Here is a 124,099-nt window from a genome sequence, read left to right on the forward strand (position 1 = left end):
TGAAGGCTGAGTTGGGGACTAATGGGCCCCAGTTTATCCCTACCGGAACTCTGTGCTGTTCCCACTCAGCAAGCTGAATCCAGAGTCTGCTGGGTGAGCCTGCCACACTCACCCAGAACTTTCCTACCCCATAAAACAACACACTAAAGTTAACAAGACAAACATGTGGCCACAAAGACAAAATCAAGTCTCAGTGAATGGGGCGACATCTCACCACCATTCATTTACCAGGGGACTCAACCCCCCTACTCACCTCCGGAGGATTTTTCTCTTAGAGTCCTGCAGACGTTGACCCAGGGGCCTTCCAAGGCAGAGGCGAATTCCCAGTCATCTTGGGGCAAGGGAAGGAAGTCCCTAGCGGCCGTTCCCTCAGACTGACAGGTTCTCCCCCATGCTCAGACCCCCGAGCCAAGGCCCGAGGCTAAGATCTAACTGAGGCCACCTGCAGATGGTCAGTGGCAATTTCATAATTGACAAACAAGCAAGTTCCCAAAACCTGACAATCTCGGCTCAGGCTGTGACTTCCAGTGATCTATAGTCAGACTTAAGGGGGTTGTTAGTTGCTGCCCCATCCCTTTAAGGACAACAAAACAGACAACAGAAACAATTAACACTAAACAGAAACACAAAAACAGACAGGCGCCAAACAGAAAAAGCAACTTCAGATGGGAGTGGCCGACCATGGCTAAACTCCCCGGGAAGGAGAGAGAGCTGAGGTTGGGAAATTGGAGAGGGAAGGAGTGGGGGAGAGAGCTGAGGGGCAGATGGAAGGGTTAAGGGGGTAGGGATTTGGGGGGCCGGGGTAGATAAGAAGGGTTTCATCCACGGGGGAGGTTCTAAAATAAGAGCTTCCCAAGTAACAATATAGGGGACCTGGTCTGGGTGTCCGTGCGGTCCCGGGTCCATGACTTTGGCCTTAACCTGTAAGGCAATGGTTAGATTAAAGGTTCCTTCCCGTGGCCAGCCACAGTTGAAAGTGGGCCATTCTGATGAACAAAAAGTTATCCATTTTCTTTTCTTAACTTCTACTGAAAGATTGTGAGCTGACGTTTGTACCTCTCTCCAATGTTGTAGGGTTAGGGAGAGAGGGGTCGTGACAGTTTGTCCCATTTTAAAACTGTTAACGAACACAAAAACAACAATACAGACCACAATACAGACTACACTTAGCTTCGCTGCGCGCTGTTGTTAACAAACCAAAAGCAAAACCTGATGGAGGCTTGTTTGGGTTTAACCTAAGGAGTAACACAAGCTTATTAGCAGTAACACACTCTCCCAGATTCCCCACAGCGAAGGCAAAGGCAGCAAACCAACAGAAAAACAAACCACAGGGGCAGCAGCAATGCAAGCAACCAAAACTCTACAGCAAACAACATTACAAATTATAACTGGTCACGCTACTTTGTCGCTGCGCGGTTTCGACAATCAGCCGAAGGCAAAAACCAGGCGGAGACTGTTTTGAGAGTCCGGATCTCTCGTCTCCTAGGCAAATCATGCGTCTAAAAGAGGACTGAGTTCCAGATGGGCCACTTTTTCAGGCCACCCTGATGAGCCACTTTTTCAGGCTCCCTGACGGGCCAATATTTCAGGCCACCCTGACGGGCCAATATTTCAGGCCACCCTGATGAGCCACTTTTTCAGGCTCCCAGAAGCCCCCAGGACGTCTCCTGGGGACCGCGGTCGGGAGTACGAGCTCGTCAGCTCCTCCACGGGTCCGCCTGATACAGACGAGAACGGCCGAACTCACCAGATTCGCAAGCGCACAGTAATTGGCCACACGTGACTTCAGACAGCACACAGACAGCACACAGACGACACACAGATGCTGGCCAGCTTACCTCCCGAAAATGGGTCGGTGGTCCCTGGGTGGGGGTCTCTATCCCGGACGAGCCCCCAGATGAAAGACGCCCGAAGGCGTGGGGTGTCCTTCAATCTGAAGAGACCCTTCCCCAAGGAACAACGAGACCACTTGTGCGGATGCAAACAGCAAGAGGTTTATTCGGGCATGCCTCGGCTCCCAGGTGCACTCAACCTCGAGATCCACAAGGTTCGGGTTGAGTATCTGGGAACCGGTTACACGGGTACCCGGGGCGACAGAGTCTATCAGGAGACTTGCGCGCCAAGTGCCTGAAAGCACCCTATTTTTATGGGCAGCAGAAGCGAGGTTACAGAAGCGAGATGCCTGGTTACAGGGTATTGATTGGTTAATTTCAAATTATGCTCAGGGTGAGGATTGGTCAGGTTACGCTGGCCAGATGGGGTAGGTGGGGTTGGGGGAAAGCTGACGTGTCGGTACTTGCCCTGACAAGTCTGTGCTGGTCGCTATGCTCCGAAACTGTTCGTTCCCTAATTTTGACAAGTGATTTATTACCTCCTGCCCTACCCTGCTATTAGAGCTGAATTTTACAGGAAGGGACGGGTGGGTCGGCTATTTTCCAGGAATGTCTGGTTTTAGGGCATGTAATGACTTGCCTGTGTCCTGCTTCGCTCTCTTAGGTATGCAGGGGAAGGGGCAGCAGTTTTCCTTAAAGGGCTCAATGGGGGGCTCAATGGGTGAACATATACTGGAGTCTGGGGTCTTTCAGTGGGAGCCACTGACACCTGGCTTTCTTTTCTTATTTTTTAATTTTGAAAATGTGAATGCTTTAACAGTGTCATTCCAATGTTTTGAATTTGTAAATAAACTACCCCATGTTTTTTATAGCTACTTTCTCTGAGAAGGATTTTCTCACCTCATCTTTCACTTTGGAAATAGTTTTCAAACTAAATGGGAGAAATGACTGTCACAGGAATTGGGAGAAAATGTCAGTACAACTTGCCAATTCTGTCTCATAGTATCAATTTGCAGCCCATTTACTGTCTCAGGACAAGAGGACTGAAAGCTGGAGTGGTCTTCATTCTATTGTATCATTCCTTTTGCCTGTAAAATGATCTAATAGTTGTTATTTGTGTCCCCAGCCTTAAGTATCTATAATATGATAGAGGCATCTTCATGTTTCTATTTTTCTCTAATCTTTGTCAAGATTTAGACAAAGATTTGTACAGAGCAGCTCTTCAGTGAATCCCTTGAAAAAAGCTACTTTAAGAGTCCTCAGAAAGAGCACAGCCTAGAGGCTGTCTTCCCTATGCTCCGTGAGGTCATGGGTCAGTCTCTGTTGTTGGCCATTATTGAAGATAGTCACAGAGCTGTCCTTGGTCATACAGTCAGGTTACAGAGCTTAGCCAGGACTTAGCTGACATCAGAAAACTGTAGCCCAGATTCCAGAGATCTTTCCTTTACACTGCCTTACTTAAACTACCTATGCTGGCTTAATAAATTGCTCTGCCCATTGGCCACAGACATGACAGCTGTCCATTTGCTGTTTTGTGTTGTTGTTATTTTTTTTGTTTTTTGGTCAGTAGTAGGGCTTGAACTCTGGGCTTGGGCACTGTCCCTGCACTTTTCAGCTCAAGGCGAGTGCTCTACCACTTAAGCAACAGCGCCACTTCCAGTTTTCTAGTAGTTTATTGGAGATAAGAGTCTCACAGACTTTCCTGCCCAGGCTGGCTTTGAACCGTGATCCTCAGATCTCAGCCTGCTGAGTAGCTAAGATTACAGGTATGAGCCACCCCGCCCATCTCCATTTGCTGTTTTGAATATCTTATGCTGTCATTCTGGTTTGCCTTTTAGATCTTTTGTGTCAGCATGGATGATGTCAGAGGATAATAACTTGGATATTCCAAACAAATAGAGAAACTGCTGTAGCTCAGGTGTTAGAGCACCAGTTTTGTGTGAGAAAGCTGAGCAAGAGTTTTAGGCCTGAAGTTCAAGACTCAGTATGGGGAAAAAAGAATATAAATGCATTATTGGAAACAAAAGCTTCCCCCCCTTTTTAGGTCAGCAGAAAACTAGGTGTAAGGCAGGGAATCTTTTAGATACTAAACCATACACCTTTTTTAAAATTTTTATTATTTTTTTTGGGGGGGGTACGTTCATGGGGCCTGAACTCTGGGCCTGGGCGCTGTCCTCAGCTCTTCAGCTCAAGGCTAGCACTCTACCACTTGAGCCACAGCGCCACTTCTGGCTTTTTTTCTGCTTATGTGGTGCTGAGGAATCGAACCCAGGGTCTCAAGCATTCAAGGCAAACACTCTACCACTGAGCCACCTTCCCAGACCACACCTTTATTTTTTAAAGAAATCTTTCCTCAGTTAATAAGTTACCTTCTCAGAAGATCTTCATAGCTGTTAGGTCAGTCTGTTAGGTCAGTCTCAGCAGATGTGATACAAGCTAGATAACAGATGTAATCTAAGTTACATTGCAAAAAAGGCACATAATTGACTTTTTTTTTGGTTGGTGGTGGGCTTGGTCCTGGCTCTCAGCTCTTCTCAAGGCTAGCGTTCTGCCATTTGAGCCACGGTGCCACTTCCTGTTTCTGAGTGGTTTATTGGAGACATGAGTCTCCTGCCCAGACTAGATTTGAACTGTGATCCTCAGATCTCAGCCTCCTGAGTAGCTAGGATTATAGGTGTGAGCCATGGGCGTCAGGCCTATAACACTTTTTTTTTAATTTATGGTGCAAGGGTTTGGACTCAGCCTTGTGTTTGCTCAACTTATTTGCTTGGCTAGTACTCTACCCCTTGAGCCATGTCTCCAGTCAGTTTTTTGTTGCTTATTTTGTTGCTTGGACTTTACTGCATGCACTGAACCACAATCCTGTAATTCTCATCTTACTGAATAGCTAGGATTATAGGCATGCTGTGATTTTTTTCTTTCTTTTTATATCCCAGACGTTGGCAGTAATCCTTAAAAGCAAAATAATCAAACAGCCAGCCGAGAGACTGTGGCTTATGCCTATAATCCTAGTATTCAGGAGGTTGAGATCTGAGTATTGCAGTTTGAAGCCAGCTGGGGGTATAACAGTCCCTGTGAGACTCTTATCTCTAATGAACCACTCAAAATCTGGAAGTGGTGCTATAGTTTAAAGTGGTAGACTTCTACCCTTGAGCAAAAGAGCTCAGGGACCGCACCCAGGCCTGAGTTCAAAGCCCATGACAGACAAAAAAAGTCAAGCAAATTAGCTAAATAGGAAGAAATTATTTATTATTTTATTTTGGTATATGTTCCAAATTTATATATGATCGATATGCGGTATATATGTATAATATTAAATGTAATATGTGTAATTATATTCATTTATATATGTGCTTATTGTACTGTATGCAGTCTCTGGTGTTGAATAATGTTAAATTCAAATAAAGGCATTACCCCATCAGTTACATGGTTATGAGTTTTCTCCCTTATGATTCATATGAAATTGAGTTTGAGCAACAGTTATAGAACTGTTCCTACAACTTGGCTTAAAACATGGCCTAGAACTCTGAGTCAATATTCACCTCCATGTTAAGTTAGTAGTTTATTGGGTTTTGATCTCTTCTTCATTTTTTTTTTTTTTTGGTCGGTCGTGGGTCTTGAACTCTGGGCCTGGGCGCTGTCCCTCAGCTCTTCAGCTCAAGGCGAGCGCTCTACCACTTGAGCTACAGCGCCACTTCCGGTTTTCTGGTGATTTATTGGAGATAGGAGTCTCACGGTCTTTCCTGCCCGGGCTAGCTTTGAACCGCGATCCTCAGATCTCAGCCTCCTGAGTAGCTAGGATTACAGGCGTGAGCCACCAGAGCCCGGCTCTCTTCTTCATTTTTTGATAGTTGTTCTTGGAATAGAGCCCTTCTTCTCACTTAATATTATTTTGAACCTTACAGATCTGTATCAGTAGCATAGATAAAGACCAGAGATAATGGATATAATCTTATTGTGTTCTGAAATGTGTTTTATGAAGTTATGTCATGTGGATTTGATTTTTTCTTTTTCTTTTTCTTTTTTTTTTTTTTTTTTTTTTTTTGCTGGTCCCGGGGCTTGATCTCAAGTTCTGTACCTGTCCCTGAGCTTCTTTTGCTCAAGGTGAACACTCTAACAGTTAAGCCATAATGCCATTTCCATTTTCTCTAAGAGTCTCATGGAGTTTCCTGCCTGGGCTGGCTTTGAACCACGATTCTCAGATCTGGCTGGCAGGTGAGAACCACTGGCACTTGGCTGGATATTTTGTGTCATTTTTATTCTTTGGTAGTGGTAAGGTTTAAACTCAGGGCTCCGGCTTGCTAGACAAGTGCTCTACCACTTCTCCCATGCTTTTAGCCCTTATTCCTTTATTAATAGACCATTTGATTTCTCCATTCCCATATCCTTTCCAGATATGGTATTGTGCTTTTTTTTTTTTTAGTTGTGGGGGCTAAACTCTGGGCCTGGGAGATAATCCCTCTGCTCTTCAGCTCAAGGCTAGCTTGCTACCAGTTCAGCCACAGCTCCACTTCTGGCTTTTTCTGCTTATGTGGTTCTGAGGAATTGAAGCCAGGGCCTCATGCATGCAAGGCAAGCACTCTAACACTGAGCCACCTTCCTAACCCAGTATTGTGCTTTTTACCTGGGCTGGCTTTTGTCCATGATCCTACCGACTTCTCCCACGTAGCCTGTAAGGGGCTTGTGCCACTGTGCCCAACTTGCTCTTTAATATAAGTGTCTCATTTACTGTTTTCTGCTTGCAGAAAACAAGTGTATCACGCCACAATATTCCTATCATCAGCTCTATATATTTGTTAATTGAGAATGAATTATAAAATGTTGCCTGATTAATTAAGTCCTGGCAGAAAATGATTTTAGTGATAATTTGTAAACAATTCCTATACTCTGTCTCTCCAACTCCACTTTTTTAGGGGGTAGGGGAAATCATACTATAGTGCTAGAATTTGAAGATATAATCCTTTGGTACACCTGCAAGAATATTGTTCTATTCAAAATAGAACTTGGCCAGTCAGGAAAACATTATTACTTAAGTAAAAGACAGGCCTTTGTGAAAGCTTCAAAAAAAAGATTAATTAGACTTTGCCAGAGAACCACGCAGGCATCCAGGTACAGAGAACAAAGAATGGTTTACTGCCAGGAAGAAAGAGATTAAGAAATGTATCCAGAGCTGGGCACCAGGTGGCTCACACCTATAAACCTAGCTACTCAGGAGGCTGAGATCTGAGGATCATGGTTCAAAGCCAGTTCAGGCAGAAAAAGTCCGTGAGACTCTTCCTTCAATAAACCACTCAGAAAACTGGAAGTGGCACTGTGGCTCAAGTGCTAGAGTGCTAGCCTTGAGCTGAAGAGCTGAAGGACAGCACCCAGTCCCCCACCCCCACTCCCAACAACAACAACCAAAAGAAAGAAAGAAAGAAAGAAAGAAAGAAAGAAAGAAAGAAAGAAAGAAAGAAAGAAAGAAAGAAAGAAAGAAAGAAAGAAAGAAAGAAAGAAAGAAAGAAAGAAAGAAAGAAAGAAAGAAATATATCCAGGCTGGGCACTGATAGCTCACATCTGTTCATCTTAGCTATTCAGGAGGCAGAGATCTAAGGATCATACTTCAAAGCCAGCTTGGTCAGGAAAGTCCATGTTAGATTATTAGACTTTCCTGGAAAAACAATGCAGACATCCATGTACAGAGAATAAAGAAAGGTTTATTGCCAGGAAAGGGGCCAGCAAGAACCCTTCTCACAGGGGAGAAGTGAGAAGCAGCCCCAGCTATTGTCTGAGGTGACCTATATAACTTAGGAGGTTTAGGAGGGGCTAGGAGGGGCTAGGAGGCAGAGACCCTGGTGTGGAAGTGTGGGCCGGGAGCTTCATCATGGCAGACTAGGATTTATGGCTGCTGTCCAAATAGTAGATAAGGGGTCCTGCACTGCCCAGACTTGGGGTCACTCTAAGGGGCTTGTGTTGCTTTATATGGTGGTAGCTCCCCCAGAGAAGTACCATCCCAAGGTTAAAAGGGTTGGAAGATGATTATTTACTGCCTTTTCTACAAGGGCCTGGTGTTGCCTAGGAAAGGAGCATGCTAAGCTGTGGAGATGGGAAGGAGTGGACTAAGCTATGAGAAAGGAGCTCATTTCACTAACACATTGGGTTAGGAAAAGTTAAATACTCCATTAAAAATTAATTGAAGCTGGAAAGAGTGGCACACACCTGTAATCCCTTCTACTCAAAAGGCTGATACCTGAGGATGGAGGCCAGCCTGGGCAGGAAAATCCTTGAGACTTTTCTTTTTTGGTCAGTTGTGCAGCTTGAACGTTGTGCCTGGGAATTGCCTTGAGCTCTTCAGCACAATGTGAGTGCTCTACCACTTGAGCCACAGCACCACATCTGGTGTGGGTTAATTGAAAATAAGACTCTCATGGACTTTCTTGCCTGGACTGACTTTGAACCATGATCCTCAGATCTCAGATTCCTGAGTAGCTAGGATTAGAGGCATGAGTCACCAGCTCCTGGCTTTGAGACTTATCTCCAATGAAGCACCCTCAAATAAGCCAGAAATGTGGCAGTGTCTCAGGTGATAGAACATAAGCTCTGAGCAAAAAGTCTCAGAGACTTGAGGCCTTGAGTACAAATCCGACGACCCCTCCCCCCACACACATAAGAAAATATTTGAATATTGTCCATTATAAGCCTAAACATTTAAGTATCCAAATATTCACTTGACATTCTGGTTTCTCTGCAGATCATAGCAATCTTTTTGCCTTTTATCTAGAATTCAGTGAATGAAGGACCTCCCCTTACATCCAGTAGAGAGACTATTTCTATTTGTGGGTATGTTCTGGCCAGGAGTTAAGGCAGATGTCATGCCATTCTGTAGGGAATTTGATGACTGAATTAGTTTCTAATTGATGCTGTTCTCAATTACCACAGACTTAATAGGCTCAAAACAATGCAAACATATTATCTCATAGTCTATGTTGGTCAGAAATCCTACATGAGTTTCCTGGGCAAAAATCTAGTGTGGGGGACTGGGAAAGTGGCTCAGTGGTAGAGCGCTTGCCTTGCATGCCTGAGGCCCTGGGTTCGATTCCTCAGCACCACATAAGCAAAAAGAAAAAAGCCAGAAGTGGCGCTGTGGCTCAAGTGGTAGAGTGCTAGCCTTGAGCTGAAGAGCTGAGGGACAGCGCCTAGGCCCAGAGTTCAGGCTCCACAACTAGACCAAAAAAAAAATCTAGTCTGGGCCACAGCACCACTCTGTAGCTAATATGTTATTCATTAATCCCAGTAATAATGTTAAAATTGCATAGTTTGAGCCTGGGGGCAGAATCTAAGCACAGTCAATTTGCTCTCTGAATCTAATTCCCTGTGGGTGAGTGGGGGGTGGGGATGGGAAGGGAGGTTCCCACAAAGTTCTTGTTTCCTTACTGGCTTGAAGCTTGGGACCACCCTTAGTTCTAGAGGCCTCTCCTGTCCTTGCACATAAGTTCCTGATATAGGAACTTATGTGAGGAACTACCTTGTCAAAACATGGCAAACAATTCTCAGGGCTGCACTTCTCTCCTTCCTCTTCTGCCACATTTGACTCACTGCTGTTGTCCTCTGCTTTGCAGGTTTCATGTGAATGCATCAGGCCAAACTGACCATCTTTTTTGGTCTGGTGATGTCCTGGTGTAAATCAGCATTTGTTTTCCAGAGAATGATTTCAAAGTCAACAAATGCAGAACATACTTCATCCACCCTCACATTTTTATCCATCAATTTTCTATCCTCAAGAAAAGGTTTATCACCATAAACCATCTAAAAAAGCCCTATAGGAAGATTCAAATGATAGACAACAGATAGCTTATATTGGTGAGAATCTCTAAACCTGTTAAGACTGAGGCAAAGCCTTTAAGCACCGTTCAGACATTCCTATACAACATCAAACTCATACTAGTGAGAAAGCCTGCAAAACTGTAAAATGGGCAAAGCCTTTTCTAACTAAGGAAGCCTTAGAGAACAGAAGCCATTGATTCTACAGCTGCCCTCTAAATACATAACCTTAAAGCTTCTTTATCTTAATAGAAACATTCCTCCACCCCTACAGAGTTCCTGTGGGATAGAATCCCTACACATGTAAAGAGCAAAGCCCTGAATAGTTACTGAGCCTCCCTTTAATAGAATTCATAGTGGCCGGGCGCTGGTGGCTCATGCCTGTAATCCTAGCTACTCAGGAGGCTGAGATCTGAGGATCGCGGTTCAAAGCCAGCAGGAGAGACCGTGAGACTCCTATCTCCAATAAACCACCAGAAAACCGGAAGTGGCGCTGTAGCTCAAGTGGTAGAGCGCTCGCCTTGAGCTGAAGAGCTGAGGGACAGCGCCCAAGCCCAGAGTTCAAGCCCCACAACTGACAAAAAAAAAAAAAAATAGAATTCATAGTGGATAAAAACCTTAGCAAAGTAAATAATGTGCTAAATCCTTTATTCAAATTACACATTTTATACAACCACAGAGAATTCATACTGTACAATAAACTCATGCAAGGTATTAATATGGAAAATCTTTGCTCAAAAGACAAGCCTCTTGTGGGAAGGGATGAATGGAAAAACTGGGAGAGTGAAAGGGTAGTGATAACATTGTCCAAAAAGAAATAGATTCATGCCAGGTACAGGTAGCTAACAGCTGTCATACTAGACGCTGAGATCTGATGATCACGGTTCAAAGCTACCCTGGCACAGAAGTCTGTGAGTCTGTGAGACTTTCATCTCCAATTAACCACTAGAAAACCAGAAGTGGCGCTGTGGCTCACGTGGTAGAGCACTAGCCTTGAGCTGAAGAGCTGAGGGACAAGATCCAGGCCCAGAGCTCGGGCCCCACAACTGTCAAAAAATAAATCAAGTAATATATACATATTATATATATGAATTATTAGTAGAGAGAATATCCTATAAAAATGTAGCACATTATTCAACTGTTACCTAAAATGTACCAGACAAAGGGATGTGAAGGGTAAACAAAGGAGGAGGCTGCAATGCTTGGTAAGAAATGTATGCATTATCCTGCCCATGTAATTGTAACCCCTCTGTACAGTATGTTCACAAATAAAATAAAATTAAATTAAAAAAATAAAATTAAATAAAATGTACCAGACAATGTTTGTTATCATGTTATAACTAAGGCTATCTTTCCATGTACTAGAGTGTATACTGATAAATTATTTCTGAAATATATATAGATGTATATCTATATACATCTATATATATATACATTAATTCTAGAGGTAGAGTTAAAATTGTCATTCATCTTGAAAACTTGGAGAAAGTACACATAAAATGGTTCAAGGACCTCAGGAGGAAAGAAGGGATCACTTCCCAGTGCTGAGGCCTTGGGCAGTGTGCCTGGCTGCCAGCATCACCTTCCCACAACCACAGATCAGCCAGACTGCCTCTAAGCCTAAGGTACCAGAGCCAAGAGGGCATGGCCAGGATTCTAATTTAAATACATGGAGACAGCAGAGAAAGAGCCCTGCTCTTCTACTTGGAGTGGGAAATTACATTGAGAATGTTTACTTGGCTCCCTCCCAACAATTCCAATGGTTTACAGGATCAAGGAAGGAAAATGTACTAGCACAGTTAGAGGACAGGCCTTCAAATCTGACTCAGAGTAAAACACCAATTCCCAAAGGCCAGAGAGCAGGGCCCTTGTAGGCTTCTGCTCCAGTGAACTACCTCACTATTGTTAACCTAATGATAGCCTGAGGCTTTCCCAGAACCTGAGGGAGGCATTTTAATTAAAGTCATTACTTCAACAGGCTGAGAAAAAGCCTGACTTCCTGTGTAACTCTAACAAATTTTTCAGTTTCCTGCCAATGCTGGCTGTCCTTGTAACCAATTAAGTTGCTTTTACAGCCTGCTTCTGTTTTGAACCTGAAATTCTGCCCCCTCATCTTGCAGACCTAGATCTATGCACCCATTCTGCCTTTGTGAAACTTCTCTATTCTTTATTTTGGGGGGGTCTGTGAAAGACCTCAGACACCCTGGGGTGCTTCCTTCAACAGGAGGGCACCCCAAGAACCAAGACTCCAAACCAGCAGCTGCAATAAGCAAGAGGAGTTTATTTGGCGTTTGCACAAACGGGCTCTCTGTCCAGGGCAGACAGGAAGCCCCAAGCAGCGTTTACAGGCACTTTTAAAGACAAAAGCCCCAGGATTAGCATAAGACCCCAGGTTCCCCGGGATTGGCTCAGTTTACTACACGGGGAAGTTTATAACACTCTTTGTAATAACAGTTGGCTCAGGGCAAGTCTAGGGGGAGCGGTCACCCTGGAGGGGAGTTTACATAGTTACAGGCTTGTGATCGATTAACATTTGGCCTAATTTGTTGGGCTCACCAGATGGTCCTTATCTTGAGCCCCCTAAACCGAGAATTTTTTACACAGGAATGCGGAGGAACATACTCTTTGTTCCTTATCTTGGGTCCCATTTGGCCACCTGTTAGTTTTTTTTTTTTTTTTTTTTTTACGACTACAGAGCTTGTCCCAGGGCCAACATCTAGACTCCAAAGCTTTTTATTTATCTCCAGGGCGGTGAAAGGGTCAGTGCTAGCTCAAGCAAGTTTACAGAAGCAAAACCAGCAGTTAGCAATTGTAAAATGTAACTCTAATTTTTAATCTTTCAGTCTGGTTGGGGGCCTGAACTCTGGGCCTGGGAACGCTGTCCCTCAACTCTTCCGCTCAAGGCTAGCACTCTACCACTTGAGCCACAGCACCTCCTTCAGCCTTTTTTTTTTTTTTTTTTTTTTTGCTTATGTGATGCTGAGGAATTGAACCCAGGGCCTCATGAATGCAAGGCAAACACTCTACCACTGAGCCACCTTCCCAGCCCAACTACTCTATTCTTGAAATAAACTGTTACACTGAAGAGTTCTTCCTGCTAACACAGCTGTAGGATGGACCCTGAAAACTTCATTTGAACCCAGGGTTGGTTATTGATGTCTCTTTTACACTTCTGGATGCTTAAGAAGTCTAATAGCATTTAAAGTACAAGTAACTTCTTATCACATAAGGCATAGGAAGCAAATTTCTGAAAGTTTGACCTTTCATAACCCTGAAGGACAAAAGGTTATCATCCTAGAGGCTGAGAGGCTGGGCAGACAGATTTGCTACATTTAACCCCTTTGCTGCATTTAATTCTGGCTCAAATCCTAGTCTATTTCCTAGCTTGATGCGCTTAATCCTAGCTACTCAGAAGCTGGACCTCTGCTTCTGGACCTCTGCCTTTAGTTCAGGGACCATGCACTGGCCATGGTCAGCCCTGCCAGTGTATTGGCATAGGTGACTTTGCCAAGATTTGTCATAGGCCTGTCCAGCCCTTATGTCAGAGGTCTACATAAGCACACATTTTCCACTATTTATTATTTTACTTTGCTCTCTGTTTTGTTTTGCTTTGTGCCACTGCAGGAGCTTGAACTCAGAGCACTGTGCTTTCCCTTTCTCCTGAAAGCCAGTACTTTACCATTGAACCACAGCTTCACTTCAGGCCTTTTGGTAGTTCATGGAAGGTAAGTGTCTCATGAACTTTCCTGTCCAGGCTGATTCCTAATGGTGACCCTGAGCTCTCCTACCCCACCCCTGAAGAGCTAAAATGACAGGTAAAAGCCCCTGGGGCCAGGCACTGGGGGCTCACACCTGTAATCCTAGCTACTCCAATTGCTAAATCACATGTCTATTTTTTTTTGATCCGCTCACACTCACACACCATATACCACTCACACCACATATTCTCACACTCACATTCAATCACACCACACACACACTCACACTAACACCACACTCCCACCATACACACCACACACACTCACACTCAATCACCACCAACTACACTCACACCATACATGTTCACACTCATAATCACACTACACACACCACACACGCTCAATCACACCACCCCCACATCACACACACCACTAACAACACATGCTCATACTCATACCACACACCATACACGCTCACTCAATCACACCACCCACACCACACCTACACCACACTCATACATTACACACACTCACACCACAGACACACTCAGTCATACCACACACACACCACTCACGCTCACACTCACCATACACCAAACACACCACACCCACAACACTCACTCACACACACACCACACATGCTCACACTCAATCACACCACCCACACAGCACATGTGACCCGTCCAGCAGGCCAGGTAATTTTGTGGGGGATCTGAGGGGCCACCTCCTAAAAGAACCAAGGGGGGCGAGAGAGGATCGAGACCAAGCGCATAAAGAAAGACAGAGCCATTCTGAGTCGCGTCAAGGTCTACTTTATTAAAGTGAGGCAGGGTTTAAATACCCGAAAGGACAGGGGAAGGGAAAGAAGAAAAGAAAAAAAAAAACTTTGCAGAAGCAAGGGTGAGGAGTCCCGGGGTCAGGGATGGGTCGTGCTTATCCTTTGGCCGTTGTGCTCTTCTTAAAGGTATCTCCTGTGATTTCTTTTATGGTTAGCCAGGCGCCGTTTGCTTAGGGCCAGAGATAAGATAAGTTTTATGGATAGCCAGATGTAGTTTGTTATGGGAAGTTATCTAAATGTGCACCTGGGAATTTCTGAGAACGGCTACTTGTCAATTAGGTGTTTGAAAGAGGCCAGAGCATTCTCAGGCAGGTTTTGGGTCTCCAACACACATGCACCACTCACACCACATATGATCACACTCATACCACACCACACACACCACACACACACCACACACGCTCACTCACACACCATACACCACACTCACACCACACACTCTCACACTCACAATCACACCACACTCAATCACACCACAGACACGCTCACACTAATACCACACTCACACCATACACACCACACATAATCACACCACACACCACTCACACTCACACTCACACACACCACACACTCACACAACCCCCGGTCCGTCACCTGGAATTGTAAGATGTTAATGGAACAAAAGCACAGAACGCAAAGGCTGACATGCTCAGTCACCTATAGACCTGATACCAGTTGGATCTATAGGTGACTTTGAAGCTCTCGAGTGCAACCGTCATAGACAGATGATCTCATAGAATAAAATGTTGTTTCAAGGTACAATTTTATCTATTTAGACAGATGCTTTCACATCCATGTCAAGACACTCATGATGGGAAATGTGTCCATTAAACATCTAATAACTTTTCCCACACATGTAACAGTGCTGGGTACATAAAACATGGACTTTCTTTATTCACAGAGTGAATATAATAGTTTGTGGCAATTACAGATAAAAAGTACAAAATAATTATATAATACATTTTAACAATGAAAAGATAACATAGCATGTAAAAAGTTCTCAAAGGTGAGAAAAAGCAGATTTGTCAAAATGGGAGAAAAAAAAAGGGTAAATTTAAAGATTAAAGAAGGTTCAGCTGGGTACCAGTAATCCTAGCTACTCAGAAGGCTGAGATCTGAGGCTTGCAGTTCAAAGCCATCTTGGACAAGAAAGGCTGTGAGATTCTTATCTCCAATAAACCACTCAGAAAACCAGAAGTGGCCCTGTGGTTCAAGTGGTAGAGCACTAGCCTTGATATGAAGAACTAAGGGTCAGAGTTCAAACCCTACAACCAAAAAAAAAAAAAAAAAGAATGTCCAATTTGTTGCTACGTCCATTTTTAGGTTTATTCATGTTCTTCCTTATTTTTAATATCTCAAGTCTTAATAAGTAGACTTTTATTGATGAGTGAGAAGCTAAACTTCATAAAGACCACCTCTCAGGGCTGGGAAGGTGGCCCAGTGGTAGAGTGCTTGCCTTGCATGCATGAGGCCCTGGGTTCGATTCCTCAGCACCACATAAGCAAAAAGCCAGAAGTGGCGCTGTAGCTCAAGTGGTAGAGCGCTAGCCTTGAGCTGAAGAGCTGAGGGACAGCGCCCAGGCCCAGAGTTCAGGCCCCACAACCGGACCAAAAAAAAAAAAAAAAGACCACCTCTCATAATTCTTTGGCCCTATTAGAAAAACCGGCATGATGATTATACATAGTAAGAATTCTGGGACTTCCATGTGACATGTGACAGTATTTACATAGTTTGAGTGTAAGTGGCAAAATAGAGAAAAACATGTTTAAAATAGCATCAATACCAGGACAGGAAAAAAAAAAAAAAGAGAAACACAGTAATTCCTATTGCATGAGAAAAAACACAAATTGGGCAAAAAAAAGTGTCAGGGGCTGGGAAGGTGGCTCAGTGGTAGAGCGCTTGTCTTGCAAGCCTGAGGCCCTGGGTTTGATTCCTCAGCACCACATAAGCAAAAAGAAAAAATCCGGTGCTGTGGCTCAAGTGATAGATCACTAGCCTTGAGCTGAAGAGCTGAGAGACAGTAGTCAGGCCCAGAGTTTAGGCCCCATGACCAGACCCCCCAAAAGAAAAATTAAAGAGAAAAAGAAAATTTGATACACACTATAAAAATCCTGAACTGAAGCTGGGCGCCAGTGGCTCACATCTGTAATCCTAGCTACTCAGGAGGCTGAGATCTGAGGATCACGGTTCAAAGACAGCCCGGGCAGGAAAGTCCATGAGACTCTTATCCCCAATAAAAACCACTAGAAAACTGGAAATGGTGCTGTGGCTCGAGCAGTAGAGCGCACTCACCTTGAGCTGAAGAGCTCAGGGACAGCACCCAAGCCCAGAGTTCAAGCCCCATGACCGACCCCTCCAAAAAATATCCTGAACTGAACATAGCATATATGTATATATGTGAAATAACATGACAAAATTCCTTTGTGTAATACACACTTAAAAAATGAATGATAGGAAAGTAATATAGGCTCTTCTGGGTGATCAGGTACTAGCAGGAGGGAAGAAGGCCAAGGAGAGGGCAAATTAAGTACTTTACACACATATGAAAATAGAATAAAACTTATTTTCAATTATTTGTATGCATGTATGGAAATGTCTGAGAGCTAATATAGTAGAAGCCAGGCACTGGTGGCTCACGCCTGTCATCCCAGCTACTCAAGAGGCTGAGATCTGAGGATCGAGGTTCAAAGCCAGCCTGGGCAAGGAAAGTCCCTGACACTCTATCACCAATTAACTACCAGAAAACTGGAAGTGGTGCTGTGGCTCAAGTGGTAGAGCTCTAGTGTTAAGCTGAAGAGCTCAGGGATGGTTCACAGGCCCAGAGTTCAAGTCCCACAACTGACAAAAGAAAGAAAGAGCCGGGCGCTGCTGGCTCACGCCTGTAATCCTAGCTACTCAGGAGGCTGAGATCTGAGGATCGCCTGTAATCCTAGCTACTCAGGAGGCTGAGATCTGAGGATCGCGGTTCAAAGCCAACCCGGGCAGGAAAGACCGTGAGACTCCTATCTCCAATAAACCACCAGAAAACCGGAAGTGGCGCTATAGCTCAAGTGGTAGAGCGCTGGCCTTGAGCTGAAGAGCTGAGGGACAACGCCCAGGCCCAGAGTTCAAGCCCCACGACCGACAAAAAAAAAAAAAAAAAAAAAAAAAAAAAGAAAGAAAAAAAAAGACAGTACATTTGGCTTTAAATCGAATATATTAAATTTTATTCTTAGGAGTGAATAACCAAGCATTTCTCAGTTTTCTGAGGTCTCTTTAGCAGTGTAATAATTTCAGTAGTTTATCTAGACATAAGTCAAGGTTTATCCCATAAATAAGAACACAATTTAATCCAAAATTACTAAGACTCTTAAATGCCATCTAATTTTCCTATAGCTATGATGGTATTTTTTCCTCCAAGACTGAATAAATAATACTAAACTAAGTGGGTATCCAATGACTCACCTGTGCACTTGAAAATTTCACTTTTGGATTGTTATCTATCTCCCATAAGCCTTCATTGAAACCTTTTTGTTTATTTGGTTTGCCATACTTTTCCTTATTTTCTGAGTAAGGAAATATATCCTTTGGTCCTAAAAAAGCACTAAAACAGATGAAGATAATAAGTGCAATTCAACCTCAAATAAATATATACATATTACATTACTAAAATAACACTATTATATGATGCATTTCATAAAATACAAATTAAAGGGAAGACAAGGATATAAAGCATGAATTCATTTCAATGAACACAATCTCACCGAGACATGAGACGGCTCTAAGTACTGGCAGAACAAATGTTGGAAAAGTTTTTTGGGAGGAGTACATGTGCAGATATTAGGGGTTGAACTCAGAGCTTCCCACTATTGCTGAGCTTTTTCACTCAAGCCTATAGTCACTCTGCTACAGCCATAGTTCTACTTCCAGCTTGGAACACAAGAGAGCCACACAGACTTTTCTTCCCAGGCTGGCTTAGAATTTTGATCCTTATATCTCAGGCTGAATAGCTAGGAGTATAGGTGTGAAACACCAGCCACCTGGCTTCTAAAAGATTTTTAGGTTCCGTTTCTTTGCAGAACAATAAATGTTTTCTGTTTAGGGGTAGGGATAAGGTAGACTATATTTTATTCCAAATACTACTGTTTTTTTTTTTCCATTTACAGTACTAAGGATTGAATCCAGGGTCTCACTGAAACAAGTCAAGCACTAAACCACAGAACTACATGTCAATCTGATATACTTTATTAATTCAGTAATGAGTTCCTAGATTCATAACACCATCTCATGTACATAAACTTTTTTTTAGTACTGATCCTAGGCCTTGAACTCAGAGCCTGGGTGCTGTCCCTGAACTTTTGTGCCCAAGGCTACAGCTTTAGGCCACTTGAGGCATAGCTCCACTGGTTACTGGAAATGGGATTCTCATGAGCTTTTCTGCCCAGACTGGCTAAGAACCTCAATTCTCAGATCTCAGCCTCATGAGGCCATTAGAGGCAGGAATCACTAGCACCTGGTCTCATTCAGTTTAATTGAACAGGCTTTTCAGGCCCAGAGTTCAAGCCCCATGAACAACAACAAAAAAAATTTCTCCCCCAAACTGGACAAAGCCAGGCTGGGGAGAAAAAAAAATTACCAAGTCTGAATAACCAGCAAAGAGATGGTCTGTAAGCATGGTTCAAGTGGTAGAGAACCAGCCAAGCAAACGAACCAAGCTCAATGCCTCAAAGCTCAAGCTCAAACTCTAGTACTGTGAAAAAACAGAAAGTACCTAATTTAAACATCATTATATACTTCTAATTAAATATGAACAGATTTTCATGTCAGTAATTATTTAATACATTTTGCTAAATGGATCTATCAATCTATTGTTTGAGCACTTTTTCTGTGCCAATAATGAGGGCTTGAACTCAAGGCAAGGCTTCATACACCTGCTGTCTTTTTTCTGCTCATAGCTGGTGTTCTATCACTTGAGTTACACACTCCAATCTGCTTTTCTGCTGGTTAATTGGGATTCCCAAGCACTTTTCTTTGGGCTTCAAACCAAGATACTCAGATCTCAGTTCTCCTAAGTAGCCAGGAGTCTGCAATATTTTAAGAGTCTGGGACCAGTGGCTCATGCCTGTAATCTAGCTACTCAGGAGGCTCAGTCTGATGTTGGTTTGAAGCCAGCCAGGCAGAAAATCCAAGGGACTCTCCGATTAACGAGCAAAATCCTGGAAGTGCAGGTGTGGCTCAAGAAGTAGCACACACTAGCCGGGCGCTGGTGGCTCACGCCTGTAATCCTAGCTACTCAGGGAGGCTGAGATCGAGGATCGCGGTTCAAAGCCAGCCCAAGCAGGAGAGACCGTGACTCCTATCTCCAATAAACCACCAGAAAACCGGAAGTGGCGCTGTAGCTCCAGTGGTAGAGCACTCGCCTTGAGCTGAAGAGCTGAGGGACAGCGCCCAGGCCGAGAGTTCAAGCCCCACGACCAACAACAACAACAAAAAAAGAAGTAGCACACACTCGGCCAGTGAAAAAGCCAAGCAAGAGTATAAGACCTTGAATTCAGTATTCAGCATCAGCACACAAAAATAAAATAAATATTGTCAGGCGCTGGTGGCTCACGCCTGTAATCCTAGCTACTCAGGAGGCTGAGATCTGAGGATCGCGGTTCAAAGCCAGCCCGGGCAGGAGAGACCTTGAGACTCCGATCTCCAATAAAAACCACCAGAAAACTGGAAGTGGCGCTGTAGCTCAAGTGGTAGAGCGCTTGCCTTGAGCTGAAGAGCTGAGGGACAGTGCCCAGGCCCAGAGTTCAAGCCCCATGGCCAACAACAAAAAAATAAATAAATAAAATAAAATAAAATAAATATTGTAACAGTAAATATACTGTTCAATGTTTGATCTTCACAATCAATTCCAAGTATAGGTGGGGTAAAGGATATGTTCAAGACTGATAAGTCAAAAACAAAGCTGATAAAAAAGAACTGTCCATGGGGGTACAATCCCCTAAGATTCCTGAATAGTACATAAATTAGCCTAGAGACCGCACCGCTAGTTACCAAGGAACACCTTATGGTGGCTGTGGCTATGGTTTTCTCTTAGAAATGTTCCATTTTCAAATGGCCTACAAAAAGTGTTTTATATGCAAAATGGAAATAGGACATAATGTTAATTACATTTTGATAGCAAATACAAAAAAATTTTGAAGCCAGGAACCCATGAATCACACCTGTAATCTAGCTATTCAGGAGGCTCAAGCAGAAAGGCCATGAAACACTTATCTGCAATTAACTTTCAAAAAGGTAGAAGTGAAACTGTGGCTCAAGTAGCAGAGCACCAGCCTTGCACCAAAAACAAAAACACTAAAGGAAAATGCCTAGGCCCTGAGTTCAAGCGCTGGTACCAGCTCCACAAAGGGAGGAAAGGGAAGATGGAAAGAAGGGAGGGGAGGGAGAGAGGAAAGGGAGAGAGAAAGGACAGAATGAAGGAAGGAAAATTGTGAAAGTTCAGAGGAAAAAAACCATCAGAACACAACAGGTTTAGAAATTCTAAAATATAAAAATATTATTCTATTCTTTCTCTTTTTTTTTTTTTTTTTTTTTTTGGGTCCGGTTGTGGGGCTTGAACTCTGGGCCTGGGCACTGTCCCTCAGCTCTTCAGCTCAAGGCTAGCACTCTACCACTTGCGCCACAGCGCCACTTCCAGCTTTTTTCTTATGTGGTGCTGAGGAATCGAACCCAGGGCCTTGAGCATACAAGGCAAGTGCTCTACCACTGAGCCACCTTCCCAGCCCCTTATTCTTTCTCATTAGTGGTTACATTGTAGAACTTTCCTTTTATTATTTGCTTTTTAAAAACAATGAAAAAAATTAAGCGGTAAATTCCAAATCTAACAGTAAACTTATGTGGATTGAATTTCTTTTGCAAATACATAGAAAAGCAGTTATGCAGCCAGGCGCTGGTGGCTCACGCCTGTAATCCTAGCTACTCAGGAGGCTGAGATCTGAGGATCGCGGTTCAAAGCCAGCCCGGGCAGGAGAAACCGTGAGACTCCTATCTCCAATAAACCACCAGAAAACCGGAAGTGGCGCTGTAGCTCAAGTGGTAGAGCGCTCTCCTTGAGCTTGAAGAGCTGAGAGACAGCGCCCAGGCCTCATAGTTCAAGCCCCACGACCGACAAAAAAAAAAAAAAAAGTTACGGCCAATTAGAGCTTTTGGCACATAAAGGGGTTGAGATTTAAACTGTTCCCCACATTTTATAACATTAACTTTACTATCACAGGGGACTGGCAAGTTCTTGTCCCTTACAAGGTAGTCATTAGGCATGCTTAAAAACTATCTTTCCATGACCTCCCGGCTCTGACCAGTTTTGAAGGGCCACACACAAATGACTCTAGGATCTGACATTTCTGCCATCCAAGCAGTGGCTTACTGCCCCTGGATGCTCCTCCATTGCTCTTGTCCCAGGTGTGTCTTCTTTACACTGTGATAAATTCCTCATTGGCATTTCCCTCAGCGGGTCACTGGACTTGAACTCAGGGCCTTAGCTCTCCAGCTCAAGGCCAGCACTCTGCCACTTTGAGTCCCAAAGTAACTTTGCTTGCTCTTTTAGCACTATGCTAGCTGAGTAGAGGTGACAGTATCACAGGAACCTTTTTCTGCCCTGGCTGGCTTCGAACCAGTTTCAGATCAATGAGTCTTACAAAAGGCCATTTTACTCCAATTAAAAGCAACAAGGTGGTCAACATAGAAGTAGCTTTTAAGCATGCTCTTACCTGAAACTTATTAAAAGCCAAAGTTACATCTAACAAACTTGTAAGAATCCTCTGTGCTTTGCTCTGGGCTTGCTGGAAACTGTTAAAAAAAAAAAAAAAAAAAAAAAAAACCTATAAGAGCAAACTAGAATAGCAATTATTTTGGTAATCCTAATTTTTCCTTTGTGCACATTAAGGCCAATGTTAAGAACAATTTTACATTTAAACTTTATATCCCAAAATCCATTCCTAATTTTTTAAAGTCTCTTATTAACCACCTTTAATATTTCATACTTTAGTATTCATTTGCATTTTTTAAAAAATCTCTTAAAATCTTGAGGCCAAGTTGTCATTCATTGTCTCTTGGCTGCTTGTTTTTACACATTAAAACTTTTAAACTCAAATGACAATTTTTCCTTAATGCAAGCATGACAGTCACCATCACATACCACGAAGCTAGACTTAAAACCTTTATAACTTTTAAAAACATCCTAATTGTAGAACATAATTGAAAGCAAGTCACATTATACAAATAAACTTTTTAACTCTCTTTTTAAGTCCAAGGGACAGTTTTAACAATACTACAGATCATCACATCACTAATTTTAACCATCATATTTCAGTGTCTATCTACAGGGAAAAGGGACAGAACAAAGATGGGCCACTTGGCTCCTCCTATGGAATGGGCACATACCCAATCTGACTCTTTAGGGTTAGATGAACTGCATTTGTGCCAGCTTGCCCTCTTTCACTATGTGTAGACTCCTCCCAGGGCCTGTCCCACCATGCATGACCAATTGAACTGCACTTCTGCCTGTCCACTCCTTACCTCTAAAGATAGGTCTTCTAAGTTTTCCCTTTTCTTATCTCTTGGTTCACGAATGAAATACACAGTTTTAGACAGACAGAATAGGTAACATCTTTGACAGTGTTAAACTAACCTTTACATTTAAATTTCTAATATTTATCCCCAAATTTTAGCCAAGGGAACTAAATCCCAAACTGCCAATGCATTTTTGTTAAGCCAGATAACTTGATTACAGTATAAACGGCCTTATTCATTTTAAAATATTAGTTTTAAAAATACCAGATTTTCTAATTTGCAAGTTAAAGAATCTGTAAAAAGCCATTTAAAACAATGTGAAGATTCTTTAAAAATTTGGTAATGTCCAGACCTCATAACCTTTTATATTTTAAATTTAAACTCAACAAATTGTTACAGCATGCTGACAATTCTTATCTTTAAACATGTTCACAAACACACACAAAACACTCACACAGATCTTAAAGCACGCAAAAATCAAAATCAGTTGTACATACACTATTTAAAGTTTTTAAACAAAAATTTAAGACAGTATTTCTTTTAAACTAAGTACCTTTGTTGGGCTTCATTTTCCCAGAGCTTGCTTGTTTAGCAAGACAATTCACTAATTAGTCTTTTGAATCCCTTCTGTCAGAGGAAGGTTGGGGGTGGGAGGGATCACCTGAAACTAAACTGGCCTGATTTTTACCCAGTTTTAGACAAGAGCACTTTACAAATTGTTACATTGTCAGGACTAGCTGAAAAAGTCCAAACCAGGCAAACAGCCTTCAACACCCTCCCTGACGGCAGCCTCCACAAGGAGAAAATGTAGCTTGAGGCTTGAAGGGAATCAAACTAGATCAGCAACCTTCCATGCCTCACAGGGAGGGTGGGCATAGCAGGCCTGTGACCAAGCCCAGCCAGAGGCTGGAACTTTTATTCCCCTAGAGATGTTCAAATAAAAAACACAAACACAAATAAACACAAAAACCAAAGATCCACATTTAAAACTGGTACCAATTCTAAAAAAGAACTAGACAAGACAACAACCAAAGGCTGAGTTTTGGACTAATGGACCCCCAGCTCATCCCTACCAGAACTCTGTGATGCTCCCACTCAGCAAGCTGAATCCAGAGTCTGCTGAGTGAGCCTGCCACTTTTACTCAGACCTTCCCTACCCCAGGAAACAGAACAGAAAACACACTGAAGTAAACAACACAGACAAGTGGCCACAAAGACAAAATCAGGTCTCAGTGAATGGGGTGACATCTCAACTCCACTTATCAGGGGATTCAAACCTCCTCTACTCATTCCAGAGGATTTTTCTTTTAGATTCTTCTGAGATCTCCAGGGAGCACAGGACACATTTCAAAGAGGTTATACCGCTCAGGTGTGACTCGCAGCACCCCATTAAATGAATATACCCCCTCTCTTTTACCCCTTTGAAATGAACCAGCAGGAGGTCGAGAGGAGTAAAGTTTGCTTTGTCCTTGCCCCATCTCTATAAACAAAAGTAGCCAGACAAATACACCAACGACTAGGAGGGAAAAAGAGTGCTAGCCTTGAACTGAAGAGCTGAGGGACAGCGCCCAGGCCCAGAGTTCAGGCCCCACAACCGGACCGCCCAAAAAAAAAAAAAAAAAAGGGAAAAAGAAATAGGTTAGATACCGACACCACCGGTGTCGCCGTGGATTGGAGATGACCAAACACTGGATTGCTGCGTCTCCGGGGGGTCGACTGGGCCTGTTAGGAGGGGGGTCAATTATCCCAAAAGGTTGAAAGATTGGGCGCTTAGGAGATTGGTGGGAGTCATCACCCCCCAGAGGGTGGGTGAAGTCGCCGCTTGCAGTTTCCAGAATGAAGGAATAAAATTTAGACTTAATTATAAGGAGGAAGGGCACTGAGCTGCGGGCCGGTATCCGACAGCGAGTCTGAAAAAGAAATGGGATGAAGAATGGAGTCGGAGGTGTGGTCACTCCAGGCGCTCTGATGGAGGGGCCCTCGTGCATGCGTCACAAATCACTAGATGCAAAGACATCCATCCCTATTGATGCTCTAGCGAGGTCCCCCTAGTTCCGCCCAAGTGACAGTCCTAGAGCCTGATCAATCATGGGCTGCACAAAGTGAACAAGTTTGTCAGATAGACTCAAGCAATAAAGAAGGTCAAAAAAGAGGCTGCATAAGCAGGCCAGAAAGCTCAGTAGACACCAGGGTGAGACCCAGAGTAGCAACAAAGACCAGTCCCAAAAGCATAAAGTACCTCCTAAGACAATTAAAAACCAGTCATAAATCAACATACCAACACAGAGACACACAATGGATGGTCTTAAAAACTACTCAGCGAGGCTGCCACCATCAATGAGCAGTTCTAAGCACCAACAAGACTTAATATGAACAGCGAGCATGGCAGACTGCTGGTCAACAGTCTGTTCAGAAGGGCTCTCAGAGAGGACCGGGCACTAGGTGCCAGGCCTCGGGGAGCAGTCCACCAGAGGGTTCAGGGGGATGTCTCCCACTGACTCTGCCAGCAGCCTTAAAGCATGTCCGCCAAAGCTATTCGCCAGCCCCAAGACCACACCTGCAGGCTTTCAGATGCAAACAGAAGGGCTCTCAGACAGAGAGGACCGGGCACTATGCGCTGGGCCTCGGGGAGCAGCCCACCAGAGTTCAGACAGTCTGTTCAGAAGGGCTCTCAGAAAGAGAAGGACCAGACACTAGCGCCAGGCCTCGGGGAGCAGCCCACCAAAGGGTTCAGAGGTTGAGGGGATGTCTTCCACTGACCCTGCTGGCACAAATACAAAGCTTGCAAGCAACTCTCAAATTGGTTATAACCAGTATAAATCGGCAATGCCTCAAAACTTACCAGACATTTCTAGCGACTCAATGATCAAGGTATCTGGGTGGCCTGTAAAGGGGCTTCCGGGCCAATGCACCAAATGTAAAACCCAGAGACTGGAGAGCCCGAAAAGACCACCAGGGACCAAAGATCAATGCAAGCAGCAATGAGTCATTTATTGACTAGCTCGAGCACGGACCCCTCTGTGCACTAATGTCCGAGTGCAGAGAGAGGCCCCCAAAACAGGGTTACAGCACCTATCTCTGATCCCAAGCCCGGGTAGGGGTCTGGAATGTGTTAAATTCAGCTCCAGATCCGGGAGTGTCTAGGGCTCCAGGGCGGGTAGAATAGCAGCTGCATTCTTCAAGCAGGTCTAATACAAAAATGGCAAATACAGGTCTATCTGGTTTTTATATATATATATATATATATATATATATATATAATATATATTATATATTATACACATATTATATACCAATATATATAAACATACACATATTTTATATATTATATATTATATAATATTTATGATATATACTATATATAATATATTATGTATACTATATAGTATATATTATATAGTATATATGATACTATATAGTATATAATGCTATATATTATATGCATACTATATTCCATATTATATCATGTAAAATATAATATATATTATATAGTATATATAGTATGAATATAATATATGTATAATATATAAAAATATATAATATATGTGTATATTTATATATAAATATATATTATATATAAATATATAATATATAAAAATATTATATTTATATATATATATATATATATCATGCTTCTCAGCATGTCCTTTGTTCTCAACAGTGGATGGTCCTGTGGTCATAGCCCACAACATTAGCTTTTCACCTGAGCATTTGTTAAAAGTCCAGGCTTACTAAATCATAATCTTCATGTTAACAAGTTCCCAGATGGTTCTTATGAATATTCAAGCTTGAAAAACGAGTTGCAGAGGATATTAAAACAGATTGTAAGAACTTACAATCACTTGGATGGGAGCTCCTACACAGCAATGGGAAGGCTGAGGCAGGAGGATAGTTTTGAAGGCCAGCCTGTAATAGATAATGAGACTGTGTCTCAAAAATAAACAAAAAATTCACATATAGACAGATAAGTTGATAAATTGTAATCAATATTAAAAGAATATATAAGAACATAAATAGAACTTTTTGTTACTAAATGACAATACCAACAAGTGAAAAGGGAGTGGTTATTATGATGGAGGAGGGGATCATCTGGAAAATAAAAAAAAAAGAGTAAAAGCATTGATGTGTAAATATTGAACAAAGCATGATATTTAGCATTTCCTGCCAATAAATTTTGGCAGTTTCAATTTGTAATATTCTGCAGACAGCAGGTGATAACTTTTCAACAATGAACCAGGGCAAAAACAGGTCAGAGTTTAAGCCTCCACAGAACAAAAGCCAGGATCCCTGGGGGCAGCAGTTCTGAATCTGAATGGGGGAGGGGGGAGGGGGAGAAGGAAGGGAATGGATTTGGGGGAAGCCAGGATCCCTGGGGGCAGCAGTTCTGAATCTGAATGGGGCACAGGGGGAGGGAGAGAAGGAAGGGAATGGATTTGGGGGAAGTTTGGGTGCATCACAGCCACTTCCAGAGTTTTTCTTAACTAAGAGCCGTGCTCCTTCCCCATAGGAGAAAGCAGACTTCCAAACCAGCTGGAGAGAGTGGAAAACCTTAGTGTGGTTACGCTGGAACATAGCCTACTTTTCCCCCTGTAATCTGGATGTTATTCATCCCATTATACAGATGAGAAAACAGATCCATTAAAAATTAAGCAACCTGTCCAAGGTCTTGCGTGGAATCTAGAGGCCCAGGCAACCTTCCAGTCCTTCCTCCTCCCAGCCATTCCTTTTGGTGATGCTACACAGCTTCTAGATAGGGTAAAGAGGCTACATGGCTGCAGGCACAATGAGCTTGCAATCAGTAAAGGATGCTGCAAATTTCCTAATAATTTCCCTGTATACCTCTGCATTCCCTAGCTTGTTTTCCACCACCTGATCATTCTAACTCTTTCTGAAATGACTCAGGCCAAAAATCACATCTGGAAAGGCTCTGCTTCATCTTCCAGTGGTGCATACTTACAATCTTTCTTGGTAGTTGTAAACTACTTAGAAGTAGACATCATCTTATGCTTTGCCTATACTTGGCAGATAATCAATTTTTCTAACAAATATTTAAATGGATGAGAAGAAGCAAGTGATAAACCTTGATGGAAAGATAAGGCATAGAGGGTCAGAGTGCTTGCCTATAATCCCAGCTATCATAGAGGTGAAGGTAGAAGGATCAGGAATTGGAAGCCAGCCTAGGCAAATCAATGTGACCCTGTATTAAACAATATAGAGGGTTGCCCGGACTCATGCCTGTAATCCTAGCTACTCAGGAGGCTGAGATCTGAGGATCATGGTCCAAAGCCAGCCCAGGCTGGCAAGTCCGTGAAACTCTTACCTCAAATAAACCACCAGAAAATTGGAAGTGGCACTGCAAGTGGTAGAGCTCTAGCCTTGTGCTGAAGAGCTGAGGGACAGTGCCCAGGCCCAGAGTTCAAGCCCCACGACCGACCAAAAAAAATAAAATAGAATAGAGAGGGTTAAGAATATAGCTCAGTGATAGAGCTCTGGGTTTAATTCTTAGGAACAAAGACACATGCATGAGGATATTTTATCTTTACTTTATGAACTTTTCATGTACTAAGAAGTTAACCCTTTAAAAGCACTGATTTTTTTTAGGACAAATACATTCATTTTAATGAAAATCTTTTGCATTGTATTGGCTCCAGTGGTAGAACACTGACCTAGTACATGCACTGAATTCAAACCCCAGTCCTGTTCTCCCCAAAAATTAACAATGACAATCCCTTCCTTTATATTTTAATATAATTATTCATCTTAATACACAATAGTACTAACATATCTTACACTTTGTGGTTTTATAATTATATATATATTCTTTATATATAATATATAATTATTATATATATTATAATACTTATAGACATTTCATGTGATGTTTTAAATCTGATGTAAACATAGTGAGAATTAGCAAAAATATAGGGAAATATAACGAAAATAAAGAACATTAGTGAACAAATGCAACAGTGGTATTCACTATGTTAAAAAGTGAACTATATAACCTGTGGGTGAGGACAGGATGGAAAAACAGAGAAAGGGAAGAGGTGACATTGTCCAAAAGAAATATACTCTTGGGGGCTGGGAAGGTGGTTCAATCGTAGAGTGCTTGCCTCGCATGTATGAGGCCCTGGGTTCAATTTCTCAGCACCGCATAAGCAGAAAAAATTGGAAGTGGCACTGTGGCTTAAGTGGTAGAGTGCAAGCCTTGAGCTGAAGAGCTGACAACACGGAACCCCAGAGTTCAAGCCCCACAATGGACAAAAAAAAGTACTCTTTTCCTAACTTAATGTAACTGTACTTCCTCTGTACCTTACCTTTATAATAATAATTATAGCAATAAACTTTTGTAAGAATAGTAATCAAAGATCCAATTCAGTCAGAGGCGTGATAAAGTCAGTGTAAGTTTTCCACCGTGAATATCAAAAAGCAATCAGAACCTGGGTACCTATAATGCTAGCTTCTCAGCAGACTGAGTGTTGGAAATCTCCATTGGAAGGTACCCAGAGCAGGAAATCCTGTGAGACTCTTTATCTCCAATTAACCAGTGACATGTAGGAAGTGGAGCTGTGGCTAAAGTGGTACAGCACTAGCCTTGAACAAAAATAGTAAAGGGATGCCCAGGCCCTAAATTTAGGCCCCAGGACCAGTTACTCCCCCGCCCCCCCCCCCAAAAAACAATGAGAGCTTTGACCAGTATGTTAAAAACAAAAATAAAAAATAAAAAATATGGGGACAGGGAGGGATGTTGTTGTGGAGATGGGACAGAAAGGATGGCAGGGGAAAAGACAAAGGAGGAGCCAACAATGCTTGATAAGAAATGTACTCATGCCTGGCACCGATGACTCAGTCCTTTAATCTAGCTACTCAGCAGGCTGAGATCTGAGGGTTGACGTTCAAAGCCAGCTGGAGAAGGAAAGTTCGTGAGACTCTTATCTCCAATAAACCACTAGAAAATCAGAAGTGGCGCTGTGGCTCAAGCCGTAGAGAGCTTGCCTTGAGCTGAAGAGTACAAGGACAGCGCCCAAGCCCCGAATTCAAGCCCCTGGACCGACAAAAAAAAATGTACTCATTACCTTGCTCATGTGATTGTAACCCCTCTGTACAGTATTTTCACAATAAAAACTTATTTAAAATAAATGAAAAGCAAGCTTGTGAGACAGTGACTAGATATGCTTTCTAAGCTGGTCTGCCAATGGGCTGAAGAATATTGTCTTCAGATTCATGGGATAAGAGAAGTCTTAATGAGTCTGAATGCTCAGCCAATTAGAAAAGAAGCTATGCAAGGACAGAGATTGATGGGTGACCTGTGATATCTCCAATGAGTGCTGCCTAGACTACATGCTACTGTCCCAATGGCACCTATTTTTTTTTTTTTTGGTCAGTTGTGGGGCTTGAACTCTGGACTTGGATGCTGTCTCTGCTCTCTTCAACTCAAGGTGAGCACTCTACCACTTGAGCCACAGCACCACTTCCAGTTTTCTAGTGGTTTATTGTAGATAAGAGTCTCATGGAGTTTCCTGCCCAGGATGGCTTTGAACCGTGATGCTCAGATCTCAGCCTCCTCTCACACCTCACAGGTGTGAGCCACTGGTGCCCAGCTAATGTTCTTTCTTGTATGTTCTCACTCACTTTTTTTCCATCTTTATATATATTTCTTTGTATTGTGTGTGTGGGGGGGTTGTTTTTTGTTTTTTGTTTTTTTTGGTCCTATCGTGGGCCTGAACTCTGAGCCTGGGCGCTGTCCCTCAGCTCTTCAGCTCAAGGCTAGTGCTCTACAACTTGAGCCACAGCGCCACTTCTGGCTTTTTTTTTTTGCTTATGGGTGCTGAGGAATCAAACCCAGGGCCTCAAGCATGCAAGGCAAGCACTTTACACTGAGCCACCTTCCCAGCTGTATTGTGTGTTTGAATTGAGGACCTTGTACTTGCTTGGTTGGCTTGGCTGAGCTCTATTACTTGAACCATATGTCCAGCACATGTTTTTAGCTGGTTATTTTAGACATGAAGTCTCATGGACTTTTCTAATGAAGCTGGCTTTGAATTTCAATCCTCTTGATCTCAGTCTCCTACCTAGCTAGGATTACAGCTGTAATCCATAGAGGTCCAGCTTCAAAACACTTGTAGTTAATTAAAAAGAAAAATATATCTGTTAAATACTACACAGCAAGGTGGTTAGTGTATTGCCACGCCGACCCCAGTAGAGTCTGCTTAAGCATGGGAAACCATCTATCAGACCATGATAGGGGCCTCGAGACCTATCTCTGAGTTTTGGGACTTCACCGAAGTCTACCTCAGAGAATGGGGCTTTACAGAAACCTATCTCCAAGTTTTGGGATTTCACCGAAGTCTACCTCGGAGAATAGGGCTTCTAAGAGGCCTACTCCTGGGAAAAGGCTGGAAAAACCCCTGGGAAAAGATGTGTTTCTGTCTTTCTTCTCCTCATAAGAGTGCCTATCAATCTTTTACTGTTTCTGCTGTTCATTGTACTTACTCATTGTCAACGTTCCCTTATTCAAAGCTCTTTCTTAAGAGTGTTGATGACTCCAATATCTGATGAGTGTCTTAAAAATATGACTAACTCACCAGAGTTAAGTGCTACCCTGAAACCCCTCTTATGGAGGCTAGTAGACAAGTTATAAGTAAATATAAAAGTATTGGAGGTTTCACAAAGTCACTCCAGCAGAAGGAATTGTAAGAAATTTACAAAAAGTTGTAGGCGCGGCTAGAACAGAAAGAATGTATGGCAATTGCTGAGATAACTACTTAGGAGAAAGAACTTCCTGGCACTCTCATTTACTAAGAGACTTGCTAGATCTAGGCCTCCGTAACCTTATAATTAAGGCCTCTATAGAAATAAGGTAATGGTGAGATGGTGACAAACGTCGAAACCCATTATATTTCTTAGAGATAAGCCGGAAACAAGTGCCTTTCAGGTGACCACCTAAGAATGAAGCCCTGCAGCAAGATTGTGTAAACTTTTGCCCTTTCAGGCGACCAGCTGGTGACCATCCAAGAACGAAGCCTTGCAGCAAGATTGTATAACCTTTTGCCCCTTTTCTTATGAAGAATTCTGTTATAAAAGTTTGTTATCCTCTGCATTAAATCGCACTCAGCACTCAGCACTCAGCACTCAGCATCCACTCCTAATGTGTGTGAGTTGTCTGTTTGCCATCTCCCCATCCTATTCCAGGTTCCTCCCCTAGGTATCCTCTGTCGTCCCGACAGAACCCGGTCCGCGGCAGTGTATATTTTGTTTTCTCTAATCATATGGTAGAACTTTTAACTTTCATGAGATAAACTAAAATTAAGGTTAACTAAAAAATACTATATGGGGCTGGGAAAGTGGCCCAGTGGTAGAGTGCTTGCCTTGCATGCATAAGCCCTGGGTTTGATTCCTTAGCACCACATAAACAGAAAAAGCTTGAAGGGGGACTGTGGCTCAAGTGGTAGAGCACTAGCCTTGAGCTGAAGAGCTGGGGGACAGCGCCCAGGCCCAGAATTCAAGCCCCATAACCGGCAAAAAAAACCCAAAAACTATATGATATAATATGCTTTGAAAATGTATCATTAGATATTGAATTCAATTTGAAATAAACACTTAGACATTTATCCTTGATTTTAACCAGTATATGTAGAAATATTTAATAGTTTTCAGAAATTTTCTATTTGCATTTCAAGAATCAAACTAGGCTTTAATTCCCATGTCCTGCATAGAGAGCAGGAAATGTTTCTTTTTCTGTTTTTTCCCCGTGTTAATCTAAAATCCTTACTAAAACTCAAAAAAATTTTTTTGAATCAAGCTTCATTGGACAAAGGTTGCTCAACATTTTAACCCAATCCATTCAGAAAAAAACCTAAAGACTCCATCTCCCGTTAACCAGCAAAATGCTGGATTAGAGGCATTCCTCAAATGGTAGAGCACCAGCTTTGAGCAAGGGGTGGGGGAAATTGTTGTAGGGTTTGAATTCTGGGCCTGCCTCCTGTTCCTAAGTTCTTCAGCTCAAGGCTAGCACTTTATGATTTGAGCCACTTCCAGTTTTTTCTGTTTATGTGGTGCTGAGGAATCAAACCCAGGGCCTCATGCATGCAAAGCAAGCTCTACCACTGAACCACCTTGCCAGCCCCTCTGCACATTACCTTTATAATAACAACAAACTGAGCTGGTGGCCCGTGGCTCATGCATATAATCCTAGCTACTCAGAAGGCTGAGATCTGAGGATTATGGTTCAAAGCCAGCCCAGACAGGAAAGTCCGTGAGACTCTTACCTCCAATAAAGCACTAGAAAACCATTAGTGGTGCTGTGGCTCAAGTGGTAGAGTGCTCTTCTTGAGCCCAAGAGTGCAGGGACAGGGCCCAAACCCAGAGTTCAAGCCCCATGACTGACAGATAATAATAATAATAATAATAATAATAATAATAATAATAATAATAATAACAAACTTTTATAAAAATCAAATTTCACTAACTAGTAGTACTTCATCCGTGTGAAGATGATGTATTAGTGAATGACAAGTTCTAGAGATGAGTAATGAGAATGGCTAAGAAGATGTATTTGTTTAGAAGGAAGGAGAAATACTTTACTATTCTGAGTTTTTTGTTTTTGTTAGTTTGGTGGGGTTTTTTGGTCAGTCATGGAGTTTGATCTCTGGGCTTGAGCTCTGTCCCTGCACATTTCAGCTCAAGGTGAGCACTCTACCGCTTGAGCCACAACACCACTTCCAGTTTTCTAGTGGAGAGAAGAGTCTCATGGAGGGCTGGGAAGATGGCTCAGTGGTAGAGCGCTTGCCTTGCATGCATGAGGCTCTGGGTTCATTCCTCAGCACCACATAAGCAAAAAGTAAAAAGCCGGAAGTGGCGCTGTGGCTCAAGTGGTAGAGAGCTAGCCTTGAGCTAAAGAGCTGAGGGCAGTGCCCAGGCCCAGGGTTCAGGCCCACGACCGGACCCAAAAATAAAAAGAAAGTTAAAAAAAAAAGAGTCTCATGGACTTTCCTGCCAAGGCTAGCTTTTAACAGTGATCCTCAGATCTCAGCCTGCTGAATAGCTAGGATTACAGGTGTAAGCAACCAGCCCCTGGTTTATTCTGTGTTTCTTATCAATACTATATTTACTCTGTTCATGTAGGAATCTTATTTTTGTTGTTGTTGTTGGTTGTGTGGCCTGAACTCTGGGCCTGGGCGCTGTCCCCCAGCTCTTCAGCTGTAGACCAGGGCTCTACCACTTGAGCCTCAGTCCCACTTCCAGCTTTTTCTGCTTATGTGGTGCTGAAGAATCGAACCCAGGGCCTCATGCATGCAAGGCAAGCACTCTACCATTGAGCCACCTTCACAGTGCCTCATGTGGGAGTCTTTCTCACTCTACAGCTCAAAAGATGGAAGAGATAGAATTGGGTTATTATCTGCTTTCTCTCTTAAGCCATAAGTGTTACTAAAAAAAGAAAAAACTCAGCAAATCTATGCAAGTTCTTGTAAGGTCCGCTCCTGGATGGCGAGCAGACTCCACCCTCCTCGCAGCAAAGTCTCCACCCAGTACCTGCGTTACCTAGGCAACTGGGACACCTGGAAGACGTCACATCTGCATCCGCTGAGGTCACATCTGAATTTGATGTGGCCACACCTTTCCCCACCCATACCCTAGATAAGGGCTAGCCCAGGCCCAAACTCCTTTTTCTCTCTTGGTTCATTTCTAGCTCTCTCCTCTCTCTCTGTTCTATTCTATTCTAGCTCTCTCTCTGTTCTTACCTCTCTCTTGCTCTTCTTTTCTAGCTCTCTCTGCTCTCTCTCTGTTCTAGCTCACTCTGTTCTATTCTAGTTCTCTCTCTGTTTTATTCTAGCTCTCTCTGTTCTATTCTAGCTCTCTCTCTGTTCGTTTCTAGCTCTCTCTGTTCTTTTCTTGCTCTCTCTGCTCTTTTCTAGCTCTTTCTTTTGCCAGCCACGTGTAGTGCCAACCTTGCCTGGTCCCAGCAGGGCTACTGAATAAACCTACCCCTTACCTGAATACCACGTGAGTGCTGGTGCAGTTCTTACTCGGTTACCTCTTTTTAAAAACCTAACATAAATGGTGCCGTGACTCGGATAAAGGCTTAAAGTCATGAAAGCTGGGATTTCTGTGTTTTTTTTTCCTCTTTTTTCTTCTTTTGTTCTTTCCTTTTTGCTCTGAGGAATACCCGCAGTTCTGACGGCCTTTTGCGAACCAGTCTGTCTGCGGCGGAATCAACGCATCGATACCATTGCTGCCTTCACATCCACGTCCACACCACTTCTCTACTCTGGTGAGTGAAACTACTCTACGGCTCTCTGTTACTCAGTCTCTGTCCAGACGTGGCGCCACGCCAGAGAGCTCCTACAGCCTTTAGCTGAAAGGCCGGTCACTTCTGAAGCCGAGGACGCTTGGCTTTGGGGGCTTGGCCATTTCTCTCTAAAGGGCTCTGGGGGAAGTCGGGATGCCACTTCTGCCTGGTCAGCTCTCTCCTTCACTCACCAGACTGACTCTACTCATTTAATGGGGTGCTACGAATCACGCCTGAGCCGTGAAACCCCTTTGAAATGCCTCCTGTGCTCCCTGGAAAGCCAGAGAGCCTAATTTTACACAGTTTTTGCTACTGCAATGGTCAATGGTCAGAAGTTTAATTTCAGGCTGTCTTTGCTCTCTCTCTGCCATTCATGTCCAACTTTCTACCCTTTTTTCTACAACTTTTTGGCTTGTGCCTTGAAGAGTGCGACGCAGGCTGGGTCCCAGGGACCCCCCTCTAGGTTCCCTCTCAAAGGCTAGCCAATGTAGGCTTGATCTATTTGTTCAGGGTTTCTTTGCATTCTTTCAGAAATTCGCCATCTTGAATTCGCCATCTTGGCCACGTGGTGGGTTAAGGGTTTGACCCCATCTGACCCTTAACCTTCCACTAAGTTTACTACTGCATCTATTCTAAGGTGCCTTGCTAACAAGTTGCTCTTTTCACAGGCCCTAGTAATGGAGGCCCAACCATCTGATATGCTTTGTTAGCAAAGATGTCTAAATGTTGTCGAAATTTTAGGTTTTAAGTTTTGCCTTTTTTGTTTTGTGTTGTGTATTCTACTACTGACTAAATGGTTCTAAAATACTGGGCATATCTATGCTAAAATTCTCATCACATCTAATGAGTTTTGTCATTTCAGAATATTTGTTGGTCAATTCTTGATAAGAACCAGGTAAGCTCTACTTATTCTACTTGATCTCCTTGTTGCTCTAACTGGAACTTAGCAGTCCATCTAACATGATTGCTGGATTGTATAACAATACATTTGACTGGGCACTGGTGCTCACACTGGTAATCTTGGCTACTCAGGAGGCTGAGATCTGAGGATTGTGGTTTGCAGTCAGCCCAAGCAGGAAAGTCTGTGAGACTCTTTTTTTTGTGTGTGTGAAAATACTGTAGAGAGGGGTTACAATTACATGGGCAAGATAATGAGTACATTTCTTATCAAGCATTGTAGCCTCCTTTGTTTCCCCTTCTCATCCCTTCCTATCCTCCCCCGACCCTCTCACCCAACCCTCCCCCACGACCAAAAGTTCGTTTTCAACATAACGACTTGTCCATTGTGAGACTCTTATTTTTTCTTTTCTTTTCTTTTTTTTTTTTGCCAGTTGTGGGGCCTGAACTCTGGGCTTGGGCACTGTCCCTCAGCTCTTCAGCTCAAGGCTAGTGCTCTACCACTTGAGCCACAGTGCCACTTCCAGCTTTTCCTGCTATGTGGTGCTGAGGAATCGAACCCAGGGCCTCATGCATGCAAGGCAAGCACTTTACCACTGAGCCACCTTCTCAGCCCCATTGTGAGACTCTTATTGCTAATAAATCACCACAAAAGCTGGAAGTGGATCTGTGTCTTAGATGTTAGAGTGCAAGCATTAAGCATAAAAGCTCAGGGACAGCTCAGGCCCTGAGTTCAAACTCCAAAACTAGTTGTCCCCCCCCCAAGAAAAAAAAGAGTATTTAGTCTGGTAGACTGGTTTCCAAAGTGGAATGTTAAGTAGAGCCCAGAAGTTAATATTTCTGTTCTTCCAGATTCTCACTAGCAATTACTGTTGTCCATGTTCTGGATTTTGGCCATTCTGATAAGTGTGCTGTGCTGTGCTGTATGTGTGTGTGTATACGCTCGTGCCAATCTTGGGGTTTGAACTGAGGCATAGGGCTAGCCCGGAGTTTTGGTTAATTGGAAATGAGTCTCACAGGCTTTTAGGCCTAGGCTGGCTTTGAACCATGATCCTTTAATGTTTTCTTTCTGGGTACCTAAGACTATAGGTATGAGCCATCTGCACCTGGCTCTTTTTAATCTGCGATTCTTTTATCCACAATTTTTTTGGGGGGAGCCCGGTCGTGGGGTTTGTACTCTGAGCCTGTGCGCTGCCCCTCAGCTCTTTAGCTCAAGGCTACTGCTCTACCACTTGAGCCACAGCGCCACTTCTGGCTTTTTGCTTATGTGGTGCTGAAGAATCGAACCCAGGGCCTCAGGCATGCAAGGCAAGCGCTTTACCACTGAGCCACTTTCCTAGCCCCTGCAATTCTTTTATGAAATATGATGTGGAACATTTTATCATATGCTTGTTTGCCTTATCCTCTTTGATGTGTTTTAAAGCCTTTAGCCAACTTTTAGAATTGGTTTGCTTTCTTTTTATTGTTGAAGTTTAAGAGTTCTTTTTTTTTTTTTTTTTAGTTTAAGAGTTCTTTACCTATTTTGGGTGCTTTGAGAGACTTACTGTTCTGTAATTGCACTCAATTTTAAAATTATCATGTATTATTGGAACGAGTGATAAATATATTTGTATTGTTGAAAAAGAACAGAGGTGAAGCCACTTAGCATAGAACATGGAATGTATATGTTTAATAATATTATTTGGATTTTTTTTAGTGGGGGGTCCGGTCATGGGGCCTGAACTCTGGGCTTGGGCACTGTCCCTCAGCTCTTCAGCTCAAGGCTAGCACTCTACCACTTGAGCCACAGCGCCACTTTCGGCATTTTTTCTTTTTGCTTATGTGGTGCTGAGGAATCAAACCTAGGGCCTCAGGCATGCAAGGCAAGCGCTCTACCACTGCGCCACCTTCCCAGCCCCTCACACAGGTTTCTTAAGTAGTATGCTAACTAAAGGAGATAACAGAGAACTACCTTATAACTAAAAGAATAATATAGGTATTTTGGAATGATCTGGTTTTTAACAAAAAAATTTTTGGGGTGGGGGTCGGTTGTGGCACTTGAGTTCAGGGCATGTTCATTGTCCTTGGGCTTTTGTGCTCAAGATTAGCACTCTACCACTTTGAGCCACAGCTCCACTTCTGGTTTTCTGGTGGTTAGTTTCCTACTGAGGCTGTCTTTGAACCATGATCCTGAGATCTCACCCTTGAGTAGCTAGGATTACAGGTGTGACCCACTAGCACTCAGCTTGATCTGATTTTTTAATTATTATTACAATTTTTAGTAAATCTAAAAGGTCATGTGAATGGGTTTTGCATTATTTTTCCATCTGGTCTCACTCCTCTTTGTCCCCTCATGCACACAGTTTCTACTTCTTTTACAGCCTCCTGCTGTTTTTTGTGTTTATATCTGTATCTTCCATGTCTTTCTTCCAGTTTCTTTGAGTCTATAAGTGTCTTCCCTGATAAAATTGAAAGTTCTCTATAAATTCTTTGTAGGAGTTCAGGCTTGATATAAACATTTCTCTTTAGTATTTCTATTAGGTCTCTCCATGTTGGGTATATACTCTGTATTCTGTAGATACTAAATGATTGAATAAACAGATTTCAAGCTTTCACATTATACCCACCCTTCTTCCTTCCTTCATTCCTTGTCTTTTTTTTGCAAGTCCTGGGGCTTGAACTCAGGGCCTGGGCACTGTCCCTGAGCTTCTTTTGTTCAAGGATGGCACTCTACCACTTGAGCCAGAGCACCATTTTTGGCTTTTTCCGTTTTTGTGGGACTGAGGTAGCAAACCCAGGGCTTCATGTATGCTAGGCAAGTACTCTGCCACTAAGTCACATTCCCAGCCCTGAACTAATTTTTCATTTAAAAATGTACATTTACCATTTGTTCTTGCTACACATTTTTATAATGCTATTAAAACTTACATAAGAAATTACAAAATATTATTTAGAGCTTGTAAAAAGCTCTACTGTTACTAGCTTTATGTATTTTTCCATTATTTTTGTAAATGTTGGAGCAGGTTAATTCTTTTTTCTTTCCTTAAGCCTCTTTCTTTTGAAGCAATTATCCTTTTTCTAGCCAAAGTATTAGGAAACAGACAATCTTCCTTTTAAATCTAAATGACTAAACTCAAACCAATTAAGATTTCAGAGACACAAGAATCAAGGAGGTTTTAATCTCAACTTATATTTGCATTTATGACCATTGCCTCTCCAGAGGGAGAGCTGGGGAAAGTCGACCCCTACACCTTGCTTTCAGGTTGAAGACAATCGACACGGAATAGTTTAACATAAAAGGCTTTTTTTGTGTTAAACACCTTTTTGGAAAGGAGCATACAATCATTAATCAAAATCCTGCCAATTTGCATTGTTCATTGGGGAATAGGCTTTCAAAAGCCAAGGAACAAAAGAGGATTTGGTTTTCCAATCTCCCCAAAGCAGCGGCAGATTGTGAAGCAGCTAACAAGAGAAATCAGAGTACTGTACACATTATCTAGGTGTGTGTATACGAGAGAGATCGAGATCTGTTACACACTATTTATAACAGGAGCACCAACAGATGCACTGAATCCACCTGCATGCTCCCAACCCCTTTGATCTCCCCACCCCAAACTGGGATACAAAGAGGATGGGAGGAGGGGACTAGAGCGAGAGAAATGCAGCCACCTATGCAGCAGCCCCCCAGAGAAGTCCCTGGAGGTCCTGCGCCCCCCCCCCAGCACTGGGGTGGGGTTTGGGGCGCCCCCAGGCTCGCCTGCTGGGGTAAAGGTGCAGGAGCTGGGTTCTGGCTTCGGTGATGTTTACTCAGTAGGCTGGCAAAAGGGCTGAGGAGCGGGAAGCTGCGCTCCCATTAGGATCAGGAGTCTCTGTGACCCGAGAACCCCCTGCGGAGCCAAGGCAGTGTGAGCATGAAGGCAGGCTTGGGGAGGAGGAGAGCCTAGTGCCGGATCACCCGTGCGCACCTTGTGCAGGTGCATCGGTGCCTCCTCCCTCTCCTTTCCCCTCCACAGCAACAGTGCATGCGCCTGTCTAGGCGAAGGCAAAGCTGAAGCGGGTGAGCTCTCCCAATCAGAGCCCGGCATTCTCCGAGTACGTATCCTGGAGCTGCCCGCACTGGGCAGCGGGAAGCGGGAAGCTAGAGGCTGGTGGCAGGCGGCGGGAGCAGAGGGCAGGCCCCACGGCTGGTGGGGGGGCGGGACGTGAGACTTGGGCATAGCCTGGAAGGCCCGAGAAAGTCCTAGGAGCTGTGTGTGAGGGAAGTTCCTTCTTTGCTCAGCCCCCAGAAGTGGGGGCTGCGGGGGGCGGGGTATTCCCCCTCCCTCTCCAGGCTCCTAGAGGCCCTCAGGTTCCAACAGTTTTCATTTGGGGCCTCCTACTCGGAGGCTGGGAGCTGCCTCTGGGGTCTAAGGACCTCTGGACCACAACGCCCCCAGAGGTAAAGGGTTCGACTGGGACGGGAGGTGTGGAGCGGAGCCGTGGGGGGAACGGGGGTCCCCGGGCTGGTTTGGGCCGCTGCGGGGCCCCATCGTTAGCCGGGACAAGCCTTCCCAGCCAGTCCTGGCCCACTGCAGCTAGATCTCGGAGGAGCATCCTAGGAAGAGAAGAGCAGGTAGGACTCCGCCTCCCCACAGTCAGCCCCTAGGGGCATAGCCACGCCATTCACTCATTCGTTCATTCCTCATCATTTGTCATTCATTTGTCAGCCTTTTGACCTTTTGGCTGATATTTCACGTTTTTAGGCCAAACTATTTTATTAGTCTATTACTCTTGAACATTTTGTGTTTGTGATAGACTTTACTTTTTTTTTTTTTCAGGTTGTGGGGCATGAACCCTAGGCCTGGTCACTGTCCCTCAGCTCTTCAGCTCAAGGCTAGTACTCTAGCACTTGAGCCACAGAGCCAATTCCAGCGTTTTCTGCTTATGTGGTGCTTAGGAATTGAACCCCAGGGCCTAATGCATGCAAGGCAAGCGCTCTACCAATGAGCCACCTTCCCAGCCTGGAGACTTAGTTCTTGGTACTGTGTTGTGTCTTCTCCTTAGTCTCTTTATTTGAATAATTTTTTTAAATCCCCAGTGGTCCTTTCTGAGGCTTGCTTAGTGGGAGCAGAGACAGAGCACACTGGTATTTTGTTCCTCTTTTTAGTCTTCAGGATGTATTTTTTTCTTTTTTCTTTTTGTTGGCCATGATACTTGAGCTCCAGGCCAGTGCGCTGTCCCTGAGCTCTTCAGCTCAAGGCTAGGGCTTTCTACCACTTGAGCCACAATGCCACTTCTAGCCTTTTCTGTTTATGTGTTGCTGATAAATCGAACCCAGGGCCTCATGCATGTGAGGCAAGCACTCTATGGCCAAGTCACCTTCCCAGCCCCTTCAGGATGTCTTTGTACGTTCAAAATGTCAATAATTATTTCATTATTTCTTTCCCCTTCAACAAATCACTTCAAGTTTTACCTGTTCCCTTTCTTAATCAGGAATAATGTTTTTCAGAGTTCTAGGTTAAGTAATAAAAACTGAAGGACAGGAACTTGATATGGCTGCTGGATGGGTGGGTTGGTAGTACAGAGTGATGGGAGGGGTGACTGATCAAGACTCAGTGTACAAACAAATGTACATGTAAAACTATAACCCTTTTGTAGAATCATTAGAAGATAAAAATGAAAAAAAATTAATAACAAAAACCCATTGTCTTCTTAGAATATTAGATTTCTGTGAATAGACGTTCTCGTGGTTTATTAGTATTTGCATATATTTGGATGCTGTGAATTATTTTCTCTCTGTTTAGTATATTTACCCAGAGATTCCTTAATACTGAAGTAAGGTAAATTGGCTCTATATAAGTTGAAGTATCTCCTATAGAAGAGGTTTCTAGGAAGTAGGCAGGCTAAAGCAAGTGACAAGTTCTCTTTCCTTCTTCCTTTTTTTTTTCTTTTGTCAGTTGTGGGGCTTGCACTCTGGGCTTGGGCACTGCCCCTCAAGGCGAGTACTATACCACTTGAGCTACAGCGCTACGTCTTGTTTTCTGTATGTTTATTGGAGATAAGAGTCTCATGGCCTTTCCTGACCAGGCTGGCTTTGAACTATTCAGCCTCCTGAGTAGCTAGGATTACAGGCGTGAGCCACCAGCACCTGGCTCCTTCTTCCTTTTATCTTTTTGCAAGAAGGCCTTTGAAAATTACCGTAGATTATATTATTAAAAGGTAATTTATAAAGAAGGCCTTTTGTACACATTAGTAAAAAAGATTTTTATAGAGATATCTCTATGATCAAGAGAGTTAATCATTATTGTTCTTTTCTATGTTGGTATTGGGCTTGAACTCAGGGCCTGTTGCTCTTACTTAGCTTTCTTGTTCATATATGGACCTCTACCACTTGAGCCTTGGCCCTACCTTTTTTGCTGTTTTTTTAATTGAAAGACCCCAGACTCACTGGGATGCTTTCTTCAACGGGAGGGCACCCCAAGAACCAAGACTCCAAACCAGCAGATGCAACAAGCAAGAGGATTTTATTAGGCGTTTGCGCAAACGGTCTCCCTGTCGAAGGCAGACTGGAAGCCCCGAGCAGAGGTTACAGGCACTTTTAAAGACAAAAACCACAGGATTAGCATAAGACCCCAGGCTCCCCAGGATTGGCTCAGCTCTGCACAGGAAGTTTTGTAACACTTGTTGAAAACTAGTTGGTTCCCTAAGGGGGGGGGGGGAGGCTTCTCTGGAGGGGAGTCCACATAGTTACAGGCTCCCTAGTTTGCTGGGCTCGCCAGATGGTCTTTATTTTGAGCCCCCTTGCTGAGAGTTTCTAAACAGGGCGTTAGAAGAACATATCTATGTTTGCAGACCCTGTCCCTGGGCCGGCCTGCATCTGGACTTTGTAACTTTTTAACTTATTTCTGGGAGGGGAAGAGTCAGTGTTAGCGCAAGCAGGTTTACAGAAGCAGAATTAGCAGTTAGCATATTAAAATGGACATGGCCCATATAGTAAAATGGACATAGCCCCAATTTCAATCTTTCATTTATTATTATTTTTTTGAGATGCAGTCTCAAAGACTTCTGACCAGGATGGTTTTAAATTTTAATTGTCCTCTTATCAGTGAGCCACCAGTGTCAGCTGAATTTTCTTGCTTTTGTTTTTTATTTTTGTTTATCAGTGAGAGTTTACCTGTCGAGAGAGATAACTGTAGTTTTCTTTCCCAGGACTTGCTGAATTAAAAAAAAAAGGGGGCATTTTAAATTGTATATTTTATTGGATTGTTAGCTTTTCAAAAAAATTTTTAGGGCTAGGAAGGTGGCTCAGTGGTAGAGCACTTGCTTTGCATCCCTGAGGCCCTGGGTTCGATTTCTCAGCACCACATAAGCAAAATGAAAAAAGATGGAAGTGGCGCTGTGGCTCAAGTGGTAGAGCACGAGCCTTGAGCTGAAGAGCTGAGGGACAGTGCCCAGGCCCAGAGTTCAGGCCCCACGACCGGAAGAGCTGGCCCTCAGCTCTTTAGCTCAAGGCTAGTGCTCTACTACTTGATCCACAGCGCCACTTCCAGCTTTTTTCATTTTGCTTATGTGGTTCTGAGGAACAGAACCCAGGGTCTCATGCATGCAAGGCAAGTGCTCTACCACTGAGCCACCTTCCCAGCCCCTTTTTGTTTTATTTCTTTTTCATGTTTTTTTTTTTAATTTCTATTGAGGAACGCTGAATAAAAGAAACCACAAATCACCATTGGACCTTTTATTTGGGAGTGGTTTGGACTTTTCAGTTGCAATATAGTTTTACAACTATCTGGTTGGGCAGAGGGAGTAGGTGACTAATGCCTGTAATCTTAGCAATTCCTGAGGTTGAGATCTGACTCTCTTGGTTCAAATCCAGCCAGGAGACTTGTTACTCATCTACAATTAACCACTAAAACGGCTGGAAGTGCAGCTGTGCGTCAAGTGGTAGAGTGCTAACCTTGAGCCCGAAAACTCAGGCCTTGAGTTTTAGCTTCAGGACCAGAACCAACAAAACAAAACAAAAAACTTCATTAGGAGTAGCTGCTTGTTTTTTTTTTTTTTTTTAAAGAAATAGAATTATCTGTCCTGCAGTTGGGTACTACATATTCCATTTCCAAGTTCAAACATAATTTGTTATTATTTTTCCACAATTATTATTTTTTGGATAACTTTTCTTATAAAATATTAAAAGTAAATACCTGTTCTTTCAAGAAGGATCATGTTTGTGGGGTTTTTTTTTTAATGTTTTCGTCATTTTTGCTTCCAATGCTTTTTTTGGTCCATTGTGGGGCTTAACCTTGGGTACTGGGTGCTGTCCCTGAACTCTTTTGGTCAAGGCTAGTGCTCTCCCTCTTTGAGCCACAGTGCTACTTCCAGTTTTTCTGGTAGTTATTTGGAGATAAAAGATTCTCATGGGACTGGGAAGTTGGCTCAATGGTAGAGTGCTTGCCTCACATGCATGAGGCCCTGGGTTTGATTCCTCAACACAACATAAGCAGAAAAAGCCAGAAGTGGCGCCATGGCTCAAGTAGTAGGGTGCTCGCTTTGAGCTGAAGAGCTGAGGGACAGCGCCCAGGCCCAGAATTCAGGCCCCACGACCAAAAAAAAAGTCACATGGACTTTGTTGCCCAGGATGGCTTTGAATTTTTATCTTCAGATCTCAGCCTCCTGATTAGCTAGGATTACAGGTGTGAGCCACCAGTGCCTGCTGCTTTATAAAAATAAACCCTTCTTTGAAAAAATCCCTTGTGGGGCTGGGAAGGTGGCTCAGTGGTAGAGCGCTTGCCTTGCATACATGAGGCCCTGGGTTCGATTCCTCAGCCCCACATAAGCAAAAAGTAAAAAGCTGGAAGTGGTGCTGTGGCTCAGGTGGTAGAGCGCTAGCCTTGAGCTGAAAAAGCTGAGGGACAGTGTCCAGGCCCAGAGTTCAGTCCCCACGACCGGACCAAAAAAAAAAAATAATAAAAAAAAATAAAAAATCCCTTGTTTGTTATACAATAATTTAAAAAAAATTAGCAACCAGCCTATAGATCCAAAGGAAAATAATCAGTTCTTTCAGGATTCAAATATAAACTTGCTGTTGTATTGTTTATTATATTAACAGACTTTAGTCCACCTAACCTGTAACACAGACATCTTGAACAATTTCAATCGCCAATAAAGAACTATATCATTAAGAAACAGTGGGGTATTTTTAAGGAGTTGCAAGACTTACCATGAGTGTAAACTCTTCAAATAGTGCCACTGGTGATACTCAAAGGTAAGCCTCCAGTCTCTTTTTTTTAGTTGAAAAATGCTATTCGTTGCAAGGAACAAGTAATTGTGACTGTCAGAGCTAATTGGAAGAATTTTGATGGAAGCATAAAGGAAGTAAAAATATCTTGAAATGGAGCAAACAGGATGATGGCTTATAAACATAGCTCTGGGTCCAGAGATTCTATAGGGATTATTATGCTTCTTTGTGAACTTTATTAACTCTGTGTATGTGAAGTTTGTCCTGAGACTAGAGCTTTGGTTGTTCTTTTCCATTACTCTAAATCTTTTACTTGTGTCTCTGCTTATTTCCACTTGGGTTTGGCCATTATTTCATTTTGCCATAATGTCTGTGATTCTAATTTCTCTTGTTCATCTCAGTAGCCCTAATTGCTTCTGCTTAAGCATTCTTTTAGTTTTAGCTCTACTGTTAATTGCTCTTGTACTTTATCTCTCAGTTTACATTTTGAGAAGATGCATTTAATTGCATCATTTGAAGGTAGAATGAGATTTTTTTTTCTGTTGGCCATGGGGCTTGAACTCTGGGCCTGGGTGCTGTCCCTCACCTCTTCAGCTCAAGGCTAATGCTCTACCACTTGAGCCACAGCACCACTTCTAGTTTTCTGGAGGTTTATTGGAGGTAAGAGTCTCATGGACTTTCCTGCTTGGCTGGCTTTGAACCGAGATCCTCAGATCTCAGCCTCCTGAATAGCAAGGATTACAGGTGTGAGCCATCAGCGCCCAGCTTGCTTCATCTTTTTTGTATCATAGATTCCTTTATACCTTTGAGTAAGGTGATTAATTTTAGTTCATTCACCTATGGTAGGTGGAGTACAGTATTCTAAGGTATTACAAAACTGGGCCCTTGAGGAGAATTTAACTTTCTATTAAATATAGTTTTAAAAAAGGTAAGTACAGAAATTGAACCTATATATGTAGAACTTTTTTTTGTCAGTCGTGGGACTTTGAACTCTGGGCCTGGGCGCTGTCCCTCAGCTCTTCAGCTCAAGACTAGTGCTCCACCACTTGAACCACAGCACCACTTCTGTTTTTTTGGTGGTTAATTGGAGATAAGAGTGTCATGGACTTTCTTGTCTGCACTGGATTTGAACCGTGGATTCTCAGATCTCAGCCTCCTGAGTAGCTAGGATTACAGGCGTGAGCCACTGGCACCTGGCTATGTAGAACTTTTATAGTCACATAACAGAAAAATTCTGCTAAATCTAAAATAATTGGGGATTATATTCTGTATATTTAATTCTGTTTTCAAAATAATTTATTTAAAAGATATTCTAGGGCCTGGGAAGGTGGCTAAGCAGTATATTGCTTGCCTTGCATTCATGAGGCCCTGGGTTCGATTCCTCAGCACCACATAAGCAGAAAAAAGCCAGAAGTGGCGCTGGGGCTCAAATGGTAAAGTGCTAGCTTTGAACTGAAGAGCTCAGGGACAGGGCCCAGGCCCAGAGTTCAGGCCCATGACCGAAAACAAACAAACAAACAAACAAACAAACAAATAAATAAATAAATAAAATCTTTTAAAAAAGATATTCTACAAGCCAGGTGCAAGTGGCTAATGTCTATTATCTTAGCTACTCAAGAGGCTGAGATCTGATAAATGTGGTTCAGAGTCAGCTTGGGAAGTCAAATCCATGAGACGTTTATTTATTTATATTCTTTATTTGTTTTAAATTTATTCTGTAAACACTGTATAGAGGAATTACAATTACATGGGCAAGATAATGAGTACATTTCTTTTTATTTTTTTGTTGGTCATGGGGCTTGAACTCTGGGCCTGGGCGCTGTCCCTCAGCTCTTCACCTCAAGGCGAGCGCTCTACCACTTGAGCTACAGTGCCACTTCCGGTTTTTTGGTGGTTTATTGGAGATAAGAGTCTCACAGTCTCTCCTGCAAGGGCTGGCTTTGAACCTCGATCCTCAGATCTCAGCCTCCTGACTAGCTAGGATTACAGGCGTGAGCCACCAGCGCCCGGCAATGAGTACATTTCTTATCAAGCATTGTAGCCTCCTCCTTTGTTTCCCCTTCCCATACCTTCCCAACCTCCCCCTACCCCGCCCAGTTAACCAGCAAAAAGCTGGAAGCAGAGGTATGGCTCAAGTAATATATTACCAGTGTGAGGAGGAGATTGCTGAGGGATGCTGAAAGGCCCTGAGTTTAAACCACAGTAATGGCAGATACAAACTGCAGAAGCATCATGAGGGTTGGGAGGGGATAGTCTTTTCTCATACTTAATTTGGCAAGGATAGATCTAGATGGTATACATGTTTGAATGTAATCCTACTTCTTAGAGTTTACTGCCAATAATATTTTGGGAAATATTTGTCCAGACTTTTTCCTACAAAAGTATTAATATATTAATGGTACAATAGTTCACATTAGTTTCATTCTTTTTTAGTTAGGAAAGGGAAAATGACTAGAAATCTTTCATATTATTAGTGGCTACAGTATTCTTCATAATTCTAGAATTTGAAAAAAAATTATTTAAACTACCAGTAACATATACATTTGTCTTTTAACAGATTCTAATTCATATCATGGAATATGTAGTATTTGTCTTCTTTCACTGGACATATTCTTGAGCTTTATCATGTTGTAGCCTGTATCAAAATGTTACTTCTTTTTTTTCTTTTTTTTTTTTGTCGGTCATGGGGCTTGAACTCTGGGCCTGGGCGCTGTCCCTCAGCTCTTCAGCTCAAGGCGAGCGCTCTACCACTTGAGCTACAGCGCCACTTCCGGTTTTCTGGTGGTTTATTGGAGATAGGAGTCTCACAGTCTTTCCTGCCCGGGCTGGCTTTGAACCGCGATCCTCAGATCTCAGCCTCCTGAGTAGCTAGGATTACAGGCGTGAGCCACCAGCGCCCGGCTAAAATGTTACTTCTTTTTATTGCTGAACATTCTATGGTATGGATATACTACATTTTGGTTATCTATTCAGTAGTTAGTAGGTGTTTGAGTTGTTTCCACTTTTTTTTTTTTTTTTTGTCAATTATGGGGCTTGAACTCTGGGCCTGAGCACTGTCCGTCAACTCTTAAGCTTGCTCTACCACTTGAGCTACAGCACCACTTTCGGTTTTCTGGTGGCTTATTGGAGATAAGAGTTTCATGGACTTTCCTACTGGGGCTGGCTTTGAACAGCGATCCTTAAATCTCAGCCTCCTGAGTAGCTAGGATTACAGGTGTGAGCCACCAGGCCTCTGCTTTGTTTCCACTTTTGACTTCTATGAACATTTGATACAATTCTTATGTCAGCAGGGGGCCTGTGGCTCACACCTGTGATCCTAGCAATTTGGGAGGCTGAGATCTGATGATCATGATTGGAAGCCAGCCTGGACAGGAAAAGCCATGAGATAACTCCAATAAGGCACCAGAAAACTGCAAGTGGAGCTGTGGCTCAAAGTGGTAGAGTTCTAGCCTTGAGCACAAAAAGCTCAGGGACAATGCCTAGGTCCTGAGTTCAAGGCCCATGACCATACCCCTCCCCCCAATCTTTATGTTGACATGTTCTTTCTCTTGTTGAGTTGATTCTTTTTTTTTTTTTTTTTTTGAGTCCAGTAGTGGGGCCTAAACTCTGGACTTGGGCGCTGTCCCTCAGCTCTTCATCTCAAGGCTAGCACTCTATCACTTGAGCCACAGTGCCACTCCTTTTTAGTCAATAAGCCTGGCATGGTGGTGCATATCTGTGATCCCATCTATGGTATAGCTTAAGTGGGAGGATGCCTGGCTTGAATGAGACTTGGAGTTTAAACAGTTCTCATTAGAGGAACTGTTATCTGTGCTGAGGTTTGAATTCAAGTCCTTATGCATGCTTAGCTGGCATTCTGCTGCTTGAGCCATGCCTCCAGACTGGCTTTTTTCTGGCTATTTTGGAGATGTTGTCTCTAGGACTTTCCTCCCCACGCTGGCTTCAAACCTTGATGATCTGGATCTTAACCTCCTGAATAGCTAGGATTTAGTGTGTGTCACTGGCACCTGGCTGGAGGGTCTCTCCCAACTCCATTGTCTGATATTTTTCAGCATTGAACACACATTGAATTATTTTCTTCAGAATGTCTACTTTTATTTCCTTTAATTATTTCTTTTCTTCCAGAAAGGCATTATAGGTTAAAATGACATATCATGGAGCCAAACTGTGAAGTATGAATTCAATTTGTCTAATATTAGTCCTGTTAAGTAGGGCAAATGACCTTATTTTCCTGATTTGTAAATCAGGGTCATAATGGTATCTCTCTAACAGGTATCTATCTAGCAGTGTTAAAAAGATTGAATTTATGAGGCTGGGACTGTGGCTTAATGGTTGAGTGTTTGCCTACCATGCATGAAGCCCTAGGTTTGATCCCTCAGCAGGTACCATATAAACGAAAAAGCCAGAAGTCGTACTGTGGTTCATGTGATAGAGTATTATCCTTGAGCAAAAGAAGCTCAGCGACAGTGCACATGCCCTGAGTTCAAGTCCTAGAACTGGCAAAGAAAGAAGATTAAATTTATATGTTTAAAATGCTTAGATGAGATTTTTCTCCCTCCCTCCCTCCCTCCCTCCCTTCCTTCTTCCTTCTTCCCTTCCTTCCCTCCCTCCCTCCCTCTCTCCTTCCCTCCCTCCCTTCCTGACTCCCTCCCTTCCTCCCTACCCTTCTTTCTCTCGTGCTTTCTTTTCTTTTCTTTTTCCATTGGTCATTGGTCATGTCTTGAACTCAGGACCTGGGAACTGTTCCTGAGCTTTTTTGTTCAAGGCCAGTACTCTACCACTTTGAGGCAGAGTTTCACTTCTAGTTTTTAGGTGGTTAATTGGAGATAAGCATCTCAGAGACCTTCCTTGTGGGGCTTGCTTTGAACTATTATTATCAGACCTCAGGCTCCTACGTAGTTAGGACTACAGAAGTGAACCACCGGTGCCTGGCTCAGATGAGTGTTTGTAAAGCAATATTGCTTTTTGTTAGCAATTTAGGTTATGGTTATTATTATTATTATTATAATTATTTGGTAGTGGGGTTTGAACTCAGGGCCTAGGTGCTGTCGTTGAGCTCTTTGCCTCAAAGCTAGTCCTCTACCACTTTAACATGGTGCCACTTTTGGCTTTTGAGTGGTTAATTGGAGATAAAAGTCTCCTGGTGACTTTTATGCCTGGGCTAACTTTGAACATGATCCTAAGATCTCAGCCTCCTAAGTAGCTAGGATTATAGGTGTGAGCCATCAGTGCCTGGTCTATAATCACATTTGATAATTCTTTCTATAGATTTTTTTTGTTTGGTCATGGGGCTTGAACTCTGGGCTTGAGAGCTGTCCCTGTGCTCTTCAGCACAAGGCAAAAGCTCTACCACTTGAGCCACAGCACCACTTCCTGTTTTCTAGTGGTTTATTGGAGATAAGAGTCTCACGGATTTACCTGCTCGGGCTGGCTTTGAACTGTGATCCTCAGATCTCAGCCTCCTGAGTAGCTAGGATTATATAAGGTGTGAGCCACCATTGCTGGGCTTCTATATCGACTTTTAACCTCAGTGGTCTTCTTCTTTTTTGTTGTTGTTGTTGTTGGTTGTGGTGCTTGAACTCTGGGCCTGGGCACTGTCCTTCAACTCTTCAGCTCAAAGCAAGCACTCTACCGCTTGAGCCACAAAAAAAAAAAAAAAAGTAGCATCTCATTTTGTGTGAGTAAACAGAGGATTTTTTTTCTTTGGCGATCATGTGGCTTGAACTCTGGGCATGGGCGCTGTCCCTCAGCTTGTCCTGTGCAAGGCTAGCAATCTACTACTTGAGCCACAGTGCCACTTCTTGTAAACTGCTGATTTGAACTGTCAGAGCAGTGCTTCCTAGCCTCAGTTTTGTGTTGGTCTCTTGTGTAAGGTGTGTAAGGACCAAGGCCTTACCCAGTATTCCCACTTCCAGCTTTTCCTGTTGTCTGTCTGTAGAGGACTTTGTGTATTTATGAGTTTTTCCTGCCAAAAGTTTTTGCTTTTGTATCTTAGTCATTCTCTGGCCTCTGAAATCTCAGTCATATGAGTGTAGCTCATGAGGACAGCCATAATGTGTGAATTTGAAGACACTGTTCTTAATGGCTTGCTCAGCGAGTAGCATCTTTTGCAGTACAGCTCCAACCAGAAGTAATGGAACGCAGAGGGAGTCTAAGATCCAGACTGTTACAGAGAGGTTATTTCTCTAGATACAGACAAATGCATCTCTTGTCTGGGACTGAGACAATGTTCATTTTACAAGCTTTTCATATGATTTTGATTCCGATGACCCATGAGCCACTGTTTTGGAAAACAGTATCATTCCCCAAAGATCGCATGTAACAAGAGGGTATCAAAGGACCTCAAAGGAATTAGGGGCTCTAGTATTTATTTAGTACCAGTTTTCTTTTTTTTTTTCTTTTTGTCAGTGGTGGGGCTTGAACTCTGGGCCTCATTGACCCAAACTCTTCAGCTCAAGGGTAGGGCTCTGCCACTTGAGCCACAGTGCCACTTCCCATTTTCTGGTGTTTTTTGGGAGATAAGAGTCTCATGGACTTTCCTGCTCAGGCTGACTTTGAATGGTGATCCTCAGATTTTAGCTTCCTGAGTAGCTAGGATTAAAGGTGTGAGCCACTGGCACCAGGATACTTAGTGCCTGTTAGAACTCTGGCACTGAGGGCTGGGAAGGTGGCTCAGTGGTAGAGCGCTTGCCTTGCATGCCAGAGGCCCTGGGTTCGATTCCTCAGCACCACATACGCAAAAAGAAAAAAGCCGGAAGGGGTGCTGTGGCTCAAGTGGTAGAGTGCTAGCCTTGAGCTGAAGAGCTGAGGGACAGCGCCCAGGCCCAGAGTTCAGGCCCCACGACCGGACCCCCCCCCCCCAAAAAAAAGAACTCTGGCACTGAATTTGGCATGCAATAATCTTGTTACTTTAACTTGTGCAGATTCCATCCAGTGTCCTTTGGCTGAATTGACTTTTTAGGAAAACATTTTTTAAATTTTTTATCTTTATTGAAAAGATGATGATCTGGGGTATACACTTACATAAGTAAGGTAATGGATACATTTGTTTTTAAATAGTGTTAACCCATCCCTATTTCTCCATGTTACCCATCCCTAGTCCCCTTCCCCACAGTTGTAAGGTTCATTTCCAACTTAGTGCCAAGTGAGTATTAATGTTGCATTACTTCATCCTTTGTCCTGCTTTTTCTGTGATTCCCTTTCTTTTCCAAAGAATGAATAAATTTATATAAAAGACACAAGGTACAGAAAACTATAAGAGGAAAAAAATAATAACTACATACAAGATATGAAAAGAGCCTCTTCTTTCTGATTCCTGGAGTTCATGTTGTTATGTTTCATTATATGTGGTCCTATGCACTTAGCAATTTGGGGTATTGAGAGCTTGTTACAGAATATCATAGACATATTGTAGTTCTTACAAATGAGGCAAACCATGGGTCATTTTTAAAATTATTGTGAAAATGCTGTACAGAGGGGTTACAATTACATGGGCAGGGTAACGAGTACATTTCTTATCAAGAATTGTTGCCTCCTCCTTTTTCCCCTTCCCATCCCTACTTACCCCCACACCCCTACTCCCCCACCCCCACACCAGCCAAAGTTGTAAAGTGCATTTTTCAACATAACGACTTGTACATATCATTGTAGCAGTGGGTCCTCCTGTATCCAGAGTTAAATGATTTGTTTTTTCCTTTCCTCTTCACAAATTATACCAACATCAAATAGAGTGAAAGCAGGGGTTATACTGTGGGGGAGGGACGTACAAAGCAATAAAGAACTCATCTTATGTAACAATCCCAAGAAAGGAAAAAAAAAAACATTTGAATCCTTATCTTGGAGTCATTTTGCATAACATCAACTTTTCTGATCTTTTCTGCTCGTCTACCTCACCCCAGTTAAAATGGCTATAATCAGGAACTTTAATAACAACAGATGCTGGAGGGATGTGGACAGAAGGGAACCTTACTGCATTGTTGGTCTGGTGTAAACTTGTTCAACCACTTTGGAAAGCAGTATGGAGGTTCCTCAAAAGATTCCACATAGAGCTTCCCTATGACCCAGCAATCCCACTTTTGGGCATTTACCTAAATGATCACAAACAAGGACATTCTAAAGCTGCCATGGGTCATTTTTAAAATATATATTTATTGTAAGATACATGGGTCAATATTTAATAGAACCAGATCTCATAGACTATGAAATAATTCTCCTATAATCTATTAGTCTCAAATACCCAAGCACCTCTTTTTATTTATATAATACACATACTGAAATGAACTCCAAAGATATGGAAATAACTATCTTTTTTCTTAGTTTTTTTATTTATATGATGACTCTGTGTTCTTTACCTTATAGATAGTGTATTCACATGAACATCTGTGGAAAGGGAGGGGAGGGCATAGAATCTGAGGGAAAAGGGTGAAAAAGTGTGGCAGTGGAGTGTACTAAACATGGATGAAAGCCAACTATGCAACTCGTGGGTGCAGATAGAAGAGAGGGAATGGGAGAGGATGAGGGAAACAGATGATACTCTATGTAAGGAAATGTATTTATTACCTGGTGAATGTAAATGTAATCCCACTGTATATCACCTCTAAATTAACAAAGTAAATAAAAAATGTAACCAATTGCAAATATTAAAAGGTGGCAAAAGCAAGGTTCATTTCTGTCATCCTTGCTACTCAGGATGCTGAGATCTGAGGATCACTTTTCAAAGCCAGCCTGGGCAGGAACGTCTGTGAGACTCTTCTGCAATTAGCCACCCAAAGAAGCTGAAAGTGGAGCTGTGGACTGAGTGGTAGAGCACTAGTCTTGAACACAAAAGCTCAGGAACAGCACCCATGCCCTGAATTCATGGCTCAGAACTCACACACACACACACACACACACACACACACACACACACACACACACACACACACACACACACACACACACACACACAACATGGCAAGAAGTGTATCATTAGATTTTTTGGTGGGGCCACCACCCTGCTTTGACCATTTCATGGTCTCTTCAGGCTTCTGCTCTTCACCTCTTTGGACACTAGGTGGCAGTGCTCCCCCATAATAACCCAATGGCACCAAAGTTTAGGGGCTTTTCTGAAGTCTCTCCAGGTGGTTTGCTCATCCTTACATCACCCAGATATAGCAAGAATCCTGTCAAGATGGCTTAGTAAGAATCTCACCATCAAAACATGATTCACTTTAATATCTTCTTAAAGAAGATTTTTGAAGTTCTGTGCTAAGAGGAGCAAAGACCAAATATATTTCCATCTACCACCCGTCAATTCATCCATCCATCATCCATCTATCTACCCATCCATCCCTCATCCATCTCTCCACCATCTGTCCATCCACCCATCCATCCATCATTAATCCAATCCCATTTACTCATCAGTCATCCATAATCCATTCACCCATCCAATATCTACACATCATCCATCCACCCACCCAATCTATCCATCTATCATCCATGCTCATCCATCCACAATCCACCCATCCATCCATTCACCCACTCAATTCATCTATCATCCATCTTTCTACCCTCCATCCCTTATCCTCCTCTTTACCATCCGTTCATGCATCAATTCATCCTCCATCTGTCCACAATCCATCCATCCATCCATCCATCCATCCATCCATCCATCCATCCATCCATCCAAACTTGGAGCATTTCTTTTTCTCAGAAAAGTGCTATATGAATTTATTTTTTAGGTATAATATGTTAAAGATTCGTGTCATTTAGGAGAGAGCGTGTTGAACACTTCACATCCTCCGGGGAGATAATTGGTATCTCTCTAGGGACTGGTGGGGTGAAGGCTGGGGATGGTGGCAGGAAGCACTGGCACACCAGCAACAGTTTTAATTAAGTTTTTTTTTTTTTTTTGGTCAGTTGTGGGGCTTGAACTCTGGGCATGGGGATTGTCCTTCAGCTATTCAGCTCAAGGTGAGCACTCTACCACTTGAGCTACAGCACCACTTCTGGCTTCCTGTTGTTTCATTGGAGTTAAGAGCTCACGGACTTTCCTGCCCGGACTGGCTTTGAAACGTGATCCTCAGATCTCAGCTTCCTGATTGGCTAGAATGAAAAGCTTGAACCACCAGTGCCCAGCTGCTATAGATACTTTTTCAGAAAGTCCTTGCAATTTTGCCCAGTGTCAGCCTCCGACTGAGATCCTTCTACCTATGTCTTCTCTGTAAATGGGATGACAGGTGTGCCCTGATGTGCTCAGCCCCTCTCCCCTTTTGCAGATGGGTTTCAGGAAGGAATCTAGACTCACTGCAGTCATGTCCTTGGCATGACCTTAACTAAGCTCTGCTTATCTTGCACCTCTGAATTTGGATTCACCATCCAGCCTTCTCTTCCCAGAGAGGTTGTTCTGTGAGGCTAGGTGAACCCTTAGGGGTTTGTTTATCCATGAGGAGTGCTGAGCTCCAGGTCACAGCACTGATCTCTAGGTGTATAGGTCCTGTCCTTGCTGGAGTTGGAGTAACACCATCTTGTAGCAAGTCATTACTTAGCTGTTGGACCAGGTGAACTGCAGCACACAAGACCTCCTTCCCTTGGCTGGATCCTGGGTGACAGCAAGCAGGGTGCAAGCAGGCCATCCCATATTCCACCTGCAGCTACTCTGCGGGCTTGACACTAGGTGGTGCTCTGACCTAGATTCTGTTAAAGACAGAGTTACAGGAGAATTTAGGGGTAGTAGTATATGTGTGTCTGTCTTCCAGGGTCCTCGTGATGACTCTCTGGGTGGTACAGGCTAGGGGCTCATAGCTGTCTCCTGCTCTGTAAGTAACCCCTACTAAGACGTCCAGTCTGCCCCTTTGGACCCAGCTCACAGGCCCCCAGCTCTGTGCAGAGCTTCCCAGGAAGTTCACACCACGGTCTGCCCTTCCACTGGCAATGCATACAGGGCCTTGGGCTTACCTGGATGGCCTTCCAAGTGGCTCTGTCCCGGGGCATCCTGAGGATCTGCTGAAGGTCAAACCCCCTGCCCAAGCTCAGGGCTACTCTCTGACTCACCAGGCTCCCTGGGAGAGAGACTGGCTGCCTCAGACCAGGCAGGCCCCAGGTTGTGGCCATGGCAGGGGGAAGGACCCAGCCACAGGGTAGAGGCCTGTGCTGCCTTCTTCACTGATGCCCCGAACACCTGGCTTCACCATTGCCTCTGGCCCAGCCCCATTTCCTCTGGGTGTTGTCCTGTCCCCTTTCTTCACCTTTGTGGTGGCACAAAACCATTCTTCCCGTCACCAGCATCACCAGTGAGGGGCATGTGACCTAAGCCCAGCCAATCACAGCACTCCAGCCCCTCTCAAGAGTGATTGGGGACTGGGAAGGTGGCTCAGTGGTAGAGTACTTGCCTAGCCTGCATGAGCCCTGGGTTCCATTCCTCAGCACCACATAAACAAACAATAAAAAGAGTGGTCCAGGAGGTGGGTGTGTGCCCAAGAGGAGCCAATAAGAATGCCTCTGCAGACCCAAGGTGGGCCAATGGGAATACCTCTTGTTCACCCATGGAGGGCCAATGGGCATTTCTCCTGCAGACCCAAGGAGGACCAATGGGAATGCTTCCTGCAGACCCAAGGAGGGCCAGTGGAAATGCCTCTGCAGACTCCAAAGCTCCTGCAAAGACAGTCTGGGATTCCAAACTGCTTGGTCCATGCTTGCCACGAGTCAGACCAGTGGCAGTTGGTGTCATGGCTGAGGTTTGAAGGTGGGAACTGAATCCCAAGTGAGGAGAGTGGGTCTGTGGTGTGTATTAATGGAACAGAGTTGGTCAGGTATGGCAGGAGGGCTCCTGAGGTTGAGGTTCACCTAGGTCCTGCTCTCTGATCTGGCATCTTCTGCCATGGCCTGGTGCAGCAAGTTTGCCCTTGACCTTGAATGCTGGAGAAAGAAACTTCCATGTCTTCTAAACCAGCCCACCTCATGTATCATCATGGTAGCTCGAACCACAGGAAACAGTCCCCAGCATCCGTAAGGGAAGTGTAGATAATGTGAACATAGAGCTGTAAAAAACCCTGGGGGAATCTCTGTCCAAGGGAGACTGGAGGAGAGGGAAGAAGACTGCTTTGTTCTCTGCCAAGCTCAGGCTGGACTTTCGGGGCCAGCACTCCTCTCCAAGGGTGGTCTGTGGAGCCATGGAACCTTCCAGCAGGGCTGGTGACAGTGGCCTTTAGATCCCCCCTCAGCTGAGGTCCTCTGGTGCCTGGGGGATGGGCCCCAGCTGCTTGACATCCTGGGAAATCTCAGCCTGCACTCAAATCCTAATTTATATCGCTGGGAAGGTAATTTATGCACTCATGTAAATTCCTTTTTACTGCTGAGTTTTGAGTAACAGGTGTGTAATTATTTCCAGCTTGCCTTTCAAGACAATTCTAAACCGCGGGCTGTTAAGACCTTAATATTCTTCAGGGTTGCCAGGGATGGTATTTTTCCTGGATCAAATTCATCCCCCCTGTTGGGGCTGACATTATTGGGTTACAAATTTTGCTTCAGGAGGCTGGAAGGCTTAGCCGTGCGTGTGCGTGTGCGTGTGCGTGTGCGTGTGCGTGTGCGTGTGTGGGTGGGTGTGTGTGTGGGTGTGGGTGTGTGTGTGTGTGTGGGTAGGTGGGTGGGTGGGTGGGTGTGTGGGTGGAACAGCCAAGGCTGGCCCTGGCCCTGTGTGTATTGCTATTTTTTATTTTTGCAGCCTGGTCTCTTCTTTATTGAGTCATGGATATTCCTTGCAGACCTACTATGAGCACAGTTCTACGAGGATTGTGTAACAAGTGCAGCAGCTAATGAACCTTAGGGAAGATTAGTTGTGGGCACAGAGGGATGGGGACGAGTCCTGAGGCTTGAACTCAGCGCCTGGGCACTGTCCCTGCAGCTCCTAGCCTGGCTGACCCTGGCTGATGTCTTGGCCTTGGGCTTCAGGGTTCTCAGCTGATAGTTGAAATGATATGGGCCCAGACAGTTGGCGTCCGGCCCTGCCCCGCTTCCCAGGAGCAGTGGGGCATGGGGCGTAGATGCTTGCCAAGGCAGCCCAGCTGGCTTCCAGACACCAGCTCTGCGGTGGGCTGGGCGTGGGCCACAAGACCCAGGTGCCCCTTGGGGAGTCTGGGCAAGGCCTGAGTCCCAGTCCCGAAAAGGCCCAGGGCTGACAGCTTGGCCAGCAGCCCCACACCATGGGCAGGCAGTGGAACCTGTAAGAGGCACGGCCTAGAGGCGGAAGTGATGGTATTGGAAAAGTGGCCTAGAGACCCCATGCATTTGAGTCGTGGCCTAGAGGGAGGAAGTAAGAGCATTGGGGTCTAGAGAAGAAAGTAAGGCCATAGGGGTGTGGCCTAGAGAAGGAAGGCTAATGGGGGCGTGGTCCACAGGGAGGAAGTGAGGTCATTGAAACTTGGCCGGGCAGGGGCTGTTAGGGGCCTGGCCCTGCTTTTCCTCTGTCTGTCTCCAGTGGGGGTGAAGCCATTTTGCCCCACCTGGTGATCTCCACCAGGTGTTCTACCCCTCCACAACCCAAAGCAACAGGGCCAAGTGGGCCAGAACAAAAAGAAACCTTTCATCCTGTAGGCCAATTGCCTCAGGTCTTATGTTACAGATGGGAGAATGAGGAGCACATGGGATAGCATTGGATCAGGGTGTGTTTTGGGATACACACATACAACATGCAAGCACACGCAAACACATGTATGCACACACAAGCATGCACACATGCACATGAGCATATATACATCCATATACACATGTGCACAGACACAAACACACATACAGTTCATGCACACACATGTACACACACGGAGGCTTGTTTCCTCCCGCCCCTCCCCCCATTTCCATGTTTCCCTTCAGCTCCTTGTCGGTTGCATTATCAGGAACTGCTTGATAAAGGAACTCTGGATGATGACAAAAATTGATTTCCAATTCCCTGCAGAATGAGTTCATCATCACAGTGGCACGAGCAATTTAGCTTAGACTCCAGGCCTGCCTGGGATTATAGCTCACACTGACAAGTCAAGCCCCTGGAGGGTTTTCCTGTGAAGCCCCAGGAGGATTTTGACAGGGAGGGGAAAGAGACATTCTCAGAGGGGTTTGTGTGGGGGTGTGGCCAGAAGGGCATTGCTGCTTCAGGGCCCCTCTGAGGCCACTGGTGGGAAGTAGTCTCCCAGGCTGCCTTCCATGGAGCTGTGGGAAGTTGAGTCCTGCTCAGCTTGATCACTCAAATGTGCAGCTGAGAGAGAAAGGATCAGTTTCTTCGGTATAGGAAGCCCTCAGATGGTGTCCGTGGAGGGTTAAAGGAGGTTTTCAGGAGTTTGGGAAGTGGCCTGCATGGCCTGGGCCACTGACTATGACAGGCCAGCTGATTGGTTGAGACCCCATCTCAAAGATAATTGGAGTGAAGAGAGCTTGGGTGTGGCATGAGGCCCTAAGTACAACCTCAGTATGGCCCGCAAAACATTTCAGACAAGCCCATTTAAATGTGTGTGTGTGTGTGTGTATATGTATGTGTGTGTGTGTGTGATTCTGCTCGCCCTGGTGCCCTGTAATCCTAGCTATGCAGGAGGCTGAGATCTGAGGATCGAAGTTCGAAGCCATCCTGGGCAAGTAAATCCATGAAGTTCTTATCTCCAAATAACCACCTAAAAGCCAGAAGTGAAGCTGTGGCTCAGGTGGTAGAACACTAACCTTGAGCAAAAAAAGTGAAGGGATAGCACCCAGGCTCTGAGTTCAAGCCCAAGGACCAGCCAAAAAGAAAAAAGAAAAATGACTAATTCTCATTGTGCATCAAGTGACAGTTGCTTCAAAGCCACTTTTGTTGGGCCCACAAATGAACTAAAAGTGGGGGCAGAGTCTCATATCTCTAACTCATGTTGTATGTGTCTCTGCTCTGAACCATTTTTCCAGCCATTGCTTTGCAATCACTTTAGGGTTCAGGAAGGACCAGACAAATTGATAATTTGACAAGGGATGAAGCCACCACTGAGGGCCAGCAGAGCTCCTCAGGACAGATCACCCCACAGGACACAGGATATGCTCATCCTGACCAGCTGAGACAGCCATCATGCCTCTCCAGAATCCACCAGAAACAAGGACCAGAATGATCACCACCTAGGCCACACAGGGACTGGTGGCCATTTTAACTTGGCATACCTTTGTCCTCAAGTCTCCTTATTTTTTATTTTTTGCCAGTCTTGGGGCTTGAACTCAGGGCCTGGGCACTGTCCTGGAGCTTCTTTTGCTAGTGTACTATAACTTGAGCCACAGCACTGCTTTTGTTTTTTTCTGTGTATGTGGTACTGAGGAATCAAGCCCAGGGCTTCATGCATGCTAGGCAAGCACCCTACCACTAAGCCACATTCCCAGCCAAAGTCTCCTTATTTAACTGAAGGCAAATGTCTGTACCCCAAAAATAGCTGATGATGTGCCCAAGCTGTTTTCCACCCCATCGCCACCATGGAAGAATTGTCCTTTACATGCCCCTCACCGTGTCCCTTTATTTGGAGTGGAGCTCTTGTGGTTTGGATCTGGGGTGTAAAACACTGGTTTCCAGAGGACAGCTAGCCCAAACCAATCAATGGGTGGGTGGATGGATTGGTGGTGATAGGCTCCCATCTTAGTAGCCAAGGTAGTGTGGTTGTGCCACCTTATTTGCAATGATTAGGTAGATGCATGATTGGAGATTACCACATAAATAGATACTATGATTGTAGCACCCAACATTCAACAGTTGGTACTCCATGTAACAAACTCCCTGCCCATGATGCAGGGGGTGAACATCTGCTTGGATCCCTCCCATCCTGCCACATGTGCCGATCTCTGGGGGCAGTGAGCAGTGAGCAGTGTCAGTGTCTGTCTATGTCTCAGGAGAGCCAAATTCCTAACTCCACCACCCTAGTGGCTGGAATTGCAAAATTACAGGATATATGCATATATATCTACATATATATGTATGTGCCATATACATATTTATGTATATATATACACATATATATGTGCGTATTTGAGCTTCAGTTTGTGGGAACAGCCAAGACCAGTTATTGGATGATGGAAGAGTTGTGTTGGGGGCAGGGCACCTATGGCACCTTCTTTGTCCTGTGGCCAGATATTCCCAGGGGCTGAGACCCCTACTGGGCTGTCACTTGGAGCCACTGCTGGTCTCCTTCCCATGGGGGATTCTGCAGGATGTTGTGCCCCTGTGTATGTACGTAGGGATGGCAGTCATGCTGTGGTCTCCTGCCACTCATTTATGCTCCTCTGAGCCTCCTTTCCCAGTGTGGAGAGCCTGAGAGAACTCGTTGAAGTCAAAGGCACTTGGACTAATGGCATAATTGCTCTCTGAAACCATTTGCAAAGTAATTATTGACTATTTTTAGGTTGATCTAGCTTTTTTTTTTTATCCCCACTAAGTAATGAAGCTTTGCTTGGGGTGATGGGGTGGGGAGCAATCATATACACACACACAGTTAGACAGAACAGAGGTCCACTCTTTGCCACCGTTTTCTTTTCTACCTGCTTTAATGCAATAGCAGAGATGAAACAGCACCCTCCCCGCCCCCCCAGCCCCAAGCCAGCGGGTGAGTGAATGGGCCCCTGGAGACCTCTGTGTTCTTAGCCCTGCTAAGGGACATTTTTGGTATTAAGATGCACTTTCAAGAAACAGCAGCTGGAGAACTTGCTGAGACTGGCAGTTCCTGTAAGGACAGGAGGTCCTTGAGGCCCCGAGGTTAGAGTAATGAAACCCAGGAATTTTCCAAGTTGCTCTCTTGAGACTCTCCCTCCCCCACCAGGGGGCTTCCTTCTTCCTCTACTCCTCATCCTTCTATGCCCTGAAATCCTGTCCTTCATTTGCTCGCTGCTCACAGCAAGCTAATGGAGACACATAGTACAGTATTCACATTTAAAACATGGTTATTAGTGCTCCATTAGGATAAATGAGGTCTGTGGAAAACCAGCCCATGCATTTCGGTGTCTGCTTAGTGTATCCATTGTGCCCGGATGGGGTCCTCGGAGCCACTGCCCGGGGAGAAGGGGTGAGCTCTGCCCAGAAGAAACTCCATGTGCAGGGGTTGGTGATGGGAACCAGGGTCACACAGGGGGGCTGAGACTGGGGTGAGCTTGGTGGTCAGAGCCCATGGCCGCAAACAGCTATCAAGGAAGATGGTCACCTTTTGGGGAATCAGAAGTGCTCTGACTGACCCATGGCAGTGGGTCAGGAGTTAGGAGAGTGTGGCCATGGAGTGACAGTGGGTATAGATTCTGGAGCACCGTGGCCATGGCAGTTGGTAGGCATCATCCTTCACAATGACCAGCAGGGCCCTGGCTCCTCACATCCGAAGAGCCAGGTGCAGCTGCTCATCACCTGACCCCTCTTGAGACCATGGATCACCACCTGACCTCTCCTAAGACCACGAACTGTCAGTCCACTTCTGAAGCCACCTTTGGCCAGTTCTGAACGTACTGGTGACCAGGCCCTGCTTTGCCTCTGCTTGCCTCCTCTCCTCCCGCCCTGATTCTTTCTGTTGAACCTAAAGCAAACATCTCTCTCCAAAGATGGCCGAAGACATACAGAAGAGCTGTCATTATCCATTACCTGACACAGACATCCCTTTTCTGCCCTTCGCTACATGTCTTTATTTGGCTCAGAGGAACTAGTGGCCCTATGGAATGTGGGGCTCCTGGTGCTGTGGTTGGGGGGCCCTGACTCTGGTTTAAGCACTGTGTGACCTTGGGAGATCCAGGGTCCAAAGTGACCTTCATACTTTATCCTTTCTCCTCCCTGGGAGCTCACGGAGCCGCTTGCTGATGGTGCTAGAATGGGCTCAGCCTGTCTCACTGCTTATGGTGACCCATCCTGAGGAAGAGGGGGGGGGGGAGGCAGGTCTGTGCTTGATAGCACTCACCAGAAATCCTAGCACTTGCAAGGCTGAGGCAGGAAGATCAAGAGTTCTAGGACAGTCTGGGCTACTTATGAAAGTCTGAAACATCCTTCTGTCAGGGAGTCAGCTGAGCCTGCCTCTGGTCTGAACTATACAGGATCCCTCAGTCACTGGAGCTTTCCTCCTCCTCCTCACCTCCCTTCTCCTGCTCTTTGTCCTCTTCCTCTTCTTCCTCCTTCTTTGTGCCAGTCCTGGTGCTTGAACACAAGGCCTGGGTGCTGCCCCTTAGTTATTTTTTTTTCATTTGGTCAAGGATGATGCTCTACCACTTGAGGCACAGTTCTACTTTCAGCTTTTTGGTGGTTAATTAGAGATAAGTGTCTCATGGACTTTCCTGCCTGGGCTGGCTTCAAACCGTGATCCTCATATTAAAGCCTGCTGAGTAGCTGGGATTACAGGTGTGAGTCACAGGTGCCCTGGCTGTGTTTTGACATCTTAATGGAGTTGGTAGAAGGGTACTAACTACTTTTTCTTCTGATTTCTGAGTTTGACACTTTTAATATTCATTAAAAATGATACGATTTCCTTGTTTCTGCATCTCTCCTGCCTCAGGGGGTCTATTTGCATTTGTAAAGTTCCAGAGTCCTTGGCAGGTTTCTTTCATTTGGAAATAAGGTGCCAGGACCGTTGTTGCCCTATGTAAGTCCCACATGTAGCCTCAGCTCTGAGTTATGACTCAACAGCTCCATAAGGAGTAGAAACAATTTATAATGATGAGATTTATCATGGAGATAAATGGCTACCACTTGTTAATGGTGAGATTGATTGCTGTAAAATTTATCTGCTCAGTGTCTTTTGTTAGTAAGGCCAGGGAGATTGCACAACTCTTAATCCCTTCTCAAAAAATCAAGCTGTCCCCTATCCTCAGTGAGGAGCCCAGGGGAGATGTCCAGGAAGAACATACATCGATCAAGACTTTCCAAGGGTACCTTAAGTTATTATTATTATATTGTGGTGGTACTAGGATTTGAACAGGGCCTCGCCTGCTCAGCAGATGCTCTACTTGAGCCATGTCCCAGTTCTTACTGCTTAGGTTAAGGATGGGGTGTTTACTTTTGAAATAGGGTCTCATGTTGCCAGGGCTGGTGTGAACTTCCTATTTGTATGATACTCCCACATGCATAGCTGCCACTACAACCTGCTTATTGATTGCAATTGTGTGTGTGTGTGTGTATCTGAGCTAGCTTTAAATTGTGAGCCTCCTGATCCCTGTCTTTCAAGTAGGAGCCAGATCCCACCCAGCTGTGACATCCTGGATGGATGAACCCATTGGTAGAGTCAGAGCCCTCACAATCCAATCACTTATCAAGGCCCTGCCTCCTGACAGTTCATTCAGCTATGATGTCTGGTGGATGAGCCCATAGGTGGAATCAGAACCTCTATGACCCAATCATTTCTCTCATCTCCAGATGGCAGCAAGCTTTCAACCCAGGAGCCTTTGGACCCTATTCATGCTTCCCAGATGAAGAAGATGACATAAAGGGATGGCAGAGATGTCTGGTTGCAGTCCTAATGCACCAGTTGATCAAATTAAGAGGACAACAGAGATAGGGACTCAGAGCTCTAAACCCAAGGAGTGGAAGGATCTATCCTGGAACCATCCACTAACAGATTTTGGCTGAGTGAGAAGTTAATGTCTGCAGTGCCTAGCTGCTTTTATTGGGGATAGAATCATGCATTTGGGGCTGTAATGGAGGTGGGGGGACCTATGGAAGATGAGGCATAGAAAACATTCCACCTGCACATTGCAAAGTTCGGGCCAATGGCTCCTCTTTCTCCTCTCACTGAGAGTCAGCCTTTGGATGGTTGGCTGGGGAAGGAATATCCAGTGTCACCAAAAGGCCAGAAAATCCCCAAGCCAAATCTCCTCTATCAGGTTGATTATTTTTCTTCCCATAACTAGTAGCAGGTATTTGGCTGTGTCCATTAAAAGCCATTTCATGTTCCCTTGACAAAGGAGATTTTTATTTAGTGCTGTAAGATCAATAATGAAGCATCTCATGTGAACTATTAAAATGGGAAATGTTTGCTGGGCTGACAATTGTGCTATCAATACATACCGAGTAATACATTGAGGACAGCCAAATGGACCAATAGCTCTTATGGAAAAGGCTTAGCAGGGCACCCTGGCTGGGACGCAGCTGCCGTGCTGGCCTTCGGGGCTGCATTTGGAAGAGTCCTCCATAGATCCCCAGCAGTCCTCCATCTCAAGTGGGGTGGGACATGGCTTTGGCTGCCTGAGCTGCTCACACGCATGTTTTCCATGTGGTGGAGAGCTGTGTAGAATAGACTCCTCTCCTTGCCTTCTCAGGGAGGCCTAGAGCAGTTTCACTCTGGACTGCAGTGTCCATCTTGGCCCATGCCCCTAGACATGATGTCCTGCCTTCCTGCCCCTGTGCTCAGTGCCTGGGACTCCAGACCTGCAGACCCTCTGCCCCCTAACTTCCCACCAGTCTGTCATTGACTTGCCTCTGAATCTATAGGTTTTGTCTCCTAATTCTTAATAAAATGTTTCCAGGACTTTTCCTCCACTTCTGTCTACTGAACACCATTTTTTGTAAACCCTCTTCTCTATCCTCCTCATCACCACTCCCACGTCCCCTCCCTCCTCTCCCAGTGATAGGGCTTGAGAAGTCCTAGCCCTGATTGTTTGGTCAACTTGACTGGATGGAGAAACTTGGGGGAGACTGGGGAGGCTCACTTCTGCCCATGTCAATGATGGATTTTGAAATGATCCAATCATATCAGGGTGATGATCGTGAATGGATTCATCAGATCATGATGTGATCAGTGTACATCTGATCATCAGTGGATTCATCGGATCATGATGTGATCAGTGGATCTGATTATTGATGGATTCAGGATTTGATTAGACCCTTGGGAGCTGGTGGAAATGACGGGGTCTGGGTGGAGGAAGTGGGTGGCTGGGAATGTGTCCTTGGAAGCTGTATCTTGCCTGGCCACTTCCTGTTAGTCCCATTGAAAGACAACCTATGAGGAAGCTGAGACAATAGCAAATCAAAACCTGGCAGGGCTTCTGGGATCATTTAACCCCTCACTCCAGAACTGGGATGGGAAGAGCAAGAAACACAGGTGCGAGCTCCTTCACACCAAGGCACCAGCATATGCCTGCCTGTCGCTGGAGGTATTTTTTTTTTAGACACAATCTCATGGGGAAGGCAGCCTGTGCAGTCAGCCACAGAATCTGCCTCCCAACGTGAGTGCAGCCTCTTTTCAACTCTGATAGCAGCTGACAAGCCAGAGGAAATGGTTTCCACTTGTCACCAAACTTAAGGTCAGGGAGGTGGTACCCTCAGCCAACACCCATTGTCTCTGCTCAGAAAGCTCTCTGTACTTCTTCAGTAGGTGCTCCAAAGAGACACCATGCCACAGGCATGACCATGTCTGCATCCTACCTACCCACATCTGCAAACAGCTAGGTACAAAAAAAAAATAAAAAACACCTGGAGAGAGACAAGCTGAACAACATGGATGGGAGGGCCAAGAGGAGACAGGAGGTGAGTCATTAAGAATGTGGACCAAACTCTGCAAGTTTTCAAAGGCACGTGGCTCAGGAAGAGTGGGTGAAGACCTGTGGCCTATTTAGATGTGCTTTAAATGTAGCTGTTCCTCCCATTCACTCCAAGCTTCAAATCTTTACCATGAGAAACACAACAGAAAACTACCCAGACTCATTAACATGCAATCAACTGGGAAGCAAAGACATGCTCTTTGCCATTGCAAACAGGTGAAACATAAACTGGCATATTCTTTTCCAATCTGAAGAATTTTTCCTTCACACACAAACTAGCCATGAAATATGTATGGGGACAATTCTGTACACACACAAAAATCCTCGATTGAATTTATGGGCAAATTCCAAGGAATAGTAGGTCAAATGATCAAATAAGGGAAATAATGTTAAAAACAAATATCCCCAAACACATACCACCTTTCCTAAAGTTTCACATGCTCCTGTCATAGGGATGAGGATGAATGCAAATACTGCAATATTACAAGTGAAATGGATTAAAATCAGCTGTTGTCAGATTGGGGTGTTGTAAATGTGATCTATAAGGAATCGCTAAGAGGAAGTTATACAACATGGATTATTTCCAACTCCAGAAATAAGCAACTTGGGTTTTGATTTTTCCTTTCAGGGCAGACACAGTTCACCCTTTCACATTGTAATTCTCACTAGGGCTGAATAATGCTCTCACAAGAACTGACAAAGAAAGAATCAGTCATGTCAGACCAAAAGGCTTCCTTCTGTCTGCTCCATGCAGCTTTCTTCCAATAGGCCAACAGGAATGTAAAATCCTGTTCTCAACTATCCATCATGCTCACCCCATCTTTCAATTAATGACACTGCAATCAGATCGATAGAATGCAAAAAGACCTTTGCATTTCTATACCTAGTAATTTGCTGAGTAACTCCAGCCATAAAATGTGACTTGGGGGAAAAAAACCTCAAGGAAAATGAATTTTCTCTTGACGTAGCAAGCAATGACTCTGACCACATGCCCAGGTTCTTCCTTCAGGCCAGGTTCATCAGCATGCAATGATGGGATGCACCTGGGGAAGCAGGATACTGTCCACGTGGGAGATCTCCCCCCCCCCCCCGACACCAACACATGTCTGGTCAACTGGGTCATTTCTCAGGATTGGGGAGCACACTTCCTGGAAATGCACATTAGAGCATCTGGGAGGAAAGCCATTGTTCTCTTCCTCAGCCATTCCTGAACTAGCTCTTGGTGGTCTGTGGCATTCTGTCTGCACAGAAGAACTGGGGAGCCGTGCTGAGTTTAGCTACACTATCAAGTACTGATGGAGCGAGGGGTTCTGCAGAGTAACAGACACGCCAGCCCCACCATGTGTGAATTGTCTGTGTTGAACTCCGCCACCGCGCGCACTGGGATGGTAAAGGATGAGTTCTCTGTGGTGGGCCTGATGCACAGGAGGGCTGGTATAAGATGTCCCCTGTCCTCCAGCACTTCTTCATTTTGGTGTTTCTGGAGCTTTCAAACAACAACTTTAATCCTGAGAAGTAAAATCTTTCTACTACATTGATTCGATAATACAGTTTGGCCCACCACTAGATAACAGAATGAATATTGGTTATATTGCCCAATGTACCAGTGTTTAAATATCAATTCAATCATACACTAAATTAGCACTTTCTTTTCGCTGGGTCTGGGCCTTGGCAGTCAGGGCCTGGGCACCGTCCCTGAACTCTTTTAGGCTGGTGCTCTACCACTTGAGCCACAGCTCTACTTCTGGAATCTGGTAAGAGTCTCATAGACTTTCCTACCAGAGCTGGCTTCAAACTGTGATCCTTATATCTCAGCCTCCTGAGTAACTAGGATTATAAGTGTGAGCCACCAGCACCAAACATTAATTAGCACCTTTGAAATTCAGATTTGATTGAATGGTTCATTAATCAATTGATAGCTTGGCTAGGCTGGAGATTTAACCCATACTAAGCAAGCACTCTACCACTTGTTTGACATAAGGTCTTCCCTAAGCTTACCTAAGCTAGCCTCAAGCTCACCATTTCCTGCTTCTGCCTCCTAGATTGCTGAGATTACACACATGTACCACCACACTCTTGATGAACCTTGAGTATTTTACTAGTAAGGAAGGAATATGCTTACCTCAAAAGCTACTATGAAGGTTGAAAGAGAGAATGCATATAAAAGTATCATGTAATGGCTACCCCTTTCCTCTTCCAATTCTTAGATTTCCACATATAAACCAGCAATTTAAAAAAAAGGTAACCAAACCATGCTGCTTAAATGAGATGCTGCATATAGAACACAATGATCAGTCCAGCACTATACAACCAAAGGGTAGCATCACTATTGCCATACACAGCCAGCAATGTTTCAAAGGCTGAGTGCACCAAGGCTCCAGGAGTGACCATGATGTCCTGCATTCAATCCTAAGTTCCACTTAGCTCTGATCACAGCATTTGTAGAAGACATAAAGGATGAAGTCTATGGCCCATGACAAATCACATATCTCAGATCCACATAGGAAAGAAATATCCATGGGCCCTGGGACAGACAGGCCATGGACAGTCACATCACATGCCTTCCCATGAATCCCAACAACATTTAGACTGGACAAAACATGAGGACTTAAGTTCTGCCATGGAACTAATAAGAAGAAATCGAGAATGTGCCATGTGCTGTGGAGGCCCTGGCCACTTGGGGTTTCCTCCACCAGGGGTGGGGAGCTAAGTGTCCACTTCATAAGCACGTGTCCCTCCATGACACAGCCACCAAGAGCAGGGCAGGTGGGATGTAGAGAAAAGGAATTTTTCTACAGTGAAAAAAGTTAAATCATACAATGAAAATGATTGCACAGCATCATGTGAGAAAAACAATGCTACTCTTGCCATCACGTTTATGGTAATTGGTGTTTGACATCTGTACCACCAGAAGCATTTTTAAAGGACTCTTTTTATTGTTTTGTCATAATGATCATTACCTAATGAAATGAGACAATGCATGAGAGAGCTTAAAATAATCACCACAAAATACCATGCTTTATGAAGACATCAAGTTCATTACCTATGCCTGGTTGATAGAAAACACGGGGAGGCTTTTAGAAACTGAAAACCTATTAAGTCCGCCCGTGATGGGGAGAGGATGTCTGCCATGCTCTCGGGGAGAGAAGAGCAGCTCCCACTCACGGGCTGTGTGCACCTTGCCAGGTAATCTGTGCCATGCGAAGTTTTGTGTCTCACAACCCCTCAGTCTTCACAGCACCCCTCTGCGGTAGGCGCCACTGTCACCATCACTGTTTTTGCAGATGAAGAGATGGACGCCCTGAGAGGTCAGGTGAGTTGTCCAGGATCACAAAGACAGCATGCAACGGGGCCAATGTCAAGTCCAGACAATGGACGCCCAAACTGGGCATCCATGCCTGAGTGACTGGTCACCCTCATCTCCCTCTCAAGTTCCTTAGATCCTTATCAAACTGAACTTCAGTACAGAGTGCTGATGAACTATGCCACATGGCCTGTGAATGGACTGTGGGAAGAAGAGAGAGTCTACAGAGCCAAGCCACCAAAGGCAGCCATGTGAGTTCATTCATTCATTTGGGAATTATCACTCTCTCGGAGTGGTCATTTTCCTAGCATCATCCCCACCTGTTTATCATTTCACTACCATAACATGTGGCTGCATCCAACCCTCCCAAGGGCCACATGTTCCATCTAGTGCTCGGGTTTAAATTCTCTGTAGCAAACGGAAGCTTGAAGGAATTTTCAAGTTCACCTCCATGTGGGCTGAAAGACGAACCTACCCAGCTGCCAAATGATTGTGCAGGTTCTCTGCTGGCTTTGGGTATGCTAAGACAGATGTGTAGACTTGCTGGGTCTCAGGGTTGGCCACACTGGCAAAGGCGCTGAAATTGAATTTTAAAGGGTTGTGGTTGGGGCATAAGATCCCACCTTGAGACAACCAGGAAAGCTAGGAGTCAAAGGGGTTAATCAAATCAAAATCCGCAGGTGGGAGGTCAGGCTGACAAGAGCACCTACAAATTCAAGTGTGACGCGCCCAGAGGAAGCTGGGGCTCACCTTCAATAAGCCGGTGAAATGAGAAGCAAAGCACTTGCAAGAGAGAAAGGTGGATTGCTTGGGGGCAGAGGGGCAATGCTGTGCGTGCAGGGACAAGTGGCCAGTGCACGGATGCTCAGCCAGGGTTGTGGTCAAAGCCCACAGATGCACCTGGGCATTTTGTTTGCAGAAATTCAACTGGGGTTTACATTTCCATAATACTATACAAGTTAGCTTATCATAAGTAGCCCTGCCAGGACCAGGCCTGCGCCCCTGCACCAGTCCCATCCTCTCTCCTCTGGAAGATGGCCGTGTTCATGGGGTTGCCCTGCAGAAGGTTGTCATGATGATCAAAGGAAACAATATCCTTGGATACCCAGAGGTGTATGGCTCATTTTAGTGCCCAGAATGTGAAGCTAAACCCTTAGGTCAAAAGTCCACCAAAGAAAAAGAAAAACACAGAATAAGTAGGAGTTTCTTTCCCTTAGGTGTGCACTATAATGGGAGTTGGTGTGCTGAGTTCAGTTTCTCCTCCTTAATGGTTTAGAAGTCTGTGCTGCCAGGCCACAGAGCTGGGACCATGCTGGAGCCATCCGGCCTGTAACCCCAGCCCAGGTGCCCCTCTGACGCAGGGGTGTGGCAGCTCCAGGTGCTCTGGGTGCACACAGCAGGCTCAGGACGCCTCCCTCCAGGCATTCTCAATTGTTTTACATTCCGGAAGAACTGCATGAACTCTTCCAACAGCAATGTTTTGTTCATTCTGAATACCAACAGACTAGGAGCAGAGGGCTCTGCCTGGGCAGACAGCATTCAGAGAAACCACTTCTCCCCCCAGGGTTCCCTGGCTTTTCCATGCAATGATACCACAGTCATTTGCTACTCAAGGACAAAGGCTCCTCACCCCTTTTTAGAAGAATCAAGGACTTGAGCTTGCTGAGAAATGTCCTGACACTTGAGTGACACCACCAATTCTTTTGCTTTTAATTTGAAGGTTGTTTTTTTGTCAGTTGTGAGGCCTGAACTCTGGGCCTGGGTGCTGTCCCTCAGCTCTTCAGCTTGAGACTAGAGTTCTACCACTTGAGGCACAGCACCACTTCTGGTTTTCTGGAAAATAAGAGGTAAGAGTCTCATGCACTTTCCTGCCTGTGCTGGCTTTGAACCACGATTCTCAGATCTCAGCCTCCTGAATAGCTAGGATTACAGGTGTGAGCCACAGCACCCAGCTTTAATTTGGCTTTTTCAGGTAATTCTCATAGTTTTATCCAAGTGATCTATGGACTGTGACCCTCTCATTACCTCCTCCTAAATAGCTGGGCTCCACCGGCGATACACCAGAACCTTTCCTAGAATCCTTGTCCATTTAGGTTTCCAATATAAGTTTTGTGAAAATAACTGAAGCCCATTTCTTTTAGATGTCTTCTTTAGTTCAAATTTCTTACTATTTGCATGAGCCTACCCTCAAATTAGCTATGCCAGCCAAGATCTTTGATGTGCCACATACACAGCTTTCAGGCTATAATCTAAAACATATGTTGCACAAAGGAATCTATTTCTTCATTGATGTCCTGAGCACAAGCAGACAGGCAAAGCAAATGCCTGGCGATGTGCTTTCCCCTCATCTTGTTCCTGCCTGGGTCAGTGTCTGACCTTCAGCACATATAGGCTCCCCACAGTCTGCACAGCAGCATTGCTTCCTGGTCCTGCCTGTGGCCCCTTTGCCATAGCAGAACTAACTTGTAGCTTAAAGTCCAAAACCTGCCCAGGAACTCATCTCATAGAGGAGTTACCAGTAGGCGTCAGGGTAGGGTAGACCATGTTTCCTGAGTATATAATGGCTGCTGCTAATATTCTTTCTTGAAGAGGATGCTATAATATTGCTGTGAGAGTAGAGCCTCTACATCTGAGGAATTAGGATGTAGTTAGAAAAAAAAGGGGAGGAAAAGGACTCATAGGATTTAATTGATAAAAAGTGAATGTAAAGCTGGGAAGGTAGCTCAGTGGTAGAGTGCTTGCCTTGCATGCATGAGGCCGTGGGTTCGATTCCTCAGTACTACATAAGCAGAAAAAGCCAGAAGTGGCTCAAGTGGTACAGCGTTAGTCTTGAGCTGAAGAGCTGAGGGACAGTGCCCAGGCCCAGAGTTCAGGCCCCACAGCGAAAAAAAAAAAAGGTGAATATAGTTTCCCTTTACTGAACTTGTACACTAATGACCTAGGGCAAAACTTAACCGCTCTGCTTTGTTTTCTCTGTTTAGGAAAGCATGCATTCACTCAGAATTCGGGAAGTATACAGAACATAAGAACATTCACCCTTACTTGTGCATACTCAAGGAAATGATCCTCAGTTAAGATTTTTTTTTTTAAATAAAAAGACATTCTGTGAAAGTGTCAGGAAAATATTGAGGAAATATAGAGACAAGAGGCAGTGGGGGGTGGGGATTTAGCTTAGTGGAAGTGCACTTGCCTAACAGTAAGGTCCTCAGCTCTGAAAAAAAAAAAAAAGTTGTTTGATTGTCTCTGTCCCTGGATGTCAGCTTCCTGTTCCCCCTCAGGTGTAAGTAGCTCTATGGGCTTTGTCTTGGTGCCTCAGCCTTGCTTTGCAGAATTTCCACACATAGTGTATTCAGCGTGAACCTGTGTTGAGTCAACTTCATCTTAGAATTCCTCTATGCATCAGGACGTAGGGTATTGTTAGCTATGTGCTTACAGTCAGCTTTCTTAATCCCAGAGGGGTCAGCAGATCAGAGACTGCTTATGAAAAATGCTCTTGACATATGAGGATTCTAAGATACTCACATGTATTGATCCTGCCAAAATGTTGTCCCTGCACAGAAATCGAAAGGGACATCATTCTGTGGGCACCTGCGAGGTTTCCCATTTGGTTTCTCCCTAGCTCTCAGTGGGCACTCCACAATCTGGTGACAAAGACTAGTGGTAATTCGTGACAGAATCCTGAGCAAGCAGCCCCTTTAAAGAGTAATGCATCCCATGTCTTCCCTGGGTCTTTCAAGCACCCACTTCCCTGGGAAGAGCTTCTGTCTTCAGTCAAAGGAGTGCCCTTTCTGCTTCAAGTATCATCCAAAGCCTCATTAATGAAACTGTGGTGGTGTTTGAAGACTATTCAATATAGATTTGCATGGCTACGACATGCCAAGCAATGTTCTAGAAAGACTGTGGTGGGAACCGAGTGTGCACACCAAACACAGACACACACATGCATGCACATACATACACGTTTGTGCAGTAAATCCACAGAAGTGAATATGCAGTAATTGGTCATGAGAAGTGTTAAGGGAAAGGAAGTAAAGAGGAATCAAAACAGCGGTTGAAAGAGGTGATATTGATGAAGATATATTGTATTCCTAAACTGCTGTGTTAGATAGCAACTCCTTTGTATAATTCCTTAAAGATAATAAATAAAAGAATACATTGCTTTTAAAAGTAAAAGCAAAGAGTTGCCTGGCACTGTTATCTCACCCCTATACTCCTGACAACTCATGAGGCTGAGATCTAAGGGTCCTGTTCAAAGTCCTTGACAGATAAAGTCAGTGAGACTCAAGGGACTGAGCATCATCCATCAACAAAAGAGCCAAACAAGCAAGAGGCCATAAGTTCAAGACTCAGCTCAAGCACAAAAAAGGGAAGAAAAAGAAGGGAGGGAAGGGAAGAAAAGAAGGAGTGAGCACTTATAAAAGGCAAGTTTACAGAAAAATAAAGATGTTAAGTGTGTATTCATATGGTTCCTCTATGGTGGATATAGTAATGACCATAATTGTTATAAATAATCTTTACAGAAGATAGACCAACTAACTAATGTGACAAATAAGCAGAAGGCAGACTAATGGTAGTAGTTATATATATATATATATATATATATATATATATATATATATATATATATATATATATATATTGATCATTAGATATTATACCAAACAATTCACCTTTTATCCCCTGGACTATGGGGAGGAGCTAACACTCCACTGAGAACAATGAAACCATACAACAAAGCCATTAACCTGGAGTTACCAGTCAGTGACAGAGCCCAATACCACTCAAGGTTTCTAAAAGTTGCCTTTGGCTACAAACTCAGGGTCACTATCAGACAGATCTATCCCTCTAAGAAAAGTAAGGAGGTTCTTATTTTCAACTGGACTTGTAAAGAGATTTGCAAAATTTAATCTTATCTCCTTGCTCCAGACTACAGGGATTTGGGGAGCAAGCACCCAGCATTCCACAGCTCTTAACCCTTCCTTGTACCTCTGTGTCTAAGACAAAAGAAACTATTACAATTTATGATGACAAGAAAGGCAAGACAAACCTGTGGAGTGATTCAAGTATGAGCTCAGGGGAAAAGACACCCAGGCTCCTTAGACCAAGGTTACTGACAAAGATTCAGGGAGAACCTAAACCAAGCCTGGATGGCAAACCCAGCAGCAAAAACCGCCGAGGTCTATGGGAAGGCCAAGTGAGTGGAAGGCAGGAGAGCAACAGGATGGCTCGGCTCGCCCCTCGGCAGCAAAGAAGAGCAAAACAAAGCTCTCAAATTCCACCCTAGGCCCAGGCAATTTAATACATTTTAATTATTTATAACTTCCTGTATTCCAGAACTGCTCTGATAAACTAGGTGTATGAGAGAATGGGAAAGTAGAAAGATATGGATACCAGCATACAATGGAGACAGGAAAGGAGTTAATACAGAAATACACAATGAGTACTACGTAATGACCTCTGTATTCCAAGGGGAGGTGGGGCAGGGTAGGAATTTTAGCTTGAGATTGGCTTCCAGCCAATCAAACCATGATACAGATCACAGAGTCCAGAAGAGAAAATAGCTTGCCGTCTTCATACACAAGGCATCGTTACACCACGCGTCCACTCCCCACAAAGCAATCCCTCCCAACTGTGACCACAGCGGAGAAGGATATCCGTCCTTTACTCTGAAGGGAAGACAGGATGCAGTGGACAGAACACCAGTCCTTCTCTAGATGGATGACCCTGCTCGTTCCACTTAGAACTTTGCATTTGGATCTTTTCCCAGGCCAGGACTATGCAGGAGGCTTTGCTCTCAAAACTCGGGCAGTGGGCCGCAGTTAGAAGCCCCAAGTCAGCCACATGACCACAAGGTGGACAGCTGCTGCTAAGCTGTGAGTTTCAGTGGATAACGGGTATCTCATGTATTTATGACTTCCGATGCCTTTAAGTTATAGTGTGTTTATTGTAACAGTAAATCCATTTGTGAGCTAATCGAATATCCCCATTCCCAAACTGCCTTCTCTTTATCTGGAAATAACTCACTCATCTTTTCTCTTCCTCCTCCTCTTCTGTTTCCTCTCCTTTCTACTTCTTCCTCGTCTCATACTCCTCTTCCTTTCCTCCTCTTCTCCCTCCTTTCCCATCTCTTCTTCCTCCTCCCCTCTTTCTCCTCTTCCTCCGTCTTCTGTTGCTGCTTCTCCTCCTCCTCCACCTTCTTCTTCTGCTTTCCTTCCTCCTCTTCCTCCTCCTCCTCCTCCTCCTTCTCTTGCAGTGTAGGAGATTGAATTCAGGGTCTCATGTTTGCTGGGTAAGACCTCTATCACTTGAGCCACACCCCCCATTCTGTTTGCTTTTAGTTTCTTTTTTTAGATAAGATCTCTTCTTTTGCCCAGGCTGACCGCAGATCCTAATTCTCCTACCTTCATCTGCCAAGTAGCTTGGATTACAGGTATGTGTAGCGATACATGATGAATAAGTGGTTTTTCTCATCCAGATCTTACCATTGAAGGGCCGAAAGCATGTGTCTTCTTTACCATAATGGCCATGGCATGCAGCTGGTACCAGCAGTAACAAGAACTTAACAAATATTCATCAGACCATGACAAGACAAAAAGCAGATTCAAAACACAAAAGATAAGGCTGTGATGAGCACCAGCCAAGTGGTGGTGGCCAGCTTACCCAGGGTGAGGCTCTGAGGTCAAACCCAAGGCCTGTCCACACAGCTCTCCCTCTGCTCCAAGGGTTCTGACATATTTAGCTGATTGACCTTCCTCCTGGACCTAAAGCATACCATCCACATCCTCAACTGGAACCAACAAGAGCTGGTCTTTTTATTGTTCAAGTAGGTAGCCTGGATCTAGGCTTCTTTTCGACCTGAGTATTTTAGAAGAGTTCAATAGATCAGTTCAACATTCATTTATCTTGGACTGTCATTTTGATCTATCTTTTATGCAGGTTTATACAATTCAAAGGAATTGTAGTCCTCATTATTTCCTCATTGGTTAATAAATCATTAAGAAGTTAGTTTGACGGGGCTTTTTAAGATGGGGGGGAATCAACCTTTGTTGAAATTGTTAAAAGCAGATTTTCCTCTTAAGCACTGAGATCAATTTTTGTTCAGTTTGGTTTTATTTTTTTTAGAGTGAAACCTAAATGTACAAACACACCATTGCCTCTTAATTTCTATTGTTTGAAGTCTTTGATTAAATACAATTCCCTGTATAGCTTATCTGAGTTCCCATGTGTATAGCTTAGATTGCATTGACCATTCAAACCCATTCAGCAAGTAAGATATGAAAAGCCTGGGACACTTTGCAGCAAATAGTGAAAGGGCATTCAAAGTTTTGGTCCTCCACAGCCACAAAGAGATGTAGGGTGTACAAATAGAATGGCTGAGTCTACTCCCTGCAGGCTGCACCCAACATGGTGGCCTTTCCTCCCAGCTTGATAGAGATCTTTCACCTCACAAGTGGTTCCAGAACTCAGGTAAAGAATCTTTGAAACAAATCTGTTCGGAGACAATAGCTATTATCTTCTAGGAGTCAACAAACTAGCTGTCAGCCAGCCTTACATTTGGATACTCCTGAAAAGACACAGTATGACAGTTCACCAGTTTGTGAGTTTGTGTGAAAAGAGGAAACTATCTTAGAGCAAACAGTCCATGCCAGTTAAGAAGTCGCTGGCACTATCAGATAGAGGGAGCAGAAGAGCTCAAATAATTGTCAATGATCAGTTTCCTCTGTGCACTTTCTCACCCTCATTTTGCTCATGCGCTATGAACAGGAAAACTCCTACAAGTGAACCAGTCAGCAACCATCCCAAAGCCTCAGGACGGAGGAGAAGAGAACTGATCTAATACATTCCTACAATAAATTCATACATGTGTTACTCCAAACCCCTGCCAAATCGATCATTTCATGAGGGCATAATCTGTAAAAGATTCCCCTGGTTGAATGTTTCAACTCAGTACTTTTGCTGCTCTGACACTGAGACTTGTCCCATTGTCACATAAGATGGTGATGTACAGAGAACAAGGTCTGGAGCTCAGGCTGCCTGGCCCTCCCCTGTTCACTACTCAGGGTTGAATCTTCTGTACCTCATTCTCTGAATCAGGAAATCAGGAGCGGAACCTCTCTTCTGAAGTTGTGTTGAAGCACATATGTACACGTACACACCCCCCCCACACACAAACTGCACGTACGCACACCCTCCCACACACAAACTGCTCTAAAGAGTATGTGCAGTTTGCCCACTTAAGAAACAATTCATAAACACTCTTGAATCCCCCAAAAGAAGTATAGTAAAGTATCCCCCAAATGAGAGGTAGAAGGAAAGAAGTTTCTAGAAGCAAAGTAGGACCCTATTCACAATCAAACTAAAGGGAAGGAACCAAGGATAGCCAGAAGGGAAACTCACAGTTCATAGAAAATGAAGAGTGTAAGCCACAGAATCAGAGAAGAGAATGCAGCAAAGGGCGGGGGGTTGGCTGAGTGGTTGAAACTTCTGGAATGAAAAGTTCTGGACAGGAGTGAAGCCTGGCATGGACTCAAGCCCCAGGCATCCCCCAGGAGTTGGTGGAGAACCAGATTCCCTAGAGAAGACAATCTGGTCAGATATAACCTGTTGTTCTCTGAGAAAGAGACAGGATGCCTGCCCTGGGCCCTGACAAGTCCCACCTGGGAGAGCGTCTGCCCTGCCTCAGGGCCAGTTCAGGCCTGCCATTGTACACAACAGCCCTTGTTTCCTCCTCTAACAAGCAGCTCAATATCCAACCACCATGGGAACCCAGTCCGAGAGGCACAGGCACGATGGAGGGGAAGCTGCCAAGGCAAGCATTTGGAAAGGAGCTGAGATCACAGCAGGCAAAGCAGCCATGAGGGTGTGTCTGCAAGGAGTCTTTTTAGCTGGGTAAGGGAAAGAGGCCAGTGCAGGTGGGCAGGGCACTTCCATAACCAATTTGAACATTTAATAAAGCTGCCTGTGGTGGATAGATGGCTTCTGATTTGACATCTGCAGCAGAATAAGGGGCTGCAAATTCAATGAACAGTCTCTGGCCAGAGAAAAAAGGTCAAAAGCTTAAGTTTCTGTACTTCCAGTGGTTCCTAGTATCTCCAGTAAGTATACTAAATTAAAAGACATCCTAGGGTTTTCCCTCCTTCTCTTCCCTCTCAAAGGCATTTGTGGTCCCTATGGAGTTCACAACCCCCTGTAAGGCAGTCGCCACTTCTCAAACTCCTTGCATCCGCTGCAATATTTAGGCATCATGCCAGGAATCCATGACTGGTGCCTATAATCCTTGGTACTCAGGGAACTCAGATCTGGAGGATCACCAGTTGAGGCCATTCTGGGAATACAAGTCTGTGGATTCAGCTTGGGTACACCTTTACAGACGTAGGTATTTTCTCTGTCTTACCACAGCCACCACGGTATGCCCCCCCTCCCCAAACAGAAGGTCCTGTCCACACAAATGTGTTCACGGTGAAAATGGACACTGAACTGGTGCCCATCAGAGGCAGAGCTCAAGCTCATGGTCCGTGGCTAAGTATGAGAGCCTAGGAAAGAATCCACAGGTGCTCTTAGAGTGACTACATAGCGCAAAGTTCCTAACTCCATGGGGGAGGCGGGGTCTCAGAACTTCAACTCTGTAACACATGATCAAACCATATCACTCTACACCCCAAATTGAAATTCTGCATTACCCTGAAATGCATTACTACACTGGGGGTTGGGGGGGGGAAGGGAGATAATCTGAGCCATCAACCAATGATAGGTAGAGTTGAATAAACAAGAGAAGGGGAAAACAATTTCAATGATTTCCACACTGCAAGTGTCCAAAAGATAGGGACTATGGAACCTTCCTATCTCCACCATTCCCTACGAATATTCTCATCACTTCTTTCAGAATTCCAAATGCGACAGAAAGAACTTCTCACTCCTATCAGAGGACTGAAGAAGCACAGGTCCTGAGAAGTCAGGTGCCTTGGTCCTTCAAGTTCTATGAAATAGACTTCTAGATTTCTCCACATCTATGCCTGCATTGCCTGGTTTGGCTCTTGTTTGGAGCAAAATTCTAAGCAACAAAGCTGCCTCAAGCAGTCTTCTCTTCTGGGGGGGCAGGGTGAATGTGTGGAGCCCCAGTTGCTAAGAATAGCTCAGACCACCTTGGAAGGAGCTCTGGATCTGAAAGGAAGCCCACTGTGGAGTGTGTCTCCTTCTCCCCAACCCATCTGTCATTATGAATTTCCCAAAGCGCATCAGAGATGGTTCAATGTGTGGAGGCATGTCTTTTCTCCTATTTCCTTTCAAACACTCAGCTACGCCAACTATTTTTCCTTCCCCAGTGAGGTGCATTTTGGTAACTGGATGATGGATAGACCTTACAGAATCCTCTAAGGAAGAAAGAGAGCAGCAAGAGCCAGGAGAACTTGCCGAAAACAGCAAAGAAATGTAGGCAGTTCCCAAAGGAAGATCTCTTTAACCATATACAGAAAAGCACAACTTTCAATTCACATGACTTTCCCCAAGTTTTGTTTTCTAAACTAGGTAACAAAGATTAGAGGGCCAAAAATGACTGGAGGAAATTTTTGTGGGAATGCATGGGTATGGAAACACACTGCCGGGAAGGAGTGCAATCATCCTGAAAGTCTCCATTTCCAAGTCTTTGCAAACTCAAACTCAGGGGCTCTGTTGTCTAATACACAGATAAGCTTCCAAGAAGAGTTTTTGTATTTCAAAGAAAACTCTCCAACAATGATTGTTTCTTTTTTTTTTTTTTTGGGTCCGGTCATGGGGGCTGAACTCTGGGTCAGGGCGCTGTCCCTCAGCTCTTCAGCTCAAGGCTAACGCTCTACCACTTGAGCCACAGCGCCATTTCCGGCTTTTTTTTTCTGCTTATGTGGTGCTGAGGAATCGAACTCAGGGCCTCGAGCATGCAAGGCAAGCGCCCTACCACTGAGCCACCTTCCCAGCCCAATGATTGTTTCTTAAAAAAAAAAAAAAAGAAGTAATTATCTATGGGTTATAGAGTGTGGTTGTTTAAAATTATTTTTCTTATTTGTTCATAACAAATAAGAAAACATGACTTTTTTATTAGTATTTTGATGGGGTTGCACCCAGGGTAACAATTCCAGAAGTCAGGTTACAAGTACAATGCTTCCTGGGTGATGCCCCCCTCCCATCCCTTATTTGTGGAGCTGCTGCTCTGTCTGGAGACAATAGGAGGAACTAGTTGTGGCCAGAACAAGTCAAGCCTTGTGCCTTCGTGGAGTTTAATATAGTCTCTACTTGAGAAAATCATAAACTTACGTCGTAAGGGCAACTTGCTACCTAGTTGCCAAAGCAAGCTAAGGTGTCCCAGGCACATGGGACGGACCAACCAACCCATCCACAGCTGAGTCTCAAGCTGACTTCCATCCTCACGGTTCAAAAACCTCACAAAACCCAAATGTGTCTATGATAGTCACCGCCCGAAAACAGATACACTGAAGCTACATAGGCCAGTCCTCTACCCACTCATCAGGAGCTATGCCTGCCCCTAAGCACAGAGTCATTACCAGTCCTGATTCCTGACCAGTTCTGACCTTGCTTGGCCTCACACTGCCATTTGCTGATGACCAGGGTCCCTTCCATTTACAGCAGCCATGAGGATGTGTCCGCAGTGAGCCTCCAGCTGGACTCCAAGGAGTTGGGGGGGGAGGGAGAATGAGTGCCGTGGGCAGCTGACATTAATGATCCAAGTATGCATGAGAGGTGCTGATGGGTCAGCCTGGAAGCCGTATTTGAAAAATAAATAAAGCAAACAGGGCCGGAGGCATTGCTCAGATGGTATAACTTCTGTCTAGTAAGGGCATGGCCCTGACTTCAAAGCCTAGCATGCAAAGAAAAACAAAATGATGGCAGTCATGTCCTGACCCTTTCACTGTCTGTTACGCAGTGCTGGGCTGGGTGACCCCAATGGGCTGTGACACACAGCCTGCCTCTGGGACTGGAAGCCTAGACTTCAATCTGGTGGCCTCATGCTCTTCCTTAGCTTTTTCTTCCAAAGCTGGCATTTTACCACTTGAACCACACTTCTACTTGAGCTGGCATTTTTGCTGCCAGATAGTAAAAAAGAAAAAAGAAAAAGAAAGCCCAGAAGTACTTAGTCCTTAACAATGGTAAGGAAATAAATATAACACTTTATTTAATCCTTCATGCCATTTAAATGTAGTTTATCTACCCAGAAAACAAACACAAGTACTTCCCAGGTGAAAAAGGTGAACTATGTCCTTTGTCATGTAAATTTGTGCCTCCCCCCCCCACCACTACCACTGTCAACATAAGAAAAGGAGTGGGCGCTGGAGAATCATCCCTTCAAATCAGACCAGGTGAAGACTAAGTTGCTGTTCCAGGCCCGGGACTAGAGAGAGGTGAATGCGGAAGGGACTCCATTTCATATTGCACATTGGCGTGAATGCAGTCTCAGAGAGTGAGCTTGGATGCCCTGCTGTTGAAACTCCAATAAGAAGAGGACAATGCAACTCCATTAGCCACCGCCCTGCCTCTGGACATTTCCATCCTTTCATTAAAAATGAAGCTGGCAAAAGCAGAACTCTACCCCATGAACAGTCACGATGTTGTTTTCAAGCGCGTTCCTCCCTTGCTTTTCCTTCCACGGGGCCCTGGACAGCCAGGATAGAGCTCCTCCCCAGCAGGCTTCACAGTGGCCCTGTGGAGTGCACAGAGGTGCCCTGAGGAGCAGCGAGCAGGTGTGGGACCAGACCTCTTCTCCCAGCCTCCCTCTCCAGTCCCCTCTCCTTCCCACCTCCAACTGCATTCTAAATCCCAATGGCCTAAATTAGCCCTGGGGTACATGTCACACCAAGAGCAGAGAGGGGGTACAGGTCACACCAAAAACAGAGAAGGGATACAAGTCACACTACCAAGAGCAGAGAGTGGACAGAGTCATACCAAGAGCAGAGAGGAGGTACAGGTTACACACTGAGAATAGAGAGGGGTACAGGTCACACCACTGTGAGCAGAGAGCATCCCATGGGGAGGTGAGAAGATGGCACCCACCAAGGCTGATGAGCAGGAAACCAAACCACACTCCCGCAAACAACTACACACACACACCAAACAACCACACACACACACCCCAAACAATCATAAACATCCCAAACAACCACACACATCCCAAACAACCACACACACCCCAAACAACCACACACCCCCAAACAACCACCCCCCCCCAAACAACCACACACACCCCAAACAACCACACCCCCCCCAAACAACCACACACACCCCAAACAACCACACACACCAAACTCAGCAGCATTGCTGTTTTGAGACACATCTGCCTGGATAGTCTTCCATCTCCATGGACCAAGAGTGAGGCTAAGGCTTTGGGCCTAGTCAGGGCTTGGACCTCGACTGTCAATAAATAAGCCATATATGCTGCTCATCCGATGATGTCAATTCGCCAACACAATCACTGGGTGCATCTAAGGTTTGGGCTCAGTAGGATCACAGTGGGACAACACATCCTCAGCTACATGCTGGTGGCTGGCACCTATCATCTCAGCTACTTAGCAGGCTGACATTAGAAGGATCAAGGTTCTAGGACAGACCGGGCAGAAAGGTCCTCAAAACGCTATTTCTGGGGGAGAAAAACAGTGCGGTGACATGGGCCCCTGAGTCCAACATCACCAGTGAACCTAGAGGAGGTGGGTTCAGACTCAGTCATACAACATTGGCAGAAAGCAAAGGAAGCCTGGAGGCAAGGTTCAAGTGGTAAAGCATCCGTATAACAAGTGCAAGGCCCTGAGTTTAAACCCTAGGATCACCAACATTTTATTTTATTTTATTTGAGAACATACTGTACAGAGGGGTTACAATTACATGGGCAGGATAATGCATACATTTCTTACCAAGCATTGCAGCCTCCTCCTTTGTTTACCCTTCACCTACCTTCCCAGCCTCCCCCCTCCCCCGCACCCAATCATACCCCCCCACACACCGACATTGTAAAGCTGGTTTTGACATGACATTTTGTACTTCTCATTGTTGCAACAGGTCCACCTGAATCCTTAAACGACTTGTTTGTCCCCATCTCCTCCACATGTTATACTGACATCAAATATAGTGAAAGCGGGGGTTACACTGTGGGGGAGGGACATACAAAGCAACAAAGAAATAATCTTATAAATGCGTGAGAAACACATGCATGAAAGAAACGAAAACATTAAAATACATATTTAAGGGTTCATTTTCCTAACATCACATTATCTGACCTTTTCGCTTGACTCATACCTATACTAGATATTGCAAATAAGGGAAACCATGGGACCTATGTTTCTTTGGGCCTGGCTTACTTCACTTAATATAATTTTTTCCAAACCTTTCCATTTCCTAACAAATGGGGAAATGTCATTCTTTCTGATGGAGGCATAGAATTCCATTGAGGATCACCAAAATTTTGAACAGCAAAAATGAGCAAAGTGTGCTCATTTTAGGGCTTATCCTGAGCCAAACCCCAGCATACAGGCTTGCATAACCCTCATTGCAACCTTGTGTGTCTTTACTTGACGTCTGAGAAAGAGTGGCTCCGAACGCAGAAACACTTTGCGATTCTACAGATGGAACTCAATCCCAGCTCCCTAAAAAGAGCTGTGGGTGAAGTGTGTCCTTTCTCCTCTGGACCAGGGTTGACATGGTCTCAAGGCCTGGTCTGGCCACATCTGTAACATTCACGGGTCAGGGAGTGTGGCCCTGTGTGTGCTCTCTCTACCTCTGCGGTTCAGACAGTTAACATGGCCTAGAATTCCAGCTTTTGAGCCAGATGGCCTGATGTCCCCACCTGGCACATCAAGACACTTACATTTCAGTCTCATCACTTGTGGCCTGAAAATAGCAACACAGTCCAATGTATGGAAAAGAAGAAGGAAGAAAAAGATGGGAACGTCTCCCCCAAAGTTTCAAAGGCTCCTCAAGTTGACAACAGAAGGCAATAGGAGACTCAGCATGAGAATGTGGCACCCAAAATAAAGGCCTTTATCAAAAACTTCACAGTGGATGGGGAAACTGAGTCTCCAAGAGGCAGACGGTGACCCTAGGCTCTTCCTGCCCAGGGGTAGGTAGAGACGTGGGCTGGAGCTTGAAGTATCTGTGCGCCTGTTTTAACCCAGCCAGCACGTGGGTCAGGACACTGGTCCTCTTATACAACATCCTCCACTGCCTCCCCCAGTCCAAAAGGTGGGATGTATGCAGGGTGCACAAAGAATCGGCACTGAGAACAGGCAAATCCCGGGGAGCCCACAACACAGATGCTTCAATGTATATGATGTACATCCTGGAAAATCACACATGCTCTTGAAAGTGCAAAGTCAGACTTCCTCTTCCCTCCCTCTCACTTTCTCTCCTCACAGGCTCAGCCTTATGCAGAGGTGATAAAAATCAGCCTCAGGATCCAAACCAATGTCCTCAGTCCTGCAAAGCCTTCCAGGAGGCAGGGTGGCAGAACACACACAGACACACACACACACACACACACACACACACACACACACACACACACAGACACACAGACACAGACACAGACACACACACACACACACACACACACACACACACACACACACCCCGCCCATCCCAGAGATGGCTTATTGATGCAATTACATGGTTCAAAGCCAGTGGCACCTGATGGGGGAAGAAAAAGACAAAACCAGAAAGGGCGGGATGGCCCCAGCACTACTCCCTGGGGCCGGCTGTACAAGTGCCAAGTGCCTTTTCCTTGTGAACCACAGAGGCAGGTGCGGGCTGGCAAGCAGACAGGACCACAGCCCTGGCAACAGGAGGAAGTGGTAGTTGAGGTTTCCCGGTAGATCTCCTGATCCTCTCTGGACCTCAGGACCTCTCCTAGGCTCCCCAGTGCTTTCCCTCTCTGGTCTGTGCTTGGCCTGCTCCAGAGGGACAGACAGACAGAAGTTAAAAGAGCAAGGTAAGTTTCCTTTCACCCCTACCCCATCTCCTCATCCCTGTCCAGGGGCAGGGAGTACAGAGTTGGACACACAGGGAATCAAGAGCTCCGGGCTGCTGCCATTGGATCAGTGGGAAACTGGGCTGTTTGCATTTCCAAGTGCTGAATGGCCGGCCACTGTGATGTCCATGTTGATAATTCCTGACGCTTTGTATTCCAGCAAATGTTTAATCCCTCACTGATCAATAATCCTCACTAGGCTGTTCTTTTTTCCTTTTTTTAAAGAACCAAATCCCTTTTTACTCTTCAAATCCTTGAATAAAATTAGGCTGCTTTAGCCCTGGATGCGTTATTCCTCAAAGAAGCTGTGTGGTTTCATAACCTCGGTTGGGGTATTTTTAAAGGGGTTGCCTAGACACACTTGCTCTTGGTGTCACCTAACTTGTCTCTGCAATTGCTGTGTGTTATAAATTGGTCTCCTCAGACACTGCTTTCAACACAGATCTACTTTTTTTTCCCTCAAAAGAAGAAAATAATTCAAAGTGAAGTTATTTGCCCTAACTAAACCAGTGAGTCTAATCTTTGCATTCCTGGCTTACACTTAAGACCTTCTGTACAACTTGATTTCTACCTTCCATCTAAAATTTCTTTCCAAAACCATATTGAAAAGAAAACAACTCCATTCCTAGGCCATCTTAAGAAGCTGTACTTCTTTCTTAGAGGCACAGCTGAATGTTTTGGAAAATGCACATGACACATGGAAAGAGACAACGGCTCTGTGCTCACAGGGGATGGGCTGGCAGGGGGGTCTCACAATCCACTCCAGGTCCACCAAAGTTCCACAAACAATGGCAACAGAAAGAAACTGCCCTTCCTCTGTAGCAGCAACCAAAGCAGCAACTTTCACCAAACCTAACCCAAGCCAGGAGTGCGTCCCACACACACCAACCACTTCCACAGTTAGCCCATAAGAGCCCCAGCAGCTCACCACAATATTTATTAGAAAAACACATAATTTGTGGTGGAGAAAGAAGAGTCTCTCATACAAAAAAGAAAAAAAAGGGGGGGGGGAAGCTCTTTCAAATGCAATTAACCAAAAGACATATTTCCCCTGTGTTTGTAAAGATCACTCTATGAGAAGCATAGTTTTTGTGTGAGAGGAGGGGGGGGAGAGAAATGGGTTATCCCCACTAGTTAAGAAAGACAATTACATTACTGGAGATTACCTTCATCATTAAGGAGAATGGGCTTTATTCATATTTACAGACCTAAGCAGACTTCAGTTTACAGGTCACAAATGAATCTCTTCTCGTCTCAGATGCACATGTGGACACTGACATGGGCTGCTGTTGAGTTGATTGGATAATAATCTTATTCTCAAGCTCCTGCTGGAAAGAAGAGCTCCAGAGGAGGGCAGGAGGGGGAGGGGGAGATGGGTGAGAGAGGGAGGGAGGGAAGCAAGGAAGGAAGGAAGGAAGGGATAAAAAGAAGAATCCAATCATGTATTCTTCCTGGTTGGAAAAAAAAAAGTAACCCCAGTATCCTGGAAGGATTTCAAACACAGGCGAACAGTGTGCAGGAGGGTGTGTTAACAGCATGCCTTAGCGGTGTGGCCTGCCTGAGACACTCTTCCTTCCCATTGGCTGTTCCCGCTAGAAACCCAGACCCATCCCTCCTTTCAGAAGTCAGGAATTCAGCTCCAGCCAAAGTCCAGAAAACATGCTCACGCAGGGACAAGGCCCCACCACCGATCCATAACCTTTGAGGTTGTGTCCTACAGTCAACCTGAACAACAGTACATAGGAGTGAATTTTTTCTGCCTTGGGTTGTGTTCCCAGCTTTGTGTCTGTTCTAAACTGAAGGTCCATCAAAGAAAAGAAAAATAGACAGCTTTCTTTAGAGAGAACATGCTGTCCTAAATGCTGGGGAGAAAGAACTTTCTCAATCAGGCTTCCAAAACCAGATCTGAAACGTTGTCTATATCTTAAAATCCACCCAGGTGATTTTTTAAAAAAAACTCTGTGCCAAAATAAAGTAAAATCCCCAATTAATATGTGTCCTTTTGTGGACTTAAGCTATATCTCCCTCTGAAATGCCACATACCAACGCACCCTTTGAAAAGCTGTTCAGAATCACTTGGAGCAGCAATATCTAAGCAGTATACAAATATGCATTCAGGTGACAGGATGACTAAGTTTTCTTTTTCAAACAATGTTTTTCTCCCTAACTTCTTTTAAAGCAGATTAATTTTTGAGAATCTGAGAAGATATAATTCTTGCTCATAAGAAAAAAAAGCAACAAAAAATTGAAGGTGGGACAGAAGAAATGGAGAAAAACATTTTATTTTAAAAAATAGTAATAATAAAATATTTTGTGGCCCATTCAGTATTTCCCATATATAATTTATTAAAATTAGATGAAATTATGAATATTAAGTGCTCATTTGAACTAAAGTGCTTCCTCTTTCATACATACATGCACACACACACAATTTGTATTGTATCAGTTTCAGAAGGCAACAGAAACTCTAAGGATACAAAGAAATATGGTGTCCCCAGCCTCTAATACAAAGCATGCTGGGCAGCCCTGAGCTTCTGGATTACTGAAAGGTGTTTCTGTGCACATAATAGCAAGGCCTCCACCTCTCCCTCCCTGCCTGTAACTCATTGCACAGCTGCAGGTAGCTGTGGCTCTAGTCCCCTTATCTAAGGTCCTTGGTCCTTGTTCCATAAAGTATTTTCCTTACCACTATTAAATAAATGAGATGTCCTTCCTGTAATTCTAGGTTTCTGTGTTTAGAATGGAGGTGATTTTGTTTTTAATGCTTTGCTGAAGAGGGAAGAATAAAACTGAGCTCTCGCTCCAAGAGTGTTTATTTATGCTATTATAAGAGCAAACTAACTTTTCAGCACTTAGATTAAAAAATCAGTTTGCAAAGGCTAAACAACTTTCCTGTCGCTACCCCAAGAGTGGGGGTAAAATAAAAATATTCATTTGCCCTAAGATGATCACATGAGAGTTGTAAGTCTTCCCCCCACTCGAGAAAAGAGGGTAAAACCTGGGCCATAACCAGTGCCTGAGTCTGCCATGACCTCACCTAGGGGCCTTCAGCCTATGTCTGTGGTGTGTGTGTGTGTGTGTGTGTGTGTGTGTGTGTGTGTACACCAATGCAGACAAAGTCCCTATGTGTGGCCGATGGCCTCATGTACTAGGGTGGCATGGTTCCTCAATAAGTGTAAATTGCATCCACGTCTCCAGATTTGTTTCCATGAACTATACTAGAAAAATGCATCTTAACCAAAGATATATATTATCACAGATACAAGATCTATATATATAGTATGTGATATATCATTGTATGATTCAATTCATACAGAGCTGAAGGCATAAAAATAACTTAAGTGGGGGCTGGGAAGATGGCTCAGTGGTACAGTGCTTGCCTTGCATGCCTGAGGCCCTGGGTTCGATTCCTCAGCACCACATAAGCAAAAAAGACCAGAGGTGGCGCTGTGGCTCAAGTGGTAGAACGCTAGCCTTGAGCTGAAGAGCTGAGGGACAGCGCCCAGGCCCAGAGTTCAGGCCCTCCTACCGGACCCCCCCCCAAAAAAAAACTTAAGTGGATATTGTTCAAAGTGGTAGTCATTCTGGAAGGTAGCACCTTGGAGAGACCTTAACTTATAAGGAAGGCACTATTTGGAGTGCTGGAAGCGTTCCATTTCCTGATGGGAGTGGTACGTATAGGGGGACTCATGTGTATATTTTGCCACTGGATTTTATACTTTCTAGTATGTGAGTCATTCCTCACCAAAAAGAAAAAAAGAATCTACCAAGTAAGTTCACTGATCATTGATGACTTCTTTAAAATCCATTATTTTTGCCAACTTCAAAAAAAAAATCTGTGAGAAAAAAACGGATTCTTTGCTCTGTTCATTATGAGAACAAAATCAAATGTGAATAATTTAGTGACGGGTTGAGGTTTGACATCTCAAAGCGTTTGGGGCCTAAATTTTTCAGAAGCTCTTGGTTTCACGGTTCACGTTGGCACTCCAGGGCTTCACACCATCAGAATTCAGATATCTGCACTTGGCAATTTTATATGTGGACGTCTACACGTCACATTCTAACAGCACATCAAAACTCATTACATCCAGAAGCAAGTTTGTTATCTCAAAATAGGCACCTTCTTAACCACCCGCCCCCACCAAATTCCTTCACCTTGTTCTATTTTTGTGTCAGAGAGTTTCTCTTTTTCTCATTACCCACTTGGAAATTTGTCTTTGAGTAACTCAGCTGTGCTTTCATACTGACTTTCCACATCTCTCATATCCTACTCTTGGCCACCCCTCCTATGAGCGTATTAGCAATGAACGCCTAATTAGTATTCTGGTTCCTGTCTCTGCCTCCACAGCACCACCAGGGAAATCTTCCCTCTGTGCTCCTGACAGTCCTCTGCTGCTGCAGCACAAAACCCGTCCTCAATGTGACATTCAAGGTCTCCTCTAGCCTCCTCTCCCCACGCCTCCACCGCAACCCTACTGTCCCTCTGCACCTCATCAGCACAGGAAGGGACCGGGCATATTCCTCCCCCACCACCCCTGCTCATGCCTCGAATCCTTCCTTTCTATGATATCCAAATATTGCATACCCCCTAAAGACAAAACATTCACTGTCTCCCTGAGATGATTTCTGTGAAATGGTTTTCCCCATTGAAGTACCTGTGTGGTTCTATCAGTGGTCAGGCAGGTAATTCTCACCTATGCCAATGTCTCCCAGTGTTCGCTGCACCTTTTATATTGTGGTTTTGTTATCAGTGGTGGCACACGTCAGTTTATAAATACAATGCACCTTGATCATGCCACTCCTTCATCATTCTCTCCCAACCTTCCCAAAACCAGCCCTGTTCTCAATTCTTGGTTTCACAGAATACATATTAAGTATTATGGTTGCCTTCCTCTCTTCATTCATCCACCCTCCCTCCCCTTGACCTACTCATACCTTTAAAGTGCCAGTTTCCTGGTATTCATTTCGTTGGACTATGAGTTTGTTTTCCTGAGGAATTTTACCATCCGAATTCTCCCCTGCAAATACCATACTTCAGTTAATACATCTGTGTACACTTGCATACAAACTGTGTCTGTTTAATTGTACACTTACGAATTAGTTTCTCATTTCCATGTGTGTAAGGCCTTGTCTTCACAAAGTAAAATAATAAAATTTCCAAGTTGAAAATTATATTAAGTGAAGTAAGCCAAGCCCAAAGAAACATAGGTCCCATGGTTCCCCTTATTTGCAATATCTAGTATATGTCTGAGTCAAGCAGAAAAGGTCAGATGAGGTGATGTTAGGGAAATAAACCCTAAGATATGTATTCAAATGTTTTCTTTCATGCGATTGTTTCTAACGCATTTATAAGATTATTTCTTTGTTGCTTTGTATGTCCTTCCCCCACAGTATAACCTATGCTTTCACTGTATTTGATGTCGGTATAATTTGTGGAGGGGAAAGGGAAAAACAAGTCATTTAAACGGGGATACAGGTGGACCCATTGCGACAATGAGAAGTACAAGTTGTCATGTCGAAAACGAACTTTACAACTTCGGTGGGGAGGGGGCGGGGAGGATTGGGGAAGGGGGGGGATGTGAAGGGATGGGTAGGGGAAACAAAGGAGGAGGCTACAATGCTTGATAAGAAATGTACTCATTATCTTGCCCATGTAATTGTAACCCCTCTGTACAGTATTTTCACAATAAAAAAAATGTAAAAAAAAATTTCCAAGTTGATGAACTCCAAAGCCAAGTGTTATTTTTCTCTATGACTCAAGTGTCTCAATGAAGATCTGCTCAGAAGTCGAACTCACAAATTACTAAGTAAGAAACATCAGCAGGGAATCTGTGTTATGTTTGCATTGCATTTAAAATGTCCTTACTAGGATATATATCAACAATAGAATGATGATCTTTTATGTTTGCACAGGCTTTTATGCTCCACCTAAAGTATCTCCTGATTCCCCTACCTTTCAAGTGAAGACAACAGCTTTTATTGGGGCGATTTTTTTTTTGGGGGGGGTCCAGTCATGGGGCCTGAACTCTGGGCCTGGGTGCTGTCCCTCAGCCCTTCAGCTCAAGGCTAGCACTCTACCACTTGAGCCACAGTGCCACTTCCGGCTTTTTTCTTTTTGCTTATGTGGTGCTGAGGAATCGAACCCAGGGCCTCAGGCACGCAAGGCAAGAGCTCTACCACTGAGCCACCTTCCCAGCCCTGGGGCCATTTAACAGAGCAAAGCCACATTCTGGAGACAGATAGTCCAATTTCCTTTGGAACAAAGAGACGAAGTTCTCCAACTCTGGCAGACCTGTTCACGTGATTACCTGACGCTGAATTACTTAACTTCTTGTGTAAAAAGATGGGGCTGCAGAGGTGCCCACCTCCTATGTGTTGTGAAGATGATTTGAGGAAATGCCAGGCATCAGGTGCTATGCAGAGAAGAAAGTCATCAGGGGCAGAACTCCCATGCTGCACCCAGAACCTCCCCCTACACCTCACCCCCACTACGCCCCCCACTGCTCCCACCGCACCCCTCCATCCCCACCGTGTGGGCCTCCCCACTCCCGGCTGGCCAGTCACCCCCTGACCTGGGCCGCCCTCTCGCTGGACCAGACACCCCTCCACCACTAATGGGATCCTGGCTGCACAAGGCCTCTGTCGGCTCTGCAGGCCGGGGAGACAGCGCCCTCCAGCGGCCACCTGCGGAGCAGCACCTGCTGCCCTGTCCAGGGGGGCGGGCGGGCCCAGAGCCTGGCCAGGCAGCTCCCCCTCCGGGTACAGGGCCCCACCCGGCCTCCCTGCCGTGCCAGGTGCCCTCCTCACCAGTCGCTCTGAGATGAGGGTGAAGTTGGTCCAGACTGCCTCCAACTGAGAGCCTCCAACCTCTGCCTCCAGGACCGCGGGGGCCATGGAGTGGCGGGCGTTGGGCGCAGTCAGGGTGGGAGCCAAGGCCAGGCTGGGCCTGCCAACCCTCAGCCTTGCTGGCCCCGCTGACCCAGCGACCCTACGACCCCGGCCCCGCGCAGAGCAGCGGGTGACCCACAAGCTCTGTGCTCTGCTCCCTGGAGAGCCAATGAAGGGCGGCCTGGAGCATAAGGCAACATTCACACCCAGCACCTAGGACAACGGAATGACTCACACTAACACCACACACACAATCACACACACCACACACAGTCACACTCCACACACCACGCACACCACACATGCTCAATCACACCACACATACCACACCCTCACACTCAATTACACCACACACACGCTCACTCACACACCATACACCACTCACACCACACACCACACACGCTATCATTCAATCACACCACCCATTATACTCACACCACATACGTTCACACTCACAATCACACTACACACGCTCTCAAATCACACCACCCACACATCACACACGCTCATACACCACACACCACACACCATACACGCTCACTCACATACACCACACACGATCACACCACACCACACCTACAGCACTCACACCACACTCAGTCATACCAAACTCACATCACACAGTCATACCACACCACTCACACTCACACTCACCATACACCAAAAATACCACACACTATACGCTCACACTCAATCACACCACACACACCACACTCACACTCAATCACACACACCACACATGCTTGCTCACAATCACACCATTCATACACCACACTCACACCACATGCTCACACTCATACCACACCACACACCACACACGCTCAATCACATCACACACACACACACCACACACACTCAATCACATCACACACACACCACTCACGCTCAAACACACCACACACCACCCACACTCACACTCGCACACACCACACACACACACACACACACAACCCCCTGGTCTGTCACCTTGAGCTGAAGAGCGCAGAGACAGCACCCAAGCCCAGAGTTCAAGCCCCACAACTGACCCCTCCAAAAAAATATCCTGAACTGAACATAGCATATATGTATATATGTGAAATAACATGGCAAAGTTCCTTTGTGTAATACTCACTTAAAAAAATGAATGAAAGGAAAGTAATATAGGCTCTTCTGGGTGATCAGGTACTAGCAGGAGGGAAGAGGGCCAAGGAGAGGGCAAATTAAGTACTTTACACATGTATGAAAATAGAATAAAACTTATTTTCAACGATTTGTATGCATGTATGGAAATGTCTGAGAGCTAATATAGTAGAAACCAGGCACTGGTGGCTCACGCCTGTAATCCTAGCTACTCAAGAGGCTGAGATCTGAGGATCGAGATTCAAAGCCAGCCTGGGCAAGGGAAGTCCCTGACACTCTATCACCAATTAACTACCAGAAAACTGGAAGTGGTGCTGTGGCTCAAGTGGTAGAGCTCTAGCATTAAGCTGAAGAGCTCAGGGATGGTGCACAGACCCAGAGTTCAAGTCCCACAACTGACAAAAAAAAATAAAGAAAAAAAAGACAGTACATATGGCTTTAAATCTAATATATTAAACTTTATTCTTAGGAGTAAATAACCAAGCATTTCTCAGTTTTCTGAGGTCTCTTTAGCAGTATAATAATTTCAGTAGTTCATCTAGACATAAAAAGTCAAAGTTTATTCCATAAATAAGAACACAATTTAATCCAAAATTACTAAGACTCTTAAATGCCATCTTATTTTCCTATAGCTATGATGGTATTTTTTCCTCCAAGACTGAATAAATAATACTAAACTAAGTGGATATCCAATGACTCACCTGTACACTTGAAAATTTCACTTTTGGATTGTTATCTATCTCCCATAAGCCTTCATTGAAACCTTTTTGTTTATTTGGTTTGCCATACTTTTCCTTATTTTCTGAGTAAGGAAATATATCCTTTGGTCCTAAAAAAGCACTAAAACAGAAGAAGATAATAAGTGCAATGCAACCTCAAATAAATATATACATAGTACATTACTAAAATAACACTATTATAGGATGCATTTCATAAAATACAAATTAAAGGGAAGACAAGGATATAAAGTCTGATGAATTCATTTCAATGAACACAATCTCACCAAGACATGAGAAGGCTCTAAGTACTGGCAGAACAAATGTTGGAAAAGTCTTTTTGGGGGGAGTATGTATGCAGATATTTTGGCTTGAACTCAGAGCCTCCCACTATTGCTTAGCTTTTTTACTTAAGGCTACAGTCACTCTACTACAGCCATAGTTCCACTTCCAGCTTGGAACACAAGAGAGCCACACAGACTTTTCTTCCAGGCTGGCTTAGAATTTTGATCCTCATATCTCAGGCTGAATAGCTAGGAGTATAGGTGTGAAACACCAGCCACCTAGCTTCTAAAAGATTTTTAGGTTCCATTTCTTTGCAGAACAATAAATGTTTTCTGTTTAGAGGTAGGGATAAAGTAGGCTATATTTTATTCCAAATACTACTGTTTTTTTTCGCTTACAGTACTAAGGATTGCATCCAGGGTCTCACAGAAACAAGTCAAGCACTAAACCACAGAACTACATGTCAATCTGATATACTTTATTAATTCAGTAATGAGTTCCTAGATCCATAACACCATCTCATTTACATAAACTTTTTTTTTGGTACTGATCCTGGGCCTTGAACTCAGAGCCTGGGCACTGTCCCTGAACTTTTGTGCCCAAGGCTACAGCTTTAGACCACTTGAGGCATAGCTCCACTGGTTACTGAAAATGGGATTCTCATGAACTTTTGAGCCCAGACTGGCTAAGAACCTCAATTCTCAGATTTCAACCTCATGTGGCTATTAGAGGCAGGAATCAACAGCACCTGGTCTCATTCAGTTTAATTAAACAGGCTTTTCAGGCCCATAGTTCAAGCCCCATGAACGACAAAAAACAAAAAACAAAACAAAAAAAAACTTCCCCCCCAAACTGGACAAAGCCAGGCTGGGGAGAAAAAAATCACCAAGTCTGAATAAACAGCAAAGAGATGGTCTGAAAGCATGGTTCAAGTGGTAGAGAACCAGCCAAGCAAATGAACCAGGCTCAACGCCTCAAAGCTCAAGCTCAAACTCTAGTACTGTGAAAAAACAGAAAGTACCTAATTTAAACATCATTATATACTTCTAATTAAATATGAACAGATTTTCATGTCAGTAATTATTTAATACATTTTGCTAAATGGATCTATCAATCTATTGTTTGAGCACTTTTTCTGTGCCAATAGTGAGGGCTTGAACTCAAGGCAAGGCTTCATACTCTTGCTGTCTTTTTTCTGCTCACAGCTGGTGTTCCATCACTTGAGTCACACACTCCAATCTGCTTTTCTGCTGGTTAATTGGGATTCCCAAGCACTTTTCTTTGGGCTTCAAACCAAGATACTCAGATCTCAGTTCTCCTAAGTAGCCAGGAGGCTGCAATATTTTAAGAGTCTGGGACCAGTGGCTCATGCCTGTAATCTAGCTACTCAGGAGGCTCAGTCTGATGTTGGTTTGAAGCCAGCCAGGCAGAAAATCCAAGGGACTCTCCGATTAACGAGCAAAATCCTGGAAGTGCAGGTGTAGCTCAAGTAGTAGCACACACCAGGCCACTGAAAAAGCCAAGCAAGAGTATAAGACCTTGAATTCAATATTCAGCATCAGCACACACAAAAAAATAAAATAAATATTGTAACAGTAAATATACTGTTCAGTGTTTGATCTTCACAATCAATTCCAAGTATAGGTGGGGTAAAGAATATGCTCAAGACTGATAAGTCAAAAACAAAGCTGATGAACAAAAGAACTGTCCACAGGGATACAATCCCCTAAGATTCCTGAATAGTACATAAATTAGCCCAGAGACCGCACCGCTAGTTACCAAGGAACACCTTATGGTGGCTGTGGCTATGGTTTTCTCTTAGAAATGTTCCATTTTCAAATGGCCTACAAAAAGTGTTTTATATGCAAAATGGAAATAGGACATAATCTAATTACATTTTGATAGCAAATACAAAAAAATTGTGAAGCCAGGAACCCATGGATCACACCTGTAATCTAGCTATTCAGGAGGCTGAGATCTGAGGTTCATGGTTAGAACCCAGCTCAAGCAGAAAAGGCCATGAAACACTTATCTGCAATTAACTATCCAAAAGGTAGAAGTGAAACTGTGGCTCAAGTAGCTGAGCACCAGCCTTGTACCAAAAACAAAAACACTAAAGGAAAATGCCTAGGCCCTGAGTTAAAGTGCTGGTACCAGCTCGAGAAAGAGATTAAAGGGAGGAAAGAAGGGAGGAAAGGGAAGAAGGAAAGAAGAGAGGGGAGGGAGAGAGGAAAGGGAGAGAGAAAGGAAGGAATGAAGGAAAGAAAATTGTGAAAGTTCAGAGGAAAAAAAATCAGAACACAACAGGTTTAGAAATTCTAAAATATAAAAATATTATTCTTTCTCTTTAGTGGTTAAATTGTAGAACTTTCCTTTTATTATTTGCTTTTTAAAAGCAATGAGAAAATTAAGCAGTAAATTCCAAATCTAACAGTAAACTTATGTGGATTGAAGTTCTTTTGCAAATATATAGAAAAGCAGTTATGTCTCAGATTTTACCTTTTTACTAAACAGTATGGATGCCCATAAGAAAGACCACACAAAGTCACCACAAACTTAGAACTTTTTTTTTTTTTTTGGGGGTCCAGTCATAGGGCCTGAACTCTGAGCCTGGGCGCTGCACTTGAGCCATAGTGCCACTTCCGGCTTTTTTCTTTTTGCTTATGTGGTACTAGGGAATCGAACCTAGGGCCTCAGGCATGCAAGGCAAGCACTCTACCACTGAGCCATCTTCCCAGCCCAAACTTAGAACTTTTAAGTCAAACCAAAGGGGCCATAATCAAAATATGAAGGCCTATCAGAGACAAGGACATCAAGATCAAGTCATTTATCTTTGTTAAGTAGTATTTTCTAAACAAAACGTTTCATTTTCAACTTATCAACTCTAACTTGCTGCTTCATTTACCTATTATAAAATCACAAAATATGAAACAAATCTGAAAAAGGATGTTTACTAAAATTTTATAACAAGTCAGGCACGAGTGATTCATACCTGTAATCCTAACATGTTGGGAAGGTAAGTAAAATTTTATAACAAGTCAGGCACGAGTGATTCATACCTGTAATCCTAACATGTTGGGAAGGTAAGAGCTGAGGATCATGAGACTTTTAACTGCCAAAAATTCCGAAGTGGAACTACAGCTCAGATGGTAAAGTACAAGCCATGAGCAAAAAAAAAAAAAAAAAAAAAAAGAGAGAGAGAGAGAGAGAGAGAGAGAGAGAGAGAGAGAGAGAAATCAGAGACAGTGCCCTAGCCCTGAGTGAAGGCCCAGGCTTGGCTCAATAAATAAATAGATGCTATGACAGTAAAAGGTAGAATGTTGGGGAAAAACGACCGGCAGAAGGAGAAAGGACAAGCTGGGTGCCAGTGGCTACGCCTGTAATCCCAGATCCTCAGGAGGCTGAGATCTGAGGATTACAGTTCAAAGCCAGCCCAGGCCAAAAAGTCTATTGAGACTCTAATCTCCAATAAATCAGCAAAAAATTGGAGTAACACTGTGGCTCCAGTGGCAGAACATTAGCCTTGAGTTGAAGAGCTAAGGGACAGAGCCCAGGCCCAGAGTTCAAGTCCCACAACTGACCCCCCCCCCAAAAAAAGGAACATAATTTCAACAATGTACATTATATGCATGTATGAAAATACAACTATGAAATCTCTGTAAATTTACAGTAATTAAAAATTATATGCATATGTGTACACCGTTATATGTTATAGACCGTGATAGACAATTTGCTCCAGGAAAGTTAGAATGAACTTGTGACTTTAAATGAGCATCATTATTCCAAAATACTGTGAAATTTGGGAAATTATGTAATCACTTAATCACAATTAAAAAAAAAAAAGAACCTCGGGGAAGGTAGGGAGGTAAGGATGGTAGGGGGAAAACAATGGAGGGGGTAGCAATGCTCAATAGGAAGTGTACTCGCTCCCTTGCTCATGTAACTGTAACCCTCTGTATAGTATCTTCACAATAAAAAATTAAAAAAAATTATATGCATACTATACACTACATATACTATATAGTATTTTTTAAGTTTCTAAAGTTGAACATTAATAAGAGACAAAAGCAGCAAAGTATGACTAAATTTTCAAGAGTTTGGAGAGTTCGAAGACATTCTCTCAATTAGCAAAACTAGTCAGCAAAATTCAAACTGAGCTGATCTAAACTTAGTAACACTACAATAACAGCCTTAGAAAAAAAATATGCAATGTTACTATTAATTTATAAATCCCAGCAAGTATTGCTCCCAAAACAAGTCTTTCAAAGCCATACAATTCTTACTGGCATTTTATTCAACACATACTTAGCATTAGTCTAAGTAATTATTATTATTATTTTTTAATTGTATTTTATTTTATTTGAGAACATACTGTACAGAGGGGCTACAATTACATGGGCAGGATAATGCATACATTTCTTACCAAGCATTGCAGGCTCCTCCTTTGTTTACCCTTCACTTCCCTTAAGTAATTATTTATGAAAGCACCTTAGCTGTGGCCTAAAGTTCTAAGATAGAAGATATCCCTATTTTACAAATTCAGAAGGACACAAAGGTAAGTAATTTGCTGAAAGTCACATAAAATAGGCAAATGTGACTGCTGTAATCTACTTGTATTAAATCCTGTGTCAAGTGTTACAAAGCAAATTCATCATCAACCCATGACTTTACTCTCCAAGCTTTTGGGAGGTACTGACTTTGCAAATGTAAATGGTATACTTAAAAGAACACTGATAATAGCTGGGCACCAGTGGCTCCTGCCTATAATCCTGGTTACTAAGTAAGCTGAGAGGATGAGAGCTGAGGACCACAATTTGAAGCCAGACCAGCAGGCAAGTCTATAGAACTCTGACCTCCAGAAATGAATCTATGGCTCAAGTGGTAGAGTGCTAACCTTGAATAGAACACCCCAGCCCTCAGTTCAAGCTCTAGGACTAGCAAAAAAACAAAACAAAACAAAAAACACTGAAGATCAAAAACATTAAAGTATACTTTGAAATAAAAATGCCACTAAATTTTTATGAAACAAGTAGTTTTTTTTTTTTGGGGGGGGGAGGTCGTGGGGCTTGAACTCAGAGCTTGGGCGCTGTCCCTCAGCTCTTCAACTCAAGGCTAGAGCTCTACCACTTACGCTACAGTGCCACTTCCAGTTTTTTGGTGGTTTATTGGAGATAAGATTTTCACAGACTTGGGGCTGGGAAGGTGGCTTAGTGGTAGAGCACTTGCCTTGCAATGCATGAGGCCCTGTGTTTGATTCCTGAGCACCACATAAGCAAAAAGAAAAAAAGCCAGAAGTAGCGCTGTGGCTCAATTGGTAGAGCGCTAGCCTTGAGCTGAAGAGCTGAGGAACAGCGCCCAAGCCCAGAGTTCAGGCCCCACGACCTGACCCTCCCCCCCCCCCAAAAAAAAGATTTTCATGGACTTGCCTGCCTGGGCTGGCTTTGAACCACGATTCTCAGATCTCAGCCTCCTGAGTAGCTAGGATTACAGGTGTGAGCCACCGGCACCCAGCTTAAAGCAGGTATTTTTAAATTTGAATATATCTTAATTTCCTTTATTTTGGTCAGTCATGGGCCTGAACTCTGGGCCTGGGCGTTGTCCCTCAGCTCTTCAGTTCAAGGCTAGCTACCGTTTGAACCACAGCGCCACTTCCAGCTTTTTTTGCTTAGGTGGTGCTTAAGTGGTGCTGAGGAACCCAGGGCCTCATGCAGGCAAGGACTCTAGCACTGAGCTACCTTCAGAGGCCTTAATTTCTTGATTATTAATAGCCTCGTTTTTTTTCCCCCTTAACCATCTTAATACCTAATTAACCAAGTAATACCTAATCAGTTTAGGTACCCAGTGTAATGCTGTGATTTAAATACAGACTTTGGGCTACATATGCTTCTAAGTGGTAACACTGCTCAGCAAGTTCAAGACCCTAGGTTTAATCTTCAGCATTGAAAATAAAAGTTCTCCATTTTTTAATGTTGGGGAAAGAATAGTCACTTTTAAATTTAAAATAGTAACCTAATGCTGGAGGTTTTAGCTCACTGAAGGAGCACTTGCCTTGTATGAACTAGGACCTCATTGGATCTCCAAGACTGTTAAAAGAAAAAAAAGAAGTAACAATGGTCTACATAAGTGCCCTATAAAACTGTAAGAATGTGTATATATATATACATACGCGTATATGAATATTTTACAAAATGCCTTAAAATCAGAGAAATCAGAAGTAATTTTTTTTTTTTGGGGGGGGAGGGAGGTCTGGTCATGGGGCCTGAACTCTGGACCTGGGTGCTGTCCCTCAGCTCTTCAGCTCAAGGCTAGCACTCTTCCACTTGAGCCACAGCACCATTTCCAGCTTTTTTCTTTTTGATTATGTGGTGATGAGGAATCGAACCCAGGGCCTCGGCCTCATGCATGCAAGGCAAGTGCTCTACCACTGAGCCACCTTTCCAGCCCACTCAGAAAGAATTTTTTAAAGTTACAAAAATAAAAAATTGGAGACTGGGAATGTAGCTTAGTGGTAGAGTGCGTGCCTAGCATGCCATGATGCCTTGGGTTTGATTCCTCAGTACCACATAAAAAAGCAAGAATTAGCGCTGTGGCTCTAGTGACTGTAGGGTGCTAGTCTTAAACAAAAAAGCTAAGGGACAGTGCCCAGGCCCTGAGTTCAAGCCCCAAACTGCCTCCCTTCCCCTCCAAAGAAAATTCAACTAATGCCAGCTACATTTAATACAGTATTTGTAAATTTGGTATGGCTCAGGATCATCCCCAAGGCTTGTTAGATTGTTGAACTCCATAGCTTACAGACTGACTCAGAAAGTCTTGGATAAGCCCTAAGAAATGTTTCTTTAGGGGCTGGGAAGGTGGCTCAGTGGTAGAGCGCTTGCCTTGCATGCATGAGGCCCTGGGTTCAATTCCTCAGCACCACATAAAAAGAAAAAAACCAAAGTGGCACTGTGGCTCAAGTGGTAGAGTGCTAGCCTTGAGCTGAAGAGCTGAGGGACAGCACCCAGGCCCAGAGTTCAGGCCGCTCCCCACAAAAAAGATGCATTGTACTTACAAATTTATCAATTTGTTGAATTGAAATCCCTTTGTACAACTAAAGACAATTTTTTTAAGTTTCAAAAAAATAATAATTTGTGGTATTTTATAATACCACTAACATGAAATGGCCAGAAATGGTGATTCAACCGTGTAGATTAGTGGTTGTTTAGAACTGAAGAAAATGGAATGATCATGAATACAAGAAACTGCTAAAATCTAATGAAATTCATATTAAAATCAACTTAGTGGTATACATTTTGTGTATATTATCACAGCGAAACATAACTGTTGAAAAAATTATGTGAGAGCTAGGATAATGGTACAGCAGTATAATCCTAGTTACTGGAGGGGCAGGTAGGACTGTAGTCCAAGACTAGCCTGAGGCAAAAATACAACTCCCTTTCCAAAAACAACCAGAATTTAAAAGGGCTGAAGGATAACTGATTAGTAAGCAGGAGGCTGAGTTCAAACCTCAGTACCACACATACACATTAATAACTGAAAGCTGGTTGCTAAGAAACATTAAATCAGACATTGTCATTGTAGCCATTTCTAGGAAAATAATTATAATTAGAAGAGGAATACCAAGCTTTGTTTCTCTTCATCCCAAATAAGCAAGCCTAAGCTACAGAAATTATTTTAAGTTCAAAACCAGTCAAATTATATAGTACTTAGAAGGCTACTAAATGATAGGTATATACAAATATAATCATTGGAAACCCATGAGATAGCTCCCAGAAAATCTTATGCATGTAAAAGTAACAGCTCAATTTTCAGCTAATTTTTGAAAAATTAAAATTGTCTCACCAAATCAGTTTGTGCCCATATCCACTAGGGACAGTAGAACAAATCAGAGTGGCTCTACTACCCATAAGCCTCTAGTACACTCAAAGGAACTGTCCAGATTTCATCTGCTCATATTTCGTACAATATAGCCTAAGGCCTAAAGCATAATATAAGATAATCCTTATGGAAATCACTTAGTTGGGCCAGGCACTGGTGGCTCACGCCTGTAATCCTAGCTACTCAGGACGCTGAGATCTAAGGATCGAGGTTCAAAGCCAGCCCAGGCAGGAAACTCCATGAGACTCTTAGCTCCAATAAACCACTAGAAAACCGGAAGTGGCACTGTGGCTTAAGCGGTAGAGTGCCAGCCTTGAGCTGAAGAGCACAGGGACAGAGTTTAGGCCCAGAGTTCAAGCCCCATGACTGACAAAAAAAAAAAAAAAAGAAATCACTTAGTTGGGCCAGAGGCATGACTCAATGGTAGAGCACCTGCCTACCAAGTACAGGACACTGAATTCAAATCCCAGAATGGGGGGGGAGGGGGGAAGAAAGTCCATGTAATTTTACTGAACAGAAATATTGAATGTCCTGTAAAAACTTCCCATACAAACTTTCCACCATTCTTTTGCTTCCTTCCCTGATTAAGAAAATTAAACTTTCAATCAAAATTAAACCTACAGTGCCTTTACTATCTAAAAGTAAAAGATACATAGTGCTTCCTCAACACAAAGAGGTAGCTTGAAAATTTATTCTAAAGTTCAAAAATAATTTTAAAGTTTTGTATTTCTTTCCTATTCCTCTTTAAATTAATCTCTACTTTTTCATTTTATGCACAATCCTGAAACTTCTAATTTGCATCTAAAAGCTAACAGGACTTACATCTCATGAGTTCCAAAAAAGAAAATGGGTAGTTTGTTTGTAGGTAGTTTTACAGCTCCATCAGGAACTTCATCTACCTAAAAGAAACATTAAAAAAAAAACTACCATCATTCAGTCATATACACTTCAACACATCTGAATAAGTTGATAACATATTCAAGACAGCTGAAGATATAAAATCAGACATTTTACAGGTTCCAAATCTTATTCCCCACTCTGAAACCTAAGAAGTTCCATAAAACAAAGGTGTCTTTTTCAAATTCACTTTGTTGCAAAACCAAAGCTAATTCAGTCATTTTTTTTATGCAGTCATGTTTCTATAATTTCTCTGCAGAAAGTTATGTGCCATGCTAGCAGTAGCAAAACACATGGAATATGTACCACCATTAACTTCCTCAAATCCCCAAATTCTCAATTCTTTTTTTTTTTTTTTTTTTTGTCGGTCGTGGGGCTTGAACTCTGGGCCTGTGCGCTGTCCCTCAGCTCTTCAGCTCAAGGCGAGCGCTCTACCACTTGAGCTACAGCGCCACTTCCGGTTTTCTGGTGGTTTATTGGAGATAGGAGTCTCATGGTCTCTCCTGCCCGGGCTGGCTTTGAACCGTGATCCTCAGATCTCAGCCTCCTGAGTAGCTAGGATTACAGGCGTGAGCCACCAGCACCGGGCTCAAATTCTCAATTCTTAAACTTATCTTAATCCAAGTATTTCACATAAAGAATGTCAAAATCTACATGAAGAAATGCTCAACCTCTGTAGCCATAGAAGAAATGCAAATCAAAAAAACGTTGAGATACCACCTCACCCCATTTAGAATGGCTATAATCAAGACCTCTAATAACAACAGATGCTGGAGGGGATGTGGTCAGAAGAGAACCCTACTGCATAGTTGGTGAGAGTGTAAACTTGTTCAACCACTTTGGAAAGTACTATGGAGATTCCTCAAAAGACTCCATGAAGAGCTCCCCAATGACCCAGCAATCCCACTTTTGGGCATTTACTCAAATGATCACAAACAAGACCATACAAAAGCTACCAGCCCAACTATGTTTATTACAGCATTATTTACCATAGCTAATATATGGAACCAACCGAGATGCCCCTCAGTAGATGAATGGATCAAAAAAATGTGTTATATATAAAATGGAATTCTATGCTTCTATCAGAAAGAATGACACTGCCCCATTTGTTAGGAAATGGAAAGACTTGGAAAAAAATTATATTAGGGGCTGGGAAGGTGGCTCAGGGGTAGAGCGCTTGCCTTGTATGCATGAGGCCCTGGGTTTGATTCCTCAGTACCACATAAGAAAAAAGCTGGAAGTGGCACTGTGGCTCAAGTGGTAGAGCGATAGCCTTAAGCTGAAGAGCTGAGGGACAGCAGCCAGGCCCATCCATAGTTGAGGCCCCACGACCGAACCCAAAAAAAAGAAAAAAAGTAAGTGAAGCAAGCCAGGTGCAAAGAAACATAGGTCCCATTGATTTTCCTTATTTGCTATAACTACTATATATCTGAGACAAGCAGAAAAGGTCAAATAAGATGATATTAAGTGAAATGAACACCAAGCTAAGGAATCAAGTGTTTTTTTTTTCTTTCTTGCTATTGTTTGTAACGTATTTATAAGGTACCACGTGATTTTTTTTGTTTTTTTCTATGTCCCTCCCCCACGGTATAACCCATTTTCACTGTATTTGATGTTGGTATAATTTGGGAAGCAGAAGGGAAAAAATAAGTTGTTTAAACAGGGATACAGGCTGACCCATTGCAACAATGACATGTACAAGATGCTATGTCAAAAAACAAACTTTAAGGGCTAGGAAGGTGGCTCAGTGGTAGAGCACTTGCCTTGCATGCGTGAGGCCTGGGTTCGATTCCTCAGCACCACATAAGCAAAAAGAAAAAAGCCGGAAGTGGCACTGTGGCTCAAGTGGTAGAGCGCTAGGCTTGAGCTGAAGAGCTGAGGGACAGTGCCCAGGCCCAGAGTTCAGGCCCCATGACCAGACCCCCCCCCCAAAAAAGAAAAACGAACTTTACAATTTGGGGGGGGTGTAAGTTGTATAGGTGGGAGGGAAGGGATGGTCGGGGGAAAACAAAGGAGGAAGCAATAATGCTTGATAAGAAATGTACTTATTACTTTGCTCATGTGATTGTAACCCCTCTGTACAGTATCTTCATAATAAAAAATTATTTTAAAAAAAAGAATGTCAATCTACTTCACAATTCTAAATGACATTCTAGAAAGCATAAACAGAGTAATATAAAAGCTGACATTAACAAAAGTTTAAAGCAACACTTCCCACTCTGAAATGTATAATGAAAACATACTTCAATTGTATGGCTGAATCACATGGGGTTACCTGTTCCTTTATTAGTTTTCAATCTTTCAAGCCACCAAGCACTAGTATGTTCCAAGAGTTAAATAACATTTCTATTTGAAATTTCAAAAACATGGGGTTGGAGTTGTGGTTCAGGTGGTAGAGCACCAAGCCAATGAGCAAAAGTATCAGATTACCAGGGTCTGAGTCCCAATCTCAGAGAGGAGGACAAATACAAAACATTTTAATTAGAAAACAAGTTGACTGCAAATACAAGAGCTGACCCTAGTATCTATCTGTATAAGCATTACAGAATAGAAAATCTGGACTCATAATCTATAATAATGAGGGTTTCAGACAATAACAGAATAATCATCCAATAGTTCTAAGAACCTTAATTTCTCTACTTGTCCCCTCCATCCTTATACTATTATGTTGGTTCATATGCTTCTTTCTGCTAGTAAACAGCTTTAAGAGTTTGTTCAAACGCTTACTACGTGTAGGCAAATATTTTAAGTTATTTTCAAAAGTACTGCTAATAGGAAGAGGTGGCAAAGTTCCAAAACAGAAATGTACTCATTACTTATGAAATGGTAACCCCTGTACAAAACACTTTAATAATAACAAAATCTTATTTTTAAACTACCACTAGTGCCGGTGACAGTGGCCTGTAATCCTAGCTACTCAGGAGGCTGAGGATCGAGGTTCAAAGCCAGCCCAGGCAGGAAAGTCGGTGAGACTCTTATCTCAGATAAAATCACTAGAAAACTGGAAGTGGCGCTATAGCTCAAGTGGCAGAGTGCTCGCCTTGAGCTCAAGAGCACAGGGACAAGAAGCTTGCAATGTTTCAAAGTCAAAGCATATACAAAAGAGTTAAACAGATTTTCCTAAAGGGAACTGCTAGCTTAAAATACCAAAGGATTATTATATTAAGGATTATTCTAGTAAGACTCTACTGAAAAAGTAGACTAGGGGAAAAAAGGAAACAAACTGAAATTGATAAAGACCTGGAAGGAGAAGGGATCAAGGCACATTGGAAAAGTCCATCAAGCCACATACTGCAGATTTGGGCACACTACTGTACACATTGTTTTCATGAAAATATATAAATATAAAACAAAATCAATGAACAAAGTGATCTTTGTTGTTTTTTTTTTTTTTGGGTCCGGTCGTGGGGCCTGAACTCTGGGCCTGGGCGCTGTCCCCCAGCTCTTCAGCTCAAGGCTAGTGCTCTACCACTTGAGCCACAGCACCACTTCTGGTTTTTTTCTTTGTGCTTATGTGGTGCTGAGGAATCGAACCCAGGGTCTCATGCATGCAAGGCAAACGTTCTACCACTGAGCCACCTTCCCAGACCCCAAAGTGATCTTTTAATACTTGGGAAATACTTAGCTTCTCACTCCATGATTCTCTATCTAATGGGTATTCCCCCACCTCCTCTTCCTAGGTACCATAACTAGAACTGTGATTTATTTTTAAGAACTGTCTTTTTAAAGAAAATTAAGTATCAAATAGTTTGAAAATAAAACAACTTTGGAACATCACAGTTATATTTTGAAAAAAGGGTTTTGACTGTACCTAATTAATAGATCTCAATATTCCTGGGTTCTGAGGACCTGAATCCCACCATAAATTGATTAAAAAAAAAAAAAGAAAAAGAAAAAGACCTTTCCCTGAACTAAATTCAGAAAGTCTCATGAACTGCAATTTGTAATCCTTTTGTAAGCAAAAAGTGTAAAACAACTTCATCATAGCTGACACTCAAGAATTGATCATCTGCATTAGATTCCATTGGTATTTTGTATCTTACTCAAAAAATTAAAGAAATGGTAATGGTTCACTAAATTTTAAACATACAAACTCCTACTTGGGTCATTTCACCTACAATGGAACCACTCCCTAGCTTGTTTTCCACCAGCAGATCATTCTGTTTAACTCTTTCTGAAATGACTCAGGCCAAAAATCCTATCTGGAAAGGCTCAGCTTCATCTTCCAGTGGCGCCTATTTACAATCTTTCTTGGCAGTTGTAAACTACTTAGAAGTAGACATCATCTTATGCATTGCCTATACTTGGCAGATAATCAATTTTTCTACCAAATATTTAAATGGATGAGAAGAAGCAGGTGATGAACCCTGATGGAAAGATAAGGCATAGAAGGTCGGAGTGCTTGTCTATAATCCCAGCTATCATAGAGGTGAAGGTAGAAGGATCAGGAATTGGAAGCCAGCCTAGGCAACTCAGTGAGACCCTGTATTAAAGAATATAGATGGTTGCCCGGACTCACGCCTGTAATCCTAGCTACTCAGGAGGCTGAGATCTGAGGATCGTGGTCCAAAGCCAGCCCAGGCTGGCAAGTCCGTGAAACTCTTACCTCAAATAAACCACCAGAAAACTGGAAGTGGCACTGCAGCTCAAGTGGAGTGGTAGAGCTCTAACCTTGAGCTGAAGAGCTGAGGGACAGTGCCCAGGCCCAGAGTTCAAGCCCCATGACCGACCAAAAAAAAAAAAAAAAAAAAGTATATAGAGGATTAAGAATATAGCTCAGTGATAGAGCTCTACGTTCAATTCTCAGGAACAAAGACACATGCATGAGGATATTTTATCTTTATGAATTTTTCATGTACTAAGATGTTAACCCTTTCAAAGCACTGATTTTTCTTTTAGGACAAATACATTCATTTTAATGAAAATATTTTGCATTGTATTGGCTCAAGTGGTAGAACACTGACCTAATACATGCACTGAGTTCAAACCCCAGTCCTGTACTACCCCAAAATTAACGACAATCCCTTCCTTTATATTTTAATATAATTATTCATCTTAATACACAATAGTACTAACATACCTTACACTTTGTGATTTTATAATTATATAATTATATATTCTATATATAATATATATTATATATAATACGTATAGACATTTCATGTGATGTTTTAAATCTGATGTAAACATAGTGAGAATTAGCAAAAATATAGGGAAATATAATAAAAATAAAGAACATTAGTGAACAAATGCAACAGTGGTATTCACTATGTTGAAAAGTGAACTATATAACTTGTGAGTGAGGACAGGATGGAAAAACAGAGAGAGGGAAGAGGTGACATTGTCCAAAAGAAATATCCTCTTGGGGGGCTGGGAAGGTGGCTCAGTGGTAGAGTGCTTGCCTCGCATGCATGAGTCCCTGGATTCAATTCCTCAACACCACATAAACAGAAAAAATTGGAAGTGGCACTGTGGCTTAAGTGGTAGAGTGCTAGCCTTGAGCTGAAGAGCTGAGGGACAGAGTTCAAGCCCCACAATGAACAACAACAAAAAAGTACTCTTTTCCTAACTTATTGTAACTGTAATTCCTCTGTACCTCACCTTTATAATAATAATAATAAGTTTTTGTAAGAACAGTAATCAAAGATCCAGTTCAGTCAGAGGCGTGATAAAGTCAGTGTAAGTTTTCCACCGTGAATATCAAAAAGCAATCAGAACCTGGGTGCCTATAATGCTAGCTTCTCAGCAGACTGAGTGTTGGAAATCTCCATTGGAAGGTACCCAGAGCAGGAAATCCTGTGAGACTCTATCTCCAATTAACCAGTGACATGTAGGAAGTGGAGCTGTGGCTAAATTGGTACAGCACTAGCGTTGAACAAAAATAGTAAAGGGAGATGCCCAGGCCCTAAATTTAAGCCCCAGGACCAGTTATACCCCCAAAAACACAAAAAAACAATGAGGGCTTTGACCAGTAGGTTAAAAAAAAATTTTTTTAAATGGGGCAGGGAGGGATGTAGTTGTGGAGATGGGAGGGAAGGGATGGCAGGGAAAAAACAAAGGAGGAGGTAACAATGTTTGATAAGAAATGTACTCATGCCTGGCACTGATGTTTCACTCCTGTAATCTAGCTACTCAGCAGGCTAGATCTGAAGGTTGAGGTTCAAAGCCAGCTGGAGCAGGAAAGTTTGTGAGACTCTTATCTGCAATAAACCACTAGAAAATCAGAAGTGGCGCTGTGGCTCAAGTGGTAGAGCGTTATCCTTGAGCTGAAGAGCTGAGGGATAGTGATGAAGCCTGAATTTCAAGCCCCATGACCAAAAAAAAAAAAAAAAAAAAAAAAGCATGTAATTCTTTTGTTATATATGTTGTTATCTCTAGTGTCAGCTGTGCATTTCTCCTATAGAAACTGAGATTTGAGTAAGTTTTTTTGGGGGGTCAGGTCATGGGGCCTGAACTCTGGGCTTGGGCACTGTCCCTCAGCTCTTCAGCTCAAGGCTAGCGCTCTACCACTTGAGTCACAGCGCCACTTCCAGGTTTTTTCTTTTTCTTTTTTTGCTTATGTGGTGCTGAGGAATCGAACCGAGGGCCTCAGGCATGCAAGGCAAGTGCTCTACCACTGAGCCAACTTCCTAGCCCTTGAGTAAGTTTTTAATGGCAGCAGTGCAGGTGGATTTTGGAAATACTCATAAGTCAGCTCCTTCTTGTAGTCATGAATAAATCTTTGAGCAGTAGAAGGCTAGTTACTTCAAAGAGGAGGGATGGGTAAAAATTATTTTGGAGATACTTGGGGTTCACAATTTTTAGGTTTATGTAATTCTGAAAGCTCTCAACCAAGGTCCTTTATTTCCTAATTATCTCCAAATTGAAACTTTTTAGGAGAAACTTGGTTAGACTCACCATTAAAGATAATTCAGTGTTCAGCATAATTAGAGTCTGGTTCTTGAACTTGTATGTTCTAGGGCTACAGGATATAAGAGATTCTTTAAACGCCACCATGGAAATTCTCTGAGTTTTCTGAGTATCTTCTAGTACTGAGGCTTGAAATTAGAGCTTCTCACTCTTCTTTGGCTTGCTTGCTCATAGCTGGACACTCTGCTACTTAAGCCTCACCTTTAATTCTGGCTTTTTGCCGGTTAATTGAAGACTTTTCCTTCAAGTTTCAGCCTCCTGAGTAGCTAGGACTATAGATTTAAGTTACTAGTACCTGACTTTTTGTCTGTCTTGAGCTGTGTTCCTGAATCCCTGAGATTGTTTTTGCAAATTGTTTAGTAATATTTAGTCTTTTGGCAAAGATAATGCAATAATGGTGAGTTGCTTTTCTACTTCATTTTCTAACTGTTTGGTTTCAAATGGCACTTCATCTTAAACAGCTTTGCATGATAATTTAATTATCTGTGGTCCTGCTGTGTATTGTGGATTACTAGTGGATTACTTGCTGCAGGATCTTCACTATAGTTAGACTTACCTAAATTAGCCCCCCAATGTCAGAAACCCATCTTGAGACCATTTCTGATTCCAAGATGTGAGTATTATTATTGAAGTTTGATCACAAAAATGGAAGCTGAATCAATTAACTTCATTGGAGACATCAGTAGAGCGTATTGATATAAAGATCCAAAGAAACACAGTGGACATTAAAGTAACCTATAAAGCCAGAATTATTTGGAGAGATCAAGGAATAGAGAAGGAACAACTATTTAGAATTATTTACAACCTGAAAAAAAAGGGAGAATGCCTGTGTATAGAAAATGAAAACGATCTGGATGGATTTGAACCAAACAAGGAAAAAAACTAACACAAAAGAGGATCCAGTGCTAACTACTTTAGTATTATGAAAGGTGAGGGAATGGGCAGGGAGTAATGGAATGAAGCTGGAACAAAATATTAGAGTTACCTTAAATTTATAAATAAGGTGATTTTTTTTCTTTTTAAATTTTTGTCTATTGCGGGGCATGAACTCAGGGCCTGGGTGCTGTCCCTGAGCATTTTTTTTCTCAAGGCTAGCACTCTACCTCTGAGTCACAGCAACACTTCTGTTTTTTTGAGTGGTTAATTGGAGATAAGTGTCTCAGGGACGTTTCTGCCCCTGCTGGCTTTGAACCATGATCCTTAGCTAGGATTACAGGTGTGAGCCACTGGGCCCTGGCTGTTTCTCTTCTTACATGCTAATGGACATTTGTAAATTACTATGTCATATGGTTTTTTCTTTCTCCTTCCCCACTTTTTTGCCCTTGTGGTGAATATTGAACTCAGGATCTTGTGTATACTATGCTCTGTCACTGATCCATACCTCCAAACCTCATTATTTATTTGTTTGTTTTTGTTGGCTGTGGGGCCTGAACTGGCACTGTCCCTCAGCTCTTCTGCTCAAGTCTAGTGCTCTACCACTTGAGCCACAGCCCCACTTCCAACTTTTTCTGCTTATGTGGTGCTGAGAAATCAAACCCAGGGCCTCATGCATGCAAAGCAAGCACTCTACTACTGAGCCACCTTCCCAGCCCCACTCACTGGTTCTTTATTTGTGAAGAAAGAATGTAGTTTCTGCCACATACATATTAATAGCAGCTAGTAGTAATTTCTGATGTGTCTTTCAGAAGTCCCTTTGTCTTTTCTTTCCTTGTTTGATTTTGACCCTAGGGCTTGAACTTAGGGTTAGGCACTGTCCCTGAGACATTTTACTCAAGGTTAGTAGTCTACAACTTGAGCCACAACCCCACTACTGGCTTTTTTGGTAGTTAATTGAAAATAAGAAACTCTTGGGCTTTCTTGCCTAGACTGGCTTCAAACCATGATCTATAGATCTCAGCTTCCTGAGTAGCTAGGATTATAGGCATGAACTACTTTCACACAGCCTTTTGTCTTTTCTTTATTTGATAGATATATAGACCACAGTCTGATATAGTAAGCAGTTTAACTGGATTTTGTGAGGTACTCTTATAAAACTGAACCTATATACCTTCTGTAGAATTTAATTCCTTGACTCAGTAGTTCAGTAACATTTGGTTTGTATCTTTCACAGTGCTTACCACATAAGTATTTAATATGAATCATTGATTAAATCATATGATTTTAGAATTAGAAAAAGGACCTTTTAAATCATCTAGTTCTCTCTGACCTATTTCATAATTGTTAATGGAGGATCATATATTAGTAGTTTGTTATGATTTTTGCAGAGTTGCCACTTTTTTTAGGGGAGGGGGTCAGTCGTGGGGCCTGAACTCTGGGCCTGGGCGTTGTCCCTCAGCTCTTCAGCTCAAGGCTAGCGCTCTACTACTTGAGCCATAGTGCCACTTCCAGCTTTTTTCTTTTTGCTTATGTGGTGCTGAGGAATCGAAACCAGGGCCTCATGCATGCAAGGCAAGCCCTCTACCACTGAGCCACCTTCCCAGACCCAAGAGTTGCCACTTTTATTACTATATGTTTTGCCACTGATGTCATAATCAACAAAAAATAATATAGACAATGTTTAATAAATTGTACTTTTAGCCAGGTGTTGTCTGTAATCCTAGCTACTCAGGAGGCTGAGATCTAAGGGATGTGGTTCAAATCCAGCCCAGGCAGGAAAGTCTATGAGACTCTTATCTCCAATGAACCACCAGAAAACCAGAAGTGGCGCTATGGCTCAAATGGTAGAGCACTAGCCTTCAGCTGAAGTGCTGAGGGACAGCACCCAGACCCAGAGTTCAAGCCCTATGACCACCCCCCACCCACACAAACAAAATTGTACTTTGATGCAGTTTTCTTTGTGATTATGTTTATAGAATAGAAGTAGAGAAAATAAGTTTTGTGGGTTTTTTTGTTGGTCGTGGAGCTTGAACCCTGGGCTTGGGCGCTGTCCTTGCGCTCTTCAGTTCAAGGTGAGTACTCTACTGCTTGAGCCACAGCGCCACTTCCAGCTTTCTAGTGATTTATTGGAGATAAGAGTCTCATGGACTTTCCTGCCTGGGCTGGCTTTGAACCGTGATCCTCAGATCTCAGCCTCCTGAGTAGCTAGGATTACAGGCGTGAGCCACCGGCGCCTGGCTGAGAAAATAAGTTTTAATTACTTATGTTTCATGTTCTTTAAGTACTTACTTATCATTAAAAGGCATGATTTTTCTTTATTTGTATAACAATTCATATGAGAGTTTAAATGTTTTTGGCTAAGCTTGCTAGTTTACTTGTATTCTGCTACTTGAGCCTTACCTCTAGCCAAGCTTTTTGCTACTTATTTTGCTACTTATTTTGGAAAGGGAAGTCTCATGGACTTTGCTGGGCTGGCTTTGAGCCTTTGTCTTCTGCATAAAGTAGCTCTGGGTTACTAGGATTACAGGCATGAACTATAGGTGCCTGGCTTTACGAGTTGTTGTTTTTTTCTCCCTCTAAAGCAAGGAACTACTGAATATCATTTGATACAATAATATTTCTAGTGTTTCAGAAAATACAAATTTGTGAATTCTTACAAATGTATGGAATCAAGTTTTTCTAAGAAGTTTAAATGGTTAAGTACATGATATCACTATCTTAGAAACATGTTTTAATGTTATCTGTTAAGCTTACAAATTTGTTTTTACTTGTCAAGCTATGAGAGCCAGATTGCCAAGCTGCGGTCTGAGGTTGAAAAAGGCGAAGCATTACGACAAAGTCTGGAATATGATCTGGCTGTTGCTAGAAAGGAAACTGGCCTTGGAAGATGAGCTGCTGAAGAGCAATTAGCTGAAGCCCACAGGATCCAAGAAAAACTTCATGGTAAGAATATTGTTATTTCGGGGCTGGGAAGGTGGCTCAGTGGTACAGCGTTTGCCTTGTACTCATGAGGCCTTGAGTTCGATTCCTTAGCACACCACATAACCAGAAAAAAAGGGCCAGAAGTGGCGCTATGGCTCAAGTGGTAGAGTGCCTGCCTTGAGCTGAAGAGCTGACAGCGCTCAGGCCCAGAATTCAGGCCCATGACCGGACCACCCCCACCCCCCAAAAAAAAGAATATTGTTATTTGTTTTAATGTTTAGGGCTGTAACATTATTCTAGAGCATTGCTTGATGTGTAAATTTGTGTAGGATCAAAGGGAAGGTTTGGTTCATTGATGGACTTTGCTGAGTGTGCATAAAATCTGGCAATTCTGTGAATACTTACTTACTTTAGATTCTTTAAAAAAAATTTTATGATGTTGAGGATCCAATCCAGGGCCTTGTGTGTGCTAATTAATTATTCATCCTCCTTCAAAATGTATTTCAAGGGCTGGGAAGGTGGCTCAGTGGTGAAGCGCTTGCCTTGCATGCATGAGGCCGTGGGTTTGATTCCTCAGCACCACATAAGCAAAAAAGAAAAAAGCTAGAAGTGGTACTGTGGCTCAAGTGGTAGAGCACTAGCCTTGAGCTGAAGATCTGAGAGACAGCGTCCAGGCCCAGAGTTCAGGCCCCACGACCTGACCAAAAAAAAAACAAAAACAAAAAAATGTATTTCAAAATTACTTTTGCTTCCTACTACTACCATTGTTAAAGAAGGTCTTCCAAGAGTACAAAGATACCCTGGATTCTAAGGCATATTGGAAAAGACTGGAGCAGATAAATTAGATCAGTCAAAGCATTGCAAAAGTACTTAGAAGGACCAAGAGACATACAAGTCTTCTCAGACACAGTCAAAAGATTAAACCTACAGATGTAGGGATAGATGAGGAAGAAGAAATAAAAACTAAAGGCTTTGAAAACCTATTCAACAAAATAATAGCAGAAAATGTTTGAGAAATAGAGTATCATCCTTATGCTGGAGGCCTACCATACTCCAAACAGGCAAGATTAGAAAAGAAATGCTCCTAGATACAGTATAGTAAGCTATCTAAATATACAGAATATCGAAAATGTCAAAAGAGAGGAAGCAAGTAACTTACTATCACAAGCTCCTTGTAAAAACAGCAGATTTCTCAACACAGATAACTAAATGCAAGGAGGACTTGGAAAGACATTATTCCAGACCCAAAAGACAACTGTCAACCCAGACTATTTTACATAGTGAAGCTATCCATAAAAATTGGTTGAGAAATAACAACATTCCACAAAAAACAAAAACTACTGGAATTTATGGCTTTCAAACTAGCACCACAAAAGGTAGTTAGGGAAAAATTACCCGCAGAAGAAGCAAACATCACAAAAAAACAAAATGCCAGGAAACATGGCATACTTCTCTCAATACTGACATTGAATGTTAAAGATCTTAGTTCTTTAGTCAAAAGACATACACTAGTCAGGTTCTGGTGTCTCACATCTGTAATCCTAGTTACTCAGGAGGCTGAGATTTGAGGATCGTGGTTCAAAGCAAGCCTGGGCAAGAAAGTCTATTAGACTCTTGCCACCAATTAACCATTAGAAACCTGGAAGTGGAGTGGTAGCTCAAAGTAGTAGAGCACTAGCCTTGAGCAAAAAGAGCTCAGAGAAAATGCCCAGGATGCGAGTTCAACCCCCATGACTAAAAAATCGAAAGATGCGAGTTCAACCCCCATGACTGAAAAATCGAACAAACAAAACCCTCAAAAAACATAATGGATACTTAGATCAAAAAACAATACCTAAAACAAGACCTAACTCTTTGTTGCCTATAAGAAACACATGGCTTGGGGTAAAAGAATGGGAAAAAAGACCTTCCAAGCAAATGGACTTCAAAAGTGTTCAGCATTAGCCATATTTATATCTGATACTATAGATTGCAAGCTAAAAATTAGTCTGAAGAAACAAAGTCGCTTCATATTAATGAAGGTAATGATCCATGAAGAAAAATTATGATTGTTAATATATATGCACAAAATAGCTCACACTCAGATTTATTAAATATTTCTGAACTTATAAACTTTGGTAAATAATAATGAGAGACTTCAGTATTTCACTTTCACAGATAGGTTATCCATACAAAAACATCAGTAAAGAAATCCTAGAATGGCAGCATTAAATGGCAGTGTAGACAAAATGAAATCATCAGACATCTATAGATGTTACAACACAATACACATTCTTCTTGGCAGCTCATAAGACTTTCTAGAATATATAGGAAGTCTGAGAAAATATAAGAAAATTGAAATATTCTATCAGACCAAAATGGAATTAAACTAGATCTCAACAGAAAAAAGATACTACAAACAGTATTCAAACATAGACATCAAACATAATACCAAACGTCAAATTATCTTGAAGAACCAGGGTAAGCTGGGCGCTGGTGGCTCATGCCTGTAATCCTAGCTACTCAGAAGGCTGAGATCTGAGTATCATGGTTCAAAGCCAGCCTGGGCAGGAAAGTCCATGAGACTCGTATCTCCAATAAAACCACTCGAAAACGGAAGTGGCACTGTGGCTTAAGCAGTAGAGCGCTTGCCTTGAGCTGAAGAGCGCAGGGACAGCGCCCAGGCCCCCCCATGACTGACCCAAAAAAAAAAAAAAAAAAAAAAAAGAATCATGGTAACAAAAACATGGTATTGGCACTGTATGTATGTATACTTTACAGGAAATCATGTCATTTACAGGAAAGTGAATGCAATTGGAGGACATTTGTTCAGAAAACAAAATATCACCTTTTTAGTTATATGAAAACTATATATATTGGCAAGAACAAAATATCCTAAATTTCTAAAATTCTATATTTTCATACTGTTAGACCAAAAAGGCTATAGGTTCTTATCTTTTAAAAATATGCACACATAAGTGCTTTGCTTTTTGTTTGCTTTGTTTTTTTGTTGTGCTGGGAATAAAACTCAGTTGCTTGGCAAGCACCATCTATCTATGTATCTATCTATGTATCTATCTATGTATCTATCTATGTATGTATGTATGTATCTATCTATCTATCTATTTGTCAGTTGTGGGGCTTGAACTCTAGGTCTGGGTGCTGTCCCTGAACTCTTCAGCTCAAGGCTAGCACTGTATCATTTGAGCCATTGTACCACTTCTGGTTTTCTGGTGGTTTTATTGGAGATAAGAGTTTCATGGCCTTTCTTGTCCGGGCTTGCTTTGATTGGTGATCCTCAGATCTCAGCCTCCTGAGTAGCTACCAGTGCCCGGCTAGGCAAGCACTATCCCTCTTTTCTTTTTAATTCTGATCAGAGATCTCAAACTGCTTTTCATAAATAAATAAATAAATAAATAAATAAATAAATAAATAAATAAATAAATAAATAAATAAATCACAAACTGCTTTTCATAAATAAATAGCATACACATTACTATACTGCTGAACCAAATTACAAAAGAGACTCAGAGACAAAGGTATAGTAGAGGGTGCATAATTTTTTTTTAAGGATATGACAATAAAGTGTCTTTTTATTCTCTTCCTCTGAAAACTTGCATGGAGAAATTAAACCAAGGAAAGAAAAGTAATAAAATTTATAGGCCTCAGGGGTCTCAAAGGAAAAACAGAATAAAATCAGGTATCCACTAATATGCTCAGACATTGCACACTTAGTGGTCCTGAATCAAAAATTAAGAATGGTTTCTAAAGGGATGGGGAAAACATCCCCTACCCTTTACAAATTTAAATAGAGGGCAGCAGACATGCTTTACACTCCAAAACTATGGTAGCAGTCATTCTCAATGTGATCAAGGTAAATGTAGAATGGAGATGTTCTAAACACAGCTATGATTCTGCAAATCTTAAAACACACTAAAACCATGATTACATTGAAGGAAAATGCACAAATAGGGATTTTGAGGGTTTTTTTTCATTTGAAGGTAATCTTAATGCTATTAAATTCACAAATATGCTAATTTAAATACCCAATCCTATGTATCTAAAACACACAATGCATACATGCAAGTATCTATTCTCTCCACATGTCAGCGCCCATTCTTATCATGGTTTGGAAATGAGAACAGATTCCCCTTAAACTGCAAGTCAGTAGGTGTTTCTTTACAGTTAACTTTAGCAAAATTCATACAAAATAGTAATTAACAATGATCTTTACTTGTTAACTCACAAGGAAACACCTTCAAAACTGCATTTTGTTAAAGTTTCTGTACTAAAATGTAGAAAAACTGAACTACACAAATATTGAAAAATTAAAAATTCCTTAATTTTTTATTCCTGGTACCACTACCACAATTCACAGGGCAATATAGCTGATGTAATGAAAAGACAAAGACAAAGCTACAACAGATAAAAGACCTCAGGAATATACATCTAATTGACACGACGTTGCATTAATCAATAGCTGCACTTTTTGCAAACTGTGGCTATGACAGTCCTGAACAAGAAGGGTTTCCTGTTTAAGCTGCAGTAACTTTTCTGACTATGGATCATCGTTCCTTCTGTGGCAGATTTTTACAGTTCCTCTAAGGCATTTGGGACGACTGTCTCAAAGTAAACTGCAGCTTTCCTGACAACTCCTCGCTCTCTCTCTCCTGCTAAGAACTGTAGCCTTTTTTTCTGTTGTTTTAAAACCTTCTACTACCATATCCACCACTTCCACCACCAGATCCATAACCACCACCATATGGACTGCCAGAGCTTCTTCCACCAAAACTGTCCCCTTTCATGGGTCCATAATTTGATTGCTGTTGTCCACTGTAATTTCCAAAATCATTATAGTTACCACCACCAAAATTTCCTCCTTCATTGTAACCATCATATCCTCCTCCACCACCCCCATATCCTCCACCTTGGTTTCCATAACCTGGTCCACCACCACCATAGCCTCCTCTACTACTATAACCAGGACGGCCACCATAGTTGCCACCATCACCTCCAAATCCATTGTATCCACCATCACCTCCTCCATAGCTACCTCTGCTGCCACCACCTCCACCATCATAGCCTCCTCTTCCACCAAAGTTTCCATCACATCCAAAATTATCTCCACCACCTCCAAAGTTTCCTCCACGACCCATAATGTTGCCAGATCCACCTCTACGACCTCTTTGTGATCCAGAAGACTGCATCTCTTGTTTAGAAAGGGCCTTTTTCACTTCACAATTATGCCCATTAATAGTGTGGTATTTCTGAACAACAATTTTATCAACTGTATCATGATCATCAAAAGTTACAAAGGCAAATCCTCTCTTTTTTCCACTCTGCCGGTCTTCCATAACTTCTATGGTTTCAATCTTGCCATATTTTTCAAAGTAGTCTCTCAAATTATATTCTTCTGTATCTTCTTTAATACCACCAACAAAAATTTTCTTCACTGTTAGATGGGCTCCTGGCTTCACAGAATCCTCTCTAGAAACCTCTCTCTTTGGTTCCACAACACGCCCATCAACCTTGTGGGGTCTAGCACACATGGCTGCATCCACCTCTTCAACACAAGAGTAAGTCACAAAACCGAAGCCCCTGGAACGTTTTGTCTGAGGATCTCTCATTACCACACAATCTGTGAGTGTGCCCCATTTCTCAGAATGTTCTCTTAAACTATCATCTGTAGTTTTGAAGCTCAGACCACTAATAAACAACTTCCGCAGCTGCTCTGGTTCCTTTGGATCATGGCCCTCCTCCCCCCAGTGACAGGAGCGACAGCCAGAGTCAGGCTGGGGGCGACCCGGGCGGCGGTTTTACCTCCATTTTGAGACCGGACTGGCCTCTTCCAACTCGAGTTCAATATGGGACCGAGAGGAAGAGGCCAAGGGTGCATAATTTTGAAACATATTTTGGAAGGGTATAAATTTGATTGAAAGAGATGGCTTGCAGCTATGAAAATTGAACAAGGAAGCATGTTGAAATTGTTTTGGGATGGTAGGAAGGGGAGAAGGGGGAAAGGAAATTGATATAAGGGGTGAGATTGATTGGGACATATTTTAAACATGTCTGGAAATATAGCAGGTGTGAGCAACTGGTGCCCTGCTCCTTTTTATTTGTATATGAAATTACTCTCCCTTCAAGAATGCTGATACAGTTAATTCCCCTCATTAGAAAATAAAGTTCTAGCTTTCTTTGTTTGTATGAGCTTTCTTCTTTTATGTATGTGTGGTACCAGGGTTTGAGCCTAGGGCGTAAGGTTTGCAAAGTGGTGCTCTATGGCTTAAGCCACAACCCAGCACTGAGGCATGTAACTTTAAAGACATTTTTACATGTAGCTATTACAGCCTTGACACTGAAGACTTTACCTGCTCAAGGAGAGTTCCCCATTAGACCTCCCTTGTACTGGATCCTCTTTATACATTCATGTTCCGTAGAAATACCAGTAGAGTGCCCCTGAATTGTCTTCCCCTAGAGCTTCTACACGGAGACTGTCTGCATCCAGACCCTTGGCAGAAAAGGAAGGAGGGTTGGGGAAAACAATGAACTAAATAAATGGAAGAAAACTTCAATACACGAACTTATCACCTGTTTCAAAATGCCAAGTACAGGATATCATTTTTCCATCTGGGCAGATAAAACACAGAATGGGATGGGGGTACCTTCTTCGAAGAACAAGATATAGAAATACTTGAAATGTTCCCTACCCCAACCACGGCTCCCACCCCTCCAAAAACGGAGAATTCCAATGAATGGTCTGACTACCTGGCTTAGATTTACTTTATATGTACACAAAAGGTAGTGGGTAGGATAAGATGTTCTAAGGCTCTGTCCCATGTAATCCACTATGGCAGCTCAGTCAGAACCCACAGCAACATTCTGCTCCAGCTGAGACTCCCAATTTACCCCAGGGCCTGACCTAGGCTGGAGTCCTGAATGAAGACTACTTCTAAATGACATGACCAAGAAAGGACTAGAAGTCATCACCAGGTCTAATCCTGTATGATCCGGACACCTGCCAGCCGGGCATCCGTGGCTCATGTCTGTCATCCCAGCTACTCAGGAGGCTGAGGTCTGAGGATCATGACTCAAAGCCTGCCCAGGCAGGAAAGGCCATGAGCCTTTTTATCTCCAATTCATGACCAAAAAGCCAGAAGTGGAACTGTGGCTCAAGTAGTAAAGCATTAACCTTGAGCAAAACAAAAACAAAACAAAAAAGGCTCAGGGACAATGTCCAGGCCCTAGTTCAAATTCCTACCACCCCCCCCCCAAAAGATCCAAGAGCTCTTACGTCTAACTAACCACTAAAAGATAGAAGCAGCACTGTGGCTCAAGTGGTAGAGCACTAGCCTTTAGCAAAAAAGCTTAGGGACAGTGTCTAGGCTCTGATTTCAAAGCTCCATTCTCAACTACTGGGTTTTTACTGTGCTAGAGAAAGGGCTTTCAGGGAAGCACCTTGAGTAGATCGAAGACATCATCTGCATCTAGCCGGTAATCACAGAGGCGGTGCAGAATCTCCACACGGGTACGAAGAGGCAGGTCTTGGAAACTGGCTTCTCTCAGGGGGTTGGGTTTCCCCTCCTCAAGCTCCCAGCAGTAGTTGATAATGTCTTCCAGGTAGCTGTGGAATGTCTGAGGCCTATCCATAAGGCCCAGACAAAAATACATGAATGTACACAAAGCTGTGGCTTGAGAGCTGACAAACTTATCAATGGCAACAAGGAGGATCTGACGGTCTTGGCTGCTTTATGTATTAGACCAACTACATGAAGTTCCAAAGAAGATAAACGTGTCCTAAGAGCTCCCCACAGAGAACTCTTAAAACACAGGCAGCAGCACACGCAAGTCAACAGCAAACTACGAAGTGGAGACAACTGTCTAATCTTTTGCTCATCCTATTTATTTATTTATGCATGCATGCGTGCATGCGTACATGTGTACATGCCAGGCCTGGGGATTGAACTCAGGGCCTGGGCATGGTCCCTGAATTCTTCTGCTCAAGGCTAGTGCTCTACCACTTGAGCCACAGTGCCATTTCTGGTCTTTTCTGTGTATGTGGTACTCAGGAATTCAAATGCATGCTAGGCAAGCACTCTACAACTGAGCCACATTCCCAGCCTCCAAATACTCTTAAAGATCCATTTTCTCTTTACTTTCCTATTCAAAATATTAGGAAAGACCACTGGTTGTAAGTTAGTATTGCATGAATAAAGAGACGAAGACCTACTTGAAGTTACCTGTTTCTTATAGCAAAGAAACCAAGACAGAGCAGTAGAAAGAGAATGAAAACAAGGATGAGTCAACTGCTTTCTAACACCCAAGGTTAGCCACTTGATAGAAGTCAGCAAAGAGCTCTTCAGCCAGCTTCAGACAGACGACACTTCCCTTCTATTGGCCAGCCCACAGACAGAGGCAGAGGGCTGGGGTACTGGCCACTTTTAAGGGTCAGCTGGCTGGAACTGGCAGAATTCATGACTAGGCAAAGCAACTGATTTAACAGCTGCAATGTGTTTGGGATATCATAGAAAACAGGCAGCTATTGACCTCTTAGAAGCACATGTCAGGGACATGAAAAGGTATCCAGTCTCCTTACTAAGGCAAAGAACCATACACAATGCAGACTAAGTGAAAAGTAGAATCGCCTCCTTCCACACGCTTCAAGCATTGGTGAGGCTTAACTAATGCATGCACATGATTGATGAGACAATATTTAGCAGGAGTTCTTGTAAATCAGCAAGTGAAGAGGTTGTATAAGATAATCTGAGGCCTGCGGTAGAGCGCAGCAGTGCACCATCCCCAGTACTGGAGCCACAGCCACTGACTGACAGTGTCTATCCTTTATTTGTGTGGGTAGATGTGAATCCTGAGGCTTGAACTCAGGACCTGGGGGTGCTGTCCTTGAGCTTTTTTGCTCAAAGCTAGGGCTCTACCACTTGATCCACAGTTCCACTTCTGGTACTTTTACTTGTTAATTGGAAATATAGAGTTTCATAGGTTCTTGCCTAGGCTGGCTTGATCTGCAGATCTCAGACTCCTGAGTTACAGGTACCCAGCTTGAAAGTGTTTCTTCTTTAAGATCACAGAACCTAGGCCAAAATAGCTAACAGATCTTTTGTTTTGTTTTGGACAGGACTTTACAATGTAGCTAAGCCTGTGGATGAAATCTGAGGATCATGGTTCAAAGCCAGCCCAACAGACAACCTGAGATTCTTATCTAAAACAAAACAAAACAAAAACAGCAAAAAAAATCCTAGATGGAGGTATGGCTCAAGGCATACAGCACCAGCTGTGAGCTAATCTTAGGACCAACTCAAAAAATACTGAAATTGGAATTTTGCAATAATAAATGGGGTGATTTGACAAGAATACCTAGAGAAGTTCTATAAACACCTAACAACAAGACATCACACAGGTGCTGCCCCAAGCTACATCACACGGCTGAGATGACCTGGGAAGACCATGGTTTGAGGCCAGCCAACCAACAAACACAGAATTGGGCATTCCACGCCTGTCATCCCAATTCTGAGGAAGGCTAAGATCTGGAACAGTAGGGCTCCAAATCAAGACAGCCAAAGGAAAAAAATCCTGGGACTTCTTATCTCGGCAGAAAATGCTAGCCCTAAATGCAGCGAGAAGACAACTTATAAGAAGCTAAATCTGGAAAAATCGCTAAAAGAAAGCATGTGAAAATGATCCTTTTGTAGTATCACTGATTTCGCACACAGAAAAAAATGTGAAATATATAGGAAAAAATATATTACATTGACTTGAACTAAATGAAA

At 43.4% G+C, this 124,099-nt stretch overlaps 3 long non-coding RNA genes and 1 pseudogene across 4 annotated transcripts; 1 reads left to right on the forward strand and 3 right to left on the reverse strand.

Moving 5' to 3' along the window:
- Positions 1-11: 11 nt before the first annotated feature.
- On the reverse strand, positions 12-26,617 carry LOC138828706 (uncharacterized). Its single transcript, XR_011372334.1, has 4 exons — positions 26,549-26,617; positions 21,911-21,989; positions 17,613-17,751; positions 12-4,268 (listed from the first exon to the last, which is right to left on the reverse strand). It is a non-coding gene; the product is annotated as an uncharacterized lncRNA (long non-coding RNA).
- A 13,061-nt stretch (positions 26,618-39,678) lies between these two features.
- Positions 39,679-64,695, forward strand: LOC138828703 (uncharacterized). Of its 2 annotated transcripts, none has more exons than XR_011372331.1 (3): positions 39,679-39,969; positions 44,957-45,112; positions 64,425-64,695. It is a non-coding gene; the product is annotated as an uncharacterized lncRNA (long non-coding RNA). The 2 variants fall into 2 exon arrangements; XR_011372332.1 differs by lacking the exon at positions 39,679-39,969 and adding an exon at positions 40,174-40,489.
- A 19,142-nt stretch (positions 64,696-83,837) lies between these two features.
- Positions 83,838-92,316, reverse strand: LOC138828705 (uncharacterized). The gene is made up of 3 exons (XR_011372333.1): positions 92,217-92,316; positions 90,787-90,869; positions 83,838-87,176 (listed from the first exon to the last, which is right to left on the reverse strand). It is a non-coding gene; the product is annotated as an uncharacterized lncRNA (long non-coding RNA).
- Positions 92,317-117,071: 24,755 nt separating this feature from the next.
- Positions 117,072-120,679, reverse strand: LOC138828704 (heterogeneous nuclear ribonucleoprotein A3-like; annotated as a pseudogene).
- Between the last annotated feature and the right edge of the window lie 3,420 nt (positions 120,680-124,099).

The sequence above is a fragment of the Dipodomys merriami genome, unplaced genomic scaffold, assembly GCF_024711535.1.
Source record: "Dipodomys merriami isolate MVZ:Mamm:240054 unplaced genomic scaffold, mDipMer1.0.p SCAF_1623, whole genome shotgun sequence".
NCBI lineage: Eukaryota > Metazoa > Chordata > Mammalia > Rodentia > Heteromyidae > Dipodomys > Dipodomys merriami.